This window comes from Hippoglossus stenolepis, chromosome 3, assembly GCF_022539355.2.
Source record: "Hippoglossus stenolepis isolate QCI-W04-F060 chromosome 3, HSTE1.2, whole genome shotgun sequence".
Classification (NCBI taxonomy): Eukaryota; Metazoa; Chordata; class Actinopteri; order Pleuronectiformes; family Pleuronectidae; genus Hippoglossus; species Hippoglossus stenolepis.
Window position 1 is genome coordinate 16,274,038 of NC_061485.1, and position 123,489 is coordinate 16,397,526.

At 41.2% G+C, this 123,489-nt stretch overlaps 6 protein-coding genes across 14 annotated transcripts; 1 reads left to right on the forward strand and 5 right to left on the reverse strand.

The window, feature by feature from the left end:
- Positions 1-7,713: 7,713 nt before the first annotated feature.
- Positions 7,714-54,144, reverse strand: eefsec (eukaryotic elongation factor, selenocysteine-tRNA-specific). Of its 5 annotated transcripts, XM_035151960.2 has the most exons (8): positions 53,340-54,144; positions 50,994-51,201; positions 50,474-50,570; positions 49,732-49,896; positions 47,957-48,601; positions 45,920-46,076; positions 43,835-44,011; positions 43,466-43,599 (listed from the first exon to the last, which is right to left on the reverse strand). In XM_035151960.2, the coding sequence occupies exons 1-7, from the start codon at positions 53,644-53,646 to the stop codon at positions 43,842-43,844; spliced, it is 1,749 nt and encodes a 582-aa protein (XP_035007851.1). In that variant the 5' UTR covers positions 53,647-54,144; the 3' UTR covers positions 43,466-43,599; positions 43,835-43,841. The 5 variants fall into 5 exon arrangements, with proteins under 5 accessions (XP_035007852.1, XP_035007849.1, XP_035007853.1 ...); XM_035151961.2 differs by lacking the exons at positions 43,466-43,599; positions 43,835-44,011 and adding an exon at positions 7,714-7,778 and having other exon boundaries at positions 53,340-54,143; XM_035151958.2 differs by lacking the exon at positions 43,835-44,011 and having other exon boundaries at positions 42,726-43,599; positions 53,340-54,140.
- Positions 54,145-54,288: 144 nt separating this feature from the next.
- On the forward strand, positions 54,289-60,138 carry ruvbl1 (RuvB-like AAA ATPase 1). The gene is made up of 11 exons (XM_035151963.2): positions 54,289-54,578; positions 55,613-55,699; positions 55,797-55,929; positions 56,860-57,011; positions 57,255-57,344; positions 57,978-58,127; positions 58,241-58,304; positions 58,819-59,017; positions 59,116-59,218; positions 59,297-59,388; positions 59,797-60,138. The coding sequence occupies exons 1-11, from the start codon at positions 54,438-54,440 to the stop codon at positions 59,954-59,956; spliced, it is 1,371 nt and encodes a 456-aa protein (XP_035007854.1). The 5' UTR covers positions 54,289-54,437; the 3' UTR covers positions 59,957-60,138.
- Positions 60,139-60,154: 16 nt separating this feature from the next.
- On the reverse strand, positions 60,155-61,942 carry mustn1a (musculoskeletal, embryonic nuclear protein 1a). Its single transcript, XM_035151964.2, has 3 exons — positions 61,673-61,942; positions 61,450-61,579; positions 60,155-61,123 (listed from the first exon to the last, which is right to left on the reverse strand). The coding sequence occupies exons 1-3, from the start codon at positions 61,679-61,681 to the stop codon at positions 61,026-61,028; spliced, it is 237 nt and encodes a 78-aa protein (XP_035007855.1). The 5' UTR covers positions 61,682-61,942; the 3' UTR covers positions 60,155-61,025.
- A 1,315-nt stretch (positions 61,943-63,257) lies between these two features.
- Positions 63,258-67,809, reverse strand: rft1 (RFT1 homolog). Its single transcript, XM_035148008.2, has 10 exons — positions 67,515-67,809; positions 67,341-67,426; positions 67,115-67,237; positions 66,144-66,435; positions 65,929-66,063; positions 65,555-65,815; positions 65,330-65,474; positions 64,320-64,425; positions 63,989-64,238; positions 63,258-63,878 (listed from the first exon to the last, which is right to left on the reverse strand). The coding sequence occupies exons 1-10, from the start codon at positions 67,575-67,577 to the stop codon at positions 63,714-63,716; spliced, it is 1,626 nt and encodes a 541-aa protein (XP_035003899.1). The 5' UTR covers positions 67,578-67,809; the 3' UTR covers positions 63,258-63,713.
- A 641-nt stretch (positions 67,810-68,450) lies between these two features.
- On the reverse strand, positions 68,451-82,036 carry prkcda (protein kinase C, delta a). The gene is made up of 18 exons (XM_035152641.2): positions 81,832-82,036; positions 78,219-78,348; positions 77,853-78,052; positions 77,703-77,769; positions 76,711-76,867; positions 76,273-76,304; positions 76,005-76,090; positions 75,390-75,519; positions 75,200-75,300; positions 74,751-74,847; positions 74,478-74,608; positions 73,564-73,737; positions 73,387-73,478; positions 71,173-71,235; positions 70,205-70,343; positions 69,919-70,107; positions 69,612-69,740; positions 68,451-69,493 (listed from the first exon to the last, which is right to left on the reverse strand). Exons 2-18 carry the CDS (start codon positions 78,325-78,327, stop codon positions 69,335-69,337), a joined length of 2,055 nt encoding a protein of 684 aa, XP_035008532.2. The 5' UTR covers positions 78,328-78,348; positions 81,832-82,036; the 3' UTR covers positions 68,451-69,334.
- A 5,126-nt stretch (positions 82,037-87,162) lies between these two features.
- On the reverse strand, positions 87,163-108,909 carry LOC118105228 (FYVE, RhoGEF and PH domain-containing protein 5). 5 transcript variants are annotated; one of them, XM_047339447.1, is made up of 21 exons: positions 108,626-108,909; positions 105,109-107,716; positions 101,343-101,496; positions 100,523-100,581; positions 100,400-100,430; positions 99,615-99,766; positions 99,272-99,428; positions 96,829-96,916; positions 96,668-96,718; positions 96,158-96,216; positions 95,413-95,484; positions 95,117-95,185; positions 92,557-92,640; positions 92,180-92,259; positions 91,926-92,022; positions 91,320-91,457; positions 91,055-91,157; positions 89,972-90,108; positions 89,719-89,844; positions 88,883-89,031; positions 87,163-88,241 (listed from the first exon to the last, which is right to left on the reverse strand). In XM_047339447.1, the coding sequence occupies exons 1-21, from the start codon at positions 108,693-108,695 to the stop codon at positions 88,205-88,207; spliced, it is 4,521 nt and encodes a 1,506-aa protein (XP_047195403.1). In that variant the 5' UTR covers positions 108,696-108,909; the 3' UTR covers positions 87,163-88,204. The 5 variants fall into 5 exon arrangements, with proteins under 5 accessions (XP_047195403.1, XP_035008637.2, XP_035008636.2 ...); XM_035152746.2 differs by having other exon boundaries at positions 89,746-89,844; positions 96,829-96,919; XM_035152745.2 differs by having other exon boundaries at positions 96,829-96,919.
- Between the last annotated feature and the right edge of the window lie 14,580 nt (positions 108,910-123,489).

The window sequence follows — 123,489 nt, forward strand, 5'->3', positions numbered from 1 at the left end:
TGCACCACAGAGAAATAGACAGACCTCCGTTCACTTGGCAAAACTGGCGACTCACTTCTACATTGAGGTTGTTGAGTTTTCTGGACAACATAGAAAACACAGCGTCAAATATGGATTATTCTCCATATTGCTACAGCTTCCATTAAATACAGCAAATGAAACAAAGAAAGCGTTTATTTGAGTGTGATTTTGTTTTTGCGTCTGCGCGACTGTTGAGTTGCGCGTGTGTGTGTGTGTGTAGTGTTCAGATTAATACTCCATTGTGACTAGAGAGGGAGGGCAGCGGAGGATCATGTGACGAGAGTCAGACTGAACCCGGCGCCTACACACTTCTCAGGGGTCATGCAGGGGTCGTCATGTGGCTACTGTCCCCACTGCCAAATATACATACACACAGACACACAGACACACACACACACACACACACACACACACACACACACACACACACACACACACACACACACACAGAATGCATACTCTAAGTGTGCACAGACACACAAAAGCACTCAAGCATATGGAATACAGTTACAGTTAACAAGCATACTGTACATGGACGCAAATGCACAAATTAGGATCACAAATGTGATGAAAGAACAACCCAGGGCTAATTTCCACATGATGTCAAGCCTGTAATTTATATATAAGACACGTGTCCTATAATCAACATTACATTTATTCTCGTACATAACTCATTTACTCTTTTGTCCATTTCCACTTCTGCGACGACGACCAATACTTTGTTTTCCCCTCTCTCCTCTTTTTCCTAAATCGTGCAACCAGATATTCCCATGTTCCGCCTTCCTGTGTGCAGCATTATACCGAGCCATTAGTCATATCAACTCAGTTCAGACTGCGGGATGAGGAGATCAGTGGAAGGAGACATCAGGGAAATGACGGAGAACAAGTGAGACAGGGGGAAAAATATTTAGCATGGAGTAAAGAGAGACATTATTAAGGGAGAGAGGAGAGAGGTGGTGGATCAGGTTTCTGTGTGTTTTCATGTTCATCCCCCCATTACAGTAATGTGCCGGGGCCACTTAACTAATGCATGAAAGCACTGATACCCACAATAAACAGCATCACACAATGAATTAAGAGTATGAGAGGCAGAGAGAGGGGCAGTGAAAACTGTAGACTGTGCATACTTAACCCCTCTCCTCTCTTCCTCTCTCTAAACACACAGTAAGATGACTAACTTCATTACCCTCCCCATTCCTCTTAGTGAGCGCAGCGAATTGAAACCTAATTACCACAACAGAGACAAATTAAAAGCTTTTCCTCTCAATGGCTGCAATCCATCTCCTGACAAATGAACAGCGCCGCTTCCACTGTGCTCACGCTCGCCGTCTCCCTCCCTGCATTCAGACGTCTTCATTCATGCTTTGCACACGTCTTATCAAACTCAAATGAAGCTACAGTTTTGATAGCAGCGGCACACTATCCCATTTCTCTTTATAGAAATCAAGATTTATACAGTATCTGGGATTTAAGAAGAAAAACAATTCGGCCAGATCTGATTTGTTATTTAATAGACTTGGTGAAACAATTTGTAACTTTCTAACACCTAAAGAAGAGATTACACTCGTCTATTTTAAAGTTAGCTGTCATTTTTCCTATTTTCCTCTATTGCTTCCCATCTCCAGTCCTCCAGTCATATGTCAGGCAATCACACAGCAGCTTATGTTGTGTTATGTTATGTATAGACAAGCTAATAGTAAATGGTCTGTATTTACATAGCTTCTTTTTGATGACAACTCAAAGCGCTTTAGAGCATTGTTTTTGCCATTCACTTATACAGACACATACACAGACACACAGATACACAGGCACGTTTCTCTCTAATTGTGAGGACACCCATTGACATAATGCATTCCATAGCCCCTTACCCTAACCTTAACCATCCCAAGTAAATGCCTAACCCTTACCTTAACCTAAACCTAATTCTAACCATGACCCTAAAACCAAGTCTTAACTCTCAAACAAGCCTTTGAAATTGTGAGGACCAGCCAAAATGTCCTCACAATGAGGGTATTGAAGAAAAATTGGCCCTCATAACTACAGAAAGACGTGCACACACACACACAAACATTCATACACTGCATCTGTGTGCAGCACTTTCTCTATGAGAAGGGGCCATTTTGGGGTTCAGCATCTTGCCCAAGGACACCTCGGCATGCAGGATGGGGAAGACTGGGATCGAAACGGATACCTTCTGGTTAGAGGATGACTGCTCTACCCTATGAGACACAGCTGCCACATATAAACGAACGCATGCAAAGATATTTATCAGATCTAGATCAGGGGGCCGGACCAGGATTTTGTTTTCACATTCTTTAACATTGTGAGATAGGACGATTTCAACAATTTCCATGATATCTCAAAAAATGATTCATGGATCTTGGTGAAAAAAATCAGGCTAGTTGAGGTGACTGGCATTTATGAGTGTGTGTAATTTGATGCAGCTCCAAATAAAAATCCATATCAAGTTAATTTAAGTGTGGTTTCCTCTGTTGGGCCTTAGCAGAGGTATACGCTCTCTGAGTGCCATTCTAATTCTTTCAAATGCTTTTCATACTATAAAGAATGCAGGATCAGAATTAGAATTGCTTAAAGCAAATAGTGACAGAATACTCTCAACAACAGTAGATTTTTGATTTTGGATCTTTTTTTTTTATCTTACTATTTATAGCAAAGTTCTACAGATGATAATGTTGGTCATAGAGAGGGACTGAAATATGTGGGGACAGAGATGAATAAATAACCTAAGAGATAAACAATATGCACAGTAGTGTAGACAAGGCCTTAGTCAGTGTGTTTCCTCGAGTCTGTTTCGTTCCTTTGAGTCGTGCGTACCCTCTTTCCTCTTCTCATTCGAATTGAGCTTTTAGATAACATTTTTTGACCGTGCCCTTTTCCTTAACATTTTCTAACCTTTGTCTGTTGGACTGCCTTGTGTACCGAGCTTTTGCCTCTATTAAAGACACTCACTTTATTCAAGCCTGTATCTATGAGTCGAGCGTTTGAGCCAAGAGTTGTGCCCGACCTTGTCACACATTCACATGCGATTCATGGTTCTAACAATCATCAGCTCATCGATGAATGTCCATCACAGCAAAGTTGTATCTATCAGTGTGAACTCAGTGGAACAGAACTGAAGCAGTTTTACATAAAAGTACTTTACGCAGACACCAAGCGGCCTTTTTCCGAAATAAATCTCTTGGTAAGTATAAGAGAATTTAAGAAAAAATGATGAAAGTGCAGGTTAGTGTAAGACTTGGCCAGGGCTTTAGTGTAATCACCATTTTACCATCTGTCCAGCTGTAATTGCACTTAGTAATTAATAATGGCATGTATCAGTTGGAGATCAGATGTTTTGGGTTGTGGGAGGGTATCCTTAATCCAATGATGTCTTCTTATAACAGATAGCACAGGCTCCCAGACAGCAAGGTTATCAGACCGGCTCTCTGCTCACGACAAGTTAATGGAGATGGCACAAGATTGCGGCTCACAAATTCACTATTACCGCCATATTCTCCTATCTTTTCTTGTCTGTGGTATTTCTACTTTTTTACAGAGGGATTTCTCACTGACTTATAGGAAACAGCCACTGTCCCCGATGATTCCAGGAACAAAGACACAGAGCTCGCTCTTAACCCAACACATTCCAGTCAGTCAGTCCTCATTGTGCGGCACAAAACAAAGATGGTCAATGGAAAGCTGGTTTACGACGAGATTCCATCTGATTGATTTACAATGACTCAAACCATTAAAAACAACCATTGCTAATACATGCAAAGTGTTCTCCTCTGTGAGATTGCAAATACCCCATCCTAAAATGTATGGTTATCACATGGAGGGCAAAGTGCTCTTCATTTAAAACTCTTTATCACTAGTCAATCATGGCAGAACAGGTTTGGATTGACGACAAATCACTAGTGCTCGGTCTGCAGGTACTAATGCCATTACTTTCCTGCTGGTTCCATCTCTGTCTGTCCATCCTAATCCATTTAGACACAATGAAACAGACCCAGAGGAACTCAGCAGTGGAGCCCTTATAAAACATATTTACTACTTTTGTCTTAGTCTCTGTCACCAAAGTCTTTCTATTTCTTTATAGTATGTGCTATTATGAAGTCCAGAAAGTAACAGCAAGTCATATTTTGTTGGCACGGCTTGTGGTTGATTGACGCAGATATGGTATCTTCCACTGACCTTGTGCATCCCATTACTCCTCCTTCCTGCAGCATCCGGCTCTCTTATCTGCTTGCTCCCCTGGGAGATGCTTGTAACGGCACTTTCTAGCATCTGTCACATGGTGAATGAGTGATGGTGCCTGCATTTAAATGACTCTCAAAGACCTCAAACAGGTCCCAAAAATAGTGTTGAGTTAGCATGTTTTAGCACAAAATCCAACAGACTTCATCTCATAGTTACCTGCGTCAGGAAAGTTATGTTTTCTTCTGCAGGATTTGCAAAAGACGACTGCACATATCCGGATTAGGGGGTGGATCCTAGGCTTCTTTTTGTTGTTTTCACAGAGAATTACTCATGGATCTTGATTTAAAAACAAAACAGGAATGTTGCATGGCAAAAAGTATAAATCCAAAAATCAAAAGTCAGGTTATCTTTCACTGTTGTCTATTTGTTTGTTGTTTTGTCTATGTGAAAACTAATGGACAAATTACCACAAAACGTAGTGGAAGGATGTGGTATGAATCAGGAACGAATCCGTTCAATTTTGGTGCGGATCTGGATCAGGGATGCATCCAGGAATGTTTTTCACTTACTTTAATAGGGCGTTTTTCCAAATAATTTATTTTTCAGAGAATAATTCATGAATCTTGAAAAAATAAATCTCACATGTTTAGGGGATATTTTTGAGTGTGTCACATTTAGTATAGATTCAATTAAAAATCCAGATCCAGTGAATTTGAATGTGGTTTCATAAGTGAGTTGGGCCTTGGCTCTGCTGAGTGCCATTCTAGTTCTAACATGTGACAATATATTATATTGAGGGAAGCTTGTATATGAAATAAACAGCTCAGACAGTGCCAAACAGATCATATCAAACTCTTCTATCTAACCTACAGAAGCAATAAAAAAGATACAGGATGACAAGGAATAACATGATGGTGTCAGTGTACAGAGGACAGTATAATGCATAACATGTCAAGTATATGACAACAGGCAAAGAAGAATAAGAGCCAAACAGCAGGTCCAGAACAAAGACAGATTTATAGTGGGTGCGTTACATGACTGGATGTCTTTTGTGATTGCATATACGTGCTGGTTGTTTTATGCAATTCCATAGTTTGTCATTTGAGTGCTTGCTCTGCTCTTTGTCATGCCAACAAAGCGGCAGGGGTACGGTGGGTAATCTTAGATTCGGCTGCTTGTTAGACTGAGTACAGATGAGGAGTAATGGGGGGAAGGTAGAAGAGGGATTGGAGTAGAAAAAAAGGAAATAGAGATGAATAAAACTACAGTGAAGTCATCTTAAAGCTGTGTCAGCTCAGTATATCCAGAATAGCAGCTGTGAACACTATAATTCATCAAATTTTATTCTTCTATAAGCTAAATTTGATTTGAAACCTTGAGAAGATGTTTCGCCGTCAACTTAATGATTGTATATCAAGATACAGTGATAATATGGGACAGACAATGGGCGACTCCGAGGAGAAGTGTCCCTGCAACAGTTACAGAAAAAGCTCAGTCACATGAAAACTTTTACCCTGTGGATATTTATTCTAAACAGACACAGTTGTTTGAAAAATCAACCACAACGTCCACTTACGTACCAGCATTTAACATGTGAGCTCAGCAACTCCGATTCCACCCATACTTTACCTCTCGTTCAGGCTGGCCTGAAGTTTGACTGAGAAAACTGTTGAGGGCTGAGTGATATGGCTGAAAGCCTTGGAAAAAGCTTTCCATGTTTCTCTTACATGAGTCTCAATCAGCAAAACCTGTGTGTGTGTGTGTGTGTGTGTGTGTGTGTGTGTGTGTGTGTGTGTGTGTGTGTGTGTGTGTGTGTGTGTGTGTGTGTGTGTGTGTGTGTCCTTGATGTTTAACAAGCATGTTGATAGCATTGTCTTGCTTCTATAAGGTTGCCAATTGTTAATCAAATCTTTTGAATTATTTAAAAACTTGCATGTTCCTTAAGTTAACATCTTTCTGCCCACTACTATGAATTAATGAGTAAAAGTGTGGAATTCAGGAACAAATGATGTCCTGCACATGGAATATATTTAAAGCACAATATAACTTGCTTGGATAGGCTACATCCGTCTGACGTTGTGTTAGTGCTATCAAGATGAAAAACTCAAAGCAAAACTTAAAATAAAAGTTTCAGGTTTAACCCTTTGAGTTAAGTACAAATCCAGCTTTACTGGAACATGAAGAGAATGGTACCAGTACCCTGAAACTGAAACAAGTGAACGGAATTCAGCCATCTTTGATTATGTGATTCTTACCTGAAAAAGGCCTGTTGGCAGGAAAGTGTTACCCCTTCAAAGGTGCATCTGAACATATGCACTATTGTAACACTAGAATAGCACTCAGATGCATTCGTACCTCTGCCAAGGCCCAACAGTCCCCTTATGAATCCACATTTAAATTTCCTAAGTCCTATCTCGCAATGTTAAAGACAATGTAAAAAAAATTCCCCTGATCCGGACCTGCACCGAAGTTTTATGGGTTCTTTCTTGCATGTGTTTTACCCCACCACTCATGGAAAACATGAAAATGAGTGGTAGTTTTTGCATAATCCTGCTGACAAACAAACATTGGCGGAAGTAAGAGCCAAACAAACTCCACAGCTCCACTTCTAGTCAAAAATAGATCGTACACTCTATGCTGCTCTTACGGACACCTAACCTCTCTGGGATGAGATGAAGAGATGGTGGAAGAGAAGAAAAGAGATGCTAAGAGATGAGAGTTATATTTCACTACACAGGGAGATCAGTCACCAGCAGAGATCCTGGTCTTATATGGAGCTGCAGGCCTCATCTCCCCTGCGTCGACGAACCAGCTCCAAACACTAAACCACTCTCCCTCCTTCCTTCTCTCCCCTCTCTCCACTGTAACCTTCATTCTGTTTGAGATAAGCACTCCTCTGCTTTGAATAATCTTCTGCTTTCCTTTCTCCTATTGCCCCCTCTCACTTTCAGCTCCCCATCTCTCCATTTCTTCTTTTATCTCAGTCATTCTCTCACTCTGTCCATCCTGCTCCCCCACTGAGGCCGGCACAGCATCTGCGCCGCCACCTTTTAACCCTCCAGCTTTCACCGCAACACCACATGATGCTGTACGCCTGAGTCTGAGACCAGCCGCAGCCGTGCTGCAGGCTGAAGAGTGGTAAACAGTAAATACTCAAAGAGAGGAAAGAGTGTGTAGAGGGTGTGTGAATCAGGTCTTTGTCCCTGACTATACACAGAGGTGTAAAAGGAGGAGGGAATAGCATGGCTTTGTCCAGGCAACATGATACAGCCAGCACAGCAAAAAGGAAAGAGGCCTCACTTCATAAATTTATACCGTCTTGTATGTATGTGCTGAGCCCACGACGGAGGAGTTCATGACAGAAATCATCTGATTTGAAACTATCACTGTTTTTTTAGGCTGTTTGAGTGGAAGCAAAAAGACCGACTAGAGAGTGGAACTGTGGACTTGGGTTTTGTGCTTACCTCTGATCAGCTGATGTTAAAAGCCCAGGTGGAGGTCTGAGGTCCCCCCTTCATGAACAGCCACCTGAGACGCCCAACACAGCAGGATTCACACTGTAAAAAAAAATGTATTTTTATTCAATTATCTAGGTTTTAAAGCCTGGGTGACATTAATAAAAAATAAGACACTGAATACTTGAATTATTGAATTACTTATATGATTACAGTTTGTTTTTGTCATTCCACTGTCGATTGCAACATATTAACAGTCAAAAGAAAACAATGGACATGTTGAATATTGGACTCATTCTCTGAATGGCAATGATTTGATCTACTTAATAAAAATGTTTAGTGTAACAAAAACAAATTAATCTGAACAGTAAAAGGGTTCAGGCTGTAGAAGGGTATGTAAAAAATTTTTTAATCCTGACAGAGGCCAGCTAACAAAACAGGGGGTGAGGACCATCAATTCAGATGCTGCCTATCATTCTCCCATACTAGTGTAAATCCTGAAATAAACATTTGAATGCACTTCTGAGACATCCAGGTGAGTAAAGTTGACAAATCGATTCTGTTACTGTTTCTGCTGTTGCCTCAATAATTAAATCAAAAAGGATCAGGAACAAATCGCACCACTGTTTATACACAGCCGCGAACTGAAAAAGTATTGAATTCAATTCTGCACAACTTTCATTATATCTGTGTAAAACAAAACTCATAGAACATCACATTTAAACATTGTAGGCTTCTCATAAAAATGTCATTGAATAAAGGAAAAGGTGGTAATGTACAGAAACACTTAACATTTATAATTACATACCATAATATAATAATGTAATAATGTAATAATGTGAATAATGGTAATGCTTTAGAATTCAGCAAACAGTGTAAATTAAATGTTAAATTTAATTTAATTGGTAAATTAGAAATCAGCTGATAAACATGCACTCATTCATTTCTATTGAAAACATATAAAACAGCAAAAGTTTATATTTATTATGACTGTGTATTTCCTTAAATTTAGAAACCAAAATCATATTTGGTAAACAGACAGATGACACAGATTCATTTTGATTTCCAGTGCTTTAATAGTTGAGAACATCACCACCTTGACGTTTGTTGAAGCTTTAAAGCTCAAACTTTCCACTTCACCTGAGTCATTTGTGTTCATGAGTTGGGCTCATTTTTTAACAGTGCACGTCTCGGTTAACCACACACGATCTGGAACAAATCCTCAGTGCACACACAACACTTAACACTTGACCTTTAACTCAGCGAGAGGTACCACACACTACGAGTCACAGGCTATTAGAGAGGGATATAAATACTGAGAGGCAAGAAAGAGAGCAAGAGGAGAAAGAAGGAAGAGGGTAGCGAACATGTCCCTCCGCCTAATTCTTCTAACATTCAATCAGAGTTCTCTCTCTATTATCACACTATGGTAATTATGACAGTGATTATCTGCCAAAGATCGCGCCTTTCTTTGTATTCTCCGTTCTCTCGAGCCCACTGCCTGCACATTACCCGTTATAGACTTTCTGAATCAGATCATAAATTGGCATTAGTGCCTATAAGAAGCCTCAGTAGAGGAGAGATGAAAGCTCCTTCTGCTCTGTCTTTGTCGAATCCATTCATAGAGCCATGACCTTGCTATAACAAGTTGTCAATACAAATGAACTGGGAGAGGAGAAAAAGCAATTACAATCTCCCTTTAATCCCCAGCAGTTCCAAAAGTCACAGATTTAGCCTCACCTCACCTACTCAGTGAGTGTGTGTGTGTGTGTGTGAGAGAGAGAGAGAGTAAGTGTGTGTGCTAGTCCTAATCAGGATATAGTGAACAGGGATCAAGTCTCTCTTTCACTGATCAGGATAACATGTCTAATTAATCCAATCTCTTGCTCTTAAATCTCCATTCAAACTCAACGTGAGGAAGACAAATCTTTGAAAAGCCTCAATTCTTTTTCTTTTTCTTTTAAAAGGGGGGACAAAACAGGTAGCGTGAGAGCGATTCAGCTGAAGAGAGAGAGGTGGTGAGCGGATGTGTGGAGTGACAGGACGGGAGAGGAGAGGAGAGGTGGCGGCAGGTGGAGGGGTGGATTAGTTTCTACCTATCCCCAACCCTCTGCCAGAGGAATTAGGCTGGGAGGAGGGGAGGAGGGTGAGGAGGAAGAGGGCCGATAGTTTAAACAATCTGAAAGGAGCCCAGATAAGGAGCAGAGAGAGTGAGGAGCTGGGCGTGGAGGGGGATCGAGATGGGAGGGAGAAGTTAATTACCTGAGCAGAGGCCATGGAGGGAGAGGTGATTGGAATGAGGGAGAGAGAGAGATATCTCACATGGCTACCCTCCAGAGTCCCTGATGCATACAGAAACAGATTTTAAGGGGAGGAGAGGGATGGGGAGGTTGTTTAAGTGGCCTCACAGTTCCTCCGAGACCACAGACAACACTGGAATATTAAACAGGAATCAAAGGGGCGACACTCGCCTCCCACAGAGAATCAGACATGCAGCAATAAACTGCATGAAGGAATGTTTTAAGCAGGAGCAGATCCAGGGCAGGGTCCAGGGGGGCTCTTGCCCCAGCTGAAATCTAATTGGGCCTTGTCTTTTTAAAAAAATTTTTATAAACTAGTAACCTACTAACAATACTAACAAGTATATGACAATTTGGTAAGATTTTTTATTTCTAATCTTTTTTTAAAGTTCACAATGTGCTTGAAAGAGGAACAATTTTCAAACTTTATTCATTGACGTTGGACTTTGCTCAAAGCCATAGAGCTAACAGTTAACAAAGAATGACTTGAATGTGAATCTGAACTGGGCATATACTGAGCGACCTTAAAAAAGTTGTCAAATTCAACCTCACACTGTTGTTGTTGAGTAAATCATCGAGATGGAAAGCCACACTCTATGCCTGACTTAACTGAATCAGGAATTGTACATTGTTGCTGGTAATATAATTGTGCCCTCTGTGTAAATTGTGGCCCCTTCATGGCCCTTGTTTTCGAAAAATCCTAGATCTACCACTGGTTTTAAGTAAAGGTTGTTTTGGCTTGAAGCCAGGTATTACTGTTAAATAGATGTACTCTATGTACTTGGATAAACTTTTTTATATCTAGAAATATATGAAATATTCCTGATGTATTTGTTATGATCATATCAACCTTAATATAAACAGTGTGATCTCTTAAAGACTGGAGGAACAAGAGCCTCCGAGAGGAATGCAGGGATGGGGAGCATTAAAGGATACAAGAGGGAAAAAGTAAAAGCAGAGTCCCATTAATAGAGCAAACTTCAGAGCCAAATTACTGAGGCGCCGCAGAGATAGTGATCAGAGCAGGGCTGTGCACCCTGGGTCTGTTAACGCAGCACTCAGTGCATTTACATCACCATCATTACCGTCCTTATCATTAAAATCACTCAAAACTTCTCATGAAGCCCATATTAAAGCTGTAATGGAGTGCATTAGTTCACATGGTGAGAGGTGAGCGTTTGGTCGGGTCTAAAGTCGTCTCACAGAAAGGGGGGGACTCCAAAAAAATCTGCATTTTGGAACTACTATTCCTTTCAAACAAGGAAGTGGTAGAGCCTAGGCCCTCTATGATTGGTCCCTGCAGACCAGCCCCGCGGCTCATTCGCTGGCTGGACTGTAATTTTGTTAAGGGCATGGGTTGCTTCCTGTGCTGGCTAAACATATCTGTGTAAATGAGGTTTGGGATGCCTGGGGGGACGGTTGAGTTGGAGAGGGGGAGTAATGGAGCCAGTTGAACAGAGCACCGCAGGGAGACAGAAGGGGGGTAGTGGAGGAGGTTGAATAGGGAGGACAGGGACGTGGATTGAGGAAGCCAGGCAAGAGGTAATGGAGGTTAAATGAAGTGGAGATAGAGGGAGAAATACAGCGGCATCAAACTTGCATTAGCTTTGATTAACGGACCTGGTTTGAGTTACCGCTCTAACATTTCCAGACGTCAAACAAAGTTGACCTGGCGAGCCGAGAGCCGTGTTCCTCGCTGACCTCCTGGGTCACCACCAGCCTAATGTCCCTCACAAAGCAGAACAAAAACAAACACAAGGCTCAAACTGCTTTAACTCAAAGGGGTGTTACGTGTCCTTAACCTTAGCAGTGCTCAATAAAACCTTCAATCAAAACCTCTTCTCGTCCTTCAGTTAGAATATGGCCTGGTGCTGCTCGAGTAGATTTGATGTTCTTACAGGTTAAACTGTAGACTAGTTTCTGAGACACTGCTTAACCCTGAGCCATTTTATGTTTGCTCATAACGACTGATCACATCACATCTCCTGCTCAAGCCTGAACTGCAGGGGCAACTCTAGCCCATGGTCCACTCCAAATACAATTACAGCCAAAACAGTGACAGTTAGCGGCCCAGGAGCCAGGTACCCTCCACTCCCCCAGTCCCCTGAGGCCAACACGCCCCTCTCTCCATCCCATCCGTCCCTCCCCAGGCTCCACTGAGTCCCTCGCAGGCCTGTAATTGGATTGGTCAGCAGTTAACTCCATTACAGCTGAGCAGTTAGGCACTTGATGTTTTCAAGTTGTTGGCAGTAATTTGCTCCTATTAGCAGCTTTTACTGAGAATAAGGGTCGCGGTGTAAACAGTGAACTAAGAATGGTTTCAATGTCCAGCATGTGTGCGTTTCTGTGTATGCTCATGTGCATAAAAGGGTGTTTGTTTCAGAGGGAGATTCAATTTGGGGAATCAAATCTAATCAGAGGACACAGAAGTCTTACAGGACAGCGTGTTGAAGTGGGTGTCGGAGGGGCCTGAGTGGCTCGGATTACCCCAGAAGTGATGCAGTAATGGGAACTCGGAGGCTGCTGTCTGGTGCATTGTAGTCAGGGAGGAAGGAGAGGAGGATGTAGATATGGGATATTTGAATAATGTGAGTATAACTGCCACCCACAGTGTTATGTGACCGACTATTGGAGAACTTAGTTGAATGTACAGCAAAAGTCTGTGTACATAAAAACATCAGGGGAAATGAAGCTGAGATAATTAAAACTGATGGATATACCATACGTGACCGTTCCAGGAGAGTCCTGTGTTTGTGGGGCTGTTGCACTGTTACCTCCAACAAGGAGGTTATGTTTTCACTCCAGTCCGTTTGTTTGATTGATTGTTATCAGTATTACGTAAAAAACTAATAAACGGCTTTTCATTAAACTCTTTGGAAGAATGGAACATGGGCCAAGAAAGAACCCATAAAATGTTGGCGTAGATCTAACCAAAGGGACAGATCAAGGATTTTTTTTTTCTCGAGTGTTAACATTGTGAGATAGGGCTTAATTTACATTTTCAACAATTTCCCAGTGGATGATAAAAAAAAATCTGGCATATTTAGTGGACTGATATCTATGAGTGTGTAAAACTTGGTGCAGGTTGATTTTATTTTTAGGACCTTGGCAAAGGTTTTGAGTTCCATTCTAATACCTCTTTTATAAATAAGTAGTACGCAGGTTTTTTTAAACGCGGGTAAACCTGCTAAAAAAATGCAGATCGACTTCTTTCCTATTGCTAGTAGTGGAGTTTGCCTTACAGTTTTTTCGTGGTGAGTCTTATAGCCAACATCATGAGTGTGCCGGAAACTAAGAAGCTCTCTCACCTCACTGTCTTGCCAATGTTGCATTTTTGACAATACGGATAAAGAAAGTCGCATTTGCACATTGTTCCCAATAATATACAAGAACATAGACGTGTACGGTTGTTTACACACCAGGGCCCGGAAGTTGAATACACATCATAACGTTGCCCCCAAAAAGGAGCAGCATCAGTGTTTAATAAAGATAGAGGTTCAATAGGGTCAAAAACTACATTCGCCAAAATGAGCATACAGGTGAATCAACACCTTTTAAACTGAACATCAGAACTATCATTAAGGAGGATCTACTGCTGAGCTGATGTATTACACTGCTTCAGTTTTAGCTTGATACACCAAATTAACTGGGAAGAGAGTGTTTACATCTCAAAAAGTATCCACTATTTGTTTTAAACATATTCTAAAGTGTAAACTGGATCTTTTCATCGGTTTACCGAGTGTGGACTGTTATAATTTGGTCCAACATTATATTCAGGAAGATGGGGAACATAAAGCTGAGAGCAGAGGCAGCTACAGGTCTCCACAGGAAGCAATAATCTCACTGACGATAACAATCTGAGAGAGGGGAAGAGAGTGGATGGGGGGATGAGGGAAGCTGACAGTTGAAGATTCTTTTTCTTTTTTTTTATCAAGCTCCACTTGAGGAAGGTTATTTTTCCGAATTAACCTGGAGTCTAAACTTCTTGGATAGACCAGGGCTGGGAACAAGAAGCCTCTTTTCCTGAAACGTTCTCGCGGTCCATCTGCGGAAGAATGGGAATATCTCTCTGAATATGGCGACAATGGTGACAAAACCCAATCAATCAGACAGAGGAAGAAAATTGCAGAGAGAAAGAAAAATAAAAGGAAATGCCTGGACTCTTGTTCTCATGTTAAATCAACCTTTTTTCCGTCCAATTTGTCTACCTCCCTTTCTCGTCTGCTCACCATTTGCAAGGGAAAACAGGAGAGCTGTTTCCTGACATTCTTTCTTCAGACGGAGTGAGGGGAAACGTGAAGGAGAAGGACCAGGCAGCGCCAAGTGGAGAATGGTTGAGGGGGCAAAGGAGGGAAGGGGGCTTTTGGGACTGTGTCTTAGCGTCTGTCTCTGAAGGGGACCTCTCCACCTGTCCGAGCTCACATTCCTGCACATTCCTGGGATCTCATGGACAAAGCGTGGTGAGAGGGCCAGGAACTGACCTTGGCTCTGCCTGTCAACAGCAGATCGCTGTGATAGAAACCCGCAAGGAACCCATACTCATTGATACAAGAAGATGCAAGAAAACCACGCTTATGACCAGACGAATGCATGTGCACGCGCGCACACACACACATTGTACCATTGTTTCTGTTTTTTAATTCAATGTGGAAACTAATCGTGGAATCTTTGGTTGGAGGCAGCATCTTTTTTAGATTTTTTTCCATTTTGACCAACAGCAAATAGAGATTGATTCCACTCTCATGTCTAGTAAATATGTAGCTATAAGCATAGGTGATAGTTAGGTTAGCGTAGCTTAAAGCCTGGAAGTGGGGGGAAATAGTTAGCCTGGTTCTGTCCAAATGTACACGTAATTTTTTTTATTTGGTTTTAGACAAGAGCTTTAGATTTGTTGGTAGATGAATTTTGTTTTCCCTACCATTTCCAGTCTATTTTTACAGATATATTTACTTATTGGCCTTATAGGTTAGTGTAAGCATGAAATAGTGAGGGAGAATGCGGTAAGTGTTGGACCCGAAGCTGTGCACGCTGAAGGAGGAAATTAGCCTTCGTATCCGCTGAACTGCTGAAGTCATCCTATGGGTCTAATGTAATGTGTGTTTTACAGCTGAAACAATTATTCCATTAAGTTGAATAATTGTTTATCTATCTGCAATTATTTTAAATAACAGATTCACCAAATGATGAGATTCATGTGAGAAATAGAGCATTTGCCTTCTGTACTTATCTTGGATCGTTGAAGGTTTAATCTTTGGCTCAAGGAGATTGTCATACGCCTTTTAATGACTTTCTGTTTTTCTAAATCAAACCGTTAACAGATAAATTGCCACAATAATCAGTTGTTAAAAAAAAGAAAATTGTAGCTCTAACATAGTAATTGGATGATTGATCCACTGATTAGCCAGAGTTAGAAATGGCCATATTTGTACAGACAGTACAGTGTATTCAATTCAGAGGAGCAGGAAACTAAAGGCCCAACAGGCTGCACCTCCACTCTGTTGAATTTCCTGGGGCTGTCTATCATATTGCTGTCTGCCCACCTCAGTTTCATACCACTGTGAGCACTGAGCCGTGTAGCATTTCAGCTGTTAACAGAGTGGAGGGGCAGCAGCGAGAGGTGGGGCCGAGCGTGTGGAGGGTGCAGCAGCTCATGAATGGAGCTCATTCTCCCTGACTGGACTTCAAACAGGCCCTGCATCAATCAGTCAGGTGGAGCGCTGCGGCTGAGCCATGCCCGCCGGCCGTCAGCCCGGAGGTTTCAGATGCACCAAGCATGCCCTCTCACACACGACAGACTGACTGACACACTGACCAGGAGTGAGCCAATTGCACTGCAGGCACACACACACACATAGAGGAGAGCGCCTGTCTCATACACACACACATACATACACTCCTATGCCCAGGTCCTCTGTGATCCTGACACTCTGCAACAGCTTGTACGGGCCAAGGCTGGATCACTGTCAACTTTCCTGCGAGGCACACGCACAAACGCACACACGCACAGACACGCACACACACACACACACACAGATCTCCGCCTCATCTCTTGTCTCAACTTTGTGTCAACAAGTTCTATATTTTCATGTGACTCCACCAGCATATCTTTGTATGATTATGCGCTTAAACATTCTTATTTATCTAGATCTGCCTGTCATGCAGCCCCTCAGCTGAGCCTCTCCCTGAAACAGGCCCAGGCCTCCTTAAGAGGCCTCCTCCGGAGCTCACTTTCTCCTGATTGGCCGAACTTCCTGAGGCCTGTGGAGGGGCAGCGTACCGGCGCTTGTGAGCATTGTGGAAATTCTGAATGCAAACTGAAAAACAAAGTAAGTAACTATATAACAAGCAACTAGAATTAAATAACAGGACATTGTTGAAGGTTCAAAACTCTGCAACATGGACACGATTTGGACTTCCATAGGAACATTGGGTTTTTATTAATTATATATATATGTACATTTTTATTATCACTATAAATTGTCATTAAATGTGTTTTCAGGAAACACATACACACGTACACACTCCTGGAGCATTCAGGGGAGGGGTGGTATCTGGGTAGAGCGTGCAGGAGGCACGACATTGATGCATAAATTCTGCTGCAGAAAGTACACTGTTTTTGTTTACAGCCAATCCACACTGGTGTCAGCCCTTATCACAAAAAGCTCTCAAATCTTGTTGTCTGTCAAGACGACATCGTCATTAGTGTCTTCGACGTGTATGTCACCTCTTTTTCATCCTGATATATTTAGGTTCTTCCAGTTTTGTGTCTGTAGCATGTTATCATCATTCGCTTGCAGTGAATTAACTGTATATGTTCCTGCTTTCTTCTCATAAGACATCACACAGAGATTTTCCGGGCATCTTAACTGTGGCTGTCGGGAGACATTCTGGAAAATTTCCAGAGCACCTGACTTGAATGTTTGCATTCTCACATACAGCCCATGTCTCAAAGTATCTACTGTGAACTTTCTTGTATGTAAGAAGATCAAAACTCAACTACAGGGCTTCTATCAATCTTTTTTCTACCTTCCTTTTTCCTCCAATGCTAAACAATGCTGCAACTTCAACAGCAACAACATTCATAACAAATCATATACATTTCCACACACATATGACAGAGTGGACAAACATACTACTGTATATCTGTGGATCAGGAAACATCCTAATAACCAGCCGTCCGCTCAGCCATGGCTGGCAGCTTGTTTGAGGTTGAGCTGACACAGTGGCAGAGCCTCGCAGTGGGCTCGTCTTTCTGTTTGTGCTGAAATTATGCGCTCTCTCTCTCTCTCTCTCTCTCTCAACCACCCTGCTCGCCCTGTGACCTCACTCCAGAGGTCATAGGGTCAGGTGCAAGACGTCGCCTCTGACACACACACACACACACACACACACACACACACACACACACACACACACAATGGACCTCCATTCATAAGGCAAGGGAGGAGAGAAAGAAGAAGAACTGGACGAGCGTTCTCTCAGACATACGTCTCTCTATCGCTCCATCTCTCCATCATTTCCCCTCTTGTGTGTGAGCAGAGAAGACAGAACAGATTCTTCCCACATCCTCCTGCAGCTTTGAGGCCCACTCTCAAACATACCCACTCAGCCCACATCCCCCTGCTCTACATAACCAGGTTGCACGTTGTGTGTGAACCACCATCAAAGAACAGTTTGCGGCGCAAAGTATGTTGAACAAACTCTGCCAGTTTGCCGCGCACTCTTACGTCATGAAAACACACAACATTTTCCTGAACAGCAGCTGATTCCAAAGCATCCATGTGTCACCTGCTGCCCTGTGTGAATTCAGCCTGATGCCACTGTCAGACTGAGGGAGGGGTTTGGGTGAGGGTGGTGGTGACGGGGGGAAGAGCAAACCCTCAGGCTGAGGGGGTGAGATGAGGGGAGTAGAGGACGGCGGTGGAGGGTGGTGGTGGTGGTGGGTGTACAGGACTGGTGTTGATGGGTGGGCGGGACACAGCGAGGATTTAAATGGAGATTGACGCCCCAGGGGTAACCTGGCAACAGGCAGGAGCTGCTGTCAGATTAGGATCTGAAAGAGAGAGATAACCACTTTACTGCCTCCTGGACTCAGGAGGGCTGGAGGGCTGCAGCGTTCATCTGTGTGTGTGGGTGTGTGTGTGTGTGTGTGCTTAACCCGCAGTGCCATGCAGCAAGAGGCAGCTGCAGAGTTGTTTTGTAAAGACCTGGTTAAAATGCCACACAGCAAAGCACATCCATCCATCACTGACTGCATCACTTCAGTCTCTGAGACACAATGTATGTAGAAGACACCAACACAATATAAACATCTCATTTACAACCAGCGACAACAGAAACCTAATCATACATTTGACGATGTCTGTATATTTTCATTAGATGTATATTTATTTTTCACGAGCGATCTCTGTTGAGAATTTGAATTTCATCATAGACAACAGACCACCAGCAGTCTGTATTTACATGACAATAGTCTGCCAGCGTCCTAACAACAGAGAAGACAAACAGCAACCTCTTCACACAGTGTGAAGGGGCAAAGATCATACTTGAAAAGACCGGTTGAAAAAATAAATACTTTCTGAATAGAGACGAGCCTCTGAGCACAATGATATGCAGTCGTATGAACGATGATGAGTAATGTTCGGGCATTGGATTTCTCTTGTTTAGACAGCCAGCCTGACATTACCATCAATATCCATGTGGTACGTGAGTTCGGTGGTACAGCGTTTTGGTCCCAACAATTATCTCGACAACTATTGCACAGATTTCCAAAACAGTTTGTACATTCTTGGTCCCCAGAGGATCAACCCTGTATCTTTCTGAGCTTTCATGTCGCACTACTAGCAGGATTTCACATAAAAAAATATCTTTACAACTATTGAATTGGATATTCACAGTGCAAAGAAATTGAATCCTCATAAAACTGCTGATTACCTGACTTACCAAAATTGATCCATCCGGTTATTGATTATTGAACAACGACAAAATCGATAGGTCAGAAGATGTATGAATGCAACAGGCTGATACAAAACAAACTTACATCTGATGCCCAATACACTCACTAACTCTCTAAGTGAATCATAATAGTGTGTAGCTGTGTTTCTCTTTCTCAAACCAGAGGATGAACAGCATTAAAATAATCATAAATAATTGTTAAGGAGGTAAAAAACAGTAACACAGAAATCATGACAGACAGACCAATAAAATACAAATAAACAGATACACAAACCCCAAAGCTGAGGACAGTTTCAAAGACACACACAAGCCCTGCACTCGGGGCCTGCTGCCTGGCAGATTGAGAGGGATTTGTTGGACGGCACGCGACTGTGTCATGGCAGCGCCTCCACCTCCTGTCAGCTGTGTTTGTGCAGTCACTGTGTGGAGCGTGGGGTGGTGGTGGGGGGTGTCTACAGAGGGGGACGGTCTCTGCATAGAAGAGCCAGAAGAAAAAAGAGCATGTAAATCTTTTCGACAAGGAAGAGGGCTGGAGAGAGAGAAAAGAGGGGGCACGGGCGAAAGTTGAAACAATCACTTTTTCTTTTGTGCAGGTGTTTTTGTGTGTGCACGTGTGTAAAAGAGAGCGGAGAGAATGGATGTGTTGTGTGGGGGGTGAATGACACAGACAGACTTAATGGCATTAACCAAATAAGCCGAGTTCAGATCTGCTTTCTCTTCTGGTTTAACTTTCGGATGATTTGCATTTGCCCTTTAGTGATTGCAAACCCTGAACAAGGTTTTATGTGTGTGTGAAGGAGATTGACAGAGAGAGAGAGAGAGAGAGAGAGAGAGAGAGAGAGAGAGAGAGTGTCTGAGTTGCATATTTTATTGGCTTCATTTAATTCAGAATAGTTGCATTTTTTTTGAGTGATTTGAAATGTATGTAAAACGTCTATATATGTCTATATATTATATCTATGTTATAGCAATATAAAAACCATAGTTTTTATGAGAACCAAGAATAATCTTCAGTACAACCAAAAAAAAAAAATCAAGTCAGCAGCGGATGTTCAGTACATAGTGTTTTATTGTGGAACTATAAAACCTAATTTATGTTTAGACTGTAATCAGAGCTGTAAGTGTGGTCTCATGTCTCATGAGTCTTAAAAGCACATTTAGCAGTAGTGAATGAAGGTTTTATTTCAGTGTATATGTGTGTTTGTGTCTGTGTGTGTGTGTACCCTGTTGCTATTAAATATTTATTTATAAAGGCATTTATGTGATGAATTCTGTTTCACAATTCCATCGGGCAATTTTTAAAAAGGTCAACAATACACAAGTCTTGCTGATATTTCTCAAAAGACAATGTAAATATTTATTAACTGATTCACAGGCTCTATAAGTGCAGATACAAAATATTCTTATTTTGTATTTTGTTAACACCCTCTGGGGTGTTGTAAATCAAACTTTGACTGTAAAAACTTGCCAGCATCAAAGAGAACATGTGCACATTTTCTTGCTCATTTGCCTTCAATAGATGCACAGTTTGTTGACACAAAAAGATCACAAAGCGAAAAAACTACAACTGCTTAAATGTAAAGCACATTGTCTAAAAATAGTTCTGTTGGAGATAACTGTATCAGTATATTTTTAAGTCATAGAAAAAAATATATAAATATATATATATAAAATCAACGATAAGAAGGTAAGTTATGTTGATTTAACTCATAAATAAATTAAATGTTTTACAAATTTTAGAAAAAGCTGCCACATTAAAGACAATAATATTATATATTAATTTTGCTTCTGGATAATTATTTATATTTTGGTATTTCTGTCTTTGTGAGATTTCAACAGAAAGGCACAAATACCAGGTAGCATTAAGGTATTTGATGGTGAATTATTCAACACGAGCCAGGTAAGGAAGGTGCGGGCACGAAGAAGAGAAGATAAAAGAAAAAGACAGAGCCATCTCTGGTTCTCATTTCCAGTCCGTGGACATTACCGCTTCATTAGCAGGCAGCATGTGCTAAATATTATTCTGACTCTGATGGCTATCACACTCCTATGTAATGAGATACAGGCCCCCTGAACACACATATCTCAGACGTTTTCTCTTCCCCTACGACACCTCCTGACCCTCCTTTTACCTCTGGGCAAGTGCAACGTTGATGTGTCTGTGAGGGTGCACACGCAGCAGTACACTTGTGAAGGCTGAAGCGCAAACACCAGAGAAACAAAGTGAAAAGAACAGGAGAAGGGGAGGGAAAAAAGAGGGGGGGAGAGAACGATACAGATCCCTAAAACTTGAATGCATATCATGGCTTGGGCTACTACGTCTCCCTCCCTGCGATAGCCAGATCTCATTTCAGTTCCAGGACTTTAGGACCTCACTCTCCACTCTCATCTCCCCCCCGGCCGATTTAGAGAATTATTCAAATGAAGAAGAAACTTTGTCCGATAAAGAGCCTCAGATGTTCTTTTAAGGACCTTTGAAGGTTGCAGATGGAAAGGGGATTCCTCTAGAGTCGTTCCCTCATTAAGAATGATAATTGAGATCTGGATGTGTTTGATATACACCATTAAACTAAAGGTCTGAGCCGGTTACAGAGGGAGAGAACAGTCGAGTTCAGGGCAATGGAAATTTTCCACTGTGGAAAACCTCCTGCGTATTTTAAATAATTCGTCACACGGTTCAGGCTCAACTCTGCTGCTATACAACAAAGCAAGACCATATACAGTAAATCTGTGTCGTTACTGCAGCACACACACACACCCACAGACACAGACACACACACACACACACACACACACACACACACACACACACACACACACACACACACACACACACACAGACTAACCAATCTTAATTACTACTACCCCCTAGAGGTACACAGCTCAGTATAGGAATATCTTCAAGACAAAAAGGAGGAAATGTTGATAAAGTAGAAACAATGTTTTTAAATTTATGGGACACTAAACAACATCGGACTCAAAAAACTGACTCAAAAATGTTTTCAGAAGAGAAAAATCTATTGAATCTAACAGTTTGAAGTAAAGAGACCAAAGACAACGCAGGTATTTTCATAATAAAAAGCCATATTTATAAACTGCAGTGTCCACATGTTATTGTTGAAGTTATACATGAAAAACATGGTGGGACTGCAATTGTATGGAGAGGGGGAGGATCTGGTGCCAACAGGATGAGGGTCAGAATATAATGTTGAGTATTATGAGTGCGTTGGAGCTGAACTCTGGTGTCAGTGCATTATCGGGCTATTTATGGGATATTGCAGTTAGGCGTTATGACTTCCCAATCGCATCCTGGGTTAGAGATAAAAGCCAATCAGAGCTCAGAGGGCTGATAAAGGCCAATCAGAGCAGTACAAAGAGATAAGAGAAGCAGACCGGGCCCTGCAGGTCTCAGAGCCACGCAAACCACATGCAAAATACACACGCTCACAAATGCACACACACATACACAGTCTTGTCTCCATGACATGAGGAGATTACGTTGACTTACATTAACTGTAAACCTAACCTTAACCATAACTAACTTTTAAAACATCCTCGCCTTAAAGTAATGATTTGCATTATGAGGTGCTTTTCGTCCCAATACAGAAAATAATTTGACTGTGTTAACCTAAGCAGATATAGGGCCCCACAACATGAGTAATAACTTGACCACACACACGTGTAGCATACACACACGGTACATAATAACTGAGGTCTGTATATTCAAATTTATCCAGATGAGTTTTTATTATTCTTTATTACTATGAATTACAAGATGTAAGTACGCACGAGTGCAACAGTTGTTTTCTCTCCAGTTCGGTGCTTTTTCTGTACGTGATATCTTGTGTACTTTGCCAGTAAGGTACATCTATGGCCTAGAGTCATATCTGCCATTATAAATATTTATCAAAGTTGTTTTATTTAGAATATAAATGTTCTTTTGAAAATCCGTGTTGGTCTGGTAAACTGTTTAAATATTTTCTGAACATTAAAACATGCCAAGACACATCATTTGGAAACTATTATAATTCCCACAGGTTTGGGATTTAATTGTCTTTCAAAAGTTTTCTTAATATTCAGTCTTGCAGAACACATAAAAAGTTGTTGTGAAAAGAATCACTTGAACTGTGTTATCCCAAACTTATCAAACTAGTTGTCTTTCATCTTTAAATCTGATTAAAGGTCCTACCGTGCAAAGTCCTGATGGCCTTAACATCAAACAGATGTAAATCTGAAGAGAGAATATTGATATTCAGATTTTAAATACAGATCATCAAAGTTTGTGACCATTGTTGTATGTTTTTGGAAAAGCAGCAACAACAAAATCCTCACACTTATACCATGACTTTGCCAAATGCAGTTTCTTATACATTTTCTATTCCACTGCCTGATGCTGGAGCAAACTGACAGAAAAGCATGTTTTCTTTGGAAAATGTTTAATATATTCAAAGTATCTCAAATACCCCACACCGCGAAATCCATCTCTGTTAAAACTTTGTCAGTCTACTGAAAAATAGAAATGACAAGTACGGGTATAATAGGCTGGTTACCTGTTGTGTGTGAAGTTTACAATACATGTAATTCAAACACACACATGGCAATGTTCAGTAATCTTTCTTTCTTTCTTTCTTGCTAAGTACAGTGTATCTGAAGAGAATGGACTGAAGGGCGACAACAGGGTGGAGGAGAACACTTGAAAGACCTTCAAAACTCTCCTCTGAGGAAAATGAAAGCTCGGCCAGAAAGAGATCACAGGCTGCAATTACAACAGCGTGTAGTGGTGATGGAGGCGATAACGCGTACTCTCGGGCCAACACAAAGCTGGCACTCTGAACCTCAGCTCACCCCGTCCTCCTCCACCTCGAGCCCAAAGCGGCTGAGCAGAGGACTTTGACTCCTTCCCGCAGGTCAGGTGAAGGTCAAGTACAGGAAGGAGCTGGGAAGTGCACGACACAATCAGAACTTCTCATCTAATGGTAAGCCCGCTTCACTTTTCAGGGTGTGTTTTTTTGTCTTTTCCATTTTAGTTGATTTTTTTTCTGCATTTTTTGTGGCTGAGACTTTTGGCAGAGGTTTTTCATGCAGGCGTGTACTGCACAGTAAGTCACCCCTGTCGAAGGAAAACTTTGTAGCATGAGGAGAAGCATCTGGGTTGCTTTAAAATCCCAAACTGAGATCTTTGAAAACTAGATGGTGCAAAAGCAGATTTGAAATTAAATCAAAATGAGAAACGAAACAAAAATCCCAAACTAAAAAGTCCACTCTACTGCCACGGCAGAGTCCCCTATAATTTTTCCACTCTTTAAGTTGCAAAATGCACAACAAAGAAGAGTTATATAAATTTTGATATGAAAAAAGAAAAAAACTTGTGTGTCTAATGCAGCGCAAAGATAAAATAAAAAAGCTTTTTTTTAAAAGTTATGTTTAGTTTCAGTTATTGTCACCCCAAAAACTTAGAGTCCATCATGGCAAGATCGTTCCTCAAATTATTTTTTTTTAAATCCCCCTTGCATATTAGATATTTTTATCTGTGTATATTATTATTCTTTGCTGCCTTTGTTTGCATGTTACTATGTTTTTTTAATGTTTTGACAGGACAGTGTATCAAATGGTCCATGTATGTCTTTATGCACAAGCTTGATATAAACAAAAAAGGGATGTAGTGCTACTACTGTTCAAAAAATTGTACAGGATGCTTTGAAATAAAGCATCTCACCTCATACATCACAATACATACTGTATATACAGTATTCCTGCCTGTGCACACACACAAACACACACATCCATGTACACACATTCACAATTCACCTCCCTCTCACCCCTCTTCCCTGGGTGGGAATCCATTTCCGTCTCCTGATACATAAATAAATAAAGGGGTATATAGTGCCCCAGGACTGGGATGGAAGAGACAGAGTGTTAAAGCCAGAGAGGGAGGGAGAGAGAGAGAGAGAGAGAGAGAGAGAGAGAGAGAGAGAGAGAGAGAGAGAGAAAAGAATGGTGGTGGAGAGATGAAGGAGTAAGAGGAGGATGAGGAGGATGAGGAGGAGGAGGGGGGTTGTAATTGTTTCCTAGCACAGGGAAGTTCAGTCCCGATGCAACGGGGCCGTCTCTCCCTGTGGAGTCCACCTCCCCTCTCTCCCAGACACAAGAGGGAGGCCTCAATCAAACACATGAGCCACAGAACATGACCTGGCAAGTTCAGCAGGAAAAGAGGGGAGGAGGAGAGAGTTGGTGTGAATTGATTGAATTACACTCGGCCAAAAACACCATGTGTGGGGCTGAAAGTGGAGAAACTGTCAGACTTTGGTTAATAATGACTCCAAACACTGTTATGACTGCTTAGTTACCATTTAAGTGACACTATTAACATTAGAAAACCAGAGTCTGAGAAAGTTCTACATATCTGCGTGAGCTGGATGGAGTCTTCTGGAAAGAGAGAATTAAGAGGGTGAAATAAGGTTAATTGAGTTTGTTTTGTTTGTTATCTAACGATGGGAGAGCGAAATAAAGTTATGCCTGTCAGGTAGTGAAGGAGAGAAGTGAAGTGAAAGAAAAGAGAGATTTTCAGCAACAACATCTGCATTTGTCTTCTGGGGATCATATATCCTTTTCTCTCACCCCACCCCTCACTTCTCCATAGAGGAGACTAATAGCTCAAAGCACCAAAAATAATTAAGCTTCCAAATTTATTCATCTAATTTAAAATGGCCATCCGCGCACAAGCATTGTGTGTACAGGGGTTCCTCGTGCTAATTCTAGCTGTAAGTGTTGTTTATTGTCGTATCTCTCACAGTCGTATCAGTGTGGGCAACAGAGGCTTCACCTGCCAATCATAAACAAGCCGCAGCTACATTAATTACACAAGACACGAGCTACAACTGTACAAAACCAGCAGCCAGACAGCATTCAACACAAAGACTGCACCGTAGTCCACATAAATATATAAAATATTGAGCTATAGGTTAATGTTTATGTTAATGTTTAATGTATGCTTGGTAATATGAACTGTATTTTCTTGTTGAATGTTTTGTCAACACTGATCAAGCAGGGACTTCACAGTAGGACTATCCCAGTGGCAATGGGAGAAGAGGAGCCACTGTATCGTGGCCCAGCTGATACGTGTGCTTGAGTCAGTATAAGCTGTCGTTTCACCCCATTTTATATCAAATAATTAATTTAAAGCAAACTTATTGGAAAAATTTACACTTGAACATACATCAGCTTGACAAGAACTTAAATGACATAAACAGCAGAACTGTTTTGAACCTCATTTGTTGCCTAACCTGGCATGAGTTTTGGGAGATTTGTGAAACGTGACTTCGTTGTGTATGTATAACACAGTATGGTTGCAGGATTTCCACACATGTACATTTAACTGTTGTTCAAGTGAATACACATGAAGTTAACTTTTCACAATGACTCATCAGTGAAGCAGTTGACGCTTACTTTGACTTTTTAGTTTGGTCCATGTCCCATCCACTAACATAGAGGAGTTGGGATTTATGACCAACACTGCAGACACCAAGGGGTGATCAAGACATTTTGGTTTCACTTTTGGGGAGCAGTCATGCAGTCCATCTTTATACACAGTCCAAGATGCTAACAGAAGTAGTTTCCAACATCTACTTGAAACTGAAGGGTATGATGGGTCATCCTGAATGCCAACACTAAGTGGAGTGGATAAAAACAAATCAAGTATCGCTGATTTCACAAGGCTATGACGTGCTCCAGTGAATATAATGACAGAGGACGACAGTGTGTCTCCTTTCAACAGTCGCCCTTGGATGTCAGTCACCTGCTGCCATCAGAGAAACCCACACAGGGGCTTGAAGCTTAGATGTTAAAAACTACAGGAAACATGTCCAATATAATTGATCGCTTCTGAAACAAGAAATGAGGAGAATTCAAATTTTGGTTCAATTCAGAAAAAACATGCAGTAAGACCTTTGTCTAAAATAATGCTTGTGCAATACAGAGTTGCATTGCTCATCATCTAATTTGGCACATTACAAACCCCTAATATGAATCTATTGTTGAGGTCTATTTGAGGTAAGTGAGTCCACCAGTCAGACCAGTTCTGATCACAACCAAGCGCCAACAGACAACACACTCGCACACATGGTGCATTTGCTTGAGGCCTATTTTTATACAGGAACATCAAAACCACATAAAGGCTCCACTTTTCAAAACTGTAGCATCAAACACCTCCAAGTTCTCCACAGGGTAACACCACAGTACCATCTAAGAGGTCAGTAAAGTAAAATGGATGTTTGCAGCACGTCATCTCCCTGACTAATGAAAGGACAAACTTGGCCACGGAGTTAAATCTGCAGTGCCGGGCAACATTAGTGGGGGAGTGAACCAGTCCTGTCAAAAAGTGGGCCATTCAAACATTTTTTTGTCATGTAAGATTTGAGAAAATCCAGAGCACCAGTCATCCCCAAATCTACAGCATCAGTGGGATATTGGGGTTTGAATGTAATTACTCTTTGACCACTTAGTTCAGGCTGTCACTGCTAAGGTCACATGAATAAGGCTCCATATTTGTCTCCAATCGAGCCACTAATCTGAAAGATCTAAGAGCCTGAATCAATCCTCCATTCTGCTTCTATTGATCTCATCTCCTCCGTCTACCAGTTTCACTGCCGCTTTTTCATCTCTGTCTCCTCCCCAGCATGCTCTTTGCAGTAATGGATACTGAAGATGTCAGGCAGATTTAACACTTATTGCTTATTTAAAACGGCCTCTGACCCACACACAATACCCTCCACCACATCCCTCCAGACATGCCTAAAAAAAGAAAGAGCAGTGCGTCTCACTGGGCACAGTGAGCGTTAAAGGGCTGTCACTCTTATTGTTGCAGTAGCCATGAAATGATCAAGCCAGGCTAATGGCTGCCTTATCTCTGCAGCAGGCTTAATAAAGGCTGTTCAAAGCCTGCTTCTCCAGGTGGGAGTTATGTCATTAAGCCTCAATATTACACCTAAACTAACCATATGGCCTGAGCAGAGAGTGAGATACTGAAATGTTTTCAAAGCCTGGAGGCCTGGACCAGCGGATCAAAGCAGGAAAACCTGATTGTAAATGTCTACATGTGTCCGTTCCTCCTGTTTTAGCAATTATGAGCACACTTACTTATAATGTGTACAGTCATTTAAGCTCACGTTGATTCATACCTCGCCTGCAGTTATTTTCACAAGTAGTGGAATTGCTTCAATTTCTTTAATCATATTCTAATTGTTAAAATTGCACACAGCCAAACTGCCGTGTTTCATTCATATTTATAAAGAAGAAACACAACTCTCTCGGTGGTGGGGCCGTCCGCGCTAAAGGAACAGGGGGAGCAAAAGGGGAGTGAACTGAGTGTTAGCTGACGACATCACTAACACATTCCAAGACTAAACAAGAGGGATGTAAGGGGTAAGATAGATTAAGGGGTAAGAAATAAGTAGTGGGTGGATAAAGATTCTAAATAAGATTGTTTCTTAAAAAGGGCTAAGGGGTAGGGAGAAGGGGTGAAATGGGATTGAACCTTAGGTGTTACCTTCCGATTGCTAAAGTCAAAATGAATCCAGCAAATAGTCAAGAACTATAATTTGTCACCTGATATTTAAGATGTGTTGCCTATAAAGTTCGAGACAAACAATCGCTGAAATCTATAAAAAGAAAATCTATAAATCTGTAAAACCACACATAAATATTGACAGTCAGTAAGGAGCATCAAGCGTATGAGTAAATACACTAAACAACACACTGATTGACTCAGTACAAGGAGATTTGTGAGTCACGGGTGGAGATCTGACAGTATGTGATAATCCAAATCCATGTTTTATACCAAAAAACATCAGCAGCAACTGGAAGCTTGCACTATATGCATATCACAACACAAACTGGATTTTAAAAAGCAGAGATTGGGTGAGTTCCTGGAAGGAGAGCCATGCCTACAAAGATGACAATGGATTTGAACAGAGGTAAACTTCAGGTAAAGATATGTATTTAATAGTAGTTTTCTCCCTTTAGACAAGTAACTTCCAAAATTACTAATAAACATAAACAACTGGCAGCGTCTGGTATCAAACAATACATAATTATATTTGTCATCCGAGCATCCATCTATTATGGATACAGCTAATCCAATAAGAGTCGCAGGTGCTGGAGCCAATCCTGCTGACATTGGGCGAAAGGTGGGGCACACACACCTACAGAGACAAACAACCATTCACACTCACATTCACACATACAGTCAACTTGTAATCATCATTTAACCCAACTCCAATCTGCATGTCTTTGGACTGTGGGAGATTCCGGAGAAAACCCACATAGACACAGGGAGAACATACAAACTCCACACAGAGAGACCCTGGCCAAACCAGGATACAAACAAAAACAGGATTCTAGGGCGACAGCGCTAACCACTGCTCCACCATGTCATTACTTCTATTTGTTAGCTGGATCAGTGTGTAAAGACTCTTAGGCACAATCCCATTTCACCCCTTCTCCCTATCCCTTGTTTTCGAGGGTTATCTTGCCCCCTTAATCGGAGATACAAGGGTTAGTGGTTGAAATCTTCCCCCTAAGAATTGGGACAGCACTTCGAGGGGTGCGACATGAAATCATGTAAAACGATATGAAACTAAGATATTACAATTATTATCATAATTTTTAAATCCTTATTAATGGAGAAAATAACAAATTTGTGGGTCTCTCTACCATCTTGCCGGTGATTCGCAAGGCATTCTGGGAAATTCTCAGAGCCCCCGGTTTGAAGTGTGGGCCTGAAAAATCTCAGTTTCGAGGGCTGAATAACTCGAACACTTGGCCCTACCCCTCCATCCCAACAAGGATGGGGTCACACTACTCCTACTCTCGAACGGGCAAAACGGAGGGGAAGGGCTAAGGGGTAGGGAGAAGGGGTGAAATGAGATTGGGCCTTAGGTGTTACCTTCAGATTGCTAAAGTCAAAATGAATCCAGCAAATAGTCAAGAGCTATAATTTGTCACCTGATATTTAAGATTTAAATAAAGAGTTACTAAATGTGAGGAAAAACAAGAGAAGAGGAGGAGGGTGAGCTGAGAAACGACTCCACTGAGAAGAGGAGGAAGATGAGAGGAATAGAGGAACCACATTCGTGTTTGAAAACAGTTTTGGTTCATTAGGATGAAGAGGAAAGAAAATGATTAACAAAGGGAAGATAAAAGATAAGTGAACCAAGATGTGCTTTCAATCAGCTAATCCTTTCCATATGAAATGATGAAATCTGTTCACTGAGGCTTCAAATCAACCGCACATTCAAACAAACACTGTGATGATGAAGATTAACACAGAAACTAAAGCAGTGGATGGTTCAGACAGACAACGACCAGGTATTAACGTGATGCTTCAAAAACACACACTGCAAAATGAAAACATTCAACACAGCAGGGTTAAATATAATTGTGGTGACGTGTAATCTCCAAAATGGAGGATGAGGGACAAGCTTCGGTTTCAGTGCGGGTGTTTACAGAAAACTCACACAGTAACAAAAAGCATGTCTGTTGTGTTTTCAGATACATAAATGTTGCACAAGAGTCACTCATCATGAACGTTTGTTCATGGATCAGATCCAGATATGGAGGTTTTGGTGAACTCCCCATTCTCTCTTCTATCACTTTCTGCTTAATGTTGACTGTCATCATTTTTTTTAATTATATTTAATTTACACAATTTAATTCGACAGTCAGGGGGCAAATCCAGGAATATTTTCCCTCTTCCCTTAACGTGGAGAGATTTTCAATGATTTCTGCGGAATAATTCATGTATTTGATGAAAAAATATATATGCAGACATATTTAGGGGACTAATATTTATGAGTTTGTGTAATTTGGTACAGATCCAAATAAAAATCCAGATCTCGTGAGTTTAAATGTGGCTTCATAAGGGGACTGCTGGGCCTTGGTGGAGGTATGAACTCTACTGAGAGCAATTTGACTTAATTATGCGGTCTAAATATACAATCATCAATCAAGTTACGGTTGCAAGTTATGAATTATAACAAAAAAATTTACTTTCTTTAGATTTATTTTTGCTGTGTGACCTGGTGGATTTGCTTGTTGTGGTCTGAGTTTGTTTCAGAGTTTCTCTGTTGCCTTCTCTTTTCATCACCCCTCATTATTGCAGTGCGATAACTCTCCTCCTCACTGTCTGGATCGCAGATCAAATCAAAGTTCTGCTCAGCACGCCAATGATAAAGCAATGCGTCATCCGTAACTTCAACCACATCCCTCACCTCCGTGCTATCTTCCTTTATTTGCTTGACACCAGCTTGTACTTGTATGTTTGGAACATATTTTATAGACAAAACTGGAGCAGAAAAGAGGAGGCCAGGGACAAGAAGAGATCCAGTTACACGCTTGTACTACTGTCTGGGCAAATCGGAAGCATTCAAGACACATAACCCCTGTCCAGATATCGCTGATTAAATAATGCAGTCATAATAATCGAAGCAGCATTTCCATTTATGAAATCTAACACACACACACACACACACAGGGGCTGTCCGTCCTGTCCCCCCCATTTCCCAAACAGTCTGCCTGACTTCTTCGCCCCCATGCCAAATGCAGAGACGGAAAAGGAAAAGGAGAAAAATAAATAAATCTTCAATTTTAATGGCTCATTTCCGTGGGACACTACCCTTAAGCCTTGGGCCTGACATCAGTAAAGAGACAACCCCTCAACCCCTCAACCCCCATCCCTGCATTAAATCTTCCCATCCACCCACTCTGTGTGCAGGAATAAGAGCCAGCAGTATGTCTAATCAGATTTCTCAGTTTGGTCGTCCACTCCAGAGAGCAGACGGACAGTCAGACATGCTGGTGGCAGGGCAGGTGAAACCTCTGACCCAAACAGACTGAATTCATGATTAGTTTTCTGTTTGTCTGCTCATGTGTTTATTTGTATGTGTGTCAGTGGAAAATTAACTGTGAGATTATAAACAATGCATGTGTTGAAACATAGAAAACTTGCAGAGAGGGAATAAGAGATGGTGCATTAGTAAAAGTAAAAGTTGTATTTTCGGACTCCAAATTTAATCTGTAATTTCCGTCAGATAAATTACCAATAACAACAAATAATGAACCAATAAAGAATGAAAGGTGAGACTTTTGTAAACAAATAAATGCGTCTTTGCATGTTGACATATTTAGTAAAACAGCTGATTACACTTGATAAAACAACTAATCACTGTATATCTGTGTCATCTCATTTCAAAGAGATGCAGAAAAAATGAATGCTGCAGTTTTTCCCATTCATTTATCAATTGTATCTATAAACGAAACAAGTCTTTGTTGTTACAGCCTAAACAAATACTGTATTTTTTAAACAGTTACTGATACTCATAGTTGAGAGTTTGAATTGGTCAATTTACCACCAGTTATTTCCTCAAGTTATACATACCAATAACATTAAATATACAATAAGCTAAAATTGATTGATATATTGCTTTAGCCCATTGATCAGCTTAGATCTTACTTTTGTCTTACTTTAATAATTATCTTTTTCTAGATAGTTCTTCGTTACTCTCTGTATTAAACGATCCTCGAAGGCCACAAGGTGCAGCTTAAATCTCATGAAAAACCTTGTAAGGGGACCTTGGGTTGAGAATCTTTAGTCAATGTGCTATTTCCAAAATCAACCACTTGTATAAATCATAAATAACAAAGGACGTGTTTGTGTGTAATGATGTATCATAAATACGATTGCTGTTACTGAGAATTGCATCAGTGCCTTTTGCATCAATAGTATTTGTGTATATAAGCCCATGAATCGACACGACTGAGGAGCACTGATACGTCCTATGGAGTTATAATATAATGAACTGGTAATTTAATGCTCCTAAATACAGATGTGACATCACATGGAGAAAGAGGAAAAGGGGATTTTTATGTTTTGCGTTATCAGTCACTGCATCTGCCATTCACTGGGTCACCCTCCACTGGTCTCCGCTCCTCTGTTGTCTCTTTGCCGCTCTGTGCCTCCAATGATCTTATGTACACACACCTGATGATTACTATGCAGCGATGAAGCCGTGAAAAAGAGAAGCAAGGGACAGAACAAAAACAGCAGGAGAGAAAGGGCTGATGGGAATCTTCTCGGGACAGTAAACACCACATGAAATAATCTATCAGACCTTTGACAACATGAGGCAAGAGCGGAAAACAAATGAAGAGGGGGGGAGACGACAGAGAAGATATAACCGATACTATAATATTGTCAATGAAAACATGTTAATGAAAGCAATAAAGCTTTACATAAATTGAACATTTTATTTTAAATTATTTTAACTGCAGGCGATTCTTTACTGTTACTGGTGTTACACAAGCTAAAGGTATAATATTGTTTCACATAATGCTTATGCATGCATGTGTGTATACGTCAGTCAAGCTGGTTTCTAATTAAGAGTTGCCGTGCAAGGTTAGCGATTGTTGCTAAGGAGGAAAATCACTATCAGCCGGCCCATTTTCATATGAATGAGCTCCTTTAATTAAACCGAAGAGCTAATGAGAGCCTATATCAAAATAATAGAATGTCTTACCAGCTATGTGCGAAGTGAACAAAAAAACCACAAAGATGACATATAGGACGAAAAAGAGCTGAGGAGAGAGAGAGAGAGAGACGAGCGCCGTGAAAGGCAGGGAGATTAACTGGTTCTTAGCAGAAAACAGATATCTGTTGTCTTTGAACCTGTAATGTTATTTCTGCGCCGACAGAAGTTCAAAGAATCTGAGGGCCGAGATTGAGTTAGACTTTGGTGCACAAAAGGAACGAGCAGGAGAAAGAGAGAATAAATGTCGACTTGCATGTTCTAAGTCTGGTGTGTGTGTGTGTGTGTAAGAGAGCGAGAGAGACGCAAGAAGTAGATCTCAGATGAAAAGCAGAAAAAAAACTCTGCTCCATTGTTGGGAGTCTGTGTATTTGTGTGTGTGTGTGTGTGTGTGTGTGTGTGTGTGTGTGTGTGTGTGTGTGTGTGTGTGTGTGTGTGTGTGGTTGTCAGACGTGCACCACATATCCTTGTGTGCTTGCTATAATTTCTCCATTTGAAGGTTAATTAACGCTTGGAGTGAAAGCTACAGGACTGCGAATCAAAGACAGTAAACAGTCTTCCAGCTGCCTCGGGGGATTATTAGAAAAATAAATGAAAGCTGCACAAAACAATTAAAAATTATTTGAAATGTGAACTTTGAGAAGTAGTTTTCCCTCCACTTTTCTGTGATAACGTTACAGCGATCTGGAACATGTGAAAAAAACGTTGAACAAAAGAGCGTGAGCGGACCACCGCGGAAAAAAAACACAGCCCACAAACATGGAAGCTTCAACAGCAGTGAAGTATAAATTATGTTTTGTTTGCGTTTACATGATGAATCCATATGGTTGGTACAAAATTAAATAACTGTCAGTTTTAAATATTGTAATAAACAAAATGAAGATATAACATGAACTGCATATGTCACTTTAAACAGCAAACAAAAGATTATTGCAGCAGCCAGTGGCAAACGACAATAACAGTTAAAGCTCCTTGAAAGAAGCAGAGGAAGTTGGAAAGTGTGTGTGTGTGTGTGTGTGTGTGTGTGTGTGTGTGTGTGTGTGTGTGTGTGTGTGTGTGTGTGTGTGTTGTTAGTGGTTGCGAGGGCTCTGTATGTATTTGATTTGGGGCTGTGCCGTGTGCATGTCTTCACCCTCAATCTGGCAAACCAGAGGGATATGAGCTAATTAAGGAGGAAGACAACCAAAGGGGTAAGACAGGGAAGAAATCAAATTAAAGGCAGGAGGGGATTAGAGGCAGAGGCAAAGTACTTTCTGCTGGAGTTCAGCTCAAACATTTGGAAAGAGAGAGGACGAAACAAAGTGAAGAGAATAAAAAGTTCAAGAGACATTTGCAAAAACTGATTTGGTTATTTCAGACCGAGTTTGCATCAAATGAACCCCCCCCCCACCACCACCACCACCACCACCAAATTTTCATGTGTTCATTTTTTGTGTTTCCGTCCATTTCTCTCCGCCTTTGTCTCTTTTCCTTCTCCCTTCAGTTCCCTCAGAGGACCTGTCCCTGTCCCAGCCCTGCAGTTCCTATCTGATGGGCATCGCGCCACTGTTTTCATAAACACAGTTTTTGGAGGGCCAGCATACATACATAAACAGCAGCACCACAGGCTGCAGTGTCAGATCTCCTCTAAACCTCCGTCACTCACTCTGCTCTTCTAAAAGCCCCATCAGCCAGTGTTTGGGCCAGTCTGACAGTGCTGGGCTTTTCAGACGTGTCCCAGACAGAACCAGAGCCATGTTTGGGTCCCTCCCCCCCACAGGCACACAGCTCCGTGGCCCGTCAGAACGCCATTGTCCCCGCCTGTCAGTCCAGGATTAACTCTGTATACACACTGACCCATTACAGAACACACAGAGTCGACCTCAGGGCACAATAAATATCCCTTTAATCTGATAACCTCTCGTTTACTTAAAAAAGTAAGTTATTTAGAGGCTTTTGAGGGTTTGAAATGCTGCGTTAGCGGATTATTAAATCTGTAAACAGTTTTCACTGAAAGTTCAAGAACCGTTAGTGGTTTTCTCAAACTAAGATTATGAGTTTCTTAATGTGCTTTTGGTTTTTTCTTTCGTACCAAAAATCCTCTACATGGAACTGCAGTAGCAGTCGAAGACATTTAAAGAAACCTATTCACAGTCTTAACAATAACAGCCTACAATAATAGCAGTTCAGACTCCAGGGATACATGTTGTCAGATGACTTGTCCATCAATGACGCATGTTTCACCTAATGGAGATTATTAAAGATGAATAAATAAATAAACTCGAGGAGGTCATTTTACATTTAAGTGTCTTTTTGTTTGTTATTTACAGCTCAAAATTTACTTTTTGGGTTCAATCTCACCTCGTTCACACCCTCCTGCGCTGCTGAGTAAAGAACTGTCTAAAGGTTTGGCAGGACGTGTTTTACCAAAATTTTTGATTTTAAGATTTATTTGCACCAACAACAACAGTGGTAGAAAACTCAAATACTGTACTTATATAGTAGATTATACTTTTTTTTGTTCTAAATTTGAGTATTTAAATGTTATGCTACTTGATCATTCTACTCAAAAACATTTCTGTGGGACATAATACTTTTACTTCCCATTTGCTTGACTGAAACTTCTTTAAAAATGGAAACTGTGCATAAAAACAACTTGAACAAAAAATACTGTAATACTTTAAATTATAAACAAATAAGTAGAGCAGAAAACTTGACTACACCTTCACCAGCTTCAACAACAAAATTATACTTTTATGCATCAGTAACAATAACCTAATGAAAAGTATATAATAGTATAGTTAATAAAGAGTACTTTTAATTTCAATACTTTTCAGTAACTTTTGTTCATACTACTTGTGTACCTGTAGTGACATTTTCAGTGCAAGAATATTACTTTTTAAGAATTTCTATTTATAATATATTTTACAGCATTTGATTGATACTTGTTTATTTAAAGTCATACAAAGACATAAAATATAAAAATAAATATATAAATATGATATAAAAAAAATAAAGACACTGAGATGATTCACATTTCAGACTCTAAGACATGTTACTGTTACACAGCTCTTAATCATTTTTAGGCTCATGTGGATTAAAAAAATCGAACGACTTTCCGACTGTGTGACACATAAGGAGTGAGTTAGGACTGGTCTCTTTGTTTAGTCCCATCATGTTTGGTGACTAATACAATAAACATCACATCTACCTCTAGGTCTCAGCGGGTCAAACGGACTCCCCAAGGCCCCCCCTTTTAGACATTTCATGAGATGGTATAACAAGCATGTCGTCCCAAGAATAGATGACATGTTTTTGACATCTTTCACGAGGTTATGCAGAGTGGAAGTGGGTTTTCACATGACCCCACACATCACGTGACCCCACTGGGCGCAACGTTAGCTGATGAACCGGACCACCAGCTTTTATCCCTCCTCCCTGAAGCTTTAAGTCTCCTCAGCAGTAACACAATGCTCAAAAGGGAACCGCTTCAGGCCTTTCCTTCAAATTCATTACTGTGTTGTTTCAACATAATCAATGGGGACATTTCTGTGCCTACACAAGAGCTCAAACCAAAAAACTATGGTTTAAAAACAGTTTTGCCGATGGCAACAGTGGTGGCACGATATATAATGAAAGTTTGCTTGACAAAAATCCTGATTAGGAGAGAGAGGTGCCCTGGTTCCACCCCCCCTGGCACCCTCAGACGATAAGTGATATATATGTATAATATAACATTTATATTTAAAAAACAATCATTTATATTTATGTTAATTATGTCAACAGGTCCAGTACACCATGCAATATGCTGTCATGGACGTGTCTTTTTTTTGCTTATTTACCATCTTTCCTCCTGATCTTGAACCGTGAACCAGCAAATGTCCTTTTATATGAAAATACATAACGTCACAAACACTCAGATAAGCATCCCTTATCATTTAAAAAACAAATGTACTTAAAGTTAGTTAAGGTTGGTAATCGTTTCTGAAAAACGTTTACCTTATTTGTTTAAATGCTCTTTATGTCCAGATAACCATCAATAAATAAAGTCGTCTGAATAGAAAAAAGAAAAACAGTATCTGAGGCCCTCGCAGAACTAAAATAAAAACATTTCATTTTAAACATTTCATTTTAGTGAATAAGAGAACATATCATAATAGTTGCAGTCTAATTCAAACACATGGTTTCTTTCTTTGCTGAAGTATTTTTCTTTTTTCCCTCTATTTACTTGTGTTTTAACTGCAGTCCAGATGTGTTGATGTGCACCTCAGCCCCCCTCTCCTCTGTATGTAAGGTGAATGAGAGACAACATGACACGGGCAGGTGCACAGACTACTGGCTGACATATTTCAAGGTGACGCTGCAGGTGACCTCTGACCCCGGACGACTTGGACTCTGCTGAGCTCAGCTTTAAAGATCGACTGTTATTCTTCTGCCGTCAGCCTTTCAATAACGTCCCTTCATCCTGAGGTGACGAGGCAGGAGAGACGAGAGGATGACAGCGGCAGTAAAAACAGAGTGTCAGGGTATGGAAACAGTATATCAATAGGTTGCCTTGTTGAGGTGCCAGCCCTAATTTGCATGTTTTTTTTGACTGTGTAAATTAGACAGGAATAGATATGCAAACAACGCAGTGGTGATGGGAGAACAATGGTGATCTTAAAAGCTTGTCTTTCATTAGGAAGTACTGCTTAACCCGTGCAAAATGTTTCAGATGGATCAGCTCATGATCCTGTTTTATTTGCAAACAAAGAAATTGGGTTCAGTATTGATGAGTTTTTAGCTGTGGCAGTAAAAAAAAAAAGTCACCAAGACTGAACAGTACTTCAATAAAAATGACTTATCTTTACAGAAATATACTCAAGGTCTATATGGATTAATTGGGAAATGTTAACAGGGAAGTCAATGTGGAATTTAAAACATAATAGTAAAGATGCCGCTGAGTAGAGTCCCTATATATTGAATCAACCGGCACCAAACCATAAATATCAGTCCTTAAAATGTGCATCATTTTTTTCTTCAAGATTCATCTGTCTGGAAATTTAGTTGGAATCTAAAAAAACACCCCTGAAATTCCTGGATCCTGGCCCATGCTCCATCCTTCCAACAAGTTTGTGGAAATCTGTCCAGTACTAGTTTGTGTGTAATAATACTATCAAACAAACAAACAGATAGAGGCCTAACCTCCTTGGTGATGTAATAACACATTAACATAACAAATTTACCACTAACTGCAACAGAGACCTTGGACCCTGAGTGGTCCAAGGTCAAAAGGATACTGTCTGGTCTCCTTGTTTTTGATATAATTTTGTACTTACAAGCAATATATATCGATCAGTGTGACGGCAGAAGTCTCTTTCAGCCGTTGTGTGCCGCTGCCACACAGCAAAGATTGTTCAGGAATGGTTTTAGGAACATGGAAAAGAGTTCAAGGTGTTGACTTGGACCCCAACTTCCCAAGATCTCAATCTGATCGAGCTTCAGTGGGATGTGCTGGAAAAAGAGTTTGATCCACCGAGGCCCCCACGTCGCAACTTACAGGACTTAAAAAGATCTGATACTAATGTCTTGTGCCTGATAACACAGGACATGTTCAGAGGTCTTGTGGAGTCCATGTCTACACAATATTAGACAGATGGTTTGAATGCTGTGGCTTATTGCTGCAACATAAAAACTGAGAATATACTGTCTTCTTTTATGTTAAATTGATCTCATATATTCTAAAAAACACTTGCACACAAAAAACAGGTAACGCAAAACAGTTTAGAGGTACGAGTACTCATGCACAATCCTGCAAACTACCAGACAAATTAACAACAAACAAACACAGACAAAAACATAACCTTCTTGGCAGAGGTATTTAAAATAGTTTATGATATTGCTCTGAAAAGAGGACATTTTGTCCTTTCATATCAAAATTACTTGTACCTTAATGTGTTTGCGTTATGATGATACCAAAACTCAAGCTGTTGTAGGAGCAGTGAAAGTGTTTGTAACCATACATTTATAAAAGCAGGCATAAATCATTTACAAAGGTTTCGAGACAAAAACAAAACAACTGCAAAAGACGTCCGCAGCTGATGGGGGATGGAGGGGGATGGGGGGGGGTGAAGCTGCCTCGGAAATGGACACGTTTAATGAAAGCAGCTTCGGTTGTATTAATTAAACAATGCCCATTTTAATCATGACTAATTATATTTGTAGGCAAGGTTTGAGAGGATGGAGGGGGGAGGGAGGGTGATGGTATCTGTGCCTGTGCTCATTAGTGCTGTGGAGCTGTCTGGTGGCCACATACGACTTCTGTCATCAAACAATCAGTAATAAACATAACCTCTGTCAGGGTGATACTGTAACTACTGTGATCGCAGGACAGGTTGAAGCAACACCTGAAAAAAGCAGCTTCATAATTTTGAAAAATATAAATACATTGTCAAACCATTAGAAATAGTCTGGAGCGAGCTATGAATATATTTCAGCACGTTAGCAGCCTAACCACCTCCCCACTGGTTAAACAGTTAATTAATGTTGCAGCCATTTATCAGTCAAATGGCTGCTAATTAGTCTTTTCAATCTCTTCTGCTTTGAGCCACATTTTAAACTCCGCTCTCTCTCCCTCCTCTTTTCGCCTTGTCAATAATCCAGCCGCCGTATTCTCTTCCCTCTGTGTTGTCCTGTTATCTCTGCTCATCAGCCACTGTTTCCCATCTATAAACATTCAGGAGCTGAGACGCTGACCCGCGACTCTCGGCTGACCCGGAGGCCATCAGCAAAAAATAGAAAGAGTGGTATTGAAGGGAAATCACCATGATGAGAGATTTAAAAGGAGAAATATGTATGAGGGAGTCATATGTGGAACTGGAATATGAGCGCCAGGCCGAAAAATACTGCATAATATCAAAATGTCTTGGGAAGACAAGTTGGTGTGACTGCTTTCCCATGTCCGGTATTAGACCTGGTTGTAGACAGATGATGATGACGATGATGATGATAATGATTTATGTGTGTGTGTGTGTGTGTGTGTGTGTGTGTGTGTGATAAGCTGAGGTGAGAACACACTCCCAGCTGCAGTCACATAGCCTCCCTGTCTCCTCTTCTTGCCACAATCAGCTACGGCCCTAAAAGCGGATTATTAAGTCCATCCAAACCTCCTCACCTAAGCTCAGAGGGGACTCTATGCACGTATGCACGCACGCATGCACGCACGCACACACAACAGGATTAGCATGCATGTTAAAACATAGTAGGGGAAACGTGCTGCAGCCACACTCCCGTGTCTGTATTAGTGGAACGTGACACGATCTTTATCAAGACAAGGAGGATGGGAAAAAAATCTTCTAAGAAGAAATAAAAATGATTCAGCATTTTGCAATTATATTGAGACATAATGCATTGTATTTTTTAAAATGGTTTAGAAAGCTGAAAGAAAACAATGGATTTTAGCTTAAGTTTAGTTATATATTAGTTTATATGGTTTCTATTTTTTTCATATATATATTTTATTTGAAAATATACATAACTAATTACAAAATTATATGTATGAAAATGTAGATTATCTCTAAAATTTGAAAATAAGAAACTTGGTCTTTATACTTTCAAAAAACCTCTCACATCCATCTCAGCGATGAAACAAATCTGGGCCTCATCATGACCTGCCTGTGTAATTATAACATTATGGGAAATATTGAGAACTCTAAAAGATGATTTCCATTATTGTCTAATTAGGAGACATTCGCGCAGTAACGAGAAAAAGGTTTTCAATAAAAACTAGAATGGATGGGGAATGAAAGAGGGGGTGGAGCGAGAAAGAGAAACTGGAGAGACTCAGGAGTAAAAAGCGACAGAGATTTTTTTCTTGTCTGGTTTTCTATAAGAGGAACGAGAGGAGATAAGACTAAAAGGACTGTCACTCAGAGGAACAATCCCTCCAGTGTCCCCTCTTGCTCCTGCTGCTCCTCCCTCCCTCTCTCTGTCCAATTTCCACAGATTCCTGCTGAGATAGTCGCTGTTCACAGGGACAGTTTGCTGACATCATCTGCTACATACCGAGTATCCTGCACTCTCACTGCACCGCCCCACCACACGTCTGTGACAGGACGGACACGCATCCGCACAGAGGCCCACTGACAAACCCTGTGCAGAGCTCAATTACTATAAAGCATTATATTTATCAATGCCATTAATACCCTTAGCTAATAGGGGGTTATGTTTTCACCCCTATCCATTTGTTTGTTGGTTCATTGACTGTCAGCAGCTTAAGCAAAAAACTATCGAGCAAATTTCCACAAAACTTGGTGGAAGGAAAAATAACCCATTTCATTTTGGGACAGATCCGGATGAGGGAGCAAATCCAGGAATTTTTCATCACTCTCTTGACATTGTGTGCCAGGGCATTTTGTGAGGGCTCTTGATCTTGATGAGAAAAACAAATCAGGTATATTTAAGGAACTGATATCTATGAGTGTGTGCAATTTGGTGCTTGATTGAACTTAAGGGGAAGGTATGCACTCTACTGGGTGTCATTTAAAATGTATTTAAAAATACAATTTCTGTAACTTAAACCCTAAAGCAGTTGTTTTCTAATGAGGGTCTGCGGAACCCTGGGAGTCAGTGGTACTCTGCCAGTTGATCCGTGATAAGTTTCTACCTACAGCAGAAGGTACACTTCTTATGGATATTAGTAACTGCTGGGATCGTATATTTATCGAATAGGTTTTGAGCAAAGCAAAAGGAAATTATATGTTAAAATATGTCCATTATACTGACAATAATTGTCAGCAGAGCAAAACAACCAGAGAAACCTGCAGTTAGGGTCAGTATGTATAGTAATTGTAATATATGTTTGCAAGGTCTCTTTCAATAAATATCTGCAGCAGCATGTTCTGCTCTTATTCGCATCAGGCACAGATCATCAGATAAAATGTTGTAAGCAACTAATTATATATTTATTTATCAGTTATGAAATAAAATGCATATTTTGTTCTGTGCAACATCTTTAGAGAGTTAAAATGTCCACCACTGTTTTGTACAGCTGAGGTCATCTTTACATTTGAGGAACTTAAATAAGACAATGTTTGTTAATTGTTTAATTACAGTTAAGTGATGATCAAAATGTTTAATTCTCTGTTAATCAATTAACTGATCACTCAACTAACTGTTGCCGTAAAAAAACTAGTACATAATTTGTGATTCCTAAGGACATGACCAATTGTCAAACAGAGAACAGTCAGAACTGGAGGTTCAGGATAGATCTGTGTTTATTTGTCAATGATTAGGATTCAATTCAACTCAAGCAACTGCTGATGTAATTGCTATTCAGGGCTAAAATGCAGCTCTACAAAATACGATAAAAGAAAATAAAGTGAGAAGAAAAAAACATTGAAATATGGAAACATTCTGAAATCACAGAGCAGTGGCCAATATATCCAAACCTGAAACAGGACATGATCTGGAGTGACGCAGGCACTGAGGATATAGATTTAAATGAAGCTATGATGCCAGAAAATGTGTTTAGGCCAATTAGGACTCAGCTAAACTGGAAACATCCAGGGGAAAAAAAAGTTTGCTGCTAATGAAAGGAATCGATTCAGACTCGTTCAACAAAGAGGAAAAGAAAAGTGATTTTGTGATACAAATCAAAAGCATCAGGTACAGAAGCTTCCACCCTTGTGATGGAAGCAAACTGGATTAAGTCCATCTCCATAAAGGAAGATAAAAACAACCACTGTTTCAAATGCATTCAGCATTCCACAATCATTGCATTTCAGCAGACTGTCGCCAACTGCAGAAAACAGGCTAATTGAAGAAAGTTACGCAGCCCTGGTATCGAGGCCAGTATCCCCCTCACCTCTACGTGACCTCTGAGGCCGTCTCTTTCTCTCCGTCTCCAGCACTGTGACACCGAGTCAGGCCCAAGTGTTCGCAATAGAAATCAGGACTGCACCATCTTTTTGTGGGGATCAAAGATATAACGTTTAAAATGTAAGTGGATGCCAACAGGCTGAGAATCTGCTTTGGACTCCTCTTCATTTCCTGGACTACTTTTGCTTCCACCTTTTCCTTTCTTCTTAGAGGTGGAGGATAACAGCTGCTTGGTTTCCGGGTGAAGACCCTCTGAGGAAAGGATAAACAGACGGTTCAAACAAAAGGGTTAAACATCTAAAATAAAAAGAAAAACATTATATAAATAGATCCCTTTATGTAATAAATCCAGAGTAAAGTGTATGCTGTCCTACACTGTGTGCAGCACTTAATCATCTCAGTGTGGGTGTATCTGATGCATGATAGAGATCTTTTCTTCCCCGTTATGTGTACAGTATTAGTGCTGGAGCCTGTTTGGTGCTCTGACCTCGAGATCAACTGATGTCTTCATCCTCCTGATGTAACTGATCAAAATATCTCAGTTGCTTGTCGAGTCGCTGTCTTATGCTTCGTGGCTTCTTCTGGTTCATCCTGACACGTGCAAGCCAACATCGTGTCTCCTCTATCTGCTCAAACTTCATTCTCAGTCGTACTGAGCTGCTTCCTGTGAAAGCTGAGTTTCTGTTCAGTGCACTTCATGCATGCACTATAAATTCTTCTGTGCCGTCATATCTGCCCCTCTTTTGTATGTGCATGTTTTCAAGGATGAAATACTGTCTGGCTTTCACACGCGGAAGGTAAGAAATGTTCTGCGCTCACTGCTTTACATGCTGCCTGTCTGACCTCACGTACAACGGCGCCAGCATTATTCTCGTTATCTTTATGCCAATGTGAGGGTTGTTATGGTTGCAGCGCAGCCAGAAATCTCCTTGTGTTATCTGCGATCAGCTGAAAAACGTCCATTTACCACCACAAAGCACATTCATACACCCGAACTTCAATGTTTTGTGTTCGCATGCAAGCAGCACTTTTCTCATGTTTTTCTTCAAATACATTTGTTGGTATTTGACTCTGAAAACATGAAAACATCTACAATACAATAAAAACCCTGCACAGACCTAATGGGACGGGACTATCACTGAGGTCTAAAAATCAAGATAAGTGCACATGAAGCATTAGGGAGTTGACTGGTGGCCTCCTTATCAGACAAGGTGGAAAATTTTCACCAAACTAAAACCAGGGCCAAAAAAAATTGGTTCAGTAGTTGGAGGGTTTTTATGTTGGGTGGCGAATTATAACACCAGGTTTCAGACCACTTTAGAGTTTTCAGTGCTTAGACCAGATAAGACTTTGTAGTAATGATAATCTTGTTGCCTCCTGCGCCCACAAAAAGATGGAAAAACACAGTGACTGGCTGCTGTGTTGCAGAGTTTTTTAACATCAGTCACTATCACAAAAGCTGTGAATAGTTACTTATATGATGGCACATACAGTGAGACATACAGTATATGTTGGGAATTGGTAAAACATCACAATAGATTCACATTAGACTAATTAATTAGTCAGTTGTAAATATTTTGATGATCAATTCATTGTGTACTCTTCTTTTGTAATCAAAATACTGACTACTCACCAACTACAGCCTTGTAAATGTCAGTATTTGTTGCTATTCAGTGTTTCAAATAAATTGATGAATTTGTGGCAGCCCCCGCCAATATCAACATTGACAACAACGTACTTGTTTTCAATTTATTTACAATTTACAATGAGTAAAATATTATTTCACTATAGAGCTATGTGCATTGTAATGATTCACTCAGCCCCTACTTGCCCCATTCTCTCTTTCAGTCTCACAAACACAAATGACAACAGATCCAACGTCATACAACGCTGCAGATTAGCCATCAGTAGCACTGGGAGAAATCCAAGTTTTCATGTGAGATGAAGAACTGCAGCTGAAACTAGGAGGTCTGACTGTCTGCATGGACAGTAGAAACACTATGGACCATAGCGAGAATGCTGTAGCTCATAGTTGCACAGACACGTGGTGAGCATCACAGCAAATAGTGCTGAAAATAGTGTTGCACACCAAATTAGAGAGCTCTTGTGTTATTATGGGAAGTGTAAAAACAATTTGGTTCATTATGAAAATGTGGCAGGAATTTTTTTTAAATGGCAACTGCCCACAGTCAAAATAATCAATGGGGAGCACTGCTCAGTGTGCGAGTTTGAGTGTGCAAGTGTGAGGCAGTGAAGAGGATGTAGGTGAGGTTCTCTTTCTAAATGTTTTTGTTTTCTCATTCCCTCCCGGTGTGGAGCCGTGGGTTTGGAGCAACAGAAGGTAAAATAAACAGAGAACAGACTTCCCCCGGAACACGGGCAATCCCCAGCGGAATCCTGGGAATGTGGCTCAGGATTACCACATCCTGAAAACTGTCTGTAGAACCCCGAAAGACAAGGAGACGTATTCTGTGTTCTGGATGTGTGCTGATGAAGAGGGATACTTCTCTACACCTTCCAGTGTCAAGCTACGGTCAGTGTCTACTGTTGAGATGCACCTGGGACTCCTTACCTTGTATCCGAATCTTGAACTTCCCGCTCTGTCCAAACCCACCCTCGATAACGCCGCTCTCGCCCGTCGACAGTGTGACCTTCAACCCCACAAAGAGCTGGAGGTTGGTCTCCTTCTTGAACAGGTTGCGGCCAATCACAGTGTAGTCATCACTCACCTGAGCACAAGAGAGTGGGAAAGAGGCTTATGAGCAAGGGACTTAATAACATACACAATAAAAACTACAGATGTGACAGAGGTTATATTTCCCCCCTGTCCATTTGTTTGTTGGTTGGTTTGTTTTGTTTGTCAGCAGGATTTCACAAAAACTACAGAACAGAGTACCACAAAACTTGGTGGAAGGATATGATAAAGGCCAAGAAAGAGCCCGTTACATTTCTGATTAAGGATTTTTGGACGCTGTAAACAAAATGTGTTGTATTTCAGAGTCTATGATCTAATGAGTATTCTGCACAAGTATTCCGATAATTTCACGCAATCATTCATGGATCTTGATGAAAAAAAAAATATTTAGGTATATTTAGGGAGCTGATATTCATGAGTGTGGGCAATTTTGGTGGTTATCCAAACAAAAGAGGACTGCTTTGCCTTGGTGGAAGAATACACACCACTGAGTGTCATTCTAGTTGAGTGTGACCACATCAGGATGTCTTTTAATTTGATCGGCTGGATCCTTCCTGCGATGTCTATGTGTTGTGGGTTGCCATGATTTCACTCTGCTATCTTGGCTGGATGAGGGAAAAGAGTTGATCATCTGTCCTGCGCCACACTGTTCGTCGTCGGCCACGTTATTTAAGAATCTCCGTCTAGCTGTCGCGCACGCTCTCCTTCATCCTCCTGCACATTTTACGCCATGTTTGTTTGTATTTCTTGCTTATCATCCATCACTAAGTCGATCTAACCTGCCACTAATATGATAAGAGGAGGGCACCGCTCTGTCTCCTGCTCACCCCCCCACCGCCAGCCCTTACACTGTCTTCGTCCTTTCCCTCATTCATTCTTGAACGTTTGACCCTGACTTCCCTCAAGCGTGACTGATGCTCTGATAAAGACAAAAATTACAGTTGCTATACACATCCAATAGACCGTATGAATTGTGACTGGATGAGGCTGTCATATCTCAGCAATGCCAGTAATGTGTTCTTTTACGCAAGAGAATTCTTAAGTCTTGAAACATAACTGCCTTTTTCTGGAAGACGACAAATGCAATGTCACATGACCATGATCAGTTCTCTCGCACGCACTCTTTTACTCCTGAGGCAGCGACTGGAGCTGTCAACAGCCTGAGGTGTTAACAGCAGGAAACTAGTTCACACTCTTGACCCCTAACCTGAATCTAACCCTGTACGAGGGTGCACACAGTTTAACTGTAGCATGCCAAAGGACATGAGTCATAACATCTTCCGGGCACACACAACCTAAAATCCATACTGCATACAGATGAGTTCTGATGTTGAAGTCAATAAGAGAACGTGAGATATTGGTTTGAACTGGACTTCAGGATTTAGGGCAGAACATAACAGCAATAACACAAAAACTAAAATCAAGATGGCATGTAGGTGAAAGAGAGGAGTGGAGGTAGAGAGGGAAAGATGCTGAGCCAGAGAGAGAGAGACAGAGTCAGGTTAACTCACAGTCATGTGGGTATTCCTGTGCCACTCAGGTGTGTCCAAACAGCGCCAGCCACTGACAGCTAGACAGGGCTACTGGCGTCAGGCGGCCACCCACACACACCTCAGTGTCTCAACACATGCTAAGGCATGCGTACGCAGCCTACCTCAAACGCTGCTCATCAGGGCTGCATATACATGCTTGTTTGTGTGTACGTGTCTGTTTATGAATATACAATAGGGGCTCTGTCTGACAGGCACGCTCCAGTGCCACCAGCAATGAGAAACATCCAAAGAACCAGAGACAGAAGAAGAACAAGGTGATAGAGAGGGCAGAGGGGCAAGAACAACAATCAAGGGTGAGAGGAGAGGTTGATAATCATGAAACAGAACATTTTAAATATCAAACCACAGAGTATCCACTTACCCTCTCCACCTGTCCCTCCTTGTGTTTGGTCTTGTAGATGTGCAGATGAGGCAGGGCAGTCTCTGCATAGCTTTTATCTTCAAACCCCTGTAACAGACGGCCTTGGAAGGCTAACCGACATGCATTGGCATTGATGTCTCTGTCCAGCTTGGAGCCAATCACAAGGCAGAGGGAAGGACATGTGACAGGCCGCTCAAACTCTAACAAGGCCCATTGCTCTGGGTCAGGTCCTGAACTCGACTCTCCCTGACCTGTGACATACTCATCCTGGTAGAGGTACTGCCTGTCACAGGTGAAAGGAGTTTCAAGAGAGCAGGGCAGTGATGGAGGTGCTTTAGTTTCGGCTGGGGACTCGGAGGCAACTACAGGTGGCAGGCCAAAAAAGGTAACCTTCGCCATGACTGTCTCGTGACCCATGGTGATGTGGAACTTGGCACGGGTGGCAAGAGAACCCTTGAAGTAGCCTATCTTCCTGACAGAGATGACAGCTGCATAGAATGTGTGCAGGGACCCTTGGGTGCACACCACACCCCGCTCCAACAGTTTAGGGTCAAACTGTGTCACACACACGCCCACACGATCCCCCTGCATTGCCCCCGACACTGGCTTCCGAAACATCTGCACCGATTTGATCTTCTTGGTCACCTGATATCAGAGAGTGTACAAACATTTTTTGAGACAAATAACAAACATCAATTTAAAACCAAATTTAACAGTCTGATAAAACTACACACAGATACAAAAGGAAGTAAAAACTTTATGAATACAGGGACTGGGCTGCCTCAAGTTTATATTTATATCTTTTCATGAAATAAAAAATATGGGTGGATTTTTTAAATTTCATATTTCTTCAGGTCTCTTACTTTCACATTTAAAAGCTGAACACTGAACCCGAAATACAGCATGAGATTAAATACAGATTAAAACATCACTTATTATTTCCACAGACATAATATTTAGGAAATAAAAGCCCATATCTTCTCCATAAAATATGCACATAAGTAAACAGCTCATCAACTTGCAGGTCTTTCATTGAAGCATAACAGAAGCTCTTTGTCAAAATATTGCATTTGTCATTATTGATGAATACAATCCCCTTTAAGGAGGTCAATTACTTAAATGAATCAATTAATAAAGGTCTCAGGAAAATTAAAGTCATTCTAAATTGATTATTTCTTGGGGATAAAAATTTGGAGGCTTTCTTCAAGTGAAAACTCACATTTACATCTCTTTGTTTATTAACAAGTTTTAACACAGTTTTAACTTTTAACGTTTTTAAATCATAGTTGTTTCAGTAACTTATACATGTAAAAAAAAATATATAAAAACTGTAAATTAAATAGTATCCATTTATCTGTCTGCCTAGTAGTCAATCTATCTTTCTTTATATTTACTTCATCCTAGTGTCTGTGGTTTTCTACAACCGCACACTGAGCAAATCAACAGAATTAGACCAGGCTGAGTCTTTGTCTTCCGACATTAAGACATTTGCTGCCCCCAAGAGGTGAACAGGATAACTGCAGACAAAACTGCTGCGCGTTACTGAAAGTTTCCATCTGTTCTATATTACCCACCCCCGGTCCCCTCATCCTCCTCTCACATTAAACTGACACATCCTCTGGACCCGCTCAGCCGTCCCTCCCTCCGTCTGCCCACTTCCACTCAAGTGAACTTCCGAACTTCTGTGGTTTCTACATAAGCATTACCGGCTCTCAGGAATGTTCCTTTCTTTGTAAATATCAGAGGTTCTGAATTCCTGCCTGTCTAGAGGATACCTTCAGTGCTGGGATTTCCACAGTGTCGTTGATGGCCAACGACCCTTGCAGGATGGTGCCGGTCATGACGGTTCCCTGACCACGGATGGAGAAGCAATGGTCCACAGCCATCAGAAGGTCACCTGCAGGGTCTCTCTGAGGGAGGTACGTCTGCTTCTTCAGGAGCTGAGACAGACAAGCAAAAAAAGAGAAGCAGACATTTTCACACACAATAATATGACTGCTGTCATAATATTGTAAAGACACAATTACTCAAATATGAAACCAGATAAAAGAGAAGAAGAGGTGATAATTCTATCCATGTTTATCCAGTGCCAAGTCTGACTTAATGGTGGCTTCACAAACAACGCCTATTACACATTTCCTCATGTTATTTGGCATTTATTTGAACACCCAAGGGAAATAAGAATAATAATTCTTCTACAGCAGTATACTGTGCGATGACATCAATTTATTTAGTTTTGTCTGTTCTTAATTAGAAGATATTGAAAAAATTTACAAGAAAACACTTACTGATAAATCAGCCAGGATTAATGTGCAAATATATTGACATCAGCAATAAAAAAAACATTAGAGTTATGCCAAAGATAACTGAGACAATTTGTGTTTTCACATTATCACATCCAACAGAGAGAACTGACAAATGTATTGTTTTAATCGCAAATGTGTAAGTCTCGTTTTTATAGATCAAAAAAGGTGATCAGCAAATTGCATTATATTCAAGTGCGTTTCCAGACCTTACCTCTATTAACTGGGGCAATCCCTGTGGCTCGTCTGTGTCAGGGGCCTCTGGGCCCCCGGGCTTTGCTGCCACAGCAATCACGGGACATTCCTTAAATCTGGCCAACAACAAAAAAAACATGAAGCTCCAATTACTTCATTCTTTGATGTTGAAATAATGATTTAAGTTGCTTTAAGTAAAATAAATGCAGAAATATAAAAAAGATAAAAGGTGTGCCTAACAGACAGAGATGAGTCAGAGAGTGAGTTAAATGAGGAATTTTGAAGAAGATGAGTAGCTGTGGCTCAGAAGGTTGAGCGGGTCATACATTAATTTAAAGGTCAATAGTTTGATCCCTGGATCCTTATGTCCAAATGTCTGAGTGTCCTTTGGCAAGAATGCCAAATTTCTACCAATGCACCACTGGTGTGTGAACAAGCGCTGTATGCCACAAACTTCTTACCTGCTATGACCCAAATTTCACATCTCTACACTTATCCCATTTAATTATTTTACTTATTATATTTGATCAAATGCAGACCTTGTGGTCTCCAGTGTTTTGTGCAGTCTCTTGGTCATCTTCTCAATGGCGCTCTGTCTTTTGTTGGGTGGCAGGAGGTCAATCTTGTTCAGGACGACCACCATGCGAGGGCAGGTCAGCTCTCCTATCAGGAGACACTCTGCCGTCTGAGTCTGTATCCCCTTCACCACATCCACCACCAGCATCATCAGGTCAATGATTTGGGCACCTGGAGAAGACAGATAATAATGGAGAATATACCTGATTTTACTTAATCAGAAAAAACAGTGAGCTGAAGCACAATAACACAGTTATTTGCTGTTACAGACATTCATGCTTTTCTGTTGTGCTTCTACAAAAAGACATCAAAACTCTACATAGTTTCAGTGAAGAGGCCATGAAGACTGCAACAGCAACACAAACAGGAACGGACACAGACGCCCAAGAATAACAGTAGAACAAGAAGAGAAATCAGGGGAGGGGTGCATGGAGGCATAGAGAGAGTAAAGGGCTAGAGGGTTGAAACCAGAGCTGAAGCTCACTTGGTTGTCTTTCCTTTCCCTAACGTTGGCTGTCTCTCTTTCCTGTGCTCCCCACTTTTCTCTCCTTCTATTTGGCTCTCTCTCCTTCCTGTGCTCTCCCCACTTGAGACAGGAGGGGAAGTTTAACACATACCCCCATCCACACACTTTCCTTCCTCCCTAATCTACAGCATGTGCCACCCCACTGGCTCATATTTAGTATGATGGTTACATGACACAGCAGCATTTAGTCTGCTTTAATATCAGGACCATTACTCCGATCAAAGTCTGCCCCTTGCACAGACTTAAGTTTAAAAAAGTGGGATCTTGTTTTGGGTTTTTTTTGCTCTGGAACCCCACAACTCTTAACTCGTACTTCCACCGTCCTCATCAATATGACATGATCAAGCAAGATGCCTTCAGAGAGAGGACGCCCTCTGCTGGAGAGGTCAAAGTTGTGTGTAGTAGTAGTGAGAATAATGTATACAGCTCCTTGTCAAGATCACAAGGTATCAATGTATCATCTTTAATTCTGAAGTGTTATCAACGAACTGCTACGACAGAAACGTGGACTCAAGTTCGGTTGAAGATCGTGGAGAGTTCAAAATGCTTCTGCTCTCTTCAGGGACGTTTTCTGCAGCTGATGTCATCAATAAAGTGCAACATTGTTCCAAAACATTCTACAACTTGTTTACGCTCATTAGTTGTCATAGTAACTTGACATATTTTATACTTCCTTTGATCAAACAGAATAGATCAAATAAAGTACAATTATGTAAATATTTACCTTTGATGCCATCATTTGTTTGATCATTTCAGGAACAGAAATATTATGTGGTGCGCTACATTACTTCAACTATCAGCATATCAGCTATTACTACTTGGCTACCTGGAGGAAACCTGCAAACACTATGTGTAACAGGTCAATATATTTATTCATATTAATTAATAGTTAATGGTAAAAATGAACTAGGTGTGTGTGGGTCGGCTGTGGGTGAAACAAACATAAGAATAATCAGTACATTCTCATGCATACTGGGACCAAGCATCCATTATCTATACTTATTATCTATACTTGTCTTTTGAGGGTCACAGAGGGAATGGAGCCAATGCCAGCTGACATTGGGTGAGAGGAAGGGTACACACTGGACGGGTCTTCAGATTGTGACAGGGCCAACAAAAAGATAAATAACTATTCACATTCACACCTACATTCAATTTAGAGTCTCAAGTTTATCTAACCTCAATCTGCATGTCTTTGGAGTGTGGATATGACTTAATGAGTGTTAGGGTTAGGGGGTGTTGTGGCTATATGATATACCTGATAAATGGGTACAATATGAGTGTAGCTTGTGAAGAATGGTTGCGGTCACCTCTACTACTTCTAGTATTTGCCTACAAAGCTCTCAATGGTCTAAAGTCCAAAGGTGACAGCGCTTTCTCTGAACTATTCCCTAAGCTCTGAAATAGTGTCCTGTCCACTCGATCTCGTCCTATTGATGATTTTAAATCTTTTTAATTCACCCTGATCCTGTTAATATCCCTCTTTTTTCTTTATCTTGTTTACTTTCTTCTTGAGTTTATTTATTGCACTGTTCTCTTGCACAGTTTTTACTTTCTCTATATACACACTTTCTGTTGTTTACCATGTTTGTAAAGCACTTTGGCTAAACTGGTTTGTAAATAAATCTGACTTTGGCCTCCTCCTGTATCATCATCCAGCGGTATAGTGATCAACACACCCTGCCTGCGTGTGTCCCCACGATTAGTTCCCGACCCTTTAATCTACTGTCATCCCAGTGACATGTGGCATCGAACAAACTTGCAGACAATTCCCAGCGCTCACCTCCAATGATGGTGCGGATGAGGGAGGCGTGTCCCGGACAGTCCACCAGGGTGAACTGCAGGCTGTCGTACGGCTGCTGTCCGTCGCTGGCCCGCAGCTGATCGGGCAGATCCACCGTGAAGGAGGAGAAGCCGAGGTCCAGCGTGATGCCCCTCTCGCGGGACTGCGGGTTCTTGTCGAAGGCGGCCGTGGAGGCGGTGCTGCTCAGCGCCCGGGCCAGCGACGTCTTCCCGCTGTCGACATGTCCGAGCACCCCGACGTTAAAATTCAACGTTTTAACGCGGCTGTCGCCCCCGGACTCTGACATTTTAACCCGAGGCTCGCGCCGTTAGCTGAACTGGCGTGTTTATGTTTTTTCCTCAACTCTGACCTGGACCTTGAACTCAGCTCCGACGGAAGCAGAAGGCGGTGCTGGCTAGCTGTCAGCTAACTTTCCCCTCGTTAGCACCCGTCAGTTCAAACAGAAAACACGCCAAGCAACAAGCGATGCTAACTAGCTTAACTAGTGTATGGCTCACTAAATAATTCGACTTTACTTTGATGTGAACTCCTTCCCTGTTGTCCGTCACTTCATCCCCAGGGCAGCATGATGAGGCGGGTCTTGTTTTTAGCAGTTAGCATAAGTTTTAAAAGAAAAAGAGAAAAGCCGTGTCTGTCAAAATGTCTCTCTGGTTCAAACCTAACAGCAAAGTGTTTAAGTGACAAGTAAAAACATCTGTCTTTAAGCTCCTCATTCATTCAGTGACATCTCCTCGCTGTCAAGTTTCCAGCAGTTTCTACTACGACAAAGCATTTCAAAGCACAACCGGAAGTGAGAAAACTCTGATGTACATGATTGACACAAGCCTTAGCCAATGAACGTGTTGTACGGCTTCGCATGGTCCAATCATTTTGTCGGATGGTCTAAATGGGCGGTGCATCAGGGTATCACTTCCGTTGATTTTCCCTAGTAACCCCACATGGAAACCGACTTCCCTGTGTTTTGAGTTTCGGCGCCGAGTGCCGCTGTGAGAAGTGATCTGAGACACACGAGCATTTCACCCACTTTAACCCCGTGTTGCATTTTTAACGCCACAGCTTTGAACAAGTGACACCACAATGAAGATCGAGGAGGTGAAGAGCACCACGAAAACTCAGCGGATCGCCTCCCACAGTCATGTCAAAGGACTCGGGCTAGACGAGGCCGGGAATGCTAAACCGACCGCGTGTGGTCTGGTCGGCCAGGAGGCTGCAAGAGAGGTAATGTCCATCTTTCAGGGCACGCGCGCTACTCTTGTACTGTTTCAGAAATGTCGTAAAGAGATGATGCGGGTTTTGCGTGGAAGATCTAGCTCCATTCAGGGGGTGCGATGCTACAGCATGCTAGCTTAGTTAGCACAGTGGTGTCGCTGTTTCCTGCTGAGGTCGGAGGTGAGTTAAAGGAGAAGTTCACCCCGAAAAGAAATCACTTTTATTCAGTGTTTACCAATACACTGGATATACTGGATTTCAGAATTTTAAGGCTAAAATGTATAACTGAATACAGAGACAAATGGATCTGATTTTTTTATACAAATACAACAGTTGTCATTTCATTTAAACATGGGAATATTATAATGTTTGTTTTTTTCTTTTACAACTAGTTAATATGTAGTTTCCAAAGTGAAAAGGGCCATATTAAAAAGCATCTAAAATCCTATACTTAGCATACTGTCATGTTATATATTTAAAAAAGAGATTAGATTTCGTTTTTGGTCTTTGTCAATATTTGACATGTACAGATTAGCCAGGGGTTGCTCTAGTCGTCAAGGCATTCAAATGTACTTGGGGACATTGCAGAGTTTGGAGCTCCTCCCACTGTCAAGCTTATAGATAACTTCATCAGGGCTGAAATAATTTGTCAATTAATTGATTAATACAACAGCATAAATGAAGCCGGCATAGCAACTATTTTGATAATTATTTTGTAACGTTTAAAGCAAAAATCCTAAAAACTGCTGTGCATTTTCTCACTAGGTTAGAGAAAACGTTTAATCATTCAAATCAACCAAAATCATTCATCCCCAAAAATAATTTGGTTAATCAGTAATGAAAGTATTTATTAGTTGCAGCCCTAGTTTCATTGACATGCATGGCTGCCATAATGTTTTCACAACATAGTATTCAGCTCAGTTACGTATCCCACTACTGTTTCCAGACTTCCTCAGCTACTTGAATTAAAATTAGTTCCTGATGACATTTTAGAACTGTATGTCTATATATAATAGCAATACAATTTTTGTGTCCCTCCCCAGGCTTGTGGCATCATTGTTGAGCTCATTCGCTCAAAGAAGATGGCAGGACGGGCAGTGTTACTGGCGGGGCCACCCGGTACAGGAAAGGTAAGTGTTGATTTACTAACAGGACAGAGGTAAAAGCCTCTATTTGTGCCTCTGATTGTGCCTTTTTAAATACATTTTCTACCTCCCCTCCCTTCAGACTGCTCTGGCCCTGGCTATAGCGCAAGACCTGGGAAACAAGGTGCCCTTCTGTCCTATGGTCGGCAGTGAGGTCTACTCATTTGAAATTAAGAAAACAGAAGTACTGATGGAAAACTTCAGGAGGGCCATTGGTGAGTGTCTCTTAACTAATTATTTTTACAGCAAATTTTTGTTCCTAGTCCCCAAACAATTCACGGTAACTGAGGTTGATGTGTGTTTTGGTAGGTCCCGTTTCATTTGAGTTTTGGGTTCTATTAAGCTTAGCTACTAGGCACCATTTCTAATTACTGGTAGTTGACATGATACCAAATTGCAACAAGAGGGCAAATACTAAAACAAAAGGAAGCAGAGATATAGAAACTGACAAAATCTTATAGTATCATAATGAAACAAATTAATTTTTATTTTGTATTGGCAGAATAAGTTTTAGCACATTAGGTTCCTCTGAATTTCTTTGGTTCTTGCATCTTTTAGGCGTAAAATGACCTAATATGTGTTCAGCTCAGTCCCTCAGTGAGGAGAAGTCATTGAGCAGAAAGTTGTGTCCTGCTCGCACCATCCTCATGAGCAGAAAGGCCGAACTATAGTGGATTTGAGAAGGAAGGAAAGGAGGGGGAAGGGGTTTGCTGATGGCACCTGTCGCAGGGGAGGAAATGGAGCTTAGGCAGAGGTAGACGTGGTCATCAGCACCTTCACTCCTCCCCTTGAACACAATCTGCAGGCGGAGTGGCTTTCATTTGAAGGTTGTCATCACCTTGTCGATAAAGAGCACCGTGACAGACAGACCTTGCCTTAAGCAGCGCTGCCTGACCCCCACCACAAATGACCGTCCACCTGCGTGCTGCTCGTACTCAGGCTGCTCGAAAGAGGATAGAATGTGATCGTGTTACACAGAACGATGCCGAGAAATTTCATGGGCACCCGCACACGTGTTCTCTCCCTTTTTAATAAAATAGACAGAGGGATGTGGCGGCTTAGTTGATACAGGAATATAAAGGCCCGATTGAGTTCTCACTCAGTACACTGCTTGTGTGTGTGACTGTAATGTTGCCCGCCCTCAGGACTGCGTATCAAAGAGACCAAGGAGGTATATGAGGGGGAGGTGACGGAGCTGAGCCCCTGTGAGACAGAGAATCCCATGGGCGGCTACGGGAAAACCATCAGCCACGTCATCATCGGTCTGAAGACGGGCAAAGGCACAAAGCAGCTCAAGGTCAGATTGAGAAATATATATATTTTTTAATCTGCTTCATTAGAGCATGTTTAACTGCTGTTTGTAAAGCACCTTGATCTATGTTGTATATTTTCACAGTGTAGTAAAAATATAATTATGTAAAAAAAAAAGGGTAACCATGTTAATTTACTATGAATCAAATATTCTAGGTGCAAAAACACATCTTGTTGATCAAGATGAGGATCTGTAAGTGCCTTAAAGTCTCTTGTCTTGTTTCCTCAGCTGGATCCTAGTATTTATGAGAGTCTACAGAAAGAGCGTGTGGAAGCGGGAGACGTCATCTACATTGAAGCAAACAGTGGAGCTGTCAAGGTATCACTATATCACTTCCACCTGTTACTATCGTTATTTTATTATTTTATCATAATTCATCTGAGTTGTTTTTAGTTCATAAATTAAATATTTCACTAAAGTCTTGGTTATGCCAAGGTTGAGTGATTTCTGTCCTGCCTGTCCTCTTCTGTCCTTCACGTTCTTTCATCTCTCTCAGTTCTGCATGAAAGCTCTGTTGCATTTTCTGCTGTGCCCTGAAATTAGCGTCTCTCATTCCTACGGCCCCTCATGCTCCCTCTATCTCATCATCTCCCACAATGCCCCTTTACCAGCGGCGGTGCTTGTGGGCTATGTTGACAGGCTGCGATGACGGTTCCTTTAATCAGTGCAGGTGGGCTGAGGGGGGGGGCGTGCAGGTCGGCTCTCGTCAGAGGCCGGAGGAGGCGGACAGGGCGACACATTTGTTACTGTTGACAGCATCTCATGACCCGCCGCCTCAAAACCCTTTCATCCGTCAGCCGGCTCTCTCTGCTGGCCTGGCACCAGGTTCACTCATACACCTGCTCTCCCTCCTCTCGTGTGTTGTCTTTGTTTCACTGCTGTTAAACAGTGGGTAGTTTGTTTCATTTTAAATTATTAACATATTTTGCTATTGCACTCTTGTCTTTGCAGAGACAAGGTCGTTGTGACACATATGCGACAGAGTTTGATCTGGAGGCAGAGGAGTACGTGCCGCTGCCCAAAGGGGACGTCCACAAAAAGAAGGAGATAGTCCAAGACGTGACTCTGCACGACCTGGACATCGCAAATGCCAGACCCCAGGTACATAAACACTAATGTTGTGTAATGATCGTGTTAATATCAGTGCAGCTGTTTATGTCCCACTGAGTTATCCCTCTACATCTTGAAAATAATTGTTCATTATTTGATCCAAGGGAGGACAGGACATTCTCTCCATGATGGGACAACTGATGAAGCCAAAAAAGACAGAAATCACAGGTAGGAAAAAAAAAACAATAGTTGGCAGGATAACACATAAACTAATTAACCAATTTCCACTGAGCGAGGAAGAGAGATGGGGCTGCGGATAAAACCATTACATTTCGGTTATTTTAAGACGAGTCCGATTTATTCTTTACCATAAAGATCCATTAGTTGTTCTTTGAGAAATGGAAAATGTGGAAAAGAGCCACATCTCTGGAAATCCTGGATCCACACTAAAATGTAATGGGTTCTTTCTTGGGTAATGTCCCGCCCTTCCACAGCATTACATGGAAATCGATTGACTAGTTTTTGCCTAATCCTGCTAAGTTACAAACAAATGCAGAAGAAAACATAACCTCCTTGGCAAAGGTATTAAATAATTTATGTTATCAGACCATTTCATTTTTTCTTTAATATTTCTACTGTTAGAACTTGACAACCATGTGTAGAATTGTTTGGCCATGGTGGGGGTATGTGCTCTGAGTGCCTCTTTTTTAAATGAATGCTCTATCTGTTTTCCTGTTTTTAGATAAGCTGCGTAATGAGATCAACAAGGTGGTGAATCGCTACATTGACCAGGGCGTAGCTGAGCTCGTACCTGGTGTGCTGTTCGTGGACGAGGTTCACATGCTGGACATCGAATGCTTCACCTACCTCCATCGAGCGCTCGAGAGCACCATCGCGCCCATAGTTGTGTTTGCCTCGAACAGGGGAAACTGTTTAATCAGGTAAGATGTCTAGAAATCAACCTTCAACAGGAAACAGAAAAGAGAAGTTTACTAAGATGTTAGATTTGTAGTATTAACAACCACGTGTTGTCCACCAGAGGGACAGAGGACATCAGCTCTCCACATGGGATCCCTCTGGACTTACTGGACAGAGTCATGATAATCCGCACCATGTTGTACACACCACAGGAGTTGAAGCAGGTGAGTCTGAGAGTCAGAGCTTCTCCACGTGTGATGTCATGTCTGTGCGTGTGTCACTAATGCTGCTGTGGTTTGTAGATCGTCAAGATCCGTGCCCAGACTGAGGGCATCACCATTAGTGAGGAAGCACTTTCACACCTGGCAGAGATCGGCACAAAGACCACGCTCAGGTACAGACGGACATGTTGTGTGTGTGTCAAAGAATAAAATGAAGCAAGAAGCAGCCTTACATTCATTGTTCATGTTTTTTCCCAAAAATATCAGTCCCTTAAACATAACAGATTTTTTTCCATCAAGATCCATGAATTATTCTCTGAGGGATAATGGGAAATTTGATATATATATATTTTATATATTTGTTTTGAATAATTCAGCAGCCAGTGAAATGTTTCATTCCTGTTATTTTCATCATAGGAAAAGTTTGGTCTCACAGGCACCACATTTATTCCCATTTGGTAACAAAGGGAGAAAAACATTTGCTTTGTAACTCACCAGTGTAACTGAGGTGGAAGTGTTTGATGTGCAGTGCACGTAGAGGAATTTTAGGACCTGAACATACTGAGTGTGTTTCCCTGCAGGTACGCTGTGCAGCTGCTGACACCAGCCAGTCTGCTGGGCCGTGTTCAGGGGAAAGAGAGCGTGGAGAGGGAGCAGGTGGAGGAGATCAACGAGCTGTTCTACGACGCCAAGTCCTCCGCAAAAATCCTCCAAGACCAACATCACAAGTTTATGAAATAAAACTGGATTTCTACTTCTTTTTGTCCTCCTTTAACACAGAGCTGGTTCTATCATGGTTCACTTTTTGTTTTCCCATCGATCTCCATGTTTCGTTAACTGTTGTAACATTAGTTTTGTTCTAATACATTTTATCCATTGTTTGTTGATGGAAACATTTTTTGAATAAAAAGTAAAAACACAAATTGAGTTTCTTTCAGATTTACTTTGATTGATACCTTTTTTATTTTGTTTTTATTAATGAATGTTCATACGGATCAATAACAATATAGCACATGGGAGGTGGCTTATTATCCTGTGCTCTCATACACTAGGTGAAAAACAAAAAGGAGAAACCACAAAAAATAATAAATAAAAAACAAATTATATTTTTATAGAAATTAGTTGAACATGCTACAACAAAACAGTTTAAGTCAGGGTTTGCTCAGGGTCTTAAAAAGTCTAAAATCCATTGAATTTCAGCCCTTAAAGTCTTAAATATGTTGAAATTATGTTTGAGTTATGAAATACATTTAGATAGGTCTTGATTATGTTAACGTTCATTTAACGCTACTTCTGTCGTGCTTCGAAATGAGTTTTGCTGTAGCGGCATTTGTATTGTCTGTGTGTTGTAGTTCTTTTTCAACGTGACAGATACGAGCAAACTAATGAAACTACAAACAAGACCTTTGTTTTTCTAACCTCTCGTTTTCTTTAGCAGTTGGTTGTGGGAATAAGTTTTGAGAAACTTACACAAAATATTAACAAGATCAATGTGGAGTGTGAATTCATCTGAGTATTGTGCTACTTCACCTAATCTTCAATAACAGCAAAATGTAAATTATTCAGGGGTATTCCTTCATATCTGTCACACACGACACAAATCTTAAATTTAATTCATTATGGTTTTAAAAAGTCTTTAAAAGTCTTAAAGTTAACTTGTTGAAACCTGGAGAAACCAGTTAAGTGCCAAAACACAAGCAGGACAAAGATGAACAAAACCAGGCCACTAAATACAGCTGTAAATCAACTCATACCAAACCCCCCTAACATGGAACAGGTGTTGTCATCTCATGGTCAGAAAGTCCCTCAGCTACTTTCTGACTGGTCGAGCTGAGCGTGTGTTGAAAGCCGTCTCTGCTCCGGACCTCGCGCCACTGAACACAGAGGGAGCAGCTTTACCCACTTTGGCTGTGAAGGAGAGAGAAATAAACAATCATCATACTTCACTGTTAATGAGGCAGAGAGAGAGAGGGGTTGAGTCAGAGTGAGGATATGCTCTTTATAAACACACACACTTCATTTCTCATCCCACTGCGTGAGACAGACTGTGTTCTCTGTATATGGAGTGGAAACATCATGAGAAACGCCCCACACACAAACACACTGACACGATTTAAGACTAAAGCTCAACCATGCATGATTTAAGTTAGAGTTTCCTTTGGCTTCCATCTGCAAGAGTAGTGTCAAATTATTTGTGTGTGTGTGTGTGTGTGTGTGTGTGTGTGTGTCCTCACCGCACTCCTCCATTACTTCAAACGTCTTGCTCTTTGCTGGCCCACCACCGCCCAGTTTGCCCTTTGCCTCAGTCAGATCCTGATCGCTCACTTCAGGACGCTGCATTTGTTCATCCTCTTCCTGACCTGGCTGGAGAAACAAGTCGAGAACACATCAGAGATTTCTCAAAGTCCACTTCTGCATCAAATCCACAAGGAAATATCTCCTCAAACAGTGACTTACCTGAGACATGATGTTTGAGAAGGTGAAAATATCCTGATATGAAATGTTCCTCTCCTGTGTCAGCCGTTGCTATTTTCCTCCTGTACGTCCAGCTCGCATATACACACAACCAGGCAGAGATTCTCCAGAGGACAATAAATCTGTTCCTAACACTAACAAATGACGTAACGAGTGTTCAGACTCCTCCTTCTCTCATTCTCTCTGCTTTCTGTCATGCTTTGCTGTCTCCCCTGCTGCTACATTAGAAAATGATGAGCTCACTGCTGAAACTGGTGGAACACACATCCCCCCCACCACCCACACCCCGAGGACATCCCAGGGATGCAACAACGTGACACACGTCTCTGTCTGTGTATCCTCGTCCTCCCTCCTGCTGTCAAACCACTCTCTAATTGCACTGGCGACTAAACCAGGACTCAATGTTTAAAAGATATGACTTTGTCCTAAAACTTCCTTAAAAGAGCAGAGAGAGGAAAAGCATTTGCTTAAAATAAAGCCGCTCCCATGCTTTCCTGCTTGTTTCCTATAATTATGTAATGATTCGCCCGCAGGGACGAACAGAACTGAGGAAAGAACAACAAATAACCAAAGTGTTTCTCAGCAACATGTCAATGTGACCAGTAAGTGGTCACATTGAAAAACCAGTCAGGTTCTCATAGACTAAAAAGTAAATCACAAACATAGTGTTAAACCTGTGCATCACAAAGTGTGTTCCTGTGCGACAATATTTATATAAATGTGACATTTCTTACCAGGAAAATTAACATTTACGAGACAAAGGAAATAATAATAGTGTTGGAATGAATAAAGTTTTTATGAAGTCCTTCGTTGTTTTTTAAATACAAGTAATCAAATATTTATCAAGCAAGTTGATTTAAGACGCCCGATGGAAATCAAGCGGCTGTGGCTGAAATTTAGGCGGTGGGTCACTCCAACACAGAAGATCGGCAGTTCGATCCCCAGTCTTCCCCATCTGCATGCGAAAGTGTCCTTGGGCAAGATGCTGAACCCTGAATTGCCTCCTTAGAAGAGACAGCAAAGGGAGTGCTGCTAATAGATGCACTGTATATGTGTGTGTGATTGGGTGAATGTAAAACTGTACTGTAAAACTTTGAGTGGTCATCAAGACTAGAAAAGCGCTATATAAATAAAAACCATTTACTTACAGTTCCCCATAATTGAAGATACAGTGAAGTAGTTAAGAGAGAAGTACCCTTGAAACGCCACTTTGTCTCAGTGACAGTATCCATAGTCTTTCCCACAGCCAAGCCGAGTGAACTGAGATACACTATGACCAAGACCTTTATAGACTCCATGTTGGTCTTGTTTGTAGATTCATTACAACATAGGAATATCTGTATATTTGAGCAAGAGCTACAACACAGAGTCTTTACAAACTACGCAGGCCGCCAAAACATTTCTCTATGTTCTATGACTAAAACTCACTAACACACAACGCAAGTAGCATCATATGAAAGTTAACATAATTAAAACCTACCTACACATATTTATGACCTAGTGCGTAAAATGTTTAGACTTTTTAAGGCCTAAAATTCTGAATATAAAATTTGAGACCCTGTGGACCCTGATTTTAGAGAAGATTTATTGTCTTGTGCTGTGTCATGTTATTTACATTCAGATTCTATTGAAAGCTGAAATTTACCAAAATAACAACAGGAACCTTCAACATAGTGAAATCAAACATGACAAATGCTCGTCATTTTGGTGTCGCAAAATGGCATACTTTTTAATTATAACATTAAAAATATGAAACAAACTATCCCTGTAACAAATTCACATTTTCAGATTCAGTCGTATTAAAATACATTCATCTGCTTTTTCAGCCACAAATAGATCCTGAAACAGTCACGACAGGTTTCTTCATACGACACAGGAATGTTGCCGAGAAAATATCTCACTCACACACAAAGAGGTCCATTTCCTGGTTGGGTTTCATTCACACAACCCGTGAACGTCAGTTAGTAGCTCTTGATCTGCTGTTTGTATCGGTGCAGACGTTTTCTTCCATTTTCAGTCAAGTTTACGAGTGTTTTTTTCTGTACTGGGGAAACAGCTGAGTCCTCACAAACTGAATCATCCGACTCTCCGTGAGAAGAACGGCTACAATCACACAGAGCAGACTCACTGCACCAACTCCAATGTGGACCATCCTCAGTAACCAGCCGCTGTCACAGCAGAAAACACTCTGGAACCAGAGGGGAAGAGAAGCTCAAGTTAGGGACACTGATATCGGATCAGGTTTTACAGGAACATTTAAAAAAAGAAAGCAACTAAATAAGCACGTCGCTCTGATACCTCAGAAACTGCTGTGACACCTCCACTGACAGCCAGGGTCAGCAGCAGGAGTGGGGAGGGCAGGAGGCCTTGCAGTGGTTTCCACTGACTGGACTGGAAGTAGCGGTGTATGTAAAGCAGGCTGTGTAAGATGCGGAGGCCCATGTTGAGGCAGTTTGCAAGTATGAATCCGACAGCGCCAGCCCACCAGGTCAGCCAGTAGGACAAGAGGAGGAAAGACACAGACAGAGCCAGCATCACCAGGTTGTACCTGAGAACAAAACAAACTGTGTTAACTGACAGGTGATAAACTCTGTGACGCCTGTATCTCTGTGTATTTTTACAGTCTTACTTGTCAACCTCTTCTTGGCTCATGGCAGCAAATACAAAACACTCTGTTACGCCGTTCACAGCCAGCAGGAGGACGTAGGAGCTGTAGCAGCGCAGCAAAGTAGGCCCTTCAACAAAGTTACGTATGAGACAATTTAGGATACCAAACAATATAGAGCTTCATATCTTGTTGTGGGTTGTATCTTACGGAAGGGTATTGCATTCACTTCAGATAAAAAAAATAATTCTGCTCTGTTTTTCTAAAATAATGACAGAGCTCAAAATCCTTGTCCAGAGAGCGTCCTGTGCAAAGCCGCATGTAAAGTAATATACATGTAGTATATATGTGTGTGTGTGTGTGTGTGTGTGTGTGTGTGTGTGTGTGTGTGTGTGTGTGTGTGTGTGTGTGTGTGTGTGTGTGTGTGTGTATGCTCAATATAGCTCAACAACACATGGAGGGATTTTCCCCAAACTTGTGAATATTACTTGGGAGTGTTCCTAGATGATTAACTTTGAGAGCAGATTGGCCGGGGGTGGGGTTGTGGGGGACGACAGCAAAGAACATCTGGAGCAGGTCCTCTCTACGGAGGCCGCCATGTTTTTTACAGTCGTCCAAGCTGGACAAACTAAACACCTTTTGAGTTTTAATGACAACTGAAGGCTACCACAGGTTCTCTTTTATGTTTGGAAGGGGAGGGTGAGGTGAGGGGTATTCAGCTGCAATATGAAACTCCACCACTAGATGTCACTAAATTCTACACACTGACAATTTAAAGGGGATGGCAATCCTCCTCATCTCATACAAACCCCCTCCTGGGTTTTAGACACCGCAAGATGCTTGTGTCTTTAAGAAATATAGATGGCATTGTTGATGTTAGTTGGCTTTGCCTCAGGAATTGTTCAGATAGGAAGTACAAGGAATTTGAACTATTCAGTTAATTCAGAAAAACAGAGCAGAATTATTTTTTCTCTGGTGAATGCATTTTCATAATATCTGGGTTTCTCCTGGGATCACAGGGTTAGTTCACTGACCTGCTCCACTGCTCAGCAGAGAGCCGCCATAAATGTCCAGGGCCAAGTGAGAGAATGCGTAGCCAAACACTGTGATAATCAGACCGATCACCAACACCAGCTTCAGAAGACACTCCAGGACATCTGCTGCTATGGCAACGTCTTCCTGTGGAGGCAAGATGGAGTGAAAATTTGACAACCAGCTTTTCAGACGAAGACATCTTTGTTTATTTCCAAAATTCCAACCTGTTTCTGACTTCTGACATCACGACCCCTCTCCAGCACTTTGGCAAAGAAGATGTAGAAGCTTTCCTCAATGGGCAAGAAGATGAAGCGCGCCACCATGGAGCCCAGATTGTTGACGATATCATAAACACCCTGGTCTCCGAAGCTGAGGACGTTTAAAAAGGTCATGACGTAGCGCTCGCCCTCCGTCAGGATCTGCTTCAGGAAGGACTGTTTGAAGAAGCTCCATGTGAGGCGGGCGAGAGTCCAGTCAACCAGCGCCTGCAAAAACATTAGATGAAGATAATCAGTCTGTTAGGACCAAGCGAACAGCTGGAAACTTTTGAAAATCTGTTTCAATTTGAGGATTCTTTTGACTTTGTGTGATAAACTACCTCTCCCTCTGCTCTACAGGGCAAGAGATCTCGAACACAGCTCAAAGGAAAACTCTTCTTCTCTGCTTCTTTAGAGCCCAGGAAACGAATAAAGTAAACGCCATAGCACAGCACCAGGAATCCTGTGTACACCAACTGACAAAAGATTCAAATGATTACACGTGAAAAAGACAAATTTACTGTAATAATGACAGAAACGTCAGCTGATTTCTTACATGAGCAGCAGAGAAGATGTAAAGCCCCCATTCAGGGGCCGACACCACCAGCGCCACGGTTACGCTGCACTTAGCGATCATCGCTAAACTCTCGGCGACCACCTTCAGGCGGACAAACATGTGAGCTTGAGCCAGGACCCAGAGCGGCTCAGCCAGCAGCTCCTGCACGCCTGACAAGGCAAACAACACCACAGCAGGGCCGTAGTACGGGACAGTCTGGGGATCTGGGACCTCCAGGAGCCAGAGCCACACACAGACCAGCAGGGAGGCCCATAACACACCGAGCGGCAGCCTGAGCGGTGAGAGAGGTAAAGACACACAGACACACATCCAAGCTGAATACACAAGATGAATCAACGTCCATAACAGATGAAGAATCTCAAGCTGAATGCATTAATGACCATTCTATAACATCAGGGTTGGTGGAATGTTTGATCTGTCTGTGCACGAGAGTGCAGCTTGAAGATCTGTGATCCATTCTCAAGAAAAACTAATTCATACGACTTAGTATTAAAGACACGTTAAAGAAAATAACACAAACAAAACAAAAAGTCATTTTAGGAACATTTAGGAAATAGCACAAGAACCTGCGCTCGCCTGAGTTCCATTCCTTCTGGATCCAACATCTTGATTAATAATCGTATTGTTTCTGGAGATACTATGAAACCTTGATGAATATCACACAGATGTAACAAACAATAGCCTCATACTTTGAGCACTTTCCAATTAACATTTCGTCCTCAATTCAAGAGACAACTTCCTCCAATAGAATATGAGGGTCTTTCTTCTTCTTTTCAAAGTCCTGATGCTTATGATAATGTGCAATATTACGACTATATTCTCATAATGTTCCAACTTCATTCTCATAATATTCCAACTTTAGTCTCATAATATTCCAACTTTATTCTTGTAGGGATAAGGATAAGTTTAAGGGTTAGTTTTCGTAAGATGCTTTAGTAAACTGAACTCACGTCAGCCACAGCAGGTTGATCACTTGTCTCCAGCTGTGTTTGGTCCCTGATCCTCCACTCAGACATGCTCTCCTGAAGGCTTCTCTGGACAGAAACACTAGTGTGGAGTACAGTAGTGTCAGCCTACACACACACACACACACACACACACACACACACACACACACACATTAGAGCAGCTGAGGCAGTGACACGTGGCTGTGCTTCTGGTCCGGTTTCTCTTCACCTGACATTAACGACCCCGATCAGCTCCTTGGACACGAAGCGCAGAGTGAACGCGTTCAGCAGGAAGGTGAGCACACGGAACATAACCTGAGATCAAAGGAACAAGAGAAGACAACGTCAGCCATTACCGGACAGAGCTGTGTCAGCCCGGTGCTGCAGCTCGGTCTCCGTGTACCTGTAGCACCACATTATAGGACGCCAGCCTGGACGCGTTCTTCAGCACATCCTCAGAGCTCATCGTGGACTTTCTGCTGTGACTCTTACAGAGAGATAATCAGACAAGATGGCCGCTGCTTTCTACGAGGTAAAATCATCATGGAGACAAACTGAGAAAACTGTCTTATTCTATTTTAAAACTCTTCTGCTTCTTCTTCTTCTTCCAGACAACCGTGTGACAGCAGTGCTTCCACTTCCGTACACACTGACTGGAGCCACGTTACGAGCTGACGTCACAGAGCGTTCTGGCTGTCCTGCGTGAAGCCGCTAGAGGTCGCAGTGATCCTTCTGATAAGCTACACAGGATCATTCTGAAGTCCACAAGATTAACTACTACTAATAATAACAATAATAACAATAATAATAGCATAGTTATAATCATCAAAAGTTACATCTGTCTATCATCTATCTATCTATCTATCTATCTATCTATCTGTCATCTATCTATCAATCTATATATCCATCTGTCTATCTATCGATCTATATATTCATCTATATATCAATATATCTATCTGTGTGTGTGTGTGTGTGTGTGTGTGTGTGTAAAATACAATCAATTAAAGGGAAAACATGATAAAGTGAGAACATGTTCAACGTGTCCGACATGTTCCCCGGACATTAAAATCAAGTCAGAATGAAAGAATTACCATAAAACTACAATAAATATAACAGCATATATATTTAAATGTATGTTACTTCAGCACTAACCAAATATTGATACTAAAACATTGATACAGGAGTAATAAGTAAACATCTAACTCAAGGAACCTTTCATTGATAATGTGAGAACTTCCACCACAATAAATCCTGGTCTGACCTTGAAATGTACAGTTCTTTCATGGACTCAGGAAGAAGTAGAGACAAGTGCAGGAGTTTTATAAGAAATACATCAGAGTTGGCAGTTGATGATTTTTTTTTAATCAGATGTAAAAGATGGAGACAGTAAAAAAAGTACATCCTCAGTGAACCAATATACATGTTACAACATACTGTACATATACATTTTCTTTATATACACATCCTTTTTCGTGACTTCCTGCTCATTGTTTACAGTCATGTACCATTACAAAATGTTCTGCACCCACTCAGTCTCCATCCACAGATGAGACATTTCCAAACAACACAGAGCAGATGAGGCTCTGTTTACATTTGATCTTTACATGGCACTGTCAACCAGACAACCACAAGCTCTTTATCAAGACACGATTCCTCCAGCAAGAAGTTGTTTCGAAGACAGGTAACATTCATTATTCAGCTAAAACAAACATGGACATGGTTTTTGTTGGTCTGAGATTTCTTTACATGCAGTCGCCTCATTCACACGTTCTACATTTGAAGTATACAGTACAATTTATTCTTATGCGTTTCTTTCCCTCGCCATTATTTTTCAATCCCAGTCGAGTTGAACTGAGCAGTACCAGAAGGGAAACAGAATGGCTGCAGATGGTAGCAGTGATGTCAAGTGGAATGTAAGGATTTCCAGCCTCCCGCCCTAATATTATTATTATTATTATCATTATCATTATTATTAGCAGAGGCCTTCACAACCTAGACAAATAATAAGCATGCACACAAATACATTGACATCAACATATACAGTACGAGGGCCAATTTCTATTCTTGTTATTTCTAAATGTACCTAAGGAGAATAGTTTGTGCTTAAAATAAGGTCACACGCACACTGACTGTGGAACATCTGATTAATCTGTGACAGAACAAGTGAACTGTCCCAGAAACCAGTAGAGATGTGACCTGAGTCTGACTTTGTCGTTAAAAGGGTCACTTTTCTAAAAGGTGCTCCATCTTGGGGTTGATGAATGAAAACCCAGCGAACGCCGACTGGTCCATGGAGTCGATGAAGTTCTTATCGCTGTGAGAGAGACGAGGCTTCTCACTGAGGAACTCCCGGTCAAAGTTGCTGCAGTCATTCGGTGCTTTCTGTAATCAACCACGTACAAGTGTCAGTTAAAAGGTGAGACAGGTCCTCACGGGATTGTAGACGTATGCAAACAAAACCAAAAATGTTCATGAAGTGATTTGTGTGTGAGAGACGTACTATTTTGGGTTTGAAGGGGGGTTCAATCTCCCTACTCTCCAACGCCTGCCAGGTAAAGGCCTTGAAGAAGGGGTGTAAACGAATATTACCCACAATTCCGAGTCTGCGGGTGGGGTCTCTCTCGAACAACTGCAAGGAAACAGTAACAGTAAGTAAGGCGTGGGCACGATTACAACATAAAAACGGGACAGAATTGACCCTGTCCAAAAGAAAAAAGTTAAACCTTAAAGTTTTAACCATAAAATGATCAAACATGGAAATATGAAAGAATGAGTGTCATAAGACAGATGGGAGAGATGGTACAGACCTGCTCCATCAGGTCCTTGGCCTCCTTGTCTATCCAGCGGGGATAGTGGGGAGTATCCATGCGGATGGACTCAAACAACTCATCCTCATCGTCTCCGTGGAAAGGCGACTGGCCGATCAGCATCTCATACAGCAACACCCCGAATGACCACCAGTCAACAGAGAATGAATATTTCTGTCCCAACAGGATCTGTTGAAACACAATATTATAAATAAGAATCATGATACTTGTTTTTTTGGAATTGTTTTATTTCAGAAGAGCATCTCTAAATAAAAAAAAAAACTACCTCTGGAGCGATGTAGTCAGGAGTGCCACAGAAGGTTGTGGCGCGATTCTCTCCGAACACATTCTCCTTGCACATCCCGAAGTCAGCGATCTTAATGTGTCCCTCATAGTCCAGCATCACATTGTCTAACTTTAGATCTCTGGAAACAAAACAATCTACTGTGATTAACTAGAAAAGAAACACGCATGACTTTGAACACAATAATAATTTGTGTCTGATCGGACTATTTTGTGTTTATCACAATAATTCAAAAGCAAAAATGCGTTTCTAGAGAATTAAATGTGTGTTGAAACCTAAAAAGAAACAAACTCAAAAGTCATGACAAATGTTTTTCAGGACCATATCAGTCATTTTAAATGTCTTCAACCTAATTTAATTAAGTTTATTTTTATACCTCTGGTCACAGTTTATTTCTCTATAGGAATGTGAGACTTGCCTAAAATAAATCATAATCATCAAAGTGAATATTTATTCCCCTAGGTTGATTTTCCCAAAATGTTAAAAAGATTATATATACGTATTTTACAGTTGGTTATGCAACTACAAACACTGTTCCTGAGTTTTCAGAGACAGATATTTTTAATGCAAGAAATTAACAATTTGCCATTTTTCTTTACAGAATCCGTGTTTCATTGATTGTTGGACTACATCCACAGAGTTTTCTAACAGTCAACTGCATTATGACACAATCATAATGAAACTTTCAGAAGAAAAGTGTTAAAATGTGTGGGATTATCTAACCTAGCAAGTTTAGAAGCTCTGTAGGTTTGTTTTCACATCGTGCTTGCAAATAAACTGAAATCACAGGTCTTGTTGAAGATAGGAAAATAATTCTAAATAGTCAGCTGTGGTGTGAATAGGAAATAGTATTTCTAGTTTGTGTGTTAAACATGAAGAATGAGTAGTACTGTCATTTAAGTGTACTGTATGTACAGCCCATCCTGATGTAGTTAGTATTTTGCTCTGACCTGTAGATGATCCCTTTGGAGTGTAAGAACTGGAGACCACAAATGATCTCAGCCGAGTAGAACCTGGGAAAACAAAGATGGAGGAGACAGCATTGATATTAACTTCTCATCATCTCTGGTGGAAAGACACAGGTCCTGCTCTGCAGCTATCTCACAACAGAGTTGGCCGCTAAACAGTGGTGTCACTGCAGACTAATTTCAATGTAGAGCTGAATTATTGAGGAGGACATTTGTATGGAGTAGGAGACAGATGAATAACACTTTCATAATGTGAAACCCGAGAGCTGCTCAGGGCTGAAGGATTAGCCTATCACTGCCCGGCTCCTCTGGTCATCTGTCTCAGGTGAAACAACAGAGTCCAAAGGGTAGATAAGAGAAACCTCCGCTCTAACCCACTCACTGGTTATTCTCTGTAAATGACCAACCGGCAAGGACCATATAGGTCAGGTTTTATCTACTCATTATCTCTCACACATATACATGTCTGCACGTGCTCTACAAACAACCCTACAAACACTTCAACAATGTAAAATGAAGTCTAAATATTAATTGTGTCAGGGAAGAATAAGACATTTGGTCCTGATGCATGTATCTGCATGCAGTTTGTGAGGAAGTAGACTCTATGTTACAGGGTCAACAGGTTAGCAGCAGCTACTGGGCGAACAAGGCCTCTGTGCTAACAAAGAGCACAGAGGCCACTCGCCCAAGAAAAACTGAATTCAGCAGTGTTTCCATTCCTCTGCTGCAGCTCGTGCAGCAAAACACAAATGTATTCATTAGATTCAAACATGTAGACAAACAAACATCTGAGATGGTAAAACAGCCCACGCTCGCAGAGGGTAAATTATCCATCCAGGCTGAATACAAGTCACCAGGTGACTGGGGATGCCAACACCAGATCAGGTGTCAGTCAGTGTTTGCCAGGTAGAGAATTACTCCTGTCACCTCATGGATTCAGGAGGCGGACACCAGTTTAACTACAGGAGATGTAACTGCACACTGCACAACAAGATCAGTGCCTGGCCATTACATACACTAAGCAGTGAATAGAGCAATGCATTCTCCATGCAGTCTCCATAATATAAAATAATTTTTCACTTCAGTGACTCAAAAAGAAATCTTGCTTCCCTTTCAAAGTAAATTTCTGCTCTGAGTGAGGGAGGTATCTGCACATAACACAATAAAAGACTAATTAAGTAGACTGTTCATAAAGATGGATGACATGATGGCTCCATATAGTGAAGCAAAGTCATCTTGTTCACTCCCCTGGTGGCTGGCTGCAGTATATATCGTAAACCCTGCCTCCTCCATCCAAGTGGGTGGAACATGGACCAAAAAAAGTGCATGTCAAATACATTTTGCTCAAACATGGTTTCTGTAATTTTAGGGTGGTTTTATCACACTGTGCAAATTTTCTAGGTACATTTGGTTTTAATTAGTTATTTGATGCTATGAAAACAGAGTAAAAAGGACCTGATTGACAGCTGAGAGTGGCTGGTGATTGGTCGAGCGCATGTATCAGTCTGTATACAGTCTCTGACTAATACAATGTGACGAAGATATTTAATAAAATAGGGCTAATCAGCTTTTGTAAATTTGCTTTCTAAATTGTCTCATTTCCAAACAAAACCATTTAGATTTTTGTTTATTGCACTCAAGCATGATTTGTGTATCTAAGAGCACCTGCTAAGAAGTGTTCCTTAGCATTAACCTATGTGTTTGTAAACGAGGGGCTTTTTTAAATTTCAGTTGGCGGTAACACAGGCGCCACCGAGATTTCTACATAATTACACTAGTGTGGTATTGTCTTTTTCCTGGAGGTTTTCCCACAGAGTGATGAGGGGAATGGTGGGTGGCGATAACTGATACAGCTGCGCACAACGAATACACTAAGAGCTGCTCACTCCTTACAAGGCCAGTTGGCTAGTGAGCAGCAGCTAATGGACGACATCCCAGCTCGAAGCCATCAGGGCTCAGTATATAATGTAAAAGGAAAAAAAAAAACTAATGGGAGAGAGACAAAGAGAGTGACAAAGGGAGAGAGTAAACATAGGCTCCTCTTTACGAGTATCTGCTTTCCATCAGCTCATTGATTCTGTATGTGAGTCTCTGCACAGCAACATGGACATGTAAGTGTTGAATAACGATGGCAGGTTGTGTGTGTTTTCCTCAGAGATTGTGTATCGTCAAATCTGTGGGACAGGTGTGACTCACGAGGCTCTGTAGAGCTCAAAGCGCCCTTTCTCCTGAATATGAAACATCAAGTCTCCTCCGTTCAGGTACTCCATCACAAAGAACAGATGCTCCTGTGGACAAGTTTCACTTCAGTATTGATTACATGATCACAACTAATTATGTTGAGAGAAATTTGACCTAAGGAGTTAAGACTACCTTTGTCTGGAAAGTGGAGTAGAGGTGTGTGAGGAAGGGGTTTTCCCAGGCTAAAGCCAAGACTCTCTTCTCCACCATAGTGCACTCCACATCATCATCCATCAGCACCACGTCTTTCTTCAGGGCCTTCACAGCAAAGTACTCTCCACGACCCTTCAGCTCTGCTAGGAGAACCTGAGAGTAGAGTAGGGTAGATATTAAATGATGAAATCATACTTGAGGTCTTTAGAATGTTTTACTGTTTTCTGCAGAAATATAAATTCATCTTTAAAGCACAGAAACAAATGATTGTATTTTATATGAATTTATATTGAATTTTAGTACATTAGTATGATGTTGCTGCTCTTTCCAGTACAACTGCTTGTTAATTGATAAGGTTAATTGATAGTTCGTAACTGCTGCTAACAGGGTTTATCTTTTCACTGTGTTAAGGTCTGTTCAGGTGAACAGCAATTTGGATTGGGTGTAATTACTGGGTAGCTGCTGTCCTCAGGTTCTCCTGGGATTCTCTTAAATGAAGAATAAATTATTGAACTTTAGATTTCCATAGGTCTGTTTCAGGTGGCTGCAGCTCACAGTTTGATCAAACACCTACATGCAATCTATGTAGTTGTTGTTTTTGTTTCTATTTTTTATATACCACAAAACAAAAGTTTCTTCCATTTCATCTACTTAGCAAAACAAGAGTACAATACAATACAAAACATACAGCAACAAACAATCAAATCAAATTCAATATGTTAAATGCAGCCATGACATGCAGCCAGTGTTCTGGCTGACAGGACTCACTTCTGTGTGACTCACTTACTCGCCCTGACTCACCATTTGTCTACCTGATCTCACAATTACATTCACACTGCCATGGTACAACCATAACAATAAAGGCTTCATATGTGTATTTCTATTTCCGGTACCTTGCCAAAGCTGCCTTTTCCCAAAACCTTGTGGAAGATGAAGTTGTCCACGTTGATGTGTGTCAGGTGGGTGATACGAGACTGAGAATGAGGACTAGACCCCTCCCACAGTCTGCCATAGGGAGATGGGTCTAATGGACAAACAAATTACCAAACATTGAAATTACTCATTCACATAATCATCCTAAAAATTTAACTTTTTCACATATTATTCTGTGAGTGTTATAATCCGGACCAAGCTTATACTGCTTACATGCACCTACACTCACTTACCATTGATATCCAGCCCAGCAAGTTTGTTAACTTCATCATAGATTCCAATATCTGGCAGATTAGGCAGGTTTGGATCCGAACGACGTGTGGACGATTTCTGTTGGAACAAAGACAAAAAATAGGCATGAAACAGACAGAAATTTTCCAACCATCATTACCCATCTAGCTGTGTGTGTTGATACAATGAGAGCACATTCTGTCAGATTCTTCTTCTGAACATTAATTATGTGACTGTCCCACAAACTACAGCCATTTGGTTTTGAAACCAGGGCCCTGTAAACAGAGAGGGGAGCTGGGAGTTGCACAAAGAGCTGTTCCTTAAACACACCAGGACAGGAGGCTCAGGTTCCCGTCGTGGTCAGGTGTCACACCGAACAATTCGTGAGTGGGTGTTTTCAGGTGATACTCAGTTTGATGATTACAACGTGTGTTCGTCTCCAGGAACTCACCTGGCTGACTTGTGTTAGAGCTTCAGCTAGTAGTTTCTGGTTGATACCACAAAGGTTGGCAACTTTATCCTGACACTTGTGATGAACATTCATGCCACAATCTGCAAAAACAATTAAAAAAAAAAGTCAGTTAAAGACCAAACTAAACAGCTAACACCCCGATGATTACACAATCACATCTGCAATGTACCTTCACACTTCAGGCCTTGTTTGACAATACCCCACAGCAGACTTCCACAGTGGTCGCAGAATGTGGGACTCATGTAGTTGTTGTTCTTGAAACGGTGGGGCATGTCAATTTTGAAACGCTCCTTCTGGAACTGCGTGAAAAAACAGAAGTCATCCTCTCGGTGAATGACCGGCAAAATAATCCTCATCACTGTGAAAACTTCTCAGTTCTTCTCATCTTTTTTCCTTTTTGTCTTCTTCTTCCCTCTCAGAGTTTACACTGTCACACTGCTGAATGTTACTTGGTGTTTTTTTTCTCACAGGTTCGACCCCACTCTGATTTAAACTGCCTCTCCCACTGTGTGGGTGTGTGTACTCAATCATTCAGTTGGTCTTTGATTGCTTTTATCCTCCAACATTGTTGATCATTGAAAATAGAGTGGACCCTAACTGTTATCTCCCCATCAGACTCTGACCGAGCAGCACATGCCATTTCATTTAAATAACCATTGTATATGTTGTTGAGGAAAGATTCTTTACAACATCACAGACTGGAGTGAGAAAAGCCCACACACTAAAGTGACATATGGACAACGCTCACAGAACATGGTGTGCTGCAGAAATGTGTGTTACGTACCACAGTATCCCGACTGTTGGCAGCAGTGCCGGTACATCTGCCGATAATTTTATCTATGCATTTCTTGTGGATGGCTGCATTGCATTCTGATAAAAAACAAAAAAGATAAAGAAAAGATTTGTATAGTTAGATTCTGTATCTGAGCCTATCTTGTACACTGGCAATGATAATAAAAATAACCAAAAGGTATTTTTGAAGCAAATATTAGTTATATTACACTTCAATCACAGCACGATGCACCAGAGTTTATAAATCATTGCACACTTACGTCTGCATTTGTAGCCTTGTTTGTTGAGTCCCCTGTGGGAGACAGAGAGACACAACTCATTCTTTGATCTTGTAAATGGTTTTCTGATTAATCCTTGTGATAATGAACAGCTGGAGGACAACCATGCAGATTTGTGTATAAGTTTCCTTTCCTGTGAGTTCTTCAAAGCACATTAGTGGAGATATGCAGCCCTCCAGGGAGAACTAACTATATCATTGGCATAGACAAACATTGCACTGGTCAAATAGGTCATCTAACTCACTTTGACAAATATCTGCCTTTTCAGAGTGTGAAACTGCTGGAAAAATGTTCAGGCAATTCTGAAACACTTTCTAATCTCTCATCTAATGTTTTAGCTTATCTGATCAGTGGTTTGTGATTTCTCCTTTAGCTGCCCTGAACATTTGTTTATGGGGCTGAAAGGTGGGACTCACTAACCAGACAAACTCTCTGCACACGGAGCAGAAAGTGGGCTGTCTGAAGAATGTGGCGATGAACTCGTGGTTCTTGATGAAGTGGATCTTGGCCTGCTTGATGGCCCCACGTCTGCGGTTCAGAGTAGGAGCGTCTTCCTCCTTCCCAGCCTGTTTACCCTCTTCAAGATACACAGAGAAACACAGATCATTAATCCCACAACACTGCAAAGGAAAAAAAGCGCTGATTTGTTTCTGTAAAAATTTATAAATGAATAGTCTTAATGTCAATCTATGGGGACACACAATTGCTGATGTGAATGGCTGCGGTGATGGGAAGGAAAAACACTGGTTGGACAGCCTGTGAATATATGGGGTGGGGTTAAAATGAAAGGAAGGAAAACTACAGACTATAAATCAGACTAGTTGTGGACCTGCTGATAATGTTTTATCAATTATAAAGTTAAGTTACAGAACAAGAACATATACTTCCCCATATGCACTTACACTTCTACTATTTTAACAATCACTGGTGGTGGTGGTGGTGGTGGTGGGGAATTACATCAACTCAAAGTTTTCCATTTGAGTTATTTCACATGAAGTTTTCATTACTCAAGTGGAGTTTCAGTAGTGAATCAAAAGATGACACATGTCCCTGTGTAACGATCAGAATTCAGAGAAAACCCTGGTGTGCGGTGTGGTGGTTTGACTGTGTTTCCATGGAACTGGCCATTTGACTGACACCCACACAGAGCTGATGAAGTAGACCAGCCCGAGTTTATATTAAACTCTTTAAGAGACTTCTTTTTTTTCAAACTATAACTTCTTCTTACCTTTTTGTCATGAATATCAAAAGTTAGTGACTTGAAACCACAGTCTTTTTAACAGTATGTAGTTAGTACATGATGGTAGTAGCTATGAAAAATCATATAGATATAGATTAAAGAAAGAAGTCCAAGAAAGAAAGAGCAAAGAATAGAAGAAAGAGGATTTTTTTTTCATTTTATGTAATTTCACCTGATTCCATTCCCTCCAGAAAATACTGCACTGCCATCATCACTTTCCCAGAAGGATGGAGGTCCACCTGAGTTAAACACACAGACAGTTACAAACAGACAGTCTGAGATATTGATCTGTAAAAACAGAGAATAATCTGTAATGTCATACCCAGAATTCAGCACGGCCGTTGGCTTTCTTGCAGCGCTCCGCGAGGACGGACACACCGACGGAGACCTCAGCCAGTGGCTCCTCTGCTGTCTTCATCAGCAGTATCTCGAGCACACGACCCTCGTAGATGTGCGCATCAAAACTGGCCTTCCAAGCCGGGTACATTGTGGGTTTCCGCTGAACCAGGGTCTTACCCCGCTCTAGGAAAAGAGAGAGAAAGAGAGACAAAAAGAAAAATGTTTAGTCCAGTGGATTATTATTAATATTAGAATTCATACAGTGCAGGAAATATAGGAGGAGGTACAGTATAGGAATGACAACTTCTGTGAAACACAGAGCAGTGTAGCCTGTGAAGGAGTTTCTCACCAGTTGTTACGGCCTCCTTCATCTTGATTGCACAGAACGGAGGGTCAGCCAGAGGGGGCAGGACGCCCAAATCGTACGAGTTAAAGGTGACCCTCAAGAAAGGAGCCATGGTGACAGGTCCTAGGATCACCTGCTCTCAGAGACGGACAAACCCAGTGTTACCATGGTGACATTTATCTATTATGATATGTCATTTGCACACATAGATATCAGTATATCCATTGTTATATTAAATACATACACACAGTTGTATATTCTCACGCAGCTGGCTCATATTTAAGTGGAAAGAAATTTGACTCCGGCTCCACCACGACACTGTATTTACTTCCATACTTTGCATGTTCATAACTGACATGAACATGCGTGATCTGATCACAAGATCAGTCAGTATACACCTGGCATTAGATAGAATCTCAAGTGGCCACTTATGATCTCACTTCGCTGAGAGAGAGAGAGAGAGAGAGAGAGAGAGAGAGAGAGAGAGAGAGAGAGAGAGAGAGAGAGAGAGAGAGAGAGAGAGAGAGAGAGAGAGAGAGAGAGAGAGAGAGAGAGAGAGAGAGAGAGAGAGAGAGAGAGAGAGAGAGAGAGAGAGAGAGAACAAAAAAAAACAATAAAGTAAATCAATAGCCTGGGAGGCACTCAGTGTTAATATTGTGGCGGACTGCTAATAAAAAATCAATACATCGGAAACATAGAGATGTTTAAAAATATTTTTGGTCCATCATGAAACTTGACCAGGCCTGAGGACGTCAGCTGATTATGTGATCCAGGACACACGAGTGTTCAAACAGCTAAAAGAATGAAGCCGCATTCGTCCAAGACCACCTCCAAATGTGTCGGATCTGAAATGTGTCCTTGGTGCATTCACACATGTGCTCAAAGCTGTCCACTTGTGATCAGGTCACCCGTGACAGACTTTAATATCAGGAAATGAAAAGGACATTTAAATTGGTTCACACCCACATGGAACATTTTTACACCTCGGACAACACCTGTTTTTGTGGGGAGTGCAGGTTTCTGGTATCTGATTCCAAAGCTGGTTGTTGGAAGTAAAAGTTAGTGTCTTTTAAATTTTCCATATTTATTTTGTATTTCATGTTTTTGCTGTATGACAAATTACATAACTGAGTTTTCCGAACAGAAAGAATTAATATGTTAAAAGATCATGAAAACTAGTTCCATCCCTTGTGTATTAGAGGTGAAATACATGCTGACAGTGACATATTGGTAAGAGATCAATGTCAGTGTTCATGCTGCGCACTAGTTTCTGTGAGTTAGTGCCTGCAAGCTTATGTACAGGCAGAGCCACAATCTTAACACCAGTTTCTATATTGTATGCAATGCAAGAGGTGACGCCCATCAATTCCATGAGTTGGCAGGAGCTTCAGTCGCACCCATGCTGCTCTACGAGTTCCTCATCTCTATGTATAAAATACAAACACAAATGTGCCAACATCATACTTGTGGCTCGCCAACTTGCTTGGTTCCCTGTCACTGTGTATTTATTTTTTCACGGTGTAGATTCTGTGAGGTTGCAGCTGCAACAGCAGAGGTGTTTGCCTGTACCACCGAGAGCAGAGCGAGTCTTGACATGTCTCTAATCCAGACACAAGCATGTAGCGCTCTGCAGTAGGCCCGGCTGCTTTTTACAATCCTTAACCCAATACTATCCACACTGAGGCCATAAGAGTAAAACACAGAGAGAACAAACAGGGAGGGAAAAAAAGATGAATAATAATGTTCCCACACTTGATGCTTCTGGGAGCTGTGGTCCAGGGTTTTAGGAGTTAGTCAATAGCAAGCACACTGTGTGATAGAGGGCGGTGGTGATTGATTTCCTAGCAAACTGTTCATGTGCAGTTTCGATTAGTCCCAACTGTAAATTCAGTGGAAATGTCTCTTGCACCAGTACTAACAGACTTCGCAGGACTCATTTTTATACGCTACTACTTATACCCTACTACTTATACCCTACTACTTATACCCTACATTTTTATACCTTACTGCATTAATGAGCAACACATTGCGTGTTTGTTAGCTGTAGTAGCAAGTACCTTTACTAAGGCTAATTTAATATACTATACTATTACACCTGCAATCTGGGCAGAGACAAGGTGCAATGGCAAAAAAAAGCTCTGTATTTGCATGTTTAGGTTGTGTTTGAATACCGTTTTTCAAAATCTAACATAAGCCACTGTATTGCATGAATAACTATAATACAGTGGCAGTAGTGGCATTAGTAGCTTGAGTGCAATTTAAAATCATTACCAATGAGGAGAGTGAGACCTCACACCAGGACAGGAATAAAAAGAGTGGAAATGTTCCGATAAGATCGTAATTTCTTCCGATACTGCTGAAAATGCAGGGTTGACTGCCGACAAGTAGGCAAATCTATGTACCCATCTGACACTACGTCTTAGTTTCACCCGGATAAAAGTGCAATTTCCTTTTTAAGAAATCACTTCTTCTTTGGCAAGTATTTTTTTTATAATAAGATACTTCCGGTTGTGTAGCATTAGCCAGAGCTAGCCAACTTCCCTGATTGGAAGTCAGCAATCAGAATTGCTTGATTGCCGACTTCCAAGTCAAGCTATATAAAGGCAGTAATTGTTCTGTATATTTTGATTTATATATTTGTGTTATTTTTCCCAATGTGATTGTCAAACTATTTAATAAATTAAATGTATGTAAAACCACTTCAGACTGATTTGAAGCAGCCGGTTTGCATTTAACTACACTTTTAAGGCAGGTGATTGACACAACAAGTCCTCACATGAAGCTGTCGGAGTTACACACACACACACACACACGGTCACAGCTATTAACACTCTAACTAGGTTTGGATCACTCAGTGCATTTGATTTCTCTTTCTCTCTCTGAAGGATGTGGTCGACATGTCAGTTGGCAGAAGAGCAGATGTCGCAGACTCAGACCACAGTGAGCAACCACACTCGCTCTCTCTCTCTCTCTCTCACTCTCACACACACACACACACACAAATATGTCTAACTATTTACCATTAATATCCCAAAACTCGACTCCCCTCTGCTAGCTGCCCGGACCTGCCCACATTCCTGCTGCTGCCGCTTTACTCTCGGTGTAACAACGTACTCCGTGACCCGGGAGATTCCGTGACCTGAGCTGGAATTCCACAGCGCGACCACAGCCCCACAACTGCTGTCAAACACCCACAGTGTTCAAAGGGGATCCGTGGTGGCTGTCGTTGCATAAAGCGGGTGGCCATTATAAATCTCTTGTTCTTCCCGCTGTAGTGACAGGTCACAGATTCCGCCGCACCATTTTCATTTTTTTTTAAAAAGTTGCTATTGTTGTTTATGTAAAGTCAGAACAGATGAGTAGCGACGAATGTGCTTTTAATTAACACGTTAAAGTTGCTAATGTGAGTCAACGTACATGTTTGAGTAATATTTGGCTAACGTTAGCGCCGCTGGTGACGTAAAACAACACGCAAGTTACAGTTTGTCCATCAAAGAAGAAGAAGACGAAGATGGTTTGACGGAAACCTTTACAACCCTTTTAGCAACTTTTTGCAAACTCCAACGTAAGAAGATTCGCATTCAGACAAAGATAGAAACAGTAATGGCAGCCTCACCTCGTCCAGCAGCTGCGGTGCGAGGTGTTTGATCACCGCAGCTCGAAGGAAAAGTTGCTCTTTAGCTTCCTCTCCTTTTCTTCGCTCAGTTATTCCGACGATTGAGGAAGTGAGGTGCCGCTCTCTCGCTCTCTCTCTCTCTCTCTCTCTCTCTCACACACATACAAACACACACACTGAGCCTCGCTCTCTCTCTCTCTATTTCTCTCTCTTGCTGAGGCTCTCTCTCTCTCTTACACACACACACGCACGCTCACATACACACACACATTGAGGCTCTCTCGCTCTCTCTCTCTCTCTCTTTACAGGCTGTGACGTTTACCTGGTGTACACACACTCACACACACACCAGCTGTCCTATTCTGAATAAAGAGCCTGCCAATTATCATAATGCACGATCTGGACAGTTGTCCACTTGTTCTGCACACACACGCACACACACACACACGCTGCAGCCTAATACGTCTTTTTCCATTCACATGTCAGTGTGTGTTAATCACTGCAGACCTGTTTATCACCTGAGTTGAGAGGGAAACTACCTGCACGGTTGAATGAATACATGTACACGTGTAACAATAACAATCACACAGCAGTGTTGTGAGTCACAAAAACCAATGTGCAGTTGGATTTATTTCTTTTTACTTCTCACAATTTCTTTTTCCTCATGAATAAAATTACTCTTTTTGTTCTCAGGTCCATAAAAGTTTTTCAAGCATTTATATCTTAAAAAATATATAAATAAAACATTCTCCCTGCTGTCAGGAATACAGAATACTCCACTATTGTGATATCAGATCAGGTGGCACACACTTAGGAAAAGGTGGCACATTTAAATAAAGCCTGATCTCAAAAAGCAAATGCTCAAAATGAACTTGGGGTGGCCACTTACATTCCAGGGGTGTACGCCTGTCTGTTGTAGTGTTTTTAAGTTTACTTCTTAGTTGAAAGTCATAGCGACATATGGTGACCTATATTTCTGGTGTTTGATTTGTGTATGGGGTCTCCACAAATGTCAAAATTGACAGGAGTTGATTTGTCAGAATATACAGAGATCGTCTCCAAAGCGATTCACGGTCGCTCCATCATATAAATCCCAACGCAGACATCACTGGACTCCCCCGGTTACCATGTATATCTGCATTGCTGCTGAGAGTGCCCTAGATTGCTGTATCTTAGTCTCATATGTGGGGGAAGATTTTCTTTTCTTCTTTTTTTTCACATTTGTGTGGAAGGGGGGTGGGGTCACGTGGCTGGAAGGCTGCGGGGGCAGTTTTGAGGTTTGAGCTAAGGTTTGCTGCCGGTGAGGAGGTGGCAGATTTTTCTTCCTGCAGCCAAGAGGATCTGTTCTTGTTCTAAACTAAGCACAAGCACTTTAAAATTGTCCTTATAATGCATGCCTATATTCACACACCCCCATACTCCACCCCCTCACTCACACACGTGCACACGTGCGCGCGCACACACACACACTGTCGTGTCTCCATGACTTCGGAGGACTTAACATTGATTTCCTGGAGACTTACTCTAACCTTAACCTAAACTTAACTTTACAACATGTCTTCACCTTGAAATTGAATGATTTAGGTCATGTCCCCATAAGGAAGACAAGTCCCCATAATGTGACTGTGTTTAAACTAATTTTGGTCCCCACAACATGAGTAATACCTGGACCATAGGTTTGCGCAGATATCCTCATTAGGACTTTACACTGACTTCCATTCATTTTCAACAGCCAAAGAAAACCTTATCCCTAACATTAACCTTACCACAATTCACATCTCACCCCTAAACTTAACCAGGACCTCAGGAATTATGTTTTGCCTCATTAGAGCCAAGCTTTGGTCCCCATGTGGTCTAAGGGTTCTGACAAGGTCAGTGTTTATGCTAGAAAAGGTCTTTCAGAGGTAGAAAAAACAAGTATACACACACACGCACATACAGACATCCCTGTGCAAACCTCATTCATGCCAACTGAGCTATTCTCATCTTGATGACACAAATGAAATATTGACTGAAATGAACAAAGCTCTAAATAAAGAAAGCAGCAGAGAATTGCAGGGTGAGTCATAATTTAGTGTTTAGTTGAAGTTTACAAGTCTATGAAACTGAATGTGCTGCTGTGAGTTCAAGTTAAGTGAAACTTGCCAGGAGCAGACGGACACGGCACAGGTGTGTCAGTGTTCTCCCTCTCTGCTGAGGACTTGCATAACAGGCAGATTGTGAGTCATGGCAGACACAGGAAGTCTATAGCATAGACCAGGCGCATGTGAGCATGTGTGTCTGTGTGTGTGTGTTCTAAAGACCTCGCTGCTCACCGACTCCTCTCTGACTCTGACAGACACACATTCAAGGTCCAGGCAAGCCTCCCCTTCTGTTCTTCCTGGAGCAAACAGCCACACCCACACACATATATCCTGTCATTATCCACCTGTGGGATGTATAGGTTGTAGAACAGGCGGATGTTAAATTTAGCAAGAAGAGAGAGAGCAACGCAGAAACCCATAGGCATGGAGTCGAAGCATTCAGCTGTATGTCTCTGCCATGGTACGGTCGGGAGATAGTGAAAACATTTGAAGGTGAAATTGTAGTGAATTGATACAATCTGTGAATTTCATGAGAGTTGTGACCACGCCCAAGTTTCCCAAGATAAATCAAAAGCATAGCGATGATTAAAAAGTATTTTATTATATTATCTGGGCCCCTAAAGATAATGTTAATTAGCCGATTAGGAGATATCACTTGTTGGTTAACTTTCTAACTAATGATATCAGCACTATTAACCTGTGATTAAGGGTCATAAAAGTAGACATTGCTTCATTGTAGAGGGTTTCAAGCCAAAAAGAGATGACAATTCCATTTTTTTCCCAAACAAAATGTAAAACTGTCCTTTGTTTATACTTTATACCACTAAGGCTTCAAACGTTAAAGCAAAATAGGCAAAAATAGGCAGATTAAGAAACATGGTTGAATCTTACCTAACACAAGCAGTTATGTTAAGAGGGTAAGATATAGGTGAGAAGATTGATGTTGCTCTAATGCCTGAACCAGCATGTTAGCTCAAAGGCATAAAAATCCACCATCCCATTTTAACCTAATTGTAAAGTTATATCTGTATACAAAAACAACAGTGTTAAAACCAGAAATGCTTATTTCATGTGTTTATATGTTTGGTTTAAGTTAATTTCCTATACTGGAGTCTTCACTGGTTGCTTGGCAACTGCTACCAGGCAAAAGAATAGGGTCTTCATCCCATAATGCGCTATATATAAATGAAGGCCTTTTTTTTTACTTTTCAATTTATGTCTGGATTATGTATTTTACTTAGAAGTAGTGGTGGGGTGCATGTTGTCAATGATTGCTGTTTATCCCCTTTTTCATGCTAAGCTAAGCTAACTGGCTGCTGGCTACAGGTTTACTGTAATCGTCTCATTTTAAGTTTGGCAGGATAACAAAAAAAAGCACATTTGGCTAAAAGAATATACAGACAGAGTTTGACTCCCCTGGTGACAAGTACCAGACCTGCGGACCTACATTTCTCCTTGTTTCTCTGCAGACATGTGTTGCAGGAGAATGGAAAACAAAATGCAGACTCCATGTTAAGGCAAGGGGGATAATAAATGTTCAGTCAGGTGCAGGGTGTGCTGAAGGCTGTGTGTTTTTTCCTTCCCGCTGAGGGAGAGTGGGCTATTTAAAGCTTTAGGGGAGGTGGAATAGGTGTAACATTGACTTGGCAGTGTGGGCTGCAAAGAGTTTGCAAGGGACATTAGAGTGTGTCCTGCTATTCTTCCACCCTCTCCCCATCATATTTTTCAGTCTCCCTCTCCCCATCTCCGAGGGGTGCAGGGAATCAGGAGAAAAGGCGCAGACCCAGAACTGTCGAGCCAATGTCAAGTTGACACACCTATTTTCACAGCTCTCTCTCTCTCTCTCTCTCTCTCTCTCTCTCTCTCTCTCTCTCTCTCTCTCTCTCTCTCTCTCTCTGTCTCGTGTTTTTTGGTATGTTTATTTAAATCTCCAGGTATTATGTAATGAAATCTTCCCATTTGTCTTGAGGACCTGCTGCCCACACAACCCTGCAAAAAGATGAGAAGCCTCGCTGTTGTTACTCACGACACCGACACAAACAGTGCATTGGCTTCTCGTGCTGAAAGTGTGAGTCAGTCATTAAAAAAGTTCACACAACTCTGCTGTCAGAGCATCTTGGGTAAAAGAAAGAGAAAAGGCCACAGCTGAGCTCAGGTAATGCTTCACCTCCTCAGTCGTTAATGAGTCTCGCGGCTGTGCACATGTAACAGAGCCGAATGCATTCGACCTTATTGAGTAGGCTGGGTGTTTATGATTGATTATTTGCTTCTCTCTGCATTGTTCCTGCCCGCGGCAATATGGAAGTAAGCTCTGATTATGACACTGTTGCTGCCCCACTGTAAAGAAGAAAAAAAAGCCTCCACCATTCATCCCACTGCAAGCTCTCATTGCATTTCATTACTTGTTGTTTTAATTAACTAGCACAGAGAATCAATAAAGGTGTGACTGGACATTCCGGTTTTAGCCCAGTTTACTCTTCAGCGATCCTGTTTCTTGCTTCATTAGTGAAAAGAGAATAACAAACAGAAGTAAATACCATTAGAAATAAATATAAACTTGGTACGTGAAGTGATTTGAAGACAAAATCAAGTCATAAAATAGGGTTAATCCAGTGGAAGTTTGCAGTATATACAGGAAGTGTATGGTGATAAATGCTGTAATTGTGTTTTAGGAACATCAGTAAAGGCAAGAAAACACAACATAGATGGTAAAAGCAACAGAGGGAGAGAGAGCAGAGAATTGGGGCTAGAGGGGGGGAAGAGAGTGATGGATGGTCTGGCCTCTATGTAGGACGAAACGTCTGCAACTTTTCAGGAGCCCCAGAAAAAAAACTTTTCCGCCTGATATTATTCTGGGTCAGGAAGCCTCGGGGGGAGATGAGAAGCAGAACAGTCCTGGCCTTTCTCTGGCCACACTGGGCTGCGTATCACTGCATCCCTGGTGTCTTCCAGAGCAGCTCAGAGTGTGCTCTAATACGCTCACCAGCAGTTTCATCAGCACAGGCCACACATGCACTACATGCCAACGCAGACAGCATGCGCTCACATAGCAGGTGCTACAAGCGGAGTGCAAACAGTTTGGCAGCATAGTGGGGGAGTGTTTCCTATTTTAATGTATAAGCACCGAGCTCCATCAGCAAGGACACATGCGACAGGAAGTCAATGACAGCCTCCTGTCGTTTGGTGTTAAGTTCACCTGCCATCTAGAGGACATGAGGAGGATAGAGAGAAAACACAGACACAGACGGCTTCCATCAGTACGGCTTCCTTTACTTGATTTTAAAATAATAGTGTTAGAAATATACAGTACAAAGTCCAGGACACAGATTCTGCATGTCAGTGAAATCAGTGATCAGGGCAACAAATCTTTGCACAACAGGACACAGCATCTTTATACAAATATGAATTTATGATATACTTGTTATAGGTTAAATCTATAAAGATATATGTAACCCGTGTACTACTCCACAATTTCCCAACAAAAGAGCATGTTAAGTAAATTAAGTAATTTAAGTACAGTGGCTCTAGTTTTTGGCCTCTATCACTTTTCCAGGTTCATTCCTCTTCATGTAAGTGCAAAAAAAGCATAGAAACTATTCACTGGCAGCACCATCTCCAACAATACAGAGCTACACACACTTCTATACATATAAAAACATAGTAATTCTTTGATTCAGCCTGTGCTTCAAAGAATTAGTTATAGAAATGCATACACAAACTCACAATGAAACGAAGGCATAACTAATACATTTTTGAAACTGAAAATCAGGGTGTTCCAGATTCAGGCATTTCTGAGTGAGGTTGGAAATATTTGTTGTTTTTTTACACTTCCCTGAAAACAACAGTAAATTGACTGTGAATCTTACTGAAAACCTTTGTTTACAATGTCTTGAAATATTGGATATCTTGAAAAACAGTGGAGATCATAGAATATATATAATTTCTTTTCCAAAAATCCACAATCCATTGATTTGGGGGAATGTTGGTGATGACGTACAGGTCCCATGGATGTAATGTTCCACACCGGCAGGTATCTGGGCCATCGCCTCTCATGGCTCTCAGCATCACACCTGCTGTAACAGCAGCTGACAAAGTAGGTGAGCGTGTACCCGCACAAAGAACAAAATGTCTTCCTTTCATCAGTCAAGCCAAGAAGGTTACAGCTTCCAGACATAATCAAACACAGTTTTTTTATTCCCTGTCCGGCAATTTTGGTTTCACAGTGGGCAACAGGAGTATGGAGCAGAAGAAAGATGTTTATTTCCAGTGACTTTCCAGAGTAGCTGATCCTATAAAACTGTGGCCTCCTCCATGGCATTGACCCACCTGTATGAGGAGCAGAGTCTAAATTAGGAACAAGTTACAGCAGCAACTGCAAGTTTTATAAATGTGTCATCTCAGTCTGCTTCACCTTAAAACTACCAATCCTGTGCCTGTTAGCATACAACAACATCCTCAGGCATTTGGCCTTTATTGACAGGTCATTAAGTGGGAAATGGGGAGAGAGAATTGGTGACTAACAGATGAGTGTGCCAGGTGAGCTATAGCAGGTGTACCGCTATCATCAACTGAGCAATTATTATATATTACTCCCAAAAAATGTTTAAATGAGTATATCATGTCCAAGGGGATTAAGTTACAGAGTGCAGGGGTTAGCACTGACGCCTCACAGCAAGATGGTTAGCAGGTTGAATCCTGGTTCACAGTCTTTCTGTGTGGAACTTGCATGCTCCCCATTATCTCTACATCACCATACGTGTGTGAGTGATGAAGTCTGAGCCTGGACGTCAAACTCTAACTATGTTCTGCTGCTGTAATAAACATTTCAAACATAAGTTGTATGACTACATTGCAACAATCATAGTGTTACAGTGAGACAGTGTTTCCCAAATGAAGTTCCACTAATGCCTTTAAATTGTCGTTGATAAACATGTTGTAACGAGCTCTCAGTCAGGCATGCGTCTCACCTCTGTGCTGTGTAGTTGTCCTCAGCTTTAAAGGTGTAGTACAAAGTGTTTTTGTGGTAAAGCTGGAAGACGTTGGTCTCCTCTTCGTGTCTGTCAGGCAGCTTCACTGTAAAACCCAACAGAGGCAAACTCTCTGATGCTACTTTCTCCTGCAGATACAAAAAATCAATTAGGAAAAAAGATGTATTAAAAGATATAAGGATGTAACTGTTTTTTGCTCTTTTACTTATTTTTAGTTGAGTGGTGGCTACAACTACAACTAAAGCTGATGTCTCCTCACTATGTTAAGTGTGTTTGAGTGACTGAATATGAACTAGTATGTACTGTTTTCAGACATGAACTTCAGAAAATGTCAGAAAAATGTAGTCCCGACATTTTCCAGAGTTTTCCTTTCACATATGAAGAACACAGCAGGATACTGTTTGGGTCAGATGCCTTCACAATGACAGGAACATTTCCGGAACATTCACGAGAGGGCTGGCGTCTTGGTCGAGCATGTAGGAGGTAGGACATGACGTTTAAATTCTGCTGCAGAAACAAGTGTTACTAAATAATTATTACTAAAAGCTCTAGAATCTCATTGTTTTTCTAAACGACGTCAACTTGTATGGCTCCTCTTTTTAATCCTGAGATATTTGTTTTCTTCCAGTTTTGCGATTGTCACATGTTAGAAACATCAACACATCAAATTGAATTTCCAGACATTTTCCTGCTGTATTCTCACATGGGCTCACTCGGACATTTGCCTTCTCACATACAGTTTCAGGAAAATGTCCAGATTTCAGTGCATGTGTGAAAGCAGAGTAGGTTAAAGGGGAGTGCATGTTTCCCCTCACCTCTTGAGCTCGATAGGTGTAAAGCACCTTGTCTTTTAGAAGGAACCACAGTCTCTTCCAGTTCCGCTTGCTCTTCTTGCTGCGCTGTAGAGTGCCACTAACGGAGCCTTCCTCTGACACTGTCACCTGCACAACAGGAGCACTGTTACTCACCAAAACACAACAGAGTTGACATTCACATCACAGCATCAACTGTTCATTAATCTGCAGTCTGCAGTGAACACAGCTCCTTCACAGAGAGAGAAAGTTGTACCTGGTTGAAGGAGAGGGTGCCTTTCCGATGCCTCCAGATGTTTGGTGGATGAATGTTTTGGAACACAGCAGAGATAGGACGACTGGAGCGGTTTGCACGAGGGCTGCCTTTACCTGTCAGTGCAGACACATCTACACCTGCAGAGGCAGACAACTTCATATCAGCCAAAACACAGGACAGGTACAAATGAGGGTTGACTGTCTGAACTTTACTGCACCAGAGGCTATATCCATTTTTGTTACGTGATTGTAACAGTGGAAATGAAACAGTATGAATTCATGAACATCCATCCATCCATCCATTCATTATCTGAATCGCTATAATACTTGAAGGGGTAACAGGGAGCATCAAGACTAGAAAAGCGCTGTATAAAGATTCACATTCACACCTATGGTCAATTTGGAGTCACCGATTAATTTAACCCCAATCTGCATGTCTTTGGACTGTGGGAGGAAGCTGGAGAAAACCCATGCAGACACATGGAGAACATACAAACTGAGATTTCAACCAAGAACGTTCTTGCTGTAGAGTACTAAACACTGCACCAATTAAAGAATAGAATGGACTAGAGTTTAATTTTGCTGGTTTTATAAATTACACATATCGTTTTAGACAAATTATAGAGTAATCATAGTGAAAAACACTTAATTATGTATATTTTTGTGTGATCATACAATTGACACCAATGTGCCTTTAACTATAAAAGGTAAATGAGACTAGTTGTGCTATTAGCATGAATTTCACTAAATGCAGACTTTCTACTGTTATTTCTACTTTTCCAAATGTACTTCTTCCTGTATTTTAACTGTTAATGGTGAACTCCACCTGCATTTAGAACTGATGCCACTGATTAAGATGAGTGATGTAGTTACCATGTAGTGTGTAACCATACTCCCTCTTTTGGTTATAAGAAGAATAGCAACACTAACATTTGGGCGCTCACATGGAGACTAGGAGTCAAAATGATTGATAAAGAGTTTCCTGTTTCTCGCTCTGCGTCTGGACCTAGTTTTTGTGGGTTTGGTTATCCGGACTTAAATGACAATAACATTTTTGATCACAAAAAAAGCAGCATTTCCCCACCTCTCTTCTTTAGCTCATTGTAGCAGTGATCACACACTTTAGCCATGCGGTCCTTCATGTATTTCAGTGGATATCTGTTCCTGGAGCAGCTTCGACAGACAATCTGCAAAATCCAGGCACCACAGGGACAATGAAAACATCCAGCACACTCAGTGCTCTGGTCAAAGGCAAAGTTTACTGTATCCTGACTATATATAATATAATAAGTAAAAATAATAATATCAAAGTATCACAGAACGCTGTGTTGTAATTGCGTGTGACTCACTCTCCCACAGCCGTGACAGTGATGTCTACGAAGGGTGAGGCTGAAATCTGCCGTGCAGTTCATACACATCATCACTTGAGAGACTGGAACAAGTGTGGGAGCTTTCTCTCCGAGAGACAGATGCAGACGATCTCTGGCCTGAAACACACATTTAGCAATTTGAAACCCCTGCACGTAGTTTCTCATATCGCTGTGAAATGAAATGAATGAGAACCAGCGGCTGCACAGACAGAGGGAACCATTCAAAGAAGCATCATGTTGATGATAGGGTTGCATCATGTAACATAAGTCAGCATTAGAATACAGTGTTGATGAGTCAGTGTGAACCATATTGACATGTTTTGCATCATTGCCGATGCAGCCACACTTCTCTAAAGGAACACATGGTCTAACATGTGGTCGGCACAATGTTCTTGTGAAAGTGCAATCGTTTTAACCACCTGTATTAACTTTGTTAGTTAAAGTTAAATATCCATGGAGAATGTGGTGTTTTAAAGCCAACAGGCATATTTCAGGAATGGTTGACTGATCTGTTGGAGACTGAACTCCTCTGCCTCAGTTGTTTGACGGCAGACGATGATGAAAACAGAGGCAGAGTTAACTCACTTCTCCTGAGCAGCTGTTGAAGGCGGCAGATCCTCTGGTGTGTTCGGTGACAGTGCGGCTCAGAGTGTAAAACCAGTCCTCTCTTTCAATGAAAGAACTGCACAATGCACAAATAAATTCAATACAATATCATTACAGAGTTGATTTTACATATTATTAACACCAAATATGCAACAAAAATTATGTAACAGTCACTGATGATGAGAAATCTTGCACCTTACTAGTTATTACACGTCATTTAAACAGTGACCCACCTTGCAGACAAAGTGATGGAGATGTCTGTTCCTTCAATCTTCAGTGCATTTTGGACATTCTCTATGATGGGTTTACTGACCTGGGTAAGTAATCAGTTTAACATCACATCAAAATTCAGAAAGACAAAATAAGAGAGAGAGCAAAAAGCAAAGGACATAACTGAGGAACAAACAATTTTTTCTATTCTATTTTGTGTTATTTGTTGTTAGCACCATTTCACCATATCCACAAAAACAGGAAATACAACCTTCATGATTCACTGTTACAAATATTTTCAGTTTGTGTATCTGCTGTAAATACATTTTCAACCCCTGAGATCCCATTGTTAGAAATAAGAGAGATTACGACGTGGGGTGATTTGATGAAAGACTCTGACCTTTAACCCAGTGAGAGGCAGCGTGTTCTTCAGCCTGTATTTCCCATCCTGCTGAGGGTAGGTGTAGAGCAGCACGTCGTTCATCTGACAACAGATTTAACTTTAATCACTCACTGTGCATCTGAGGAATATTCAAGTCATTTTTAAATGCAGATGTGTGGACCTATTGACAGGATAAAATAAATCAGCTGCCCAGATTTCCTCATTCATGAATGTACAGCTTTTCTCCAGTAGATGGCAGTCTAGGCGCGCACACGCACACACACACTCACACTTAAGAGGTTAAACACAAAGTTTCAATTTAAAAATGTGTTTATTACTTTTTTTTGTCCGCATTAATACACAAAATCTACCGAGTGGATTTTCCATTAAACTTGGTGGAAGGATGTGATATGAGCCAAGAAAGAATCCATTAAAGTTTGGCACAGACCCGGACAAAGGGGTTGAGCAGACCTTTCTTTTTTTCTTTTTTCTTCTGCAATGCAGTTGGCTTTTCTATGAGGCTTGATTGAATTTAAGGGGACTGTTGGACTTTGGTGGAGGTACAGTTTGTGCTATACAGTGTCGGTCCAGCTGATACTTGACTTGGATGTTTGAGCTTCTCGTTGCAGGATGATGTAGAGTGAAGTAGAGTTTGATGCAAGAAGGCTGTTTGGATCAGGGAAAGTTTTTTCACGTGAGTTTAACATGTATATGTTCAAGTGGTATCTTGTAGGAGTTGTATATGTGTAGTGGGATATTGCAGGTATTTAACCTCTGTGGGTCTGTACCTATGTTGGGAGTCATTATGTTATAACACACCCGGGAAAACACACATGTTCACTTGTACAGCTCCTGAAGATACCATGACTTGGACGACTGAGAACAGATTCAATTGGGATCTATGACATCACAACTAGTTGCCAGTCATCACCAATAGGCAACTTTGATAACAAGTGTTGATGTGGAAACCTGCAGCCTCTAGTGTGTGTCCACTGGGGACAGACATTTCACTGAAGTAGGAGATTACTTAAAATCAGTGGTTGCACTTTTTAATTATTAATCCGAGCAGATCATTTGTATATGTCCTAAAATGTGACTGGAGGGGAACTACGCAGTTTAAACCCCTGCTCCCAGTTTTTACGATCATACATGACTGAGATACTTGAGTAAATAGATATCAAATTGCATCATTAACCTCTGTGTTATCTTTTTCCCAGTGTATCATTTTACTCACTGTCCCTGTGTGTTTTACTACCTGCTTCAGGAGACAGCCAGCTCCTGCACACTTGTTTTACTATGCCGTCTCCAACATTAATAACAGATAAAAACACGTGATCAGCAGCTGGTTGGCTAAACTTGCAGGATAGAAAGTTACGCAGCGATGATAACCGACATTCCTCCAGCAGAGACATTTACGAGCATTTTTAGTGTCAAGCCCAGATCACAAATTTCAAAGACGCCACAGGAGGGAGAGGCGGTGTGCTTTGATGATGCTCTATGGGTAATTTGCAAAGGCGTTTAATCTTTCCAATCTTTTTTTTAAAATCTCTCTTGATTACAATATTTTAGTGGCATCTCTTATCTTAAACAGTCTGTTGCTTGTGAAATTCATTACGTGGTGTTGACCTGGCAGGGAAGAAAGACCTGAATTATCCTTAGATTGTCACTTAGTTTTCATTTACAACTATATTTAGACTTTATTTATAAGATAGGTAATTTTATATTATTTCAGGTGGACGTTTAAGGATTAACAGATGGAAATTATCCGATACAGCTAGTTCTGGGTCATTTAGAGTATTTAGTCTGTTGATGCACTATGCGTACTGTCCAAAAGAGAAGGATCTGCATCTCCTTCCTCAACATCTGCTTGACTCCTACTTAGGCCCTGATCAGACCTGGTATTAACATCTGTCTCAGGTGAGCCGATCATAATAGGTCACAATAGAAAACTCTCTGTTTGTCAGCTCACAACTGGAATTAGTGTCTCCACGTGTCCACTTGTGAGCAGATCTCACTTCGCCCACTCTATATCCAAATAAACACGTTTATAATTTCTCTTTGCAAAGGCTTAATTATGTTTTTTAGCAGTTAGACTATAGACATGGGTCTGATGTCAGTGTGTGTGTGTGTGTGTGTGTGTGTGTGTGTGTGTGTGTGTGTGTGTGTGTGTGTGTGTGTGTGTGTGTGTGTGTGTGCGTGTGTGTGTGTGTGTGTGTTGGTGTGAAAAGGAAAGGGAGAGAGAGCTGGAGGTCAGGAGGAGATCAACCAAGAGGGATGCCACGTCTGAGCACGCCCTTGAATTCAAATGATCTTAGTGATCTGACAGCACTGTACATAGATGCTGAAGATACATTGGACTAATATTAGCTGACAGATGTACATGGACTGTATAGTTTATAAGGAGCTGCTGTTGACCTTCACTGTGCTGTCAGTAAAGACCTGGCTCAGGAAGTAAGCATTCACAAACATCCTGTGAGGAACCTCTGCTCTAAACAGCTCCGTCTGGACCCAGAAACATAAAAAATAATCTAACAGGTATCTCTTAACTTAAGTAATAAAAACAGGAAGAAGCATTTACCAAAAACAGATGCCTGGGCTGCTGACACTTCCTGCTGACCTTCATCAGGGTGCCCTCCTTCACAAAGACCTGGCAACAAAAAAAAGAAAACAAAGGGTTAAATCAAACTGAGCATTTCAGGTTGTCTGATCATGACACATACAGGACGTCTGCAGTTATTAACGTTGTTTTTATTCCGAGCCGGGTGGGGATTCCCGGCTGAGTGACTGAGTAAAGGCCAACACAGGGGTGGTGCAGGGCAGACAGGGTGGGCTGGCGAGCTTCAGACAGAAACAATGCTGTTATCAGAGTCGTACCCTGCCAGGCTGCAGCAGGTCGCGCTGGCCGTGAACACTGTACTCGATGTTGACCAGACGCAACAAGTTCTCCTGAGGAACAAAGAGAGAAAAGAAGAGGAAGAGGATTAGGATGCCAAGATAACAGAAATGATGAAAAAGCATAAGCAGTCAGACTTTTTCTTCTGGCTGTTTTCATTCATCATGCAGGCATGTAACTCTAAATACTGTAACAGTAGCCACCCAGTGTTACCGCACTGCAGTTGTCTATTAGTGCAGTTTCAGTCTACATATATTTTATTCAGACTTGACCTTTGACCTTTAACCACTGAAATCTAATCAGTTAATCTATGAATGGGACAGATGGACAAACAACTCGAAAACATATTGCCTCCAGCAACTGGCTATCACCGGTGTGGAGGCATAAAAAGTCACGAGAACATCAATTTCATCAGGGTTCATCCTCTGAGGACCATGCCTGTGAGCACTAACTGTTTTATTTCAGTCTTGACAAGAAGTGAAAAAGCATGGTGTGGTTATTTCTGTTTCTGCAATGGTAGAGGCTGTAACAACAAATTACTTGCATGAAAAGAGAAAAGACTATAACTAAATTTAAGGTGACTTTGGGCAAAGAAGATCCAAGTTGAAGAAATATACAGAATTAGACAGAAACCAGTCACACCATTGAAAGTACTAGGTTTATTGCAGATATGTTACATTTCTTTTCTGGATTCAAGGCTTACAAATGGAAACACATGAAACTTACCCCATGTTTTAAACTGTCGTTTACTTGATCCTCAATGTCCGACACAATCGCCACAGCCGCTGAACAAGAGAAACACAGACAGAGAAATCAGTTCATGTTACACAAGGGGACAGAGTCACAATGAATATTCATAATTCATGAGATGTTTCTTATTCCTCGCATCTGTGTCGAAAGTCACCACACATAAAAGTCAGAGTGAGTCAAGAGTGTGGATGTGACTGCATGTCTGGACTCGGGTGGCTCTCTTATCAAAGATACAGTCAGAGATAGTGTTGCTGCAACTTGCCTTCTCATGAATTACACATTGCCTTCACACAGAAGAGGGCTGGAATAGCTTCCTGGTGGGTTACCACCACAGACAAAGAAATCTAAATTGGCTCTCTCATGGCCATCTCTCCATGCCAAATGAGCACATATAAATTCCCTGTAAACACACAGTGACAAACAGAGGCCGGTAATGCTCTCCTGTGGTGACACAGAGCAGCTGAGGCTGCTGTTTGTTTATGGTACCTTGGGTGTCTTCATACTCCTTGGAATCAGGGGAGAGGTTGTTCAGGTAATCTGTGAGAGGGGTGAAATAAATTAATTCCTCCTAAGAGACAAGAATCAAACCACTATAGGAGAACTATATTCTTATTCAGAGGAGACCTGCGCAGTTCACTAATCCTCACCAGTGAGGAGCATCCGATACTGAACAACTCGCACAATGACCTGCAGGAGCTGCTGTTTGAGAGAAACCTTTTCCCCAACTGGACTTTGCTGCTGAGACATAAAGAAAAAACGAATTCAACCTTTCCGCTGTTCATTCAGGAGTCATTTAATGTAGAAGTTCACATGAATGCAAACAAATTCACATTTGATTCATTAAAACAGTCAAAGGTTGTTTAAAAAGTTTACAGAGGAAATCAAAGTTCTAATGAGGAGTAAATTATACAACACTGGACCACTGAGCACAACCACCAATCATATTCATGAACAAGGCTGCTGGTCAGCACAGTACTTTGCAGAATGAGTGTTTATGTGTGTGTGTGTGTGTGTGTGTGTGTGTGTGTGTGTGTGTGTGTGTGTGTGTGTGTGTGTGTGTGTGTGTGTGTGTGTGTGTGTGTGTGTGTGTGTGTGTGTGTGTGTGTTACTTGTATTACTGTTGTGGGGACACAGTCACATTGATAGATTAACATTAGATGTAGATATGAGGGTTTTCCCCCAAGTGATTAAAGTTCATCCTGAGGGACTTCTGCTCCTGCTCTTTGTAGAACAATGGATATCCATCGTGTATACATACTTATACAGATGTGCATGTGTGTGTATATTTGTATGTATATATATATATATATTTTTTTATCTTATTATTGAGTTTAATCTTTATTTAATTTGCACTTTTCACATTTCACTCTAAACCACATATGTAAATTTCATGGTCCTGACAGAGGAAAAGTCAAGCGATCACGATTCATCCTTCTTCCTCATTTCATGACAATCAGTTTAACACTCGTAGAGATATTTTAGTTTGGACCAGAGCCAAGGAACCGACTGCGTGGCTGACATCATCCTCCACAGAGCCACACTGCTGTAATGCATGTAATGAAATGTAATGTAATGATGTAGCTGCACTGGTATAGATACGGAGAGTGCCTCGGAGAATCCAAGGATTTATTAAACACTTTCTCGCAATAGAACCAAACAGAGAAATCTGCCCAGCTCTGCAAAGACTTCCTGCCAACTCCTCTCCTCAGTGGTCTATAAAATGAGGGGGAATTATAGCAAAGTCCTCAATCAATAGGATAAATGCATATGGCACGACTGGATTTCCCTCCACAATCCAAATAGATCATTAAAAAAAGGGCTGCACCACTGATCTCTGCCATGAATTTAGCAGCTGGCTGGGCTCTGTTGATTGTACATAAAGTAGTGAACAGATGCAGAAATCTCCCTGTTGAATGTTTAAGCATTTCATATAATAACATCCCGTTTTTTTAAAGCTTTATACCTTAAATCTATCAACTTAATATCTTCTCTAAGAACGTCTGTGGCAGACTGGTTTGAAAAACTGTTCATTTAATTGAGGCTAATTATAACTCCTCACTAAAGTGCACAGAAAAGCTGCTGGGAAAAGAATTCATTTTAATATTCCCCTGTTTTTAAAAACATGTTCAGTGGTGTTTCATTGTTGTTCCGAGTGGCTCATGCCAAACATATTTTTTCCTCACCAAAAATACATAAAGTTTATATTTTTCCTTTGAGGGTCATGACTGTTACACTTAACATCCAAGAACGCAGTGTAGTTCTTCCATTAAATTAAATTACTACTTCATTTAGCCTCATAAGTGACCTTTTGTTAAGGTTTGGATCTCTTGCTTTAAGTATCCCCGCCTCACAGACACACAAATATACACACATACACCAAACACACTTTGCCATTATCATCCCAGCTCTTGCAAAACATGCACTTCATCTTTGTCACTGCACATAACAAACACACACACAAACACACTGAACCCTGCAGATTAGAGATAACGTGCAGAGATAAGAAAGATAAAGATCAAATATCAAAGGTTGACACCAAATTTTGTCTCTGTTGTTTTTAATTTGAAACAGCAGCAATCTTTCACGACTGCATCTAGGTTTATGTTGAAGTACTCTCATTATTCCAAACGTTCCCATTGGGCATGTTTTCTTATTTTCATGCGGGCTCATTCCAAATTGTATTTTCTTACAGACTACTAATCAAGGGCAACACTGCAACGAGAGGAAGAGGAGGAGAAGAGCTGAGGAGGACCAAGATGAAGAAACTATGGAGGCTTTATGTGATGTGGAAAAAATACTTTGTGTATATGTATGTTAGAGATTTTTAACATTAATTGATACATAAATCCATGTTGTTCAAAATTCATAGCTGTGACTTTGTGGTGAATAAAGAAAGGTAAGTTTCACATTGCATGCATTGGAGAACATTTCATTCTCAAAAAGTTCGGACTTTTGTGATACATGTGTGAATACTTTGGATAATAAATTAGAATTTACATTAGATTTGTTTTTAAATATTGATTTTTATGGACTGTATTGTGTTGCATTACAGTTTAGTGTTTAGTGTAAGACAGTAGCTATCGGTCTGACCTCAAACTGGTGAACAATCGCAGCAAAGCAAGGTGAAGTCCGGCAGCTGTCCTCCAACAGGTTCATACTCCGGTCGTAGTGTCCGATGTAGGTGGTAAAAACCAAGAACTCTGCTTTTCTGGACAGGAAGATGTCAGCGATCCTCTGGCTCTCCTCCCTGAGTGGAGAAACAGTCATAGCAGTCAAAGCAGAATATAGCAGTTATATTTATGTGTGCTCCCTGTGGAACCATGAAAGAAGGATGAGGGCGGGGGGGGGGTTCCTTTAACTTGTGGCATATGGCTGCATGGATGTGTGCCAGTATTCCTTATTTCAGCAGCAGTGTGTACATGTGACGTCTCACCAGTGTCGGATTCGATTCTCCAGCTCGGTGAGGATTCTGCGGTGCAGGGTGTAAACGTCCGGAAGCTCGTTGAGAATCTCTCGTAGTCTCTCTTCCTCCACCACAGGTTCGCCCTCGTCCCCGACAGCCGCCCCCACCGCTTCCCGAAAGTCCTGGCACATAGGTATGGGAAGGTCAGTTCTTATCGCGTACGTTAAAATCTTACTAAACTTGCTGTTTCACTTAGGTCTGCATTTTCTTCCCTCCCACTGCAACTGAACAACAAGATAATATCTGACAGCAGGGTGTACATGAGCTATTATATCAAGGAATCTCTTTGAGCTGACACCGGTTTAATCCACACACCAGAGTGAGAGTGACTCTAGGTAGGGAAGTGAAAGAGCAGCACTTATTCCTGTCCTCATTACCTGTGATAAGGTGAGCAAGGCATTGACTGCTACAGTAGAGCTGCTCAGGGGCCAAAAGATCAGACTATGTTTGTTCTGTGCAACTTAGCACTTGCACTTTGCACTCAAGCTATGACCATGAACATAAGTGGTCATGCTCAGTGAACAGAAAAACTACATAAACAGCATTTAATAAAAGTTAAAATTAAGAATTGCAAATGAATAAATGTAATATGAATTTACTAAACAGATGTTAACATGTAAGGGAATTCAAGACGTGTAAAACTTAATCCTTTCTGCAGAAGTCTGACATTTTACTGATTGGAGCCTCACATAGAAACTAAGAAAATATCTGGACACACATATTACCTGAGTAAATCAAAATAAAAAATAACTCACTTCCTGAAGAAGCTTGAGGGCTTTCACGTGCCTGTGAACAGAAACATTTCCATTATTCAATAAGAACCTGATTATTTTTGACAGAGAGGTAGATATGTGTGAAAGGGGAATGAGTTAACTTACAATCTCTCTGTATCCACCAGTTCTTTCGCTACGTAAAAGGCTCTGGATCGTCCGTCAGCCTGTAAACGATCACATTATTAATTTGTAATAAGCCCAGGGTTAGGAGGAGCTGAAGCTGGCCCTCTCCACATCTTCTCTAAGCAGCAATCAAACTTCTAAATAACGAGGACAGTGTTGTAGTCGCGCATTAACCTCCATTAACCCACATTAAAATCCTGGCTTGGGAAAGCAGTCGCCCAACCTGAGAAACACTTCGCTTTGTTTTATTTGGTTGAATTCTGGTCTTTAAATATGTCTTTATTTCTAGCATAATGGAAAAGGTGACACCATCTCTTTATAAGTGCTGGTAAAAAACAAAACAGATTAAACTGGGAGTATAGAAGACTTAAAGGCGGAGATATTCTAAAGTAATTACTCAGTGATTAAGATAACTATAATATTAGAATCAAAGCGATCAATCAATCAATCAAAATTTATTTGTACAGCCCATATTCACAAATCACTATTTGTCTCATAGGTCCTAACAAGGTCCTCTGTCCTTAACCCTCAACAACAGGAAGGATAAACAACCCAAAAAAACCTATTAACAGGGGGAAGAGAAACACAGAGTTTACATTAGGGGACTCTTTCTCCTCCAATATTAGACGGCAGACAAGCTGTGTTTCAAAACATTATCCCGTCCTCACGCTGCTGTGAGACTATCCAGGCAAGATATTCAAATTGTATTTAGAAATACACACAACACATGTCACAACTATTCTATGCGTTAATACTATTTTTAACCTTGACACAAACTCAACTCCCATTTGCCAGAACTAACCTGTCTGTTATAATTGCTGTCTGCGCCTCCATCTTCCTCCTCGGAGGTGCGGCCCTGCTCCTCCTCACCCGTCGTCTCTCCCCTGACATCACCCACTGAACCAGTCTGTGGACTGACGGCCACCGAGCACACGTTGTAGGCTTCTGTGTAGGCACTGTGGGGAGAACCACAGGTGAAATACAGGGAACACACAGTTGATATATATCAATGATATGTACTGTGACAGTTTGCATATAATCACATTTACACATCTACACTTACTAATGCAGTAAGTAGAAAGCAATAACTAAAATCAATGAGGGTCAAGCAACAAACATGTTTCATAAGCTGCCTGAGTGTTGTGTCAGAAAACATTGATCCTCTATTGGGACAATGTCTCCTGACCTTTTCTTTAATCCTTTTTACGGGTAAGGGAGATGTGACGGTTTCCAGTATTTCACAAGACAAAAGGAATAATTACAAGAATGTGTGAAAAAATATTGAACAAATATTGTGTAAGAGAAAAATGTTCTTTCTCTTATTCCTTCACTCGTCTTGTGTCCCCTCAGATTTATCTTGGCACCACTTGGGGGGGTCTTGTTGCACATGTTGGGAAACACTGGTCTGGTCTGAAAGATTGACTTTCTGTTTTCATCATAAATTTGTTGTAGAATCTATGATCTCTATTAACCGTCAAGTAAAGCAGATGGAATTCATTTAAACCTCAAAGCCATTTTAAAGTCCTTTGAAAAATCACTATAATAAAAGTACAGCAATCAGTATTAGAAGCAAATATAAATAGATAAAGTATTACAGAAACCAATAAAGTCATCCTGAAAGGCCTACGGTGACAACTGATCCCAGTCAGGGATGCACGTCGGTGTTTTATGCGACGAGATTCTCTTCTGCAGGGAGCCCAAATGAATATGCTAATGTGCAGCTCAGCAGGGAGCGTACGCAGCGCAGATAAAAACACGTCCTTAAGTTACAGTAGTATTGCAGCAGACCTCTATGTGACCAATTGCCTTGACAATGATCCCGCCATGTTCCACTCCCAGCAGCAATGGACTGAATCCCACTGAGATGCAAATTAGCTGCATATGAAGGATATATTTGGGCCGTTCAGATCTCTGCATCGCACACATTAAAGCAGCATGGCCCATTACTGCTCATAGGGTCTAACTCTGGATGAGATACCAGGGATGCTTGAACCACAAACTACACGTTTCTATATTAGGCTTTTATATCACTCGCACTGTCTCCGTCACGTCTCACTGTCCTGCCATGTTGTTCAAAGGCTCAAGGCAATGGGGATAAATTACAGAAGGACATTTAAAAATGGATTATTTTTCTTTTTGCCTCAGGTTCCTTGTGAGCCGACGGTACAGTGATAAGAGTGATGGGGCAAATTTGCCAACGATCAAACTATGTGCTAATATTATCCCTTCAGGCTATCGTGAAGCTAAATCTTTTAGTCTTGGCAATTCAAATTTTAGCAAAATAAAGTTTCATAAACATCCACCGGACTGATATTGCTTTTCTGTGATTACAGTCTCTTCTTTCAGAAAACTATCATTCTAAAGCTACAACTTGCTTCTGTTTAGTGTTAGCTCAGAAAACCTGGGCACACATGATGTGAAACTTGTGCAACTGTTTGTGATTGAATAGCAGGACATAAAACTCTTATTTGCTCAAATGTACGTTAACAGTGGTACGTGGAATCTTTTTCACGTTCAGATTTTAAGGACTCAAGTCCACTTTGTTATTTGGAATCATTGTTGTTCTGAAAGAGGGTTTGGGTTTCTCTTCATCTGAGCTCTCTAGCAAACACCTGAAGGGTTAACTTGACTTGTATTGGAGCGAATCATAATTCCTTCCACCTTGACTAAAGCCTCAGTTCTGGCTGAAACAGACACAACAATCATGTTTCATCACTGATTTCATCTGGTGTTCCTTTAGTGATTGGGTTCCGTGTTCAACCTTGGTCTCATCAGATTGTAACATCATTTTTCAATGTGGTCTTGGGAGAATGGATTTTTTTTTCCTTGCAAAGTTAAGCCATTCTTGGATATGTTTTTATTCATGAGACAAGGCTTATCTCATCCCTCCATAGACCAAACATGCAGTATGAAGGCTATGAGAGATGGTTGTCACATACAGGGAGCAGCCAGTACTCGCCAGAAATTCCTGCAGTTTTTTAATGTGGCTTTATGCCTCTATGCAACCTCCCTGGCCAGTTTCCTCCTTCTTTTCTTAATTTGGGTGGATGTCCTGTTCATGGTATCGTCACTGCTGTTCAGTATTCTCTCCACTTGTTGATGATACAGTTCATGCTTTGAAGGTGCAGCAGGGTGCAATAAGAAGATGTCAAGAAACCCCGACAGGAACAGCTGTGGCCTACTTTATGAGTTAATCTGAGTCACGTTACTTCATAGCAGGTGTGTACACACTACTGTTTAGCATGAGTTTGAATATGAGTGGTTGATTTTGAATTCAGTTGTAAGTTATATGTTTTTCCTTTCAGTTTGTTTTTTATAAGTCACATTAAAGGATGAAAAAAAAAAGTTCTGGATTTATTCATCTTGTTTTTATCATAAACCCAGATTTTTACTGTAAAGCTAATGGTTTTGCTTGCACACACACCATGATGGTGAGCACGATGAGAGGGAACCACTGCAGTGAACAACTGCTGACTACAGAACATACTGAGATTGTATCTCAGCTTGTTGTTCTTCACTGGCTAGAGAAGAGCAATGACTCCAAAATGCTCTGACTATTAATCATCCTGAGCAGCCTGTATGATATGGGAACACACCAACAGGAATGGGGGGGGATGGGATTATGTCAGCACAGCACGGTTGATCATACCAACAAATAACACCACAGCACGCTAACAAGAAGCTCCACCAACAGCATCAACACAACAAGCTGTTTCTGCACCGAAGCAGATGATTTATGAATGAAACCACCCTGTGCTTAACTCAGACCTGAGGGGACCACCACCACCACCCCAAGTGTTTCCTCCTCCTCCACCACCCAACATGCCCCAACAACACAGGGATACATCACAGCTGGGGGTTTGCTGATCTCACTGCAATGAAAAGGGGAAGCTACTGTACAGCTCTTTCCTGTAAATCTGATCACCACAACCCTGCCGGCCGTGATCACGGCATCAGGGGACTCAACGTTATAAATAGTTATAAATCTTCCTCCCCAGGGGCATTGTTAAACCCACACAGTAGATGTAATAAAAAAAAGACCAGTGCTTGGTGTAAAAGGTGGTAAGGATCACTAACATAATGTCCAGCAGGATCACACATGAACACACACTTGAACAAAGGCTATGGATGACCAGTCGGTTGGTTGGTTTGTCCACCGCTTTGTTCTTAACTGAAATATCTCAACAGTCATTAAATTGAATGGTTCTAAGGGGTCTCTTAAGTTATAATGGTTGCAAGCACACCTGGCTTTAAAAAGCCAGGTGTGCTTGCACCTTGGTGGATTGCCATTTGTATGGCAGATTTGCCAGGTAGTAATCCATATAGGTGCATCACTATTACTACTATGTTCTTTTACTATATTGATAGTGCACCATAAATAACCAAAGACCAGATTTTTGTAGGTCAAATGCACATTTACCTGCCAATTCTTCTAGACAGCAAAGCGCCAACAATGCACCTGACCACACCTTATTTTAGGACCAACCTGCCCATGAGTGCTCAGATAGGTGCAACAACATGGGCAGTGGATTTGTACCACACTAGGGCCCATAGTCTTGTTTACATACCTTTCTGTTTCCTCTTCAGGTGACTGAGTTCTGCTCTTAAACCCTGGGAGGCTGCTCATATCCACATAACCGTCCGTGTCATTGGCAGACGACAGCACTCGATTGGAGGCTGGACGGTCAAAGAAGTCTGTGAAAGGTCCCCGTGGAATAGTCCTCCGCTGTGAGACCTGGACGTTCTCATAGTCTGAGCTGATGGCAGGAACATTCTCATAGTCGGAGGTATCTGTGTTGGGGAAGGAGATGGAGCGAGGCTTGGTCAGGGGAAGAGGTATGAAAGGCACACGGGAACGGTCCTCAAAGGACTCCACTCGGATGACGCTGCGATTGAGGAATGCCACAGCGTTGCTTTTTCTTTTGCTTTCGTTGTAGAGCAAGAAGTTGGAGGTCGGCTCAATTGAAACTTGATGTCTACTTGTAGAGTGTGAGTTGAGCTGCGGAGACCTACTTAAGCTGTGTCTATCTAAATCCAGCAGTCTGCTGGGCGTGTGGTGGCTGGACTCTGCTGAGGACTTGGAGGAACACGGGCTGACATCCACAACAGACTTGCTCTCAGTTTTCCGCCTGAACTTAAGCATCAGGAAACGCTTAATGGAGGATTTCTTTTTCCTGTTCTTCTCTGATGAGTCTCCCTCAATGAAAAGTGAGGGGGAACTCTTTGTGATGGGCCTCTTGGTGATGTAGGCCAGTTCAAATGGCGGAGGAATATCTACCACAGATGTTGGAGTGGACAGGCCACTGCATGACAGTGGAGAGCATCTGGAGAAGCTTCCAGAAGAACAAATGGCTCCTCTCTGTCTGTGAGGCTCTTCTTTGTCTCTGTAAGCACACAGAGGCATGTCTTGTGCCTCCATGGAGAGGGAGCGGGGGTACAAGGACAAATAGTGGGGTTTGGAATAGCTATTGTGCCGCACTGAGTTTAACATGGGGCTGCTGCTCAGAGCAGGTTGTCCGAACCCACTCATGTAGGGGCTCGGAACATACTGCATTCCTACCTCAGCCACGTTGTTATTAATATGGTGTGACATTGAGCGAATTTGCATCCTTGTGGCCTTTCTATCCAATGCAAAAATATTTCCATTGCCTGCACTGTGCCCCGGCTCCTCGTAAACATGATCATCAACGATGTCCTGCTCCGTATCAGTAGTGTCGTCCAGAAATGGGACTATGTGACCGTCCAAGTCATCATCGTCTCGAAAGACGTCTGAGTCGCTCGGGGAAAGTAGCTGGCTTACGGAGAGAGAAGAGGTCAGCGAGGTGTCAGTGTCCGTTGGCACTGAGATGGACACCAGCCTGAACCTCGGCTGGTAGTCCAAATCGTTCAAGAAGGCCTCTGTTGTATGAGCTTTGTGCTCTTCAGTTTTGAAAGACTGCCATTTCTGACATGTTCTTCTCACCTTGTTCTTCTCACCGTTTTCACAGCCGTATCCATCACTGTTAATAATTGTCACGTAATTCTCAAAAGATACACATTCGATTTGTCCATTTTCCGCCGTTTCCTCATAGTTCCCAGCTGATACAGACGAAAGCTTCTGAGGTGTTTGTGGACTATCTGGCACTCCATCGGCTTTGTTATTTCTTGCCATCATCTCTCTGTTAATAATGTCATTTGAAGAAACATAATAAGGCTCTTGGATTGAATCCTCCTCTAAGGCAACATGTTTCTTTGCTGTATCACAGAAGTGTTTCTGGTCTTCAGGGATAAAGTCATAAAAACTAATGTTCTGTAGGTTTTCGCCTTTTTCCTGCATTTTACGGCCACACCGCAACTTGAGGATGTTGCAAGTGATGCCACAGTCTGAAACAGATTCCTCCTCCCTCTCCTCTCCATCTGTTAGGAAACCTTGTTGTGTATCAGTGTCCTTCATGTTTTTGTTGATGGGGAAACCAGGTTCATCTGTGAGGGACTCAGTTAAATCATCTGCTGTGCAGTCGCCTGCTTCAACCTCCTTGATTTGGAGCTTTTCCTGCCTCTCCTTCACGTCTCGAATTACAGCAGAAGAGCCTCCCGCCTCCTCATCAATGCTATTAACGGAAATATCTCCCACTGAGAGGCCATCTGTGTCAGCCAGCGCCTCACCTGCATCACACCCTTCAGCGTCCATGTCCTCCGTTAGGTCTGCGTCAATCATTTCCACAACCTCCTTAGGGTCAGCCGTGAGTTCAGCACTGACCCACAGTGTTTCCAGGGAGTCCGGCTCCTCTGTTAACGCACTGTCCGTTAATCTCCAGTCCTCATCCATCTTCTGAATCACATCTTCTTCCATTTCCTTTTCTTCCTCTGTCACCTCTCCGTCCTCCAGCCCTCGTGACACATTCTGCAAATCCTTTAGTGGTGATTTTAGGACAGTGGTGTTAAATTGTTCCTCTGCTGTAATCCCTCCGTTTAGACCATTCTGCGTCTCGTGCTCTTCATCAGCCTCACCGTCTGAAGTTAGTAAACTGCCATTACTGCATACTCCTCGGTTGCCATTAATCTCTGGTGTGAGTTTAGGTTTCGGGGCGATGGTAGGTTTGGGACCCCTGGGTGCAGACATGAGAGGGGAGGGCAGCTTCAGGTTGGCGTGACAAACAAATCTTGTCGTCGGAGCAACAGAAGGCTTGGTGCAGTCTGACAGAACAACAGGAAAAGGAAACTGTAAGATTATGAGCTTTAAAATAGCAAACAGGTCATTTGTATTGTGTCCCTGTGACCTAAAACTGCACAAAGATTCCGTCTTCACGTGTAAATATATTTCAAGCTGATCATTTTAGGCAACCAACTGTACAGACCATGCAAGTCGACTGAAAGCTTCCTTAGTTAACATTTAAAAGCCGCTCAAAATAATTTAAAAAGATGCTCCTTAAAGATAAAGGTAATAGAATAGAAGAATGGCATCTATTCTTTCTAATAGAATACAAAAAAATCTAAGGGATTTCCCTGACTCACTTCCTGTGATTCAAAGGAGAGAAACCCCTCTCAGGCTGCTGCTGCTGCTTTTAGAGTGTTATTGTAAAAGCAGAATGTAATGACAAAAACACAACCTGTAGCTTATTTCATGTGTGTATAATAAATTGCACTGATAACATATAATCATTTGCAGAGAGGAACCTGGAATGAGGCTAATCAAGCATGACCAGCAAATTACTCTCACCCACCAAACCTATAAAACACATACTTCATGTACACTGCAGTGCAGCCGGCTGAGAACCCGAGTGGTTTGAGTTTTTACACCTAAAATGAGTTGTTTTTAGTTTTGCTTCACCACAGTGAAATGGTATGAAGTCGACAACCACCACTCTGATAAGCACAATAATCTCTATAATCACAGAGTTTCACTGCTTCATATGTTGTTGCCTCCACTGGATTCACCATCTATCCACAGGAATGTAGGAGAAACGGAGTAAATCAAAGAAAGATGAAAGATCTAAAACTCGGTGCTCTCTGTCAATCCTCTCTGTCGAACTTACGCATAAAAGCTTTACGTTAAATATCACATCCACATTAAAACCTCCCGTCTTTTCTAAATTAACGTCTCACCTGTGTTCATCTTGTCGAGGAAGCGAGCAGCTCCAACATCTCGCTCCAAAGAAGCAGCTGCGATACGCATCAAGTGAAAGAGCGGAGCGCGCAGCTAACTCCGTCCAACTGTCCACACACACACACACACACACACACACACACACACACACACACACACACACACACACACACACACACACACACACACACACACTGTGAGGGAGAGAGAGAGAGGGAGAGAGAGACGGACTGAACACAGCTCTCTCTTCCTCTGAGAGAGACGCTGCTCAGCTGATCGCTGTGCGTCCTGGACGCGACTGGAAACCAAATGGAAAGACGCTCGACCCCCTCCCCATCACACCACAGGACCCTCCTCACACAGCAGTAGCCCCAGTCCAGACTCCAGTGATGCAGATGTCTACATCAGCACATGCAAGTGAATTTAAAGGCTGATTCGTGTTTTTATGACCTGTTTTTTGGGTTGTTGCTCTGTCTGACCCATTGTGAACATGACATCTCAAGAACGCCTTGAGGGAAATTCTTCAGATTTGGTACAAACGTTCTGTTGAACTCAAGCATGAACTGATTTCATTGCGTGGATTGAAGGTGAAAAGTCAAGGTCGCTGTGATGACACAAAACACTTTTTCCGGCCTAGTAAATGCAGTATCTCAGGAACACTTTGAGGTAATTTATTCAAATTTGTTAAAATTTTCACTTTAACTCAAAGATGAAACCTGGAGATACAATTTACACAAATATTAATTTAGACTCACAGGTTAGATGATTAGATTAGGGTGGTCAAAGGTCAAGGTCACAATGGATTCACAAAACATGTTTTTACCTCTTGAAACTCAAGTCTGCCCTCACAGAATTTCTTTGAATTTTGACCAGATGTAAGATTACCTCAAAAGCGTCTGAAACTTTTCGGACTGAAACTTCACTGTTCGGTGGAGGCCACCTCATGGCTCTTATTCTAGTTATATATGGTGCGGTAATAGAACTATCTAGTGCAATCACAAACATCACCGCAGAATTCGAATAATAAAAGCATGTCCGTAAGAACTTTTCTTGCTTTACACATAACAACAACTTAATAGATTGTAACTAAATGTCTTCATTGATCATATATAGATAATTTACTAATGCTTGATTTATCAGTCGTAAGACACTAATGACTTTTGGGGTTGCCAGGTTGTGAAGTTCACTACCAATATCTAAGTGAACTGCAGGCTTATCAGAAAGTGAAAAGCCCAGGAACGGGAAAAGCAGCAGACAAAAAGATTTTCACAACCTGGCAACCCAAAAGTTGTTCTTATTAGTAGTTTATAGCTTCTCTATAAAGTATTGGCAAATTCTTTATCAACCATTAATGAAGTCATACAACTGAAAACCCCCTAACAAAAGAGCCTAATGAGGACTTAGTACTAAAGTATGTTGTTTCACCTTAAAAAAACACCATTAGTTCCATTAAACCAGCACTTCCCAGTGTTAGAGACTGTAATTGCATCAAGTTATAATCAGGTGAAAACAATATACTCTCAGATCTTAGTTGGTATAAAGCCACATTTCTCAGTATTCCCCTTCACGTCTGATTAAAAACCAGTCTGTATCTGCGATCTTAAATCAACTCTCCTGCATTGATAAACTTGTTTTCCTGCACACCCATCTGACGGTCTGATTGGTGTACAACAAGCTCCGTTCTACATAACAGGAAACTGCTCTCCCTGTTTCCTGCTCAGCCCAGCCTCACATCCTCAGCAGCTCATGGACATCATGCTCACATTTAACCCCTCTGTGAATTAGCTGTGACTCACAGGCGGTGAAGTAAGAGGAGCTATTTATACTCTTGAATCGTGGTCAGCTGGTGAAGATTTATTACAGTAAAAAATATTTCTGCTGTGTATCACAGCTACAAACAGCAGCATAAAGATGGGGAGTGGCTCCGTGGAGGCTCGTTATACAGAAGTGAGAATAAAAAAAGTCTAATCCTGGCTGTTTTGACGCCACAGCCAACACACATCTAGTTTTTATTTGGTGCCATCTATGGACTGACCCCACAGGCCATGACACAAGAAAATGATGTGATGTCATCCTCATATTATAGTACAATATAAAGTGTTGTTATTGGAGCTTATCATTGTTAAACAGCCCCCTACAGTAAACAGGCTCTTTCTGGAAAACTTAAGAACCATGGTCAGGCTTCTCCTGTTGAGGCTGTACAACAGGTTGATGAAGGTCTCTGTTTTGCTTCTTACACTTGAAGGTTGAAAATCCATCCACAGCTACAAAAGAAAATCTTACACACATTATTCCAACTCAGCGGGGTTGAACACACAATTGTTGAATTTTCATATTGATTCAATAGGAAGAGGAGGGTGATCCACAGCATGAGAATGAAGACATATAACAAACATGGCCGCTATGAAAACATGCTGTGTGTGTGTGGTGTCTCCTCATGCTCCCACACATGATATAATGGATAAAGCACAAGGCTGCTCAAAACAAATATGTCGACAAATCCCATGTGAAGACCAGAACAATGTTAGTTTGTCTCACAAAACTTTACGACTTGTTGTCTGGGTCATTGGGACCTCCCTGCCCTCCCTGCCCTCCCTTCAGGACTCATACTTCATAAGGACCAGGGAGTGGGCAGAGAAAATCTCCAAAGGATCCCTCACACCCTGGATACAATTAAAAAAAAAAATTTAAGAATTTGTTTTGCTGTCTGCTGTACTGTTATTTGTATTTGTGTGTTAGTTTTTACTTGGGTACACTTTTTGGCTTCTCTCTAGAAAACAGCAGGCCACTGCAGTTTGTATTAAATGTTATTCAAACAGGAGAAATGCTGTAATTTGGGTCCATGATAAAAACACAATTGGTTCGGGTGCCCCTGTTTCTAGTGATGAAGGAGGATGCCACCCTGTGCAGTGTGTTTTTAAAAGTTTATGGGCAACAATGGAGCTCTGTGGCACAGAGGAATAAGCCACAGTGTTCTGGCTATGGATACTGACAAAAAATATGTTATAGGATCAGTTAGTTGTTGGTTTTGGTCTCTTTTGAAGGGATCTATTGACTTTACATGTGTGCAGATTCTTTCAACCTGCAATGCAAAGGTTTGTGTCCCTCTTCAAATCAAAACAAATGTGTGTATTTGTTGGAGTTCAACACTGAATGGATAAATCGTCCTTTTCCTTATGTGGAGCTCTCAGGTTGTTTGGTGTATAAGAGATCCAGGTCAGATGCGTGCAGTCATGATGTATGGGCTGTGTACATAAACAGTGTTGAACAATCTCTGTATGCTTTTAGATTAGAAAAAACAATTACGCGCAGTGTGAACTCAGAGGTTCATCTCTGTCTGCGTGTCTCCTCTTTGCGTCAGGCGAGGAAAGAGTGCTTCTCCTCCTCTCTCCTGCTCTGAGGTGAAACAATAAGACTGGGGCTTAAAAAGGAACTCCATCTTGATATACTCCTTCCTGTGACTGTTTTCAAGTCTTTCAGCGAAACTGGAGCCGGGAGGGCGTAGGCACCGAAATTAAAGGATAATTCCATTTATTTTCAACATGGGCCCCACAGTCCTTTGTTTTGTTATCATTGCAGGTTGGTATGGTTCTGGAAAAAATGCCACTGTCGGCATTGTACTGTATGTGTCACCAGTTGACAAGCAATTCCATAAAAAAAAAATGTGTCTCCTTTTAAATTTACCTTAAGAATCGTGAAAAATAAGATTTTCCTGTGAATCTCTAAGAAATGTGTGGATGTTTTCTGCACTGTAGCTTGAAAACAGCTTTAAACTATGGCAGAATAATTAGTCTAACTTGTAAGTCTAATCATTTATTGATTGTGCATATTCAAATCATGTTCACCGAAAGCTAAATGACCCTTAGACACATTTTTTAAATAAGATTAAAATAACAAACAGGAATGGACAGGATATTAGTTACAACAATTTCTACATTTTATTTTTACGGACATCCACTGACAAACACATGTACAGAAAAAAAACGATGCATATTTGGGTGTCCTTGGAAAGTATTGTTACCCTGAGTTGACTTTGGCAAAACACTGAATCCTGTAAACTTTCGAGTTTTTGAACCGACGGGACGTAGGAACAAACTCTGGTGTCATGGCGGCCTAATTTTAGCTCCGCTTCACAACGTGACGAGGAAGAAAACACAGCTGGAGGGTTGTTTTTGTTCTTCTGTGAGAACTCTGTGACACATTGACAATGGGAATAGTTTTACCAAGGAAAACTGTAAAGAAAAACAAAATTTATGACACAGAAATATCCTCTATAGTAAAATCTATCTTCATAATGTACTTGTGGGTAATGATATTTTTTTGTCCTGATATTTTTGATTACACGTAATCTAATGTATTAGGGTTATTTACATTGATAGGAACCAATAACAGTTAATTCACTACAATAAACAACAGACTACATGCTCAGAACCATTTGTATAGTACTGAATTTCTTTAAATGAATACGATTATATATTATATTATATTATATTATATTATATTATCTTTAATATATTACCAGTCAAGCTTACAGACATACCAGTGCATTCAATACAAGGAAACTGGTTTATTATTGGTCTCTCCTGAGGAACTCAATAGTATGATGCTCATTAAAGGTCAGATTTATTCATTGGCTTTTTACTTTTAGCTAATTTATCACTATAGAGTAGTGACAGCTATTAACCTTGAAATGAACAATACGTCCATCAGGTTCTTGTCATGAAACAGTCAGTCTCATGAGCATATTTATGTGAATACTGATCACACGCCACACTGGATTAACCTGGACTGACCTTCTGTCATGAGTCTTAATGCGTGTGTTCAATAATGTGCCCCTGTGTGTGTATTTATATTTACCAGACAATACAGCGATGTTTGGGTGATGGACATACAGTCACTGGGATTCCTTGTTCAGCAATCCTGATGCTAATATATAACAAAAGGATTTGATATGACATTGTCACATATTCAATCACAGATTTAAGATAAAATAAGATAATCCTTTTTTAACCCTCAACTGGGAAATTTTCTGTGCAGCAAGGGGAATAGTGAAAATAAGAAACATCAGTAAAAAAGCAATACATAGTTTAATATGCAATATAAGCATAAGAAATATAAAAAGTAATATATATATAATGTAAACAGAATATTTACAATGTAAAAAAAGAATTGCACATTGAAATATATTGAGATTGCACTGATAAAAACATTGAGAGCCCTGACAGTGGAACTAATGCACAGTTTAAATGAGATTGCACCAGAGGCTAAATCTGTTGTCTTGACCAATCAGAGAGATTTATTTTACTTATAAATGTGTATATAATCCTTGAAGCCTGTTAGTTGGCAAGAAGTAGAGCACGTGCTCTACGATCACCCTGATAGTGGCATTAGTGGTTAATATTAGTGTCTGTGGACGAACAGTTGTGTTTAAACTCAGATGCTTCCTTTAGTTTGGCAAACTGCCTTTTAAGTTTCATTAATAATGAAGAGAAATGCAGCTGGGATAGAGTCTGTTTTTTTAGTGGCGTCATTAATCTTCTGCTGAAGGACACATTGAGATGCAACTAGCCCCTTAACAGCCCCTGGATCTAACAATCAATACTGCCCATGTGATGCCGGAGCAAGCGAGAGTGACATTGCCGCCGCTGCCAAGAAACAATACTTCCTCCATTTGCCGCATCTTATTAAGGCAAAGACAGCGACTGTCACGTCCGACCATCAAACTCACCTCATTGACCTGATCTGACAATTTGAAGATCTTACTTATTATTCAACTGCTGCTCACAGAAGACTCCCACATACGATTTAGACTTTATTGTGTCATGTTGTAAGAACAGTACTCTGTAGGCTGTAAGACAGAAATACATCAAACGTATTATTTTGAACCAAAGTAGAAAAAGAAAGCTGTAACTTGACAGAGAGGAGAGACGCCTTCGTTTTAAAGTGTATAAAAGACTCTCTGGATTTAAATCCTTTATATCTCGAAACATGCCACATTTATAAATTAGATATTCAAGAGGATTATTTCATGAACCAAGAAACCTTTTCTATTAAAGATGAGGCATTTTGTTGCTGATGACTGACCTGATGAATTCTGGATATAAATGTGGTGTTGGATATTAAGCGTTATACAGACTTGAAGTCAAAGTCAAATGCAAAAGGATCTGCCTGTTTATCTGTATCGGCTCCTACATTTAATGCGGCCATCCTCCGGTCATGCCCCACCCCGCCACAAAATTTCATACAAATCTGTTTGAGTAATCCTGCAGACAGACAGACAAACAAACGACAATGAAAGCATAAGCTCTTCAGGGAGTTGGACACTACTTCAACCCACAGCCGTTACCGAACCTGAGCTACATAGTTCCCCGAGCTGGAGGACCACACTCCTGGGGTCTATCATCTGAAAACACAGCTGGAGACACTGGATATAGTTCAGAATTAGCTTGATCCAAAGCGCAGGGAGGAGAAGAAGCAGCAGATTTAGAGATGAACTCTTCTGAAAGCCCAGCTGAAGGAGTCCCAGTGCTTGTGCTGAAGACGAGACATTAAGGGATCTGACAAATTTTTGGAGAACTGGAGAGAAAGCACTAGAGGAGCCTGCCGCCATACTCACGTGGCTGCTACATACATCAAGGCTGCTGCAGAGAGTATTGTAGGGCGAGAGCTCAATGTAAAGTTGTAACAGGAAGAGGTGACATTTACTATGAAGGTCATCCAACCTGTTTCCTGTAACACAGAGAACAGCAGCGGAGCAGTGAGCACAGGCTGCACAGAAGGTGGAGATGGTCACACGGGGACCACGGCCACAGAGCGGCCAACCCAAGACAACTGCTGAAAAGGTCAAGAGCCTAAGAGGAGCAGCTACCAGGAAGATGTGGATGAATATGAAAAGCAGTAGCTGGAACAGAAAGAGAAGAGGCCGTTCACACCAACTGTTCATTGGTCAGGTTCAGGTTTTCAATTTGTTCTTGAAAAGAGTTGACCGCCATGTGGTGTTGCAGAAAGGTGAGCACTCTCAGTCTGGTGACCTGAGGCAGGAACACAGACTGCGTATCTATAGACTCCAGTTCTGGAAAGTGAAGCCAATGCGAAAGTGCCTGAAACATGTATTTTCTCAAATGACCGATTTACAACATCAGTAATCATTTTCATACCGAGTTTATGGTCTCAACCGCTAGTTTCAAGTTTTCTTCAATACAGCATGATGTTCATTTTGTAGAATATGCTCCCATTCAAAGGTAAATGGATGATAAAGTGTGGTATTCATTGGGGCGTACTGTGGGATTGACAGCTAGTACCACCAAATGAATGTAGGTTGCAGGTGGAGGTGGGCAGGCAGTGTTCTCAAGCTGTCAGTCATTATCATGACCTCAGGCCGTCGACACACACTCGCCACAGGCACCTAACCACACACACACACACACCAATATTATATGCACATTGCCCGAGGGCAACCTGTCGCCACGCAGCACATATTTTTGTAATTATATTCATTATCTTATTATTTATATTTAGATCCTGGACATCTGCGAGAAGGAATGCTCTTCAGATACAGTCATAACATAATGTTTATACATTATAACAACACATGATTTAATCTGCTAGTTTACAAGACATTCAAACAATTTTTTATAATGATGCAACATTTTCCAATTCATATTTACACCAATACATTAAAAACAAAAATACTTACAGTCTAAGGACTGCCACTGGCTCCAGGGCCCTGGACACATGCCCACTTTGGCCTTGCGTTATTCGGTCATTGGTCACTTCTGGTTTTAAAGCAAGATGGCGATGGCCAAAATGCAACACTCGAGGCTTGAGCTGTATATGAGCTGTAGACACGGTGGTATATCTGTAGCCTGGTTCATGAAAAGCAGCTTCTTTCGCCACCTAAATGAAAAATTATTTTCAACATGGTGGATAATGTGTCGTATGTCATTCGCCACCTTATTATGCAGATTGTAATTCCACCGTTATACAATTAAGGATGGGGTCACATAGTGTATATAGACTTACTCTGGGTGATTTGTCTCCTTCTGCATAAAATCTCCATAATATTAAATTAAAACATGTACATGTATTTTTTATAACTATATGATTAGAAATGTAAAGGAAAATATTAAAATCAACACTGGGTGAGTGAAAGCTTCGATCTTTATGTGAATCCTTTACTGGATTCGTAAAACTATAATATGAAGCAACGCCAGGACTCTGGAGTGGAGCATAAACCTTAATGTCAAACGCTGCTTGTAGGACTATTTGCTGCATGTGTTAACTGCAGGTGGAGAAGGAGGAACACTGGCTGGTTTAGAGGAGGCAGAGAGTGAGAGCTGACTGCCAATGAGTCCACAGCTCCTTCCCCTTTTCACTCCTTTTCTCTCTTTCACACCCGCAGAATTTATGAGGCCATTACAAGTGTGCATGCAGTGTCAACAGTGCCAAGCTAATATCTTTATCCAATGCTGTGCAGGGGTCGGCTGTCAGACGACACATGCACCGCCCAGGAGACAAATGGCTCTCCAAGCGAACACTTACAACATTTAACATGTCTCTGCATTTCTTACACATTTACTGTTTTTTCTTATGTGGCCAGCAACTTAAATAATGAATCCAACACACTTGTGCATTAAGGGAGATGTTGTTAAAATCAATGCAGTGCACCTTCATATACACAGGGCTGGGTGTTGAAGCAAAAATAAAACAGATTTTTACTCTTGTTTACTTGTTTTTTCATTATATACAGTAGCTCCTGTGGTATTTAAAAATGTCAAATGTTAGATGATTTACAGACTTCTTACATATCTGCTGATGTTATTCCAGCTAATTTCGTATCGTCAACAAATCATATGAAATGAAACATGGGATTTAATAGGGGAGGAAAACCCCTGCCTTCATAAAAACTCTGTATTCCATGAGTACTTTCACTTAAAGTACATTTTGGTAATAATACAAGTACATTTACCTACAGGGTTTTGAATGTAGAAGATGTACTTGTAATGGAGCATTTTTATCTCTGCCAAAGAGGTTATATTTTGATCAACTACTGAAGTACTGAACACTTTACCATAAGGTTTGTAGAAGGATGTGATATTTGTTAAGGGGTGGATTCAGGAATCTTTTCCCACTTTCTCTAACACTACAAAATGTGGGTTTGTTCGAGAAGAGGGAATCATTATGTATCTAGATGAAAATAATCAGGCACATTTAGGGAACTGACATATATGAGTGTGAAACCTGGTGCAGTTTGATTGCACTGTTGGGCCTTGGTGGAGGTATGCTCTCTACTGCTGTGCTATAATGTTATTATAATAATGCTTTTACAAAAGGAGTTACAACAAGTTTCCAATAGGTGGTGGACAACAGTGAAGGTCTATAGGCAGAAGAATAACTCATATATCAGGCTTTAGCTAAACAGAATAGTAGTTAATAAAATCTTTTTAAATTGGTCTGTAATTGAATCCATTAACAATAAGAATTGTAGCATATATCCAGTCTTGTTCTTTAATATTATAGGATGTCTGCTCCTTTCCTTGAATTAAAAAACAAAAATTCTTAAAGTAGCATTCTGTATTAGGTCAGGACCTAAACTCAGGTGTTGTAGCTGCACTAAAACTGAAAAATATCAATAGAAACCTCAACCCAGTTCTAACAATGTGTGGTCAACAGAGAGGAAAGGTGTTATTTACAACATAAACTCAGACATCCCAACGTAGTGAGTCTGAACAGCAGCCAAACACTGTCATTAGAGACTCCACGGGGTCTTTGTCCCTCTTCCTCTGATCCATCTGCTGCAGGGGGACACAGTGCAGCAGACCTACCATCAACTCCCTGCCACCAGTCTGTTTTACATGTGGCTGGTTGACACAAACGCAGCAGGGGCGGCATTAAGGCCGGGTGGCAGGAGTGGCTCAGCGGCTGTGGCAGCTTTCGCTCTCGTTACGCACACGCCAGCTCATTACAGCTCACCGTGGGGTGATGCTGAAAGAAGGGACCCAGGCCTCCATCGGAAGCACATTGTTTCACAGTGTGGAGGTGGCGATGCGCGCCGGGCAGCAGACGCTATTCACCGATGGACCATTAAGGGAGCCTCCAGCCGCAGATCAGGGATTGTCATTGAGCAGTGTGAGGCAATAATGTGTTGTAATTGTCTGCGCTGTGGACACTGCTCTCATCTGAAAGTTTGAGGTCAATAAGACTTAAGATTTATTTTGACCTTTACCTTTCCTAATTTATTGTGTTTCAAATGACCACATTCATTTAGTGAGGCTTTTAGGGGACATCTTTACTCATTTGAACAAAGTGTAGTGGAAGCAGCATGGGTTTTTATAGCAGTAGTAGAAGCAGCATTTGTAACAGCTGAAGAAATCACAGCAGTAAAAGTAGTAACAGAGGTAAAACAAGAGGAAGACGGCGGTTCTTCTCCTTGTACCTTTGTGTTTTAGCTACCCTCAGCTTTCATCACTCTATTTATTAGTTGATATCATGCGGCATCTCTAAGAGAACTCAACAAGTTTAACTCCTCCCTTCTGTCAGTGGTGTTTTAGACTAGTGTGAATTTTACTTGATTTCTATGTCAAAGTCTTCAAGGTTTAAAAAATCAATTGCAATACTCTTTGGTCTTGGTAGCATCAAGGTGAGTTTTGGTTGGTATCGGTGTGTTGAAAGTCTCTTGATTCTATGTGTGCAAAGCATTTTCGGATCGTAGACTATTTCACTGCAACAGCTTTGGTTCAGTCTCTTATATTGATTCTGACTCTGGTTGTAAATTTCCAGAGGAGACCACCAGGGTTATGACTGTAATCAAAAAGTGTTCAAAACAATAACCTTTTTATTTTGGGTACTTTATTTTACGCTAGTAAAAAAATGTCGGTGAATGAAATGAAACATCTTTTTTTTCTTCCATAATGGAGATTATGATTTCAAGACCTACATTGTTTTGTGGGCTTAACTATGAAGCTTAAATTAAATTTAAAGGGACAGTTGGGCCTTGGTAGATGTATGTGCTCTACTCAGCGCCATCCTAGTTTCATGCTGCATTTACTGTTTGGTAAGTTTACGTAAGTCCCAGCAGCAGTCACATGTGAGAGGGTCAACCTAAATTTCTCAGATTGTCAGAAGTTGCAGAAGCAGGACCATGACAACGGCCATCTTTAATACTATAACACAGGAGCATGCAACCAAAGAAACGGCCACACGTTGATCATCTTTCATCTGGGACAGCCCCAACTCTCACAGTGTGAATCCAGCATTAGACCTAAAATGAAAACTGCGGTCTCTCTTCAAGTCTGTATTATAACTTCATTGTTTTCACAAAGTTCTCATTATCCTAACCTTCCCTTCTAGTTTTCTAAATGTATCTGTTGCCTCAATATGGTAGATTTTACTGATGGAGTCTTAATGACCTATTATCTCTAATGACCTATTATCTTTACACCCTTCAGTTGCTTTAATGTTAATGTCGGTAATTTAAAGAAGAATCTTGAAGTGATCATAAAGGTTTAAAACGCTGTCTCTTCAGGCAGTTTTTTGTCTCTATAGCTGCCGTCTGAAATTGCACTGGTCTTCTGTTGACTAAACCCTCCAATCTCAAGGCTTCATCCAGCTCAGTGAACTTGTATTTGTACCATCCACCCTGGGTTTGACAATTTACGAGTTTGATTCTCGCTCCCAGTCTGTGAGTTCAGTCCCCTGTTGGGTCATTGAAGCTCCGCATCATAAAACCGCACCGAGGATTAAAAACCTCTTACAGATGAGTGTGTTGTCTGAGCTCGCTCGCACCACATCTGAGCCCCACTGGAGTAAAGCCAGGGGTAAATTGTGAGGAGATTCTCTGCAAGACCTGTGGGATGTTTCAGTACAAGCAAAGCAAAGAGACTTCAGGAAGTTACTGCTCCAAGCGAGGGAATAGTCAGGTACATAACCCCCCCAATAAAATGGTGAAATTTGGTTTTCTAGACTTTGTGTTTTGTTCAGACAAACAAACAAGAGATGTTGTTTGGAACGTTCTGTTGGTACAGAGTCAAACAATCTCTTTCTTGTCTTTATAGCTACATATTTAACAGACTTACATGAGAGTTGCATTAAACTTCTAAACTAACTTTAAACAAAGAATTTGTGTAGTTTCCCAAAATGTCAAACGTTCCCTTTAAGTCGAGCAAAGAATCATCAATTAGTTTGTTAGTGAAAAAGTCCACAAACTTTATCCTTCAACTTGCAATGAATTTTAAGAAGGTAAATCAAGCTTCAGGTATTTAATGTGATTGACCTCATTGTTGCATCTCAGATGATCCAGGTAATTCTTAAATAGTTACTTCTGCCAAGGATGGTTATGTTTTTCGTCTGGGTGTGTGTTTGTTTTTTTGAAAGGGTGGGAAACTACCCAAGGAAGAACCCATTACATTTTAGAGAGTATGTGGATCAGTAGGGCAGATCCAGACATTTTTTTCTGCCACTGCGAGATGGGCTCATCGCCATTTCATGTTTGCCTTCCATTCCACTATAGCTGCCCCCCCCCCTCCCCCCTCCTCCCTGGATCAGGGACCTGCAGTGACATAAAGACAACATTGATTTCCAGGTCAGGTCCAAAGGATTCAACTCAACCTTACTCATAAAAGCTCCATTAGCCCTTGTGCTACAGCAGCTTTATGGCTGCACTATGAGCAATATCAACAACATGGAGTACGCTAAACTAAATCCTACTACATTGGATCTGAAGCTGCTTCCACGCGCTGAAGGTCATTTATTTTATTTTCTATTATGAAAACAGCAGGTTTCCGTTTCCTTGACCACAGCAGGATTAAACTGCCACGACTCGATTCAGAGCTCATTTCTCAGTGGAGCGGATCCCTGAGAGGAGGACGTACCTGTCAATGAGACACACCCTCCCGTCACTAATACGGGATTAGACCCGTCACAGTGGTGGGTCAGCAAATCGGATTAAAATGAGAAGATGTACACTTTTCTATTTGTGCTGTAATAAATGTACACAAAATACAAAAAGCCACTCTAAATGCTATATAGTCACAATTTGTGGCTACCAGCAGCTCTGTGAGGCTGTATACTAGAAGCTGCCAACATCAGCATGCTCACATGTTCACAGTAACATTATTGCTAAAAAGCTGAATGTTTAGAGGGTATGTTTATAATAATATTATTTGTTTATAGAGCACTTTTCAAAATTGAGATGAGTGCTTCACAAGGCAGCAATGAAAAACCAAGAAGTCATAAAATCTGCAGAATTAAGAGACAATATTTATAAAAGTTACATAGACATTTAAAAGAAAAAGCTCTCTGAAGAAGGGACTTGATAGAAATGGCCGAGTCAGCTGATCTGAATTCCTCGAGCAGATCCTTCCAGAGCCTCGGGACCCTGACTGCAAATGCTCTGTCCCCCTCTGCTTATTTTGGGTCTTTTACCATATTTGGTCATAAACTAATGTATCAAGCAAATAAACATTTACACCGGATCATGAAAAAAGAGAAAAGTTAGAGGATCATCTAAGTTAGAACAACTTATCCTGTGGGGACATGATACAGTACATAGCGTTCAAATGCACAAATATAAAAGGGGCACGGCTGGAGGGAAAAGTCAGGTTATCATTATAGTCATAAGAATGAATTATCTGGCAACCATGAACATCTGTAGGAAATTTTACGCCAATTCAACCAACAGAAGTCGAGATATTTCAGACTGGACCAAAAATACTTGACCCAACGACAGACTGATATAAAATAAATAATATCAGGCTGCCAATTATTCTGCTGGTAAATTCATTAAACAGGGTTTTCTTTATCATTATGAGTGTTGCAGTCTGTGCTGCATTATGTATTCATCTAAGAGCATCTTTAAACTATCACTGTGTGAGCTCCTGTCACTGTATCATCATCTCATCTCCCCAGGCAGCAAAGTCACTCAGGCAGAAAATTCATTTCTGCAATGAAAATATACTACATAACACTTAAACCACTTAAACACGCACTGTACTTCAATACGTACACACACGTTTTCCAAGAGAGGAGGTGGAGGTCCTTGTGCAGAAGCTGTTTGACTTTGGTCTCTCCCACTCTGAGTGCACTGGTCTAACTTAAGGCCGCAGGAACAAAGAGGGGAAAAAACAGTGTTTAAAGTCACAGTGGGGTCAACACGACACAACACCAGGAAAACACACAATGGGCCAAACCACCTCTTCTCCCGCCTGATGGAGGGAACACGAGCCAGAAATTCAGGCCAAATACATAATTAAAAGGGTGATGAGGTGATCTGATGTCTGATCTGTGGATAAATTGTTGATCCAGTTTGTAATAAAATCAAACTACCGCCTAATCACATGGTTCCTGTGGAGCAGGACGAAGCCAGAGGTCGGAGTCAGACGCCTTTATACAGTTACACGTCCTCTCTCCGCATTACACAGGGATCATTTAAAAGATGCTCAGGAACAGTGTGGTCATATATGAACTGTGAAATTAGGGTTGGGGCTTGTAGCCAAGAGCAAATGTATCTAACTCCAGCATGAACTCACTAAATGTGATATGACAGTCTCATTATACTGACTTGAGACTCACCACACACAGTGAAAGGAGGGAGAATCATGAGTTGTTTTTACCGGGGATGTGTTGCAGGACAGAGGCAGGAGGTGATCGATGCAGAACACAAGGACGCGTCCATTCAGGCACCAGGGAGCAGCAGTCGAGGTTCACTTCAGGTTACTAATGGCTTAAGTTTTAGCAGAACAGTGTCCTGGCACCTACTTCACAGAAAAAGACATTTCCGAAACTAAAAGCACTCACACCTACACAACTGCCTTTTCACAGCTGTCAGGACTAAAACACAGTTTGAGAAATATGAGGCAATATAGGT

What these genes read in the sequence shown, in the direction of transcription:
- rft1 (XM_035148008.2), bottom strand. Translation starts at nt 67,577, where the DNA reads ATGAGCTCTGAGGATGTGCTGAAGAACGCGTCCAGGCTGGCGTCCTAT. An exon ending in ACATCTTCTCTGCTGCTCAT is followed by an intron (nt 66,064 to 66,143) that starts GTAAGAAATCAG and finishes ATCTTTTGTCAG; the next exon opens with TTGGTGTACACAGGATTCCT. An exon ending in ATGTCAGAAGTCAGAAACAG is followed by an intron (nt 65,475 to 65,554) that starts GTTGGAATTTTG and finishes TTGCCTCCACAG; the next exon opens with GAAGACGTTGCCATAGCAGC.
- mustn1a (XM_035151964.2), bottom strand. An exon ending in TGAAGTAATGGAGGAGTGCG is followed by an intron (nt 61,124 to 61,449) that starts GTGAGGACACAC and finishes TCTCCTTCACAG; the next exon opens with CCAAAGTGGGTAAAGCTGCT.
- eefsec (XM_035151958.2), bottom strand. Translation starts at nt 53,646, where the DNA reads ATGTCAGAGTCCGGGGGCGACAGCCGCGTTAAAACGTTGAATTTTAAC. An exon ending in CATCCGCACCATCATTGGAG is followed by an intron (nt 51,202 to 53,339) that starts GTGAGCGCTGGG and finishes TGTCTTCTCCAG; the next exon opens with GTGCCCAAATCATTGACCTG. An exon ending in GTTCAAGATTCGGATACAAG is followed by an intron (nt 43,600 to 45,919) that starts GTAAGGAGTCCC and finishes TCCTTTCCTCAG; the next exon opens with AGGGTCTTCACCCGGAAACC.
- ruvbl1 (XM_035151963.2), top strand. Translation starts at nt 54,438, where the DNA reads ATGAAGATCGAGGAGGTGAAGAGCACCACGAAAACTCAGCGGATCGCC. An exon ending in AAAAAAGACAGAAATCACAG is followed by an intron (nt 58,305 to 58,818) that starts GTAGGAAAAAAA and finishes TCCTGTTTTTAG; the next exon opens with ATAAGCTGCGTAATGAGATC. An exon ending in AGGGGAAACTGTTTAATCAG is followed by an intron (nt 59,018 to 59,115) that starts GTAAGATGTCTA and finishes GTTGTCCACCAG; the next exon opens with AGGGACAGAGGACATCAGCT.
- LOC118105228 (XM_035152743.2), bottom strand. Translation starts at nt 108,695, where the DNA reads ATGCGTATCGCAGCTGCTTCTTTGGAGCGAGATGTTGGAGCTGCTCGC. An exon ending in TGCCTCTCACTGGGTTAAAG is followed by an intron (nt 92,260 to 92,556) that starts GTCAGAGTCTTT and finishes TTACTTACCCAG; the next exon opens with GTCAGTAAACCCATCATAGA. An exon ending in TCAACAGCTGCTCAGGAGAA is followed by an intron (nt 91,458 to 91,925) that starts GTGAGTTAACTC and finishes TGTGTGTTTCAG; the next exon opens with GCCAGAGATCGTCTGCATCT.
- prkcda (XM_035152641.2), bottom strand. Translation starts at nt 78,327, where the DNA reads ATGGCTCCTTTCTTGAGGGTCACCTTTAACTCGTACGATTTGGGCGTC. An exon ending in TTTGAGCTCTACAGAGCCTC is followed by an intron (nt 71,236 to 73,386) that starts GTGAGTCACACC and finishes TTGTTTTCCCAG; the next exon opens with GTTCTACTCGGCTGAGATCA. An exon ending in CCAAGGACCTGATGGAGCAG is followed by an intron (nt 69,741 to 69,918) that starts GTCTGTACCATC and finishes GTTTCCTTGCAG; the next exon opens with TTGTTCGAGAGAGACCCCAC.